Here is a 141585-nt window from a genome sequence, read left to right as displayed (position 1 = left end):
CCTGGATGAGATTGGCTTTGCTGCATTTTGGAAGCTAAAGGACAAAAAGCCTAGTTTAACTGTTAGTATTCTGTTTGCAGATCTACCTCAAAGAGACGACAGGACCCCCTAAATAAGTTTAAAAAGGCAATAAGTTTTCCATTTTAGTCCTTGAAGGTTTTTTTTTTCCCCCTAAAAATGTCTCAGAGCATCAGTAATGCATTCTTGTGGGGAGACGTGTTTCTGAATCTCCTTCCAGCTCGCCTTTCATCTGTCGCACTGCGTTGAGTGACCTGACTCCCCAACTGTTATGTCTGTGCTGCAGCACTTACCATTTATGTTCATGGCGGGCAACACCAACGACATCTTGGGCCGACTTCCTTTGTTGTGGTTGGTGGCAGGAAGTAGAAGATGATCCTGAGAACATAGAATACATAGTCATTGCAGGGAAAATACAGTTGACTTGTAGCCAAACGACAGTACGTGTTTATCAGTTTGGAGCCAAGTTTATAGCTTGCATCACCAACTTTAAGCACATCAGCGATGCTGCAGCCATTTTGGGAAGCTAACAGGCGGAAAATGCCCCTCAAACTTGTGTCGGTACTGATATACTTGGAATTTCTTAACCGCGTGAAGGAAAAGGACCACACACAGAGTTTGAGATTTCATATATGTAATTTATCAGAAAACTGAGCCAAAGCCAAACAGTTCAGATCCCGTCTGTTACACATGAACGAATGCACTCAGAGAAAGCAACGGGTTTGACACAAAATATTCAAGTGTAGCGTTGTTCTTCATACCACTCACTGCAACCTTTTAAAACACGATTAATAAACTCAACGTGCCCCATCTTGAAGCAATTATTGTTCTCATAACAGCACGAGGAGGCCGAGATCGAAATGACATTTAAATCCCTATGAAAACAAATTTCACATTAAAGTGCTTGAACCATACGCCACCTCCATGACACTATCTGCTTGAAAATTTCGTTTTGTAGGTATTCCTTGAGGCATTTTGAGTTTTCCTGGAAAACTGTGATAGAATGTTGGCAACACATCCTGCGTTTAAAAGCGCACACGTATGCACATTCTAATTATACGATCAGTGAATTCAAAGCAGGGCTGTTGCAGAGTAGCGGGGAGCCCTTTGGGTCAGTGGAGACTGATGCGAGTCGTGGTCCAACACGAGCCCTGATGGATGAGTGTATAACACCTGGGTGATAAGCTGGAAAAGCAGACAACTTAGTCATTTAATGTGTAATATAAATACAGAGATCATTTTGATCACAGCTGACCAATCTGTAACTTCTGTTTTAGGAAACATAAAAATGCAGGCAGAGAGAGAGAATAAAAAAAGCAGCACATCCTCTACAGCTTGTAAAAGCGATGACTGATAGAGGAATGGTCGGATTTTGGGAAAGTGATAACAGACGCGTGAAAAAGCAATACGAATTTTTATTTTTAAAAAGTTCCTCTTCTTGACTTTTATCTAAACACTACTTAAACTGACCAATCAGTGTAAATTCATTCTTAACGTTGTTCTTTTTTCTGACAGAAGCACTAGGTGTCATGCGCTCCCTGCATTGGAAGGCCTAAAGGATGAGCAATTAGTCACCACAGGCAGCATTAAATGCAAAGTACGACAGGGAGTCCTTGACCGGAGGACAAAAAGAGGCCGGAAAGCAACGGCCACATTAGTACTCATCGTCAGGGGACCGGCCAGATTGTCAAAGTTACACACAAGCTGCAGCTGCCATGACAAAAGTTGGAATTTCCTTGAACCTTATTGGACAGGATCCGCGGTGAAAGCCAGCAGTGTTTCCACGACCTCACCTCAATGCACGCTTACATCAGGTCACAGATGCTAAAACAACACGAAAAGAACTTTGATTTCGTCACTCTATTCCACCCCGAAACAGAAAGGCAGGTGGGACAAATGAAGACCTACGGTAACTTTAGCCTAAACATGCCGGTTTGTCTAACCCGGCCTTAACCCAACGTGCTGGAGTGAGTGACAGCGGCTGCTGGAGAGGGTGAAAATAGGCCACGATAAACTCCGCTAAATATTTTCGCCTGGAGGGATAAAAGTGAGAATCGGTGGTGATTGGCTTAATCTAAACAAATTCCAAATTTGATCCAGAGCTTTGGCAGTTCTGTAATAACATCATAGGAACTGGAACCAAAAACAGAGGCACGGACAAACACACACACACACACACACACACACACACACACACACACACACACACACACACACACACACACACACACACACACACACACACACACACACACACACACACACACACACACACACACACACACACACACACACACACACACACACACACACACACACACACACACACACACACACACACACACACACACACACACACACACACACACACACACACACACACACACACACACACACACACACACACACACACACACACACACACACACACACACACACACACACACACACACACACACACAACTGAAACCCAGGAAACAAAATACAGGCAAATAAATCGAGAAAGCTAATAAAGTGCAGTAAGAATAATAATTAAAAAAAAACTGTCACACTGACGTACAGACCTATAATCTGAAATCTTTACAAAGCTATTTCTTTCAGCATTTAGTGTTTCTGTGAGGGCTTAGGTTAACTCAGTGGCACAGCGTTTTTTTTAACAGTTCATAATGATCCAGGGCTTTCTTTTCCCAGAGTCCTTTTAACGCAGCTGTTTGAGCACCTTAAGTTCAAAATGTCTGACGTGCTTTTTTTTTTTTTGTCATTTAAAAAGGCGCTGGTGTCGTAACTATGTTTGAGGCGTCAAATCATTTTGGCAGAAGCTGTTGCCCTGGTTACTGAGAAAATAAGAGGAGAAACGCTTGTGGCTACGTGTGTATCCCCAGTTAAACTGTAGCTCAGATAAGAATAATAAGAATGAACACTGGACACCGTCTGCTGCCAGTAAGCGTTATGTGTTAATCATGGAATGAGTAGTAAGCACATTGTGAGCCGTGTAGTCAATCTTGATGTGAATGCAGCACTTTTTGACAAGGGGGTGGCATGAAGCATTCCCCAGCACCATACCAAAACTTTCCTGAAGCCAAAAAACAACAACAAAAAAAACAACCTTTACATAATTAATAATCTTTTCCCACATAACTGGCTTATGTGGGAAAAGATTATTAATTATGTAAAGGTTGTTTTTGCTCTCAGAACACCAATCTATCAAAACCAAAGTGAGTCCTATCCACAATCAATGAAGCGCAGGCATGTTATAAACAAGATAAGACGCGTCTTGTTGACATGAAATGGAAAAGGTGATGATTATCGACTTTCACAAAGCAGAACAACATGATAAATCCCTCAAAACAAACATATGCAACTGCTTGGACAATTGATTAAAAAAATAAAATAAAAAATAAGAGATTTTTGATGGTTGCTCGAACAAACGGAGATTATGGTGATACTGCTTTGAACTTTTCAGTGTAGTGATGTGATCCAGAAAATAAATAATTCATTATCAAGTCATCAGCTTTCCAAAATTTTCAAACGTCTAAAATGACAAGAAAGCTTTGATCAACAACTTGGCAACGATCGAACTTAACTATTTACTAATCAATGTTGAACGTGTCGAGGACACAAAAGAAAACGGAGTTTTGTTCTGTAAAAGTTTTAGGCACAAAGTTCGATGCTTCTTTTAGTTTAAAACTCGCACTGTTCAGTCAAACACAAAGCTGCTCGACCTGCGGGGGGGTCGGGTACGTCATTATCCCCACTGTTGCCATGCCAACTCTTGCCAACCCTTTGTAACCTGCTTGGAGACAAAGGGTCTTCTTAACCACATGCTTCAAAACTCTTACCAAAGTAATCCTGAGGACTGAAGAGCTCAACATTGCTCAGAGAACTCAAAGGCTCTCTGAGTGATAAGAAATACTGTTTTTTTTTTGTGTGTGTGAGGCAGAAAACGATTTCTCATGTCAACTCGGAGTCAAGTTCGAGCAAACTGAGACTTACCCTTCTGAAAGACACCACGTAGAAAGTGTCGGCGCGACGATTGAGCTCATCAAAGAAGTCGCTGTAGATGTGTTGCGGTGCGTAGTATACCTGCAGCTCTCTGCCTGGATTCCTGTCGAGGAGTTACAGAGAAATTTGAACGACATCGACAATGTCTTTTTATTTCTAAAAAGCACAATTAAAAGACAGAACCTGTGAATTAACTGGTATTTGCTCTACAGATCAAGCCTGTTCACTTCTAATTGGGTGCTGATAGTCATGTGTTATATTTGGCCTTTAAGTCTTATTCGATGAGTCTTTCAGTCTCGCACTCCATCCTTTGATGGAAGAAAAATGATTCAATCTTATGAAACAAAAACTATGGTTTCACAATTTGATCCCATAATGCACGGTGGAGGCAAAAAGCTGGCGCACAGCCTTTGTCATATGGTCACAAAAGCCATGTTATTGTCATTCTGCTCAAAGAAAAAGAAGGATTGAATCCATTTGTCGGAGCTACATTACACAGTAAAAATTTGACGGACGAAAGTGGCGTGCAAGCGTCAGCTTTGAAATTCAATCCATCGTAAAGTCGTTCATTGCAAGTCAAACAAAAACGGGTAGGATGAATGTCTTCATATCATAGATCTACGCGATGCTACAGAGACAAAGAGCTAAAGAGCTTATCTGTGTAAACCTGACAGAACGTAACAGGCCTTTACTCACTTTTTCTCAGTGGTTTCTGTGTATTGGACAGAAACTATTTGGGCACTCTCATCCTCCTTATTCTCAGTTTTCTCCTAGGGAAGAACAGACAGAAGTAGCTTCAATCTCTGCCATCACACCCAGTAACTATCTAAGACAGCAGAACACACTCCTCACAACACGGTTAACACAGTAACAGACTGTTGTTTAAACACTCCCAGAGATAAAGACACACCTCCGTCTCAAAATGTCTCATTTCTAGATGTGACTTATAATGACTAAGAAGAGAGAGCGAGAGAGAAAACCTAAAATAACACATTTCATCAACAGGAGGGAATTGATTTCCTCTTCGTATGACGGGGTGAACAGTGCCGTACACGTGGGGCCATGTACAAGCTTTCAAATTAGCGAGAGTGCAAATAAGAAGCTAATTAGAGGCCTTACAACCAAGTCCCAGAATCCCTCACTTAAAACTGCAGCGAGGTTTCAAGGCTGAAAGGTTAAAGAAAACCTTAACACAAGCGAGAGGTAAAGGCATCCATCCGCTGTTTATAGTGGTCTAAAGAATGGGTACATTAACTGGTCAGGTCTGTGTAGACTGGACCTGGTGTGACAGATCTGTTGGAAAAAGAAAAAGAGAGAAAAAGAGCAGGGGGGCACTAATCCTACAGCTCCCCTCGAAGTGTTGTGTTTACGTTCTCATGGCTGCTGGACTAAACTCTGTCCAAGAAAGAGAAATGAGAGGCAGAAAAAGGGAAAGCGTGACCGAAGGTGAAATGGTGGTGAAAAGGAGGCTCTGACTTGCCAAAATACGAATGACTTGAGAAATAAATGTTTTTTGTTTTTTTAAACAAGTACCGCAATGTGTACAGCAATAAGCATCAGATCAATTCACATGCCTGTTTATATGCCTGTTTTTCCTGTTTTCGACAATATGCTGCTGTGACGTCTTACCAGAATGTTCCTGCCAGGTTTGTGATCGCCGTTATTCGGGCGCCTGGATTTGGTCTGCTGCACTTCATGACGATGAACCCAACCCCTCAACTCGTGGGCCAACCTGCCGAATGTGCACAATGCATTTTTTGTTCGTCGCAAGTACGAATTGTGGCGATTTTGTGGTTTTATACAAAAGTGGAAAAGCTTCAAATTCATTGCTCACTCGATGCACTTGGTCCTGTTAACGGGAGGCTGGCAGGGGGGAGGTGGTCTGCGCAAGATGGGATCTTTCACCACCATCAGGGCTTTGTCTTCAGTGCTAAATCAGAATGAAAGGAGCAGAGAAGCTATGAGTTAATCTGTTAAGACACAGCTATATAAGAATATCAAATAATCTGCTGTTTCCCACATGTTGAGATTTGCTTTGTATGCAGAGTGAGAGCCAACATGGCCGCACACTCTTTTGTTGTGGGTGAAAGGCCCATGATGAATTCATTAGGGGGAGGCAAAACAAAACAAAAAAAAAAAGCCCTAAGAGAGAATCTGCGTGGCTCGAATGTGATGACAATTATAATAAATTACATGAATCGGTTTTATTTTTGCTTGACACGTGCTGGGAGGCGGCGGAGCTTCAGTCAATGAACATATGCACAGAAACGATGGCCTGCACCACAAAAGGAAGTGCAGACACACGCAATAAATCCCCCACACAATTACCATAATAATGCTGAAGAGAAGTGAGTGTTAGCACCCAACAGGTCGCATCCAGCCTGACGATGACAGATGAAAGCATCGGCCCACGAGTCTTAATTGTTATCAGATGCTGGGTACACGAGCTATACTCTTGATTAGGAGCACTCGGCATTGCATGATATTCCTTCTCAGATGCTACCTCACCTTAATTACATTTGTAAAACCTTCCCGAGTGTAAATAATTACGTTCCTTGAGGTGCTGATGTAGACTGTCCACAGTCAGAGCCCACCTGAAAGGAAACGTATGCCATCGACGTAATTCCTCCCATGGGCCTCCTTGATGTGAGCCAACTGGTTGGCCTTGCCTCATGTTCCCGTCTCTAAATGCTCTGGAAATAGTTCCGCGAGACAGCATGTCAGACCACTCAGGCCTGATCATAACTCTAACTGAGGGGCCCACATTATCCTTCCAGCACACACACACACACACCTTCCTGTTCAGTGGGACCTCGAGATTAGGTTGCACATGTCCCCCCTCCGTCATTCTTCTCCCTGCTGCGTTTGGTACCGTCACCCCTTTTGTAAAGGCTAATGTGTTCCTTCCTGCCTGCTCTGGATAAATGCTGCTGGGAAACCCGATACTACTGATGAATGGTTTGCGTTAACATGTTACTTACCCTACGCAGAGATCTAACCCACAACACAGGCTAGTTATGCCATGGAGCCATTAGATTCTCTGACCACCTTGCAAAACACAATTTTCCTGACATAGGAGTCCAGGCAATGTGCCAAACAGATATGTTATTTATGCAATTTACAAATGACACTGCTGGGCCTCAGGAGTATATTAAAAAAAAAAGAAAAGAAACACAAACATATAAGCCCTTACAAAAACAGACTGTTACTAACAATATAAAGCTTAATGTCAAACAAGGCCTGGCCCAGTTTCTCAAAGCACAAGCACTGGCCAACATCGCCAGGGGCCTGCAGGCATTCAAAAAGAAGACATTTGGACAAAGTTGTTAATCAGCTGCTGCACATGTTTACACATGCCGAAATGAGCCGCAGCAGTTCAGACCGAGAGCAGGCACAGGTGCATCCTGGTTTCTTGCCATTAGTACTCAAAGAAAAATGATGTGATGGATGTCGGTGTGGTTTCAGCACATTACCTGTCTGGCATCTCAGAGGGCCTGCCGCTGGGCTGGGGACCCATTGTCAACTCATTTTCTGCCTCTGACGAGAAACCCAACAGGTGTCTGCCACTGTGCTGCATGGGAGTAACCTCGAGTTTGGAGCCACCCTGAAACAGACTGGTGAAACGGACAGCAAGGGTGTCAGGGAACAGACAGGCGGGGTGACATCAGAACCCTTGGGTTTAAAGAGAACATTTCTATAAAAAAAATTAATTAATTTAAAAAAAGAAAAGGTGCTGGACTTGGATGACTGCACAATCAAAAGCACTCTTGTGCACACACACATAAAGAAATATAACTACACTGGGTGGCATGTTCATTTCAAAGCAATCTGATCACAAGGCAGACACTTTATGCAAGAGGAAGGTCTAAAAAAAATAAATGAATAAATAAAAAATGCAGACAGCAGCATATGTACAAGCACAGACCTCAGCCACAGCGAGAACTATTAACATCACACAACTTCATTTGTTTCTTGAGCAACAAGAATATATTCATGTTTGAGCTCCAGAAAAGAAACGAATGAGTATTGTTCCAGCCCAGAACACAGACAGACAATCACAAACTCGAAAGCAGATGTTTACATCTCTGTGGAGGACTTTTTTCCCCCAACCGAAAACAAACATTTCTTTGTGACACGACAGGTCAGACTTTGTGATTATGATAAAAGAACTGTGATCTTGGTTTTGTGGAATTACACGATCCCTATGCTAGTCGGGTGGAACCGAGGCTTTTTCCACCAGCGGAGTTTCAAATGACTAATCGGAAATTGGTCAGAACTGCTATCATTACAAGCAGAGGTAAGAGAAACAGAGACATGAACATGTTTTATACTTTTGACCTCCTTCTAACTTTACAAGTGGCAAGTGTTTACATTTGCAACAAACCCGAACAGTGTTAGAAGCGTCTTCGGTTATTAGTCAGGGTCTTCGAAAATCTGGCAGCAACATGAAAGGACAGCAGTGCACGCATAAAAGCAGTGAGGCATGGCCGAGCCACTAATTATCAATCTATTTTCCAGTTAGATCACTTTCTGTCGGGATAGCACCAGACTACCACCATTAACTGGACTGAAAAACACTCACTAATGCAATGAATTTACATTATGCCAAGCGTGTCAGTGTTAAACCAAACAAGTCGAAGGCTTTTGTTTTACCCTGAAAAGAACTCGACACGCAACAAAGTCTCTGAAGATTGAACTTTTGGATGTAGAAAAAAAAAAAAGGAACATAATTCTTAAATGGGAATAGTTATGCACTACGTTCCAGAAAGCTTTTCCTGCATAAAGTCTTACATGAAAAAGATTCCCACCATGAGTCATGGGGATTGCCATTTGTTTTTTTTCCCCCCAGTAATCAAACACACGTGCATTTGCAGCGCTCCACTGCAGCTACAGTTTCTGCCATCATCAGAGCTCTCTGTTTAAATTGAATTTGAGCCACCAGACACCAAATCAAGTTGCTGTGTTAAGGACACATGAGGGAAAGACAGACGTTCACCGTCCTTCACTCACCTCGTTGGTCCAACGTTAAACACCAGGAACACCAGGACCACCATGAGGCACACGGCTCTCCTCTTGGGTGCTGTCGTCTTAAATAGCGTGTTCTGCATCAAGAAAGGGAAGAAATGCATGACAAAACATTTGTAAAAACAAACCATACTTTTTTTTATTCTTCTTCTCTACTTTCTTGTGCTACTTTTGCTGTAATTCAACACATGCACCATCATCTCCACAAAAATGTCAGTTGTGTGGCAGGATAAGCAGAGCTGTAGACGCTCGCCTCTCACCTCACTCAGCAGACCCTCCAGCTGCCTCTTGAGGTTGCCATTCTCACACTTGAGCACCTCATTCTCCGACAACGCCACTTTCAAGCGAGCTTCCAGTGAGAGCAGATACTCCTTCTTCTTTTTCCGAGACAGCGATGCGGACTCCCGGTTCTTTATCATGCGCTGCTGCCTCTGGGACAACTTTGACTAGTGAGGAAAAACAAGAATTACGTGTTTTAAAAGTCACGACTCGTGTTAAGTCACATATTCAGTCCTTCAGACACCTAAAATATATCCAAACAGGAAGGTGAAGTAGTTATTGGGACAATGAAATGTCTCTCTGGGCCACCCGTTAGATGTAGATCATAGGTTCCCCTCACTAGAATGGCATGTTTATCTATGTTCTTATGGCATTCGGTAAAAAGATATTGGTTTAATAACTGTCGTGTGAAGCACAAGAAAAAAAACACATTTACATGGGTGTTCTTGCTTAGTAGGAACAGCTTAGGGCTTAAGATAATTATGATTTCATCATGGTACAAAATAAAGCACATTTTAATAAATGGAGCTGGAGTTGCCACTAAAGACCATGACTTCAATCTTTTTTTCATTCAAATTTAAGAAATTTAAAGACATCCAGGCTTTAATGTAATCTAGACAGTCTAAGAGTGGCTTGACAGAGGAGTCTGATTTTGTGAGGGGGACGTAGAGCTGGGTGTCGTCTGCATAGTAGTGAAAAGAGATGCCGTGTTTCTTTAGGATAGAACCAAGGGGTAATAAATATAGGGAAAATGAAAGAGGGCCAAGCACAGAACCCCGTGGTACCCCACATGAGAGGGGAGCAGTGGAGGACACAGAATCGAGAAGGGTGACACAGAAGGTTCGATTTGACAGGTAGGATCTGAACCATTTAAGCGCTGTGCCGTTGATGCCCACCCACTGCTCCAAGCGAGTGATCAGAATGTCGTGGTCCAGTGTATCAAATGCTGCAGTTAAATCTAAAGTACAAGAACAACACATTGACCGGAGTCAGTGGCTAAAAAGATGTCATTAAAAACTCTTAAAAGCGCTGATTCTGTGCTGTGCAATGTTTTAAAACTGGGTTGGAAAATCTCAAGAATATTAAATAAATTTTTTTTTTTTAAATCCACGAGCTGACAGTAAATCTTTTCTAGGAGTTTAGACTGGAAAGGCACTTCAGAAATATTCCTAAAATTTGTCAGCACATTGGGATCCAGCCCAGGTTTCTTTAATAAGGGTTGCACAATGGCATGTTTAAAATTCATAGGGACCACGCCAGAGGACAGACTGCTATTAATAATTTAAAAAAAAGAAGGTTCAACCCGTCTGGAAAACCTCTAAAAAGTCATGAAGGGATGATATCAGCAGGAGAACCCGAGGGTTTCAAGTGCTTTACAATATTCTGAACAAAAGGCAGGGTCAAAGGTTCAAATGTGTCCATTTTAGCAGCACTGAAGGGTCAATGGCTGGAGGCGAAACAAGAGCTTGCAACGAAGCGACTTTATCAATAAAAATTTGAAGGAAATTTTCACACATTGCAGGGGAGGGCTCAAGGCCAACAGTCTGTGGTGCATTCAGTGCAGACTTTATGACTTTAAACAACACACGGGCCTGGTGGCTGTTAATTATCACAATATCAGAAAAATATTTTCTTTTGGCCTCTTTCACGGTGCACTGGTAATGACGCCAGTAATCCCTCAATAGCTGGAAAGACACTTACAGTTTCTCCTTCTTCCATTTTCGTTCAGCTTTCCGACACTCAGCAGCACAGGTTGTTTCATTTAGCCAGGGCTCCGATAAGGTTTTTTTGCTGTCTGGTTTTTTGTGGAACTGCAATATCTATGGCAGTTTGACAGGTGTCACGAAAACATGAATCTAGAGTCTCTGTACCCCCTTTCCCCGACACAGGAATGACCCAGTTTTGCTCAAAAGCTGCCGAGAAGTGAGTTAAAAATCCGACACCTGCGAGCAGGAGCATGAGGTTTAATTGGGTGACGGCAGACAGCAGCTTCAAACAGTACAGGCATATGATCCGAGAAGAAAGCGTCACAGATCTCCACGTCAAAAAAAAAAGGCAAACCATGAGGTAAAACAAGATCAAGTGTGTGACCACGTTCATGTGTAGGGCCAAGTACAGACTGCACCAGATTAAAAGAGTCAGTAATGTTTCAAAAAATCTCTTGCCAGTGGGTTGTCAGGGCAGCACACATGAATATTAAAATCACCAACAATAAGGACCCGGTCATACTTAAGACATAATATCAGCCAGGAACACAGAGAATTCTGTTAAAATGAACAACACACCAAGCTAACAACACATATACTCATACTTTATACTGAGGAAATGACAATCCAAGCATTTCCCTTTGTTGTTGTGTAGGCCAGGGGTCCCCAACCACTGAACTGTAAAGCTTTTGTCCCATAATAAACCAAATAAATGAATAAAACCTTAAAAACAAAGCATGTCATACCAACAGTTAATTGTTTTGTAATGACATTTAATAACAGCGGGTGCAGCGTCACTTGTTACCCGCTTCAGTGAAATGTGCCCCTGTGTTGCCTCCTGTCATCTCCTGATGTTATGGGATCGAACTGCTTCAGTGATGGTGGTGAGATGCAGTTATTTAATTTATGGAAGGGGGAACGAGAGCCGTGTGTATATTTTCCAGTGAAATATAAACATGAGTTGCAGAGCTTGAGAAGTAATCGTTTCCATAATGCTGTCTGAATCCATATGCCAGTTACTTTATGTTGAACATACTGTATATCTTAAGATTCTAGTTTTGTGGGTTTTTTTGGGAGAAAAAAAAAACAAACTCAAAAGCAACTACGTTAACACAAAGCCTTTAACACAAAAACTGTTGACATCTGCCTGCGAGTTGTGCTGCTGACATCATCAGATGATGTCATCAGACATGGATATGAACCCTTAATAGCTCCAAGCACACACCTCCAGCACCGAGTGCTCATGTTGCCCCGTAACAGGCTTCGGTTGAGAAGGTCAGAGCATCCTTAGTATATTGAAAACCACAGAGAAACAAACAACTTTCCAAATGAAAGAGAATTCAATTTGTAGATGTTGGCATGAGAAAGAAAAGAAATGGAGGAAAGGAAAATGAATTTGACATGAAAGCTAAGAGACTTTGTTATTCTGCTGGTGCCTCAGTTTACCGCGGCGACAGCGCAACAAAGCGGCATGTTCGAGATCTGTTGCGAGGTTAGCAGCAACAGATCTCAGACTTAACTTTACCCAAAACAGCCCTAAAGTGCACACGATTAAGCTCCTGTTTGAAAATGTCAACGTTTCAAATCCTCTGTGAGATTAAGGGCTTGCCTGTGAGGTCTCTGTTCTGTAAGAGAGGAAGGATGTGTTTATGGAGTGTGCCGTTCGGGCTCCCATAAAAGACATAAACAAAAGGTCTTCCATGACTGGATGCAAGTTCAGCCATAACCAGCTCTAATGACTGTAGTAATAAGAACCTCGAACACTCTGTAAATAAACAGATGATACGAAGCGTTTTTCACTTCTTTTTTTTTAACAAATTAGCACAAACACTAGATATGCATATAAAAAACAAAAGGATCGACGAATAATCATTCTTTCCACTTTACGTCAGTGAGTTGAGAACTGAAATCAAAGCCCCGCATGCAAAACCAAACAGTGCATATCTCAACGCGACCTCTCCCAAATTAACACAACCCATGGCAGCGAATACCCAAATCCAAACACCTTCATTGTCCAGCCACCCCACCATCCACCCCTGTACTGCCCCTCTTCAAACACAAACACCCTCCTCAGGGGAAGTCTCTAAAATTCAGAGCCAAATAGCCCCGCTGGTGATTAAGTTATTTGGATCCCTGTATTTGTGTTCTGTCTCCTGAGAAACCCCTCTGTCTCCCAGCTCGGATCTGGGAGCCGTGCCACCAGCTTAAGCCTGGGAACGCTGCAAGTAAGCAGTTACCAGGGAGTGGAGAGCAGGGGGAACTTCACAATGAGGCTGAAGACGAGAATGTGGGACAGAGGGCAAAAAAAATGGCAGCGGGGCATTTCTCAACCAAGCAGACTTGAATGGGTGAGAGGCTAACCCTGGTAGTGGTTCAAACTCTGTTTATGTGTTGGTGGGAAAAGTCAACGAGGAAGGGTACATGCTCCCAGCTGCTCCCATGGAAACATACAGTGGACAACTGCAGACAGCAGGTGGTATACTTAGCAGGGCTGTGTGTGAGTGCCACCGATTCTATGGTTGTGCCACGAGGTGATTCTCACAGTGGAATGCATTCTCAACAAACCATGTATGGATGAAAACATGTGAAGTGGCTGGGAAAGAAGCGCGACTGGGCAACAGCGCCAACCACACCGGACTTTCGCAGCGCCGTTGAGGAACTGTCGGTTCTGAATCTCCGAGGCTTGCGAAGGAAGTGTGTCATCAACTGCTGAGCCATCCCATTGGGAGGCGCTCTATTCAACAGGCTGGGTGAAAATGTGCGGTGATTTCGCTGTGGGCCATAAAGTACAATAAGTGCGGAATGTGCTCCACAGGTGAAATAACACTCCACACGCTCAGTTATTTTGTTTAGCAAATGAGGTGTTCGGAACATCGTTTGTTATATCCGGAGAAAACAAGGACATGGAAATAAAACACACAAACTCAAACTTTAGAGGGATGAAACGTTCAACCGATTTTCAAGACGCCCAATCTGATTAGCGTATTCATTTCAGGGCCTTGGACAGAATAAAAGGTCTACTTTTAAGAGGCCTGAGCAGAGTGATGCAATGTTTTAAGGAGATGTAATACTTTTAACCAAACTGCCCAGCAGCTCTCCAGCTTTGGAAATGTGCAGATACTGAAGAAATAAAAGCACATACTTCCAGAGGCAATGTAAAGGCTCTCATTTCCCCCAAAGAGTCACAACATGCTCAATATCTCCAGGTGTCTCCTTTTGTAAAGCCTCCCATCCAACTAATAGGAGGATTTCTTGAGGCCTCTGATTTCAAGCTGGACTTCTTCACGGTTTAGAACACACACAGAGCATCATACACACGCTGCTAAATCCCAGGTTGTGCAGGAGCCCATTACAGTACACAGTCCCAATCCCCTGATGGCTGTTTACAGCTGTCGCAAAACGCTTCATCCTGCCTGACAACACCTGCCTGCAGCATGTAATCGTTAACAGCCGTTTTAACGTCCAGATTTTCTATGAGCTAACTATAGGCCAAAAATACAGTCCAGGAAAACAGGAACGGTGACAACGCACAGGCATACTGGTGATACAGCTTGCAGCAACACCTGGCACAAGTTTGCCATCTTTAACAGGCATTTTACAAGTCCAACAGCCAGCCAAACCTGAGTGAGTCGAACACAGCTGCAGTGGGTCCGAGCGCAAGCATTACGCTCTCACACAGCGTGAATTGGCTCGACAGAAAGCTCACAGACTTTGCGCGTAGCTTGTATGGCAGTCACTTGAGTTCTGCCGTATATTTCTCCAGCATTATAAAAAGATGAAAAAGCCCCATGTTGTTGGATTCTCAAAAGCACTTTAAATATATCTTTTTAGACTTCCACTTGTTTCACTCCAGTCTTACTCCCCCCCCATTACAATTAAAGTGTACAGACCATCCCCTTTAATAACCTATTGTAAACTTTATTGACTTGGTTAGCTTCACAAATGGCAGTGAGGCGTGTTTGTTTTGGCCTCTGGGGTCTGGAATTCCTTGACACTGCCTTCTTGGTCTGGCACCAAAAGTGCGCCTCCGCACTCGTTTATAGCCAACACAACTGGATGAGCTCCAATATTGTTAATGTCAAGATGAATTGGACTAATAAAACAAAATCTTGTGACATTAGGCCATAACCAGCGTTATTCAATTTCACGTGTATCGCTTTCACGTGTATGTCATTTCAATTCAGCGGCGATGAAGTCATTAAAAAAAACTGTTTACAGGTAGTTCTTGGTAATTTAAAAGCCCCTGCAATGTTTAATTATGTGCTTTAAGTCAATAATGAGAGCGAATGAAAGACGTTGAATGTTAAAGCTCTGCTCTCGCAACAAATAAGGAGACAGAGGGAGAATAATGTTTCCCAACTCCCTGAAAGTCAGACGAGGCTGAAAAAACACAGCGAGACAGGCTGTGTTATTGAGGTGTTTGCAGCTCAAGTCTTTGAAACAAAGAAAACAGCATCAGACATGCCGACAAACAACCATCGTGTACTTAAAATAATGAGAGCGACTCTCTCCCAGAACGCACGCACTAAAAGATGCTGCGAGCGACCACAAGAATGCAGAATAAAGGAAGCAAACTACGACTGAGTTTTCTTTTTTTGGCTTTTTATGGGACGGAGCAGTTTCTGCTGCAGCAAACTGCACCTCATGAGATCTCCGTTTAAATGTGTATGTGCTGTCATTACAGCAACTGGAGGGGATCAGAGTGTGCGCTGAGGACATATTGAGTGAATCTTTCTCTTCACTGCAGCTGTCCTGACATCATCCCCGAATGCAAGCATCCAACCCACAGATATCCACACCAAGAGACATGTGTTATGCTCACACTGCTTCAAAACACACTGTTGAGAGGTAGAGACGAAAAGGATGCTTGAAGGATAGGAAGAATAATCAGAATTTTGGGTTCATGGGCTGGAGCTCTCAAATAAAAAAAAAAAATTTAAAAAACACGGTAATTATCGCCTATACTGACTGTCAGGGTCCATGAATTGTAATAACCTTTCACTTCAGTGGGGAAAAATATGTTCATTATTTTAGAAAACAGGTATAAATGCTTTGAAATCGACACTTTGTTTTCAGAGTTTTTGCCAAAACGAAGTTAATGGTTCATAAAATCTAATTCTAAAAACAATTACGATCAGGGAGTTTGAGTTGGAAAGGATCCAGTCAGAGTGTGACCATGGCAACCGCATTGTCATAGGTACATACTGCATGCATGTCTGCACAGGCGACTCATAATCTTACAGCTGCGTGCCTGTGCATACAGGCCACGTTTCCCTGAAGAGGCTCTGTGCTGTGAAATGGTCACTGGCACGTTGTCAGTAAGTGAAACTTAAAAAATAAACAAGTCAACCTTCGGATCAGCTTGTGAGCCTAAAAATCATACACGGGAAAACAGAAACAAGAGAGATACAATCCTCCACCAGGAGCGGATCAATCATTGCGATTTTAACTGGAGCCAAAAATGTCCAACATATCGTGACGAGGCTTTTTGTTTGAGCAATAACATGTCTGTCAGACCTTAACTCACATTCTACGTGTAGCTGAAAATAAACTCCCATTTCAAAAAGGTGATTCGAGAACACGTACTAGGTACTCACAGTTAATCATGCGGTGCCGTCTTTATAAACACAGAGATGAAAAAAGAAAGGGATGGTTGATCTTCTTCACCTACAAAAATGGGTTAAAGTGAATCGGCTACGCTTGTGGAACCAGATTAGCATTAGCATCTGCTGAATCCCATAAAGAAAAAAAAAAAAAGGTGCTGAATATTTACATGTCGACAACCACACGTGTTCTTTATTTCCCCAAATTAACACTGAAAACAGAAATGATCGTAGGTGTCAAAATGTACAAAGGACACCTGTGACGGGCGGGTAACTGAAAATGAATCATGTGCCACTGTCAGAAGATTTAGTAAACTGTGCACGCTGCCTTAAGAGTGGCTTCTGAGCAGATTAATCTTCCTAAAAGAGATCCTGTTAGACTTACGCTGCGATTTGGGACACGCATGCAGAGAGATACCAACTGCACAAAAGCTATTCCGCCCTGGATTTATTTCTTCGCCCGCCGGCACTTTCCAACATAAAATAGGAGACAGATCTGACGTTTCCTAACCGCCGCTGAGCTGGATTATGCCACCTGTTGTTGGACGCTGCCTTTTCCGTGGCCACAAAATACCTTCAGTTTGCTTTGGACAGATCAACAAGCTGAAAGAGCAATATGTTTGTCAAATAGAGTATGTTCTCTGAGTGAATGTCAGATAAATACTGATTTTTTTGCTGTTTTTTTTTTTTTGTTCTTCACACATTGCTAATTCATTAGCAAGAAGGAATCTAGAACATTTTCTATGCAACGCTAATAAATGAGGGCCGAGAAGCGCAAGTTTGTATTTCTCCGCTGAGTGTTAATAATTCAGAGTTGATTGACTCACATCATCGTCTGACGAAGGGGTCCGAGTAACAGAAACCAGCGGAGGAGCAGCAACGGGGGCAGACTTGTCCTTAAGCATTTGCATAGCAACCACACTGCCCGAGGCGGCCTGTGGTGTTTGGATCTGCAGCAACTGGCTCGGCTGGGACAGCACAATGGGATGACCTGAGTGAGAGACACAGCGCATACACAAGCTCAAATTCCAGGTTTGAACTATAACTCAATGGGCAGTTTACAATTTGACCAACACAACAGTGAATATGTGTATATGTGAATCTATATGTGCCACAAATTCATTGTTACAATTTGCAGTGATGACTAAATGTTTGCAAATACTTTAAAATGTCCCACATCTCAACATTAACATGACCTAAAAGATCACATTTTCACACAGGTCCTAAAAGCTGATAATGAGAGCCAAACTGGACAAATTACCAATTGAAGAACGTTACCCTATATTGCATATTTGCAAATGGAAAAGTCTATGTGAACCTCGAGGATGGTGAAATGAGAAGTTTGAATGAAAAGCATCACATTTGGAGAGAGGAACGCATTCTTGTTTAATAGCTTAAAACAGTATTGGCCATATGGCGATGAAAACTATCTTGCTTTGGGCTCGCTCTACTGGGTGTGGGGTCAGGATAGTATTTCATTATTGACAGAAGAACTCTGAATGATGCCAATAAACTCTAAAGAAAAAAAATCCAGTCGTCGGCTAAATCTAAAGAGTGACGATGATCCAAATCAAGATGAAAATTTGATCAAGTACAGTTAAAGAGAGATAAAGTAGTCGTTCCCGTGTGACCGAGATAAAATTCCTGACATTAGACACGTTGACAGTTAACAAACATCCCAGAGTTGAAGCTGTTCTGATGGAAAGGCTGGACTAACATCCTTCCAAGCCGATGTGCCGGATTGATCTGAGCAAAGGTTCTCATTCCTCCATCAGTCGCATGCATCGTGCTGGATTGTTCATTTCTTAAAAAAAAACAAACGATCAAGTATAACATCTCACTTGGATTTCTTCCTCCACCAAAAGGGCGGTAAACCCTGAAGAGGATGTGATTGCTGGTGTTTGTCGGTCTGTTAGCAGGTTTTGCAGAAACAACAAAGCCAAATTTCTTGAGACTTGGCAGAGGCTTGGAGCAGAGAAAAATGTGTTCTGAATCAGGATCATTTTTGTTAAAGTTGCAAACTACAGCAATGGCCTTAGTGGAGAGCGTGCTTTTGTCTAATTGAGCTCTCTTTATCCTCTCTTGGGCCTTCTGTAAAACTCTGATTACGAGTTATGTAATTTCATGACGTACAGACAATTCTAAAGGGTTCACAAACTTTAAATGTAACTCACTGTGTTATAAAACAGTGTGTAACCTACTTTTCTAAACAAGCTGGAATTTGCCTCAGTTTTCTGGCTTTTTTTTTTTTTTTTTTAAGAGCCTCCAGCTACAGATGGTACAGTCCAGTTCCTCCAACCACTCCCCACCTCTGGTGACCTACATTAACCCCGTGTCTTTAACGGGACTCTCTGTGTTTAAAGTACAGGTGGAGAAGATGTTTGCCATCTTGACCTGTGCTCTTAAACTTCCACATTCCAAACTGAGAGGTGTGTGTGACTTATGAGCCTGAACACACAAACAAAAACGTGCTCCCCCATCGGAGGCCCTGAAGAAATGAACCTTGACAAAATGCCCACGTTCGTTAATGTGCGGCCCATACAGAAGCCTCCGAGAGCGGTGCGCACCCTTCCAGGTCCAGGCAGTGAAAGGAACCATTCCTCACACTGACCCAGCCACCTTCTTTAATGCTAAACAGTCTGTCAATGCTAATCATGCAGAAGTGTTGGCTCGTTCTGCTAATGAATATGCGGCCTTCAAGCACCTTGTCCTATGTCCAAGTTCACCAGCTGGAAGAATTAATGAGGCCGAAAGTCTAAAGGAATTAAAAGCATTGGATACACCTGCTTGTTTACTTCTAAGAAATAAATGCATGCTCCGGTTTGACTCTATAAAAAAAACAAAAAAGGCACATCTAATTTCTTTCACCTCTTTGATGCAGAGGACTGTGCTCCACGGCAGTGAATATTGATGAGATTCCAAACCAGCAGGACGTGCAACAATAAGCAGGCTTGACTTGACATCCATTTGGGGAGCTTCACTTGGATGCCTCGGCCTTAATGATCTTCCAACTTGGCCAACACCCGGGCAAAAAGCAGGGCCGAGTTCAAATTCACTATGAGAGAGGTCAGGTATTCCACCCACTAAGGGACCATGCAATGACATACGTGTTTACACTGGCCGAGACACTGCTAAAGTAACACACCAAACGAGGCAAACGAAACCCCAAAACAACACCAATGATGACTTGAATGTGTGAAACACACACACACAGCAGCCCAAGAAAACGTTCTGTTTCACATGCAAGTTATAAATGCAAAATCTTTTGATTGTACGTTTAGAATTGTCGATGCCCCCTCCAGAAACATTCCCTCAAATAAATATATAAAAGAAAAAGAGAGAAGAATGTTCACAATCAAGCAGGTCGACATGTGACACTGAAGTTCACAGAGGAGCAAAAAGTAAGGTTAAGGCACCATCTACTGGACAAAACCACAACAAAATGTCTGATTGAATGTGAATGCTAAACAAAACTAATAAGTAATAAAACCTCAATACAATATCGTGCCCAAACTGCAAAAAGAAAAACTAAATCTGAATCCCATCAAAATGTCTGATTCAACACAGAGTTATAAGAGGCGACATGGGCAACGTGCTGCAGTGTGAGCTCTGACCTGGAGGGGGTGCTGGCTGGATGTTGATGGGAGCTGCTTTGACCATGGGCAGCACTGTGGTCTGCAGGGGCTGGATGATAATGGTCTTGGTCTGCATGGGAGCTGCTGCTTGAGCCAAGGGTACGGCCGTGATCAGCGGCCTGGGCTGGATGGAGACTTTTGGGCCAATCTGGATCGGCCGCTTGGTCGGCTGAATCGGTTTAGCTGGAGAGTGTGTGTAATTAAATGTTAAGGGGTGGATGGGATGAGATAAAAAAAAAAAAAGAAAACATTTTTAAAAATGGGATTTTTGGAATTATACATTAATAACTTAGGAAAAGAAGTCTACATTTACAGTTACGGTTAGTCTTGCCCGTGAGGACACTATAACCATTTTCTGATTAGGCTTTTTTTTTGTTTGTTTTGTTTTTCCAATCAAAATCTTAAAAATTCCGCTAACCCACACTGTGGTGCAAAAATTTCCCCGGGTTTATGGACCAAGAGCACAAATGTAGATTAGAGGTAAATGAGCAGACATGTGATGTGGACGTTGCCTCACCTCGTGTCACCTGAGAGGTCCTCTTTGGAGCTTTCTTAGCTGGGGGAGAGACTCCAGAAAAGCCACTGGACTCTGAGCAAACTGAAAGTGGAGAGGGCTGCGACAGCGGGGACAGAGCCTCATCCTGGATGGAGAAAAAGATCCAACTTAAGATCATTGCATCTCGTGGACAACTCTTTTAAGTACGAGTGCACACAAATACAACTCTAGTAAATCATTAGAAATCTATTTCAACATACCTCTCATGTGCAGCTCAGCACTCTGACTTTATGTGAAGCCACAAACTGTCTATGCAATACGTGTGTGTTTGAGACACAAGCTACAAGAATGGATGGTGTGTCCTTGTCAATATTCAAAGACTTCCCAGTAAACAAATGTGTCCTTGGATTGTCAGGATGATTAGCAGACAAATGCGTGCCGACTGTGTTGGGCTAGAATAAGATGGAACCCTTGTCCTTGTTTTGACGCACTGTGAAAACATCTGCCCGCTAAATTATGCTAATGTGGATGAAGTTGTCAGCACCTTTTTTTAACGAGGGGCTGGCTCACAGCTCAGATGGACAGTTAATTATTAGTCTGACAAGGTGTGTAAGGCTTTCGTTAATAAGTGTCTAAAATGTGTGTGTGTGTGTGTGTGTGTTTCACTACTAAAAAGAAAAGGGCAGCTGTCATTGTTTGAAAACCATCTGGTTGAACATTTCTTTTTTACATGTCAACTGCATTCAAAGATGGATGCATATGCAAGTGCAGCCAGGAACAACGGCAGGACAATTTGCATAGGAATTTCAATTCCGATACAGAAACCTAGGAAGAGCACAGTCGAGCTGAGCAGAGTGTCTTACTTGTGAGGTGTATGGAGACAAGGCTTCCACGGAGGCAGGAGAAGGGACAGAGCTCAGAGTGTGGGCCGGTGACAGAGAGTCTGCGCTTAGCTCACCATCTGGATGCACAAGGACAAAGGCAAATGTCTCATATGCTGTGCGTAAGCGTATTCAGCGTCACCTTAAGCCTTATGCCTCCCACCGTTTGCATCTTATTAATTTCAGTCAAAAAGCAGGAATGAATAATGCGATGCGCCGATTTAACACTTTTGTTGCTGTACCTGTGCAGGTGCTGCTCGAGTCAAGTTCGTTCCACGAGGGAATGTTGATATCAAAATCCAGATGTGGCTCTTCGTAGGACTGAGAAACCAAACACACATTTCTTTCATTTTTTTGAAAGCATGGACCTTTATTAAAATGTAGATTTGGAGTAAATGCAAATGTATAATCTCCAGTTCACTATATGCTGTTGAGCCAGGTGTGTAGACATTAAATAAATATATGTCTGTCACTGCCAACAATTGTTTAGATCTACACAATCTGGTTTGGGCGATGCTGTTTTCTGCATCTCTTTCTTTCCATTACGTCCACATGCAAACACGGATGAAATCAGTGCATGTGAATTTCAAACTCTACTGAAATGAGGAGATACTCACATAGCCGGCACTCTCGAGGGCCTCAAGCAGCTCATCTGCATCTCCGAGAGTATCCAGTTCGTCAAAAAGGCTTATGTCTGCATAACAAGGAGCACACGGCACACAAAATGAATAAAACTGCTCTTAGCTTTTAGTGAGGAGGGAAACGATAGACTCCTAAATATGAATATTACAACAGGTGTTATTGCATTTTGAATTAAAACCAAGAGGTTCATCTACAGGTCCTGCGTTTATGGTTGCTTGACTAGGTTAACTAGGTAGATCAAGTAATATTTGGATAAGTTGAGATACTTAAATGTGACAATAAACTTCATCCCCCGAGTGAGGCACTGAGAAATTCCTATTTATCTCATTTTTATAAAGCTCCTAATGTTTTGCTGGCAAGAGCCTGCAAGATGTGTGCAGAAAACGAGCACAGAACAAGCATAATAATAAGGAAGGATTATGTTGTAAAATGACATGTAACATCAGCTGTATGTTGAGAGCACAGCCCGACATTATTACCTTAAGGCAGTAGAAATAGTTTGATACAGCAATCATTGTCATCTCAGTGACAAAACGGAATAAGGAATTTAAAAAAATGCTATTTATTTAAAAGTATTCCCTTTTCAGCACTGGTGTTAAATGCATATTAGACGACAGGTGTTCAATGTCCGGTGCTGACTCTTGTTCACATTCAGGCTAACATGTTACATCACCCCAGCATCCACACTTGGCTAATGCTAACAGGCTAGCTGTGACTTGAAGAAAACCAAAACAAACATGGACCTAAAACCTACGCAGGTTTACTTACGTTAGTTTTAAAACGCAATATCTCACCCTGAACCTTTAGATACGATATCAATTATCTAACAACAAGTTTTAGTTATCCCTGTTTGTTGGTGTGTGTGTTTCTAGAAAGAACTAGCTGTCCTCACCCCACTCTCCTCCTTGGTCGATAGAGATTATGTCTGCCACGTTCTCCATCTCAGGGTATTGTTGACGGTTTCCGAAGTCTAACATTAGGTCGGATGACATCTTCTTCTGAATTCATTAGTGACTTATCACACGAACTACGACAACGCAGACACTCGCATCACCAACAAGCTTGAAGCTGTTCTGTGTGCAACTTCCTGTTTGAAGCGTAAATACACGTCTGTCTTTACTGTAACTCTACGGGTGCCGCTGAGGGACCGTTGTCTTGAGCTAACGGTGCAGCCAGTGTAGTCTTTGAAGGCCACAAGAGGGCAAGATAGCACTGCCGGCTCTGCGGCATGGCTTGGTTGACCTTTGTGAAAAGAGTGTCACTGAGTTCATGACCTGTTGCAGAATAAGTAAAGTGACTCAACAAGATTTTGATGACTTAAAAGTTTAATTATCTCTTAAAGATTTTAAGAGTGAGGGCAAGGTCAGTGATATACTCGAATAGACATTACTTGAACATTCTCAAATTTATGATTCTAACTGATTTCTCATATTTCTCAGGAATGTTTTAAAGTATCAAATACATACATCAAACAAATGTGTAGACCTTGAGCTGTGATTGTTTTGTCAAATTGCCCTTTTTATACACACGCTCGTCTTGTCGAAGGTGCACAATATGTCCTCTGTACAGTCTGTTCTGAAGTAATGAAGTATGACGATTCATCTCAGGGGAAATTTTGGTGACAGAATTTACATTTCAGAGCTGAGAGGATACATTTAGTCACAAATCCACATGGGGCCTTCAGTTTTTCTGGAAATATTATGAATATTACCCTCTGAAAATGTGCAGGTGACATGTCATCTTGTAAATTAAAACTCTATCTGTGCCTGAAATATTTCCTTCATCACATCAGTAAAACATCCGGACAAAATTGGACCATATGTGCAATCAAGGGGCTTCATTAGTCCTTATGGCTGGTTTGAGAGCTCAGGCATTGAAACCTTGTTGGGTCATTTACACTCCAATGAGTCATGCAAGGCTACACGTGCATGACAATCATGTCAAATTTACATTAATCAAGGTGGTAATTGTTGGTCAAGTCAAGTTTCTAATTTGACTTTGTATTGATGTTAAACCACCTGAAGGGATGTTGTGGTCATAAGCTGTGTAAGTGGGATAGGACAGATTGCAGATTCTTCCATGGGGCTAATGTGCTGCTGACGTATAGCTTCAGGTGTGAACTGTTTAGTGTCACGTCATAGAATCTGAATACCTTTTTAACCTAAATAGACCCTGTACAGAAAATTCTGGTTTTATGAGAAAATCTGCAGATCAACTATGTATATACATGGGTCTATTGAACAACTTAATGACAGTTACATTTAGAATATATACAACACATAATACTATATACAATATGTTTACATAAATCAAACCCTCTAAAAATTTGGAAAGATATTTTTATTCTTTAACTAAGAATGTCTCACTCACAGAGAAAAAAAGAACAGCTCTTACAATACATGTTCTTTGACTTTGTTCATGATTTTGAAATGCAATGCTTGTAGTAAGAGGAGAGATTGTGTGTTAAAAATCAGCAGCAGGTGTACACCGGGTCTAATCCCTCATGGGCATTTCAGGACGTAGTGAGATTAACCTGAGGTGGTCTGGTTCAGCTCCTTTCAAAAAGAACAAGCCCCTAGTCTGGTTAAGTTATTACTTCAAGGTGACGACTAATATGGAGGTCAACCATCTGCCTAGAGTCTGCGGCACAACAACAGTGCAATCTAAAAACTAGTCATCTATTTTACCAGTAAAATCATCACTAACTCCAGTTTTTTTGTTCATATTCAACAAAACTAATGATTGCAAGAGCGACTGTGGGACTGTGCAATGTTGCACTAAATGGCTAAACTGTTCAAATATCTTGAAAACATGAATCATATCTCTGCCTAGTTCATCGATGCCCTGATGATAATTACAGTCTGTGATTTGAGTGGCGTCATAATGGTCCTCAGTCTGCGCTAGTCCGGGGCTCATCATATTGATTGTGTGTAAAGCCCCTGACACACAGACATGGACATCAGATTAACAGGCTAACCTGATATGTCGGTGGAGCGGTTTATGGAGCGTTTGAGTGAAATAGATTAGGGTTTTAGTCGCATTGTTCTGGAATCCGTTATAATACATGCCCTCTATTCATCTGAAACACAGCATCCGTGTTGATTCTGTGACATTTAGTAGCATTTCAATCATGATTTGTGACGTTGAAAGCATAATCAACTGAAAAATGGACAATAGCAAAATCACTATATGTAATTATTTACAGCTTCATATAAATCATGACAGTATTTTTAAAATCTGAGAGCTTTAAATGGCGTCTCCACACAAGTTCATGTCATTTAGATATGATCAGAGGTGTTCAGTGGTTATTTCAGGCAGATTAAGCAATCAGAATTGAAAGTGGTGATATTTGTTTGACTATTATGATATTTGGACACACATGTATTCTCATAAAAATGTTTGCTCATTATTCATAAACCATCAAATCACTTCAAACAACCAAAACACCTTATCTGAAACCAGTCGTAACATAGCTTTGATCCCGAACACTTTTATTTCCATTTTCCATGGGTTTTTAGCATACTAGCTTAAGATGATTGATAGTTTTACTAAATATTGATGAGATTACGCATTGTTGTTCACCAGAATCAAGCTCTATGGTTACCCATAGGCTTTTGCTTGCAAATTGCTCACAGCCTTTAACTTCACTGGGTTATCTTGTTAAAACTGAATTGCTGAAAGTGAACTGATAAAGACATTGAAAACCCCACTGCTTTCACAAGCAGTGAACAAAGACTCAAAAGAAAGCCCCATGCTGGTCATGAGACAATATAAACCTAATTAGGCACAGAGGAGGAGAAACAAAAGGTAAATGGTGTCATTCATGTAACACAGTGATTTTAAGTCATGTTAAATTGACTGAGGCATCTTATCCCTTTAATTTAAGACACTTTGGTGGACTGACACCTTGCTATGTTGATTGTTGGGATACCTGTTTGGTTTTATTATGCCTGTTCAATTGTGCACTGGTATTTTAAGACACAGCTTACAGGCACCCACTACTTTCATCATACATGGCCACATAATGGTGAGGAATTTCTTGGTGAACCACAAACCTAGCAGTGAAAAGGAGCAAGAGAGTTGGAAGGCAAGCTTCCGCTTAGCAAAGAGAAACCGCTTTGCAAAGGGGAGCTCGAGCCACATTTCATCTTTTGTGTGCTAGATTGATGACCTATGAGATGGATGATGTTCTGTAGTGTTGTGTGGCATTGTCTTATCCCAGCCTGCACAAAGAGGCACAACACTTATCATCTCAGGCTTATGTATAGAGCAGGGGGCAGGGGTTGTCAAAGTGCTGAAGAGGGTCCAGGAGGGTTGGGGGTGGTGGAGCTCCCTCTGATAAAGCATGATGGAGATGGGTTAATGACACTGGAGGCAGATGGAAGAGCCATCTCTATGAGGACGCTGCCTGAGCCTCCATCCTGAAGCTGGAGAGGAACTGCGATATATTTGTTTACACCCAGGTGCATATGACATTACTGCGTGTAACGTGGTGTTTTAAAGCAACTTAAAACAGGTGGTTTGTTCAATTTTTGTTGGACTTTTAGCTGCACTGTGAGTTGATAGCAGGTGGCCTTTAGGTTTGTTGAGATTGGTTTAGGATTAGGCTTTGGGACATTGTTTGGGGGGGAATAGGGTTGTGAAGACAAAGGGATTAGTGCAAAGGGTTGCATCTCTGACTGTGAGTTTGTGTGTGTTCTGGAGAGAGAGAAGGGGGGCGCCATCTGAAGCTGATGGATAGATGCAACAAAATTTAAATGTTTGCTATAATGAGGAAAAGGAAATTCAACTTTTAAATGAAAAACAAGGGCCATGTTTATTTCTCCCTGATGTTTATGAGGTTCCCCCGTGACTCTTTATGAAAACATCAGGGAGCAATTAAAAAAGAAAAAAAAATGTGGATAAAGGAATTTGGGCTGCAAATATATTTTTTAAATTAATCTCAGATAGCATGAAAAATTTCACACAGACTGTTGAGATTGGACAAGAAATTTTACTGCTTGTTTCTGAGGGACAACCAACAGTTTTTCTAGTTCCCACGTCCCATCCTAATACTCAGCAGCAAAGAAAAAAAAAATCCAGCCAAATCATCTCAATGCCTTGAACCATGTGCCACCATTAGGAAAACACAAAGAAAGATCTGACAAATGACCATTTTAATGCCCCTCTTTGACTTTAATGAATTTATACGTTATCTGGCCCTAATGGAGGCTGCTGCGTAGGGGCTGGAGCGAGGCCATAACAAATGAAAAGCTCTGATTAGTGTAGAATGAGCTGAGAAAAAAGTGCCATTCATCTTGGTTAGCATCCTCCTGTGCTCTTTTATGGGTCGCTGTTACAAGGACGGTGGAGCCGGGGGTGCTTGTCCCATTAGCGGGGCCCGCTGAGTGGTCAGCGGCGCGGCGTTGACGGAGCGTCTGCCCGCTCTGCGGTTCAAGACTGTGAATGCCTCAGTGCGGCGTGACTCCTGCATAACCTTCTGAGGTACCGGGAGCTTCACCCCTACATGACCCCGCACTCTGAACAGGGGTGTGGGGGGACTCAGGGGGGGTACTCAGACCAGAACTCGCACTAACAATTAGGTAAACACAGGGGACACCCCCCACACCTCCCGCACCCCCCGAGAAAGACGACGGGAGATTAAAAACAGTGTTTTGTATTAGAAATTTTCTTTGCCTTTTGTATTGGTGTAAAGCAAGGCCATATTAGATGCTTCTTATTAATTAAGCAGATTATTAGCGGGCAATTTGGGAATTGGGGAGCAGCCTAATGTTTTGTTTGTTATACAGTGAAATATGGTAGAGTGCTGCAAAGGTAGAGGATCCCGAGCTGAACAAACCGTTCAGTCGAATTAAAGGGCATTAATGACGATTCTTGCACCAAAATTGTAAGTTCAAAATGATTGCCACGTACATCACTGATGTGATCCTTACGTTTTCTCATTAGATAGAAATAGACGGTCATTGAAGGGGGTTGTTATGAAGAAATAAAGAGACTTGGCAAAGGCAAGCGTGTTTCTCTATGCCATGAAAGTAACATTTTACTGTGAAAATATTGCAACACAGTGTCACTGCAGGAGAGATGTTTCGTCATGATCGCGTTGGAGCTTGATATCGACCACTGTTGTCATTGGGAGAAGCCCTGTTTTACCGCCCCCTCCCTCGCTGGGCCCCCGTGTTGAGCCGCCTTGCAGAGTTCAGTCTGGCTGGGAGAGGAATGCGCTGGGATGCAGAGCAGCACCGACTGTAGGAAATCGACTCAACAACTCGCACACTATGGACAGTAATGATCCGTATTTACACCTTAGTAAGTACGCTTTATCGATTTATTAGCAGCGCAGACCAACTGTTGGGCTTTTCGCGAAGCTGCTGCGTTTTGTTTTGACTTGGAAGGGGGGAGTTGTTTCATGGCGTCTTCTCAACAGTCTATGAGCTGTGCGCTAAAGTGCTGGCGGACTTTAACCACCAACTCCTGCCCGTGAATCCGGCTGTTATGTTAATCCACCAACTAATAATTTTTCAAGTGTTCGAACTGAAACGAAAGCTGTGGCCATTGCGTAAGTCAGGTGATCGTGGTTGTGCCGGTCCGGCAAGGTCAGAGGTTGGCACTTTAATTGCGCTTATGTAATTTATGGTGCTTGTCGCGCGTCTATTGCTAAACTGTTTCAGACAGAAACACAATTTATTGGTCTGGGATGGTCGTTGGATCCGAAGAGAACTGCATGTAACAGCGCGGAGGAATGGCGGATGACTGCTGATACACAAACTTAAAGGCTCTTTGAGGTAGAGAGAAGTGCTTGACGCGCCCTGGTCAGCGCTGTGAGTTTACTATGTGTAACATGATGTGATTTTTGCTCTGTAAAGCAGCTCCCAGGTCAGGCTTGTCGACTTTGCCCTTGAACAAGCCGGTGGCCTGTTATCCTTTTTAGTGACCGCTTACAATACGCAGAGACAGGGAAGCCCAGGAGTTTGCAACATGTGGAGCACCCAACTACATACTTTCAATGGGCTGTGCTATAAATGCCTGGCTGTTTTTTTGTAAAACAAATATTAAATCGAACGGCATATGGAGTGAGTCTTAGGTTTTTTCAGCCTCACTGAGTCATACACTATATGCATGCATCACTTACCATGTGATGGGGTTTTTTTTCCTCCCTGGATGACACACTGATTGTTGAACCACTGCGGTGAAAACTGCCTCTAAACCAGGCCTTAGTGGGACAAATTAAAGATGATAGTGGGCTATTACTGGGGAAACAAATAAAGCCACGCTTTGAAGACAAAACATGCTACCCCATTGTGTTATCAAAGATATCTCGGAACTATTTCGAGAGGCTGAAAATCGTTTCCATGAGTGGAGCTCCTAGGAGAGTAACAGAAACATCTGGATGGGAATGCATGTTAAGGGAAGCTTGCAGTATTCAAAAGTAACAGAGCAGACACACCAGGGCCTCACTGTCGTTCTTATCTGTCTGATTAGGTAGTAATGGCATCCCAGGATGTACGCAGACATGTTTAACTGTTCAGCTAATCTATAATAAAGTACCATATATAAATTTCCTCTTTGTAGATATACAAATAAAGTTTTTGTGAAATCATATGAATGAATTTAATCTTCAACTTTTGCCAAGAGAGACGCATTTGGAAATAGATGTTTCTTGGTATTCGAAGGCTGCTCTGTCCTCAAAAAAAGATTAATTGTTTTTGAGTGGAGACTTTCACCATCCCAAAGTGGTTCCACAGCAATGCTGCTGCAGCTCACTAAGGCTGCCACAAAAACTCATGGACTGGGTTCAAGACTGAATGTTTGTATGGATTGTGTATGAAAATAGTCCATAAATAGTCCACAAATGTCAAAATATGAAGAAATCTCATAGTTTTTGAAAGTGGCGGTTGTAAATGAGCAGCAGTTGAATCCTGTCCTTATAACACATTTTCTTTATTTCACTGAGCTCAGTGAAAGCCACAACCGCTGAAGGATCATTCCAAGCCTTGTTTTGGCTTTCCATTGGCTCACAGCTATGATTTGTGATGGGCTTTAGCATCAACAACCCACACACTAAAGCATGTATGAAAATGTGGCCATAAATTGTATTCATTTCTCGACTCTGAAATGGTCAGCCTTTGTAATCTGTCGTAAGCGTGAAGCCGAAGGCGTGTGGAGTCAAGAAACAAGCTGGTGATTATGTGCGGATTGTTTCGTGATCCTCCTCAGCTTTTCCCAGACATGTTATGTTTCAGCAGGTTTCATGCAGGCCTGCCCGGGGCTTAGGAGTAGAATCAGCATTTTTTCCCTCTCAGCACTTCAGCATTTTTTATTTCCCATCAGTGGAAGTGATTCTAGATGAGTTGATGAATACCCACTTGCTACTTTTAACAGTGATAACTTTTTTTTTGCTCTCAGATCAGGGAAGTCATGTCAGAAAGAAGAACAGGATTGAAGACTGAAGGCAGCAAAAGAAAGGGGAAGTGGAAATGGAGGGGGGATGGGAGGTGGTCTGAACTCTCATCACTTGCCAGGGGTCACTGATTCACCTCTCAGTGCACACACAGGCAGGGACAGAAAGCGACGCACACCCGTGCATATTCTACAAAGCTACAAGTACGCAGGCTTCCAATATGCCTATTTCTTTGTACAACTGTGATGGGACCACGTGACCATGTGTAAAGAATGCGGGTACTACTATTAGAGTGTGAAGTCCCTGCAGCATTAAAACCTGCTTCCCAAAGCCGAACCCTGCACAGATCATTTCCCGCCTGCTCCCGCAGAATTAAATAAACCACAAAGGTAGGGAGGGTGGGGCTCCCGGCAGGTATTTGCTCAAGGATTCTCTAGCTTCAGACCTGCAATGCCTCAGTGCCGACACATGCATTAGCACACAATTCAAACAATAGGTCTGTTTTGTTGTGCTTTTGATTGGGTGTGTGTATCTGTGAGACAGTGTAAAACAGCTGGTCTTGATTGTGTGTGAGTAGGTGCTGATTGTGAGAAAAGAACAAGGGAATATAAGGGGCATAAGGAGGCCAGTCTCTGGGCTAATTGCCAGTAATTAGTCATTAGTGAAGAAGGTCAAAGCCTTGATTTAATTCCAGCTTTAATCAAGCAGTGAATCTTGAAAAGCCCACAGGCTGCAGCAGTATTTGGTCATGAGACACATTAAGCTATTTCTTTGCTAATTGTGCAAAAACAACATGCATGTCCCTGCATGGTTACACATGTTTTCCATGCACTGAACATTTACTTGCTTTAAGTATCAGACTCTGATCTCATCTGTTTTGAGTTTTTAATTCACTGACCATTTGCATTACAGTTCAATTAATATTCCCATTTTACATGAAATGTTGAATAGCAGCTGCAGCTACATGCACACTGCTGCAGATCCACCTGAAAAACTATCCCCAGAGGGAACAGTGCTAGTTACCAAGTAAATATATCAGTGTAGAGTTTCATTGTGTCCTAATATAGCTAGAAAATGCTGGACTTACTGTTATGCTGCATGATACTGGAAAAAAGCAACATCCAACACTGTGATATTTAGATTGACATTGCTAGATATAGAAATATAAAGAACTTGTGTTTGGAAAGGCTTGTGCCATCGAAATGATTGTAGAAATGTTTCTGAAGAGTGCCTAAACAGAAATAATAGAAATGAAATATATAAAAAGCAGAAAAGTGACGTTTTACTTTAAAGACTCTGAGTATGAACCTTGCTTTCTTGTATAGAGTATTGCGCAATAAACGTGTAGCTTAAAGCAGTGTTTTTTATCTGCAACCGTGATTTTGCAAACTGGTACTCTGTAGTGTGTGACTGTAGGCATAGTGTCTTCGTCTTGCACTGTTCTGCTTGCAGAAGGGCTGTGACTATTTACACTCAGGGTTGCAAGCCCACTTTTACAAGTTGTGTAGCAAACCTATGTATGGATGCACGCACACCAGCTCGCGTTATTTTGGCACGGTCATAGCAAGTATTCTTTTGTAATGAGAGCATCACTCAAGAAATGGGCTGCTTCCAAGGCAGAGAAGGCGTGATCTCCGGTGTTAGAGAGTGACAACAAACAATACTCTTGGCTGTTTCATCACTGTCAGTCAGCCTTTATCACCCTCTCGGAATCAGTTCATCTGACTCTGAAAAATGGACTCCACGACTACTTAAACATGTGTCTAGCGTAGCAGTGTACCAAACCTGTTCATTTATGCTACAAACATGGACTGGTTGGAGTTCCTGTTTGCCTGACACCAGTTAGGTGGTAGGCTTACTTTCGCTTCATGACTTTTGTATACAAACTTCTAGTTTTACCTTTTCTAAAAGTTTCTATCTGTACTTTTAATGCTACACTGGTTTCTATTCACTAAAGTCTGGAAAAAAATGCCCCTCTGTGCCTCTGACTGAGGAAATGATATTTTTTGCTAACTTCCTTCAGAGTGAGACACATACCCCCCCCCATGTCACTTTCAAGGCCTGTCCCCTTTATCTTATAATCTACTGGATGACCATTACCTGAGCTGACCACAATCATTTCGCGGAATGGTTCTCAGTCACTTACAAAAGCTTCATGTACTGTTACCCAATTGGAGCCATTCCTGTCCACTCTTAACACAACACAAGTATTCATTAAATGGAGAGGGTATTTAAATTGAAATGAGCTGGCTTGTTTTCTTTCCCACCAAAAGGTTTATGGTTAAAAAATGAGTAAGAAAATCACACCATAGGTTGTTTTTGGAAGCTGCTATTATGGCCTGGGTTTATATTTGTGTTTCAAGTATACGCAACCTTTAGTGGTCGTGTCAGTAAGTGCATGTTCAATTGCTGGTGGATGCACCGCCCGAGCACCCCTGAAAACGGAGCACTCTACTACGATGTAAACATTGTGAGACAACGCATTTTTTGCCTAATCGTAATATTTTTTCTAGTCCTATGGGAGGGGGGCTGGAGTCGGTCTGCACAGGGTACATCCTGTACAGGTCACCAGTTTTTCATAGGGCCAAGACAGAGACAAACAGTGTCACTCACACGGCCAATTAAGAATCCCCAGTTAATCAGGCACCGGGAAAACATCAACTCCCCACATAGAGGCAGATGATAGATGATAGTGTTAACCAACACTATAACATGTCACCACTAAAATCACCTAGTTTGGATTCCTATACCTAACCAAATTGTTTATTGTATAAACTTAGCAAAGAAAGTTGTTAAAAATTAAGCCAAATTCTACAACCTAAACAAGATTTCGGAAACATGTTTCAGAAAAGATTGTTTCAGAAATGCTGACATGGGTATGGGTTTAATATCTCAGTATGGACAATTACCCTACATTTAGTCTAAATCACATACAGATGGTCATGTAGATTGAAGGACTTGTTGGAGCCTTTTTCCCTCTTCACAACTGTCTTTTTGACTGAGACCATGCTGCCACAGCTTTGAATCTGCATTATCAGCCAGTGATTTTGTTTCTGTATAGTCGACTAAATGTGGTGTCACTTTCATGAACATTTCACAATCATCACTGCCATGTCAGTGCTTTAGAGAATGCTCACATCAGTTCATTCCGTTTTGTGTCCTTTGCTCTTGGGTTTAATAGAAACACTGACAAAGAGGGTGGCCTGTCAAAACTGTCTCAGTCGATGGAGGTTTGTTCGGTCTCTGGCATCGGCCTTTTCAGTGAGGAATTTGTTTTTTTTGTCATCTATGTGTACTGTGCCAAACACACAGTCTCACATTACTGTTTGAGATATTTTTATTATCTGCTTTTAAACATCCTTCTTCCACGAAGGACCGAGCATGCAGCAAAATATGTTCAGTGACTGCTTTATGCGCTTCACGCTGACAAAATTCACTGCAGGCACGGAGAGAAGGAAGTAAGGAGAAACTTTTTCTCCTGGGATGGCAATTTGCTGATTAGATTATTAGAAGCTCAGATTAAAAATGTTAGAGTGTACCCTAGATTTAGGACTGCCAATTATCTTCCTATCCGTGATACATGTATGATCGCAAATGAGGGCTCTCAGGGTGGATTTGATGCGTTTTATGTGGGCTCTGACACACTATCACAACACAGCATGCTTTTAAGGACAGCATTATGTTGATTTCTCGCCGTGGGATTTGTTTAATCAAAAGGAGAAGTGTTTCTTCTCGTTCCCTGGTCTCCCTTCTTCATTTGTTGGGCTGTTGAGTTTCCTGCCAAGCGACTGTCACTTGGGGGATACGGTTACCACTGGCTCTCCTTCAAGGACTGTACGGACAGTTGATCCAGTGTCATGCAGGTGTCCTGCACAAGAAAACTCTGTTGAGTCATGTTAGTAAAATAGATGCAGACATGCCAGGGAAGACTTGTCAAGTAGAACTGCATTTCAGGGCATATGATGAACATTTGATAGGCTGCCTGAGAGAATTAACAGGAGCAGCTGCAGACTATGATCAGTGTCCATTTCACATTCATTTGCTTTGGTCATTTGGATTAGTAAATGGCAAATAATTGGTGCTGATTCTTTCCTTGTTGAAGACATTGCTGATCTCCTTGGTTTTATTTATTTATTTTTATCATAACACGGCATTACTCTTCCTCAAAGCCTTTTCTGATAGGTGCAGTCCTTTAACAATTCTCGTACTGCACACTGCTGCTCATGTGGTTTATTTAGGTTCCCTCAGGATTTGTCAGGTATTGTTCGCCGCTGCCTTTAAGGTATATTTTTGGCCTGTGTTTGCATCTGGGTTTTCACTTTGCTCTGTTTTCTTGACTATCCATACAGCATCGACGAAAAGACATTTCCTGGCATCCTGGAGAAGCGTAGCCCTCGTTAAACACACAAAACATGCTAATACGGCACACGAGCAACCCAACATGTCATTACCAATGCCATTCAGCATGCACGCTGTGGCGTTGATTTCTTTGTATGAGGGGGGATTACAGACGCTTGGAGGAAGATAAAAGAGATTTCTTTTGCCCGCCCCCCCCCCAGCTTTGCAAATACTTTCTCATCTCACATCCCATTAATACCATCTGCACAAAAAAAAAATCAGGAACTTCTGGTTGTTCTGCACTCTTTTCTGCACAACCACCCCCCTCACACACACACATCATGACCCACCCCCCTGTATGCCTGACACTCTGGTTGTGCCACTACAACAGGTGTCTCTGTGCAGATACAGAAAGATACAGAGAGAGAGAGAGAGAGAGAGAGAGAGAGAGAGGAGCTGAGTGGGCGGTGGTAGAGCTGATTTGTGCAGCAGTCGGATAGCAAACTGTTCTTGTAGGATTGATCTCCGGGGAAGGATAATCTGGGTAATCCTATAACCAGTGGACTCCGCCTCTTTTGCTCTTCATTGACGCTCTCCACCACCCCTCCCTCTCCACACCGACCCTTCCATGCCCGTCCTCTCCTGAAAAGTGGTTGATTGAGTATCCACTGAGTCAACACTTGAGTCTGACTTCTAGTCCCCAGTGAATGGCGTTCTGCCAGCACCACACTTGAAACTGAAGGCATGTGGTTCCCTGTGACATCACCTGCAACTGGAGGCAGCCCTGCGAGGGAGATAAGTTTTGGTCACTGTGAGTAGCTGGGTTTTGTCTTGACTGTTTGTGTGTGTGCCTCTTGTTTGGAATGGAACTGGCCCAACTGCAACAGTGTTGTTCTGAGATTTTCCACAGAGGTGAAGCTTGAGCATGAAAGGCTTGTGCTGCACAGATGCATCACTGGATTGCCTCTAATCCCTATGCATTCTTTGATCAAGTTACATTCATCAAATTTATCCATGGACCGTCTTTGAATCTGCATTGTTCCATATTGAAGTGTGATCATCTCTGTGATACATTTCTAAATGTTAAAGCTTTATGCTGCAAGGGACTGCAACTCTAAGTCCAGATATTCCTACATGTAACGGCTCAATAATGGCTTTTAAAATCATTGCATCATTTTAACCGGTTATGACAGGTACAAGGCTTTTCTGTTTCGCGTTAGAACTGAGAGCTTGTGACTCACTTGTAGTCTCAGATGTGTTCAGCAGGGATGCCACTCAACCGAAAAGGACGCTTCCAGCTCTCTCTGCCTCGTCCTTCACTATCTGTTTAACACTCAACACTTGTCCCTTCTTATTAGCCCTCTCCATCCTGCTTTCCCTCTCTGTTTGTCTCTGCTGTCTGTCACCCTGCATCCTTCCGTCCACTGATGAGCTACTGTCTTTTCCTCCTTTCTGAGGAGGAGTGGGAAGTGTTAATGTGAGCTCACTTGAATGAATGCTTCAGCCAGCCTATTAAGTGGCTTCACTCTGTGTGAATGTGTGGCATTATTTCTGTGTGAAGAGTAGATAATAGAGTAGTATTGTATTATCTAGTGTCCTTGAGAGAATTGTGTGTAGCTCTCCTGTTTACAAGTGCAGTTTGTCCTCTCTGAAAGCTACAAGGATGTTCAGCCAGGGTTGAAAAAATGATTGAAAACAGTGGAAGTCGCTCTTGTATAGCCCCAACAGCGTCATTCACAGCAACCAGTGTTGAGGTTGATGATGGGAGGGCAGCTTGTTCTCATCTATTCCGTCCAGAAAGAGCACAGCTGGAGATCTGACACAGCTATTTAATCCAAAGTATTCTGAGCTCCAGCAATATGGATGAAAGGAAATCTACCAGTGAGTTAATATTGAGTTGCTTATCAATTTTTCTTTGTCCCTATTGAAATTTACTCCATTAAAAAGGTAATGATCTAAAAACAAAAATGTGCCAGCAAATCACAAGTTGAAACAAAAATGACAAAGGGAAGGCAAGGCAAGTGAGTTGCTCATACATATGTGATGCGTCAGCAGTGGAGATGAGGACACAGTTACCGTTAAATGCTGATGAATCCTCTGCATTTCCGCCGTGCTCATCTGAGGTTGAACGTGACGAAACTGAAAATCACTGGTTGCATTTTTATGGCCTTTGTGACAAACACGGGAAAGGTGACTGCCATGCTTATGTAAAGTTTACTTTATCTATCAAACAATGTGGTGACAATGATATACAGTACAATGCCAGCTGTATGGCATGTGCTATGCTAGAGTGGAGGGGGGTGGGTTCTAAGCAAAAGGTACACTGATAAAACATTTATTGGTCATCGTGCTCACATCAGCAGCATATGCTCGTGATTGGTTCAGTGTGTTGGCAATGTGTCACAGAAATGGTGATGAAGATGATGATTTACTTTTGATTTTTGTCATTCAAGGGGGTATTTGTTCCTGTATATTTGTAGGTATAGCAGAAACTGGATAGGTTGAAAGAAGTTAAATATAGTTTTTTTGGCGATTATTTGTCACTACTTGAGCGAGGATTCGAATTTCCTGTGACAGCTGCAAGTTTACGGCCGGCCGGCTCTTCCGTCTTCACTTTTTGAATGCCGTTGAATTTTGAAACCACCTCTCCAACCCAAGGGTGAAAAAAAAACAAAGAAAGGAACTGCGTCACATTCAATCAAACACATGTTGACTAAGTTTATCCTTCTTTTCTCCCGAATACAGTTTTACTCGTGTCATTTACCTTGAATACCACTGTAAGAATTCCTTTGCAGCAGTGACATGACTCTTCACCCCTCTGAAACAGACAGTAGTAAAGTTTAACACCTTCTGTTTTTAGAATGTCAAATTATTTATTGAAGGGATATTTTTAACATTCTCTGAAAAGTATTGAATATATTGATGAGATCATGATTTGACCGCAGCGGACTTATCATTGGACCACATGTGCATCATATCTCTCCTTTAAACCACAGCGGTGACTTCTTGGTTGTTCGGGGCAGCTTGAAAAAACAAACACCGCTCCAAAAATGTAGTTTTCCTGTCTGTCTGTTTTAAAGCGATCCGTCCTTGTACCAGCAGATGTTTTTTTCCCTCCATTTCAGAGATAAGCTCCTCCCTTGTTGCTTTTCACCAAGGACAAGATTCTACTTGGGTGTTGGATTCATGTCTGACTGTGAGACACTGGCTTCATCTCTGCCCATCACTCATTTTAAAAGCATTAACACTAGTTTGGAAATGTTTTATTGAACGACACTCCATTGAAGCTATCTTCACCGTGCAGTAAAGTTGCCTTTTCTGTTGACGCAACCTGCTGCTCGTGGTGTTGTCATATTTAAGTTGGCACAAGTTTTGTTTTTTTTATTAATAATTAATAGCAATTTATTTATATACTTTGGTCTGTTGCTTATTCAGTTAGTTTTGTTAATATGATATCAATGTTCCTCACAAGATAGAATCCTTAAAATGCTCGCAAACAGCATTGAAATACAATGTCATACTCTTTTCTTAGTCTGACTTTCCCGTATGTCTCAGTTGTTGGTTAAAGCGGCAAATGTCAGCTGGCATTGAACAGATTTTCCCCTGACTTTATATGGTGGACCAAGCGCTGAATGTGGTGGTGGAAGTACATCATTTATGTGCTGATGATGATGTGCAGCATCAGTACTGCAAATCGCATGTACAAGCAATTTGCTGCCATGTCAATTTTAAATGTGCAAAGATTATGTCAGATAACCCTTTTAAAGTCTCCTGCACTCTACTTTATGCAGACGGTTTTTACTGATGCACTTAGAATCTTGGTCAATCTCCTTAGAGGGACAAAAGCAAGACAGACATATGTTTGTGACTAATAATATTCCCATATGTCATGCTGAGTTGAAAAGTATTCCTCTTGGTTTTTTTTTTAGATATTGAAAACAAATTCCTGTACTTTCTGTCCTTCTGTCTGTTCAAGTTGGCAGCTATGGTGATCACTATGTCTGATTTAAGCATTTATTTTAAAGCACAAGCTCAGAAAAGCTAGATTGGCGTTTTGTTTTTTTCTCATCCACATTGTATGGCTATATTCAGCCTGACTCTTAATAACTTATTTGTTCAGTAGGGGGGGTTTCCATTGTATTTACTGTCTTGTACTTGGTCCTTTTTTTAGCAATATCTTGGTTCCAGATGATCAAAGCTGATACGGACAAGTGACTCGAAAACACTGAAAGACACTGATTAGTCAGAGGGAATCAGATCAAAAATGTCTCTGCAGAAGTGCGTAACTCTGGCCAACACTGTTATCTCTTGTTCTCTGAAAAGGAAGCTGCTCTCAAATCGGTGCGCATGGACTACAAATCTGTGGATTTGCTAAGATTTGCGATCTGCAGCACTCTCTGATTTGTGAACCAAGAGTAAAGCTTTACACGTGGTTCATATTATTTTTGTCTCAGCTGACTTGAAGTGAGCTTCATAGCACAGAGTTGGTAATGCTTACTCAGAAAAGAAGCTGTTGCTATGCTTACACCTGGTCACAAGACTCCGCAGTGCAGTTGTCACACACACACACACACACACACTCAAATGATTTGTGTGTTGTGTCTCTGTAATGGCAGTTTATTTTTGCGATGCTTTGACATTCAGATCATTCTTCTTCATTAAGTTAAGAGTACCATTGCAGTAGAAAATGAAGTCAAGAAAATGATCTGGTTCCACAGATGAGTAGACTGAAGTTGAGCCATATCATGCCCTTTAATAACGCCGTTTGTCTTGTTGCTGCCTCAGACATGGTCTGTTTATTGCTCCTCATTTTCAGTTTGGTCCTAATTCTGATGAAAAATGTATTTCATTTCTCACATTTTGCAGTAGCCCACAACTAAGGGTCAGTAAATTGAATTAGTTGTAAAGCCTGGCTGTCTTTCCATGGTCTGAGTCCAGCAAGTCAGGTTGCCCTGGTCACACTCAATAGGTCACTGCATCAGAGGAGGTTTTTATCAGTATCTCTTTTCTGCCTCCCCCCCTTAACATGGAAAGACTACTTCCAGGAACCAAGTTGAGTTGCCTCATCAGGCAGAGCCAAAAGGGTGGATGCCTCGATTTGCTTTGGGGCCTTTCAGTCCAGCTGTGTGTTTGCTTTCCAGGACTGCTTGGTCAGCCTGTTCTGTGTTAGCTCTTGTTGTTTAAGCTCCAAACTTTTTTATCACTTGCAAAACAGTCTTTATCTTGTCCCTGTGTCAGTCCTGGACTCCCCATTGATCATCTCTACCGCTCTGGAGGGTTTGCATTTGTGGATTTAATGATGCGGGTGTCCTACATGTGGAAAAACACGATATGTGCTTTATATGAACAGACGAAACTGTTTATTTCTCTTGTTCAAATCTCAGCAGTAGACAAGTGGGGTGGGGGCAGGGGTTCATTTCTCTTTTTTTTTCAGGGGAACATGTGTGTGAGTTCGCCAAAGGGCGAATTTTAGGGTCAGGGAAGTTCACAAGCTAAACTCCTTGTGTTTTCACAGCCGTATCCATTTATGGCGAAACATTTATTTTTAAAATTTTTTTATGTTTTCAACAGGAGACTTATGATACACAACTTTATTTTCTGTTCAGCCGGTAGTGTGAGCAATATTCAGTTTGGCTGCTAAACTCAGACAAAGGATTTCAACAATGGAACAGGTGTCCTCGTAGCTGCTTTGAACAGTTTGCTGCTTATGTAACAATCTAGAAAATCCTCATTTTCTGTGACCAACAAAAGTTCTATCTCCTAAATCTCCCAGCTGCAAAGAAAGAAACTATGACTCCTCTCAATTATGATCTTGATGAGTTTATGTTTTCGACCAGTCAGAGATTATGAGTGCATGGTGGTGGGGATCACGTGAGCATGGGGAGGGGAAGCGGGACAGTGCCCTCCTCCATCCAGCCATCCACGGTCCCTTCCTTTCTTTTTGCGTCTGTTCAGCTCTCCGTCCCCTCATCTCTGGCCTCCCACCTTCTTGACAGCTGGCCTGCTGAGCTGTAGATACTTAGCCGGGGGTTAAGAGGATTTGGCGACACAATTGATCAAACATCAACCTCATTTAGCAAAAAAAATAAAAATAAAATCATGTTTAAAGGGTGGTGATTTGTGCTAATGTACTCTGAGGATTTGTATGCTTTTTTTTCTCGTTTCATGCGGGGTTATATGTGTGCAAGCAGGCTGTGTACATGAGAGTTCAGAGCCAGCACTGTGGAGCTGGACTGGCAGTGAGGAGATTTCTTAATTACATGTCTGCTGCATCTAATGAGCTCCACAGGCTGTCCGTCTGATTACTTTAGGAAGCTCTCTGGTCTTTGTCATTGGGTTGCAACGCTGTCAGCTGCAGACATGAACATAAGAGCATGCGTCCATTTTGCAAAAGCACACCAAGTCGACTCTGAATGCAGATACCCGCATAAGTTTGTCTCATACCTGCAAGACAGGTATTAAATAAACTTGCGCGTGCCAAAGATGATTGGTCTTCATAGGGGCTGATCTCAAATACATTGAGGCTTGTTCAAGAGTAGATTTGCTGCTCCCCACCCCCGTCACTCCACACTCACTGCTCACTCCCCCAAATATACTCTCCCAGAGAAAGATATTATTAGTTAGGGAGCCATGGTCTTATTGAATTACCACACAGTGGATCACTCTATCCAGTTACAATCCAGTAATTAAAAGTAAAGGATTTAGAGGGTTTGTGGTTTGCGATGTTTATTTAAACCCGATGATCACCAGATCACTGTGGGGCCTTTGTGGCTTTTCTCTGTTTTTTGACGGTTGCTTGGCCTTTTCCCCAACAAGAACAAAATGATCTGACGCTGTGTACTTTGAAGCTTACTATAGATTCTACTTAGTCTGTAGCTGGCAGTAATGTTCAATATGATCTACTGATCTCCTAAATTGGTTAGTCTATAAATGACCAAGAATTAAGGAGAAATGGCATGTAGTATTGTTACACCTGAGTCCAAATCCCATTAATACAAAGCAGAAAAGGCAGCACATATGAAATATGAAGTGAAGTTGGTTTGATTTCAACCATTGTTAAAATAATTGGTATTTTTAGATGTATTTTCATATTGCTATAGACATTTCATGTTAGGACTGAATAATAAATCAAATCGATCGAACTAGCAGTTATTAATTTGTACTGCTGCACTACAGTCAACATATATCCAACTATCTAACAATACGATGGGGAATGTGTAAAACGACAAGCACGTCAAAGGCCAGTCAACCACAAAATACTCCTGTAAATGAAAGAAAAGTTGCATTTGTTGCATCTGATTGCATTTGTTGCAAAAAGCTGCCGCAATCTATCATGATGTCACTGGTTGGTCCCCTGGTGCTGTCATTTCTGGGAATGATCAAGCGCAACAAGGCTGCTGCAGGTAGAAAACTTTGTTGAACTTGGTTCAGGAGTTTGGCAACAGGCGACCTTTGACTGGCGACGCCAACGGTCAAAGGTGCCCTTCACTGCTCTGTCTCTGTTTGTTTGCTCCCGGATAGATGCTTCAATTCCTGAAGCAGTGCATTGGTTTAAACAAAGACAGACGGAAAACATTGTGACTTGTTTCTCATGGTAATGTTTATATTGTTGATTGGCAGTGGAGGACTTTTCCCTTCTTGCTAACATTCCACCATTGTGAAACATGTGGCAGGCTTGCGTAATTGCTATTTTGTGTTAACTGGCATCGGAGGATTATTTCAACGGGGCCTGTAAACAATGATGGTGTCGCAGCTATGGGCTGTTTTCGATTACCAGTCCAAATTCTTTTTAAATGATACATTTTTTAAATCTGAAATAAGCACACTGCTTTCAGAGTGCATATTAAAGTGTGCTCTTACCACTTCCATATATTCCCAGTCCTCTTTGCATGGAGGTGATTTACATTTCATGATGATGGAAGAGCCTTTTGAGGCAGGTCAGTCGAGGAAATGCCTCTTCGAGGTGCACTGGACCAATTTTTGCTTCCTCGGCGGGACATGCTGGCCCTTCTTTAACGTGTACTTACTCACACACAGACACACACACAGACACATTCCCTTCACAAAGCATGCTCACCTCTCTGGTTATTTCCTTACAGGCATCCCATCAGGTGACCATCCATGTGTTTCTGTTCCACCCTGTGCATGGCTGCCTTGAGGACTGTCAGTATTTGTCTTTGATGTTGCTTCCAACATTCAGGTTATTTTTTCGGTAGGTCCTTGCTTTAGTCGTACAGGAAATTTAAACATTCCGCTTGCAAAGTGGACTGCAACATGTTTGATATGTGGGCATTGATTATTGCAAACAATGCTTTTAGCACTGGTTAGGACAGTCCAATTGTCCAGATTATTATTAAGTCAGAAGTTGTTGACGAATTCCTTTGTAGTATTTAGTTTGAAGTAGGATGTAGGTCATGAGGTTGAGAGCAGCATTGTGATGCCAAGGGCAGGCTGTTTATTTGCAGCTTTAAAGCATGCAAGTAGCCAGTGAAAGTGTCAGCCAGTAGTCCATAGTCTTGCAACCAAAGAGAAGTTTTAAAAGTTAAATGCTGTACAAAGGCTCAGTAAAATACAATAAACCCAGACAGAAAACTTGTGAGAAAATATGATGTTGTCTTGCCCAAGAACAATTTGACAGGTGGTCCAGGGAAGCTGGGAATTGAACCACCTACCGTCTGATTGACAAGCGATTGTTCTTCTTCACGACTTACCACCCCTGCCAGAACACACTCACCCCCCCCCCCCCCCCCCCCCCCCCCCCCCCCGATTTTGCAAGAGGTTTTGAGTTCGTCAACGTAAACATTTACACGACAGCCGTAGGAGAAAAATAACAGGATCGTCGCTTCATGACTGTAGCTAACCGCAGAGAGAGTGTTTGCATCTGTTTTTTGTTCATATTTTTAAGAGGTTATTTTATGTTGATGCAAACATGTTTGTGTAAGGACACATTGAGAAATATTGGCTGGAGATTACATTTGGGACATGCCTATTCAATATGTTGATTAGCTATGTACTCGTCTTTTGGCTGCGAACGTACATTAGTGCTGAGAGGTTAGTTATTAGTTACATTTAAATGTGGACAAAAATGGTAATGCATAGTAATGTGTGACATGATTTGTTTGTCCTTCCTGTAAGGCTGTTAAATCACCATCCTTAGATTTCGTTGTCCAAAGTTTAAAAGGCAAAATATAATAATTTACATTTTCTAAATGTTATTACAATCAACATTTCAACTTGTAGGTCTTGATGTCTACAAAAGCATGTTGCCAACCTCTTAGTGTGACGATAGCCCCATCAGCCAACTTAGCACTAGATTAAATCTTTAGGGAACTCAAAGGAAGTTTGCTCTACATTTAAAGAAAGGGATCAGTGCCAGAATCAGACACAGTACATTCTGTACAGAGGTCATTTATTATATAAACTTGTTCACTAGACGAGCCTGCACTCCAAAAACTTTGGGAACACTCCCACTTGTATTCAGTTCAAATCTCGGTAGCACCTTTAATTCAGTTTGGGTCTGTGACAGTTTGAAATGTTGAATAATTTTAGACTGTATTTTAATTAAGTCCAGTCAGCTCTGTGGGACAGAGAGGGAGGCCCCGATACATTTTTTTGCCTGCGAGGGATCACACATAGTGGGCTTGGAGAGTGGGAGGGCAAAAAGGGGGTGGGGGCTAAAGTCTCTGTGCTAAACAGGAAGTTGCACAACCTCTGTTCCTTGGCATATAGAGCTGGACTGAATGTCCAGCTGTGTTTTCAAGTGTCATGCAGAAAGTGCTCTGTACAGACTGGCAGACAGTATGGCATTCCTCACTGTTTTCCTATCATTGGAAAACTGAACACAACTGTTATTAATAGAAGTTTCCTTTTCAAATAATTTTTTTGATACAGTTTGTTATAGAAAATGGTGCAGAAATAGTGTTGGCTGCAGTGCTGTCAGAGGTTAAGTATCAGAGCAACATGTTAAAACCATTGTACAATTTTAGCAAGATATTCTGTGTAATTCTCAGAAAGCCTCAACACTGAAGTCACCTTGAATAACATGGCATGCTAAACTGTCCAAACACTGTTTGTGAACATTTCTCAGAAATGCACAAAGAAGAAACACATCTTTGTAAGTGGTTCCTGTGACAACTGCTGCCTCTGGGCAAGAGAAGATCATTATTTAATCATTTAACTATTTAATGTTAGCATGTAGCACTTTCCACAGATGAAATAAAAATAAGTGTCTTATTTTAGGTCACAATGAAAAGGTGAGAAAAAGCACCCAAAGAAAAAACAATTAACATTATACTAACTATGTTAAATGAAAACATATAAGTAAATGCCAACAATACAAGCAAATTAGAAACAGTTATGGGCCACTGACCCCCCCCATTACACTAAAAGCATGCTCTGATCTATAAGAATGATCGACTCATAGTTAAATTTCACACTGATCGTGCAGATATGGTTGAAGTAGCTGGCAGGACAGGTTGGCCTTAAGAATTATGTTTAATGTTAAGGGAGTTAGGCTTGGAGTTGTTTGAACAAAAGATCCATCCATCCATTTTCTATACCCGCGTTTTCCAATTCAGGGTCACAGGCTTGAGCCTATCCCAGCTGTCATTGGGCAAGATGCAGAGTACACCCTGGACAGGTCGCTAGTCCATCACAGAGACAAGCAAGACAAACATTGATAAAAGATAATAATCGAAATTATCTACAGATCGAATCTGTAAACCATAAAGAAAACTAGCCTAAAGCTATACAATGGAAGAAATATGTTATCTTTACAGTGCTCACAGTTTGCCAAAGAGCCTGCTATACTATTGTCTATGTTTCAGATTATATGCAATGATAACAAATATCAAGAGCAAGGTGATACTTAAGTCATGGTAATAACACAAAATACAGACTGAATCGGGGCCGCTATGTTATTTTGGTGACTGTAAGCTGGTGTGGTTGTCCTTCAGTCAAAAGGCTGTTCCTTTGATCATCAACTTCCTCAGTCAGTACGTCAAAACATTCTTGAACTATATACTGAAGTCCACATTGACCACTGTGTTTGTTCCTCAAGTGTAAGTCCCTCTGTTATACGGTGGGGAAATTTTTTCTGGTGTGATTTGGGTCTTGCTGCTCGCTTAAGTCACTGCATATCTGTGAATTCTATGCCTAATTTGTTACACCTGATTTGGCCTAACCTGTTAAACAGCATTCTCCACAACTGTAATCAAAACAACCAAATGATGAAATATCTTTTGGAAAAATGGTGTTCCATCCTGGCCGTGAAATGGGTCAGTGTACCCTTCCTCAAGGACAGTGACAGCTGGGATAGGCCCCAGAACCAGTCAGCTCAGACAATGATGCGTTATTTGTTTGACCAACATACTTAAATCCAAAAGTATTGAGCTATTTTTATTTAGAAAATGAGCAAATCCTCGCATTTAAGTTTTCCCAGCCATAATTATTGTCAACTATGCATAAAAAAGTTGCTTAGATATATGTAGCCGACGGAGAAAAACTACAGCCATAAAGTCACGCTCTAATTAAATTTGTTAGGTCAATGAAATCTTTGTGCTTTGTGCTGTTTTTATGACTCTACAGCAGCAATTTTCCGATTTGATGGCCAGTTATTATTTGAATACATGTTTGTATGTTCGAGGGAGACAAAAAATGTCATTATTCTTTCTCGAAAAAGACAAGAATCGTCCGTACAAAAACAAGATAATGAATTTGTTGCAGTGCATCTCTCAGAGTCTATAGAAGTCATGTGATGTAGTCTGTAGCAGCAAAAAAAAAAAAAAGAAAAGATCATTGCAGATTATGATAAATCTAAACGTAGATGTTTTTCAGTGTGTCGCCATACCGTCGTTCAACTACACACCATAACTCACACAGATGCACACACACACACACACACACAATGGAGGAATCTGACATTTAACTTAGACCTGTGGCATTGTGCCCAGTTTCACACTGCGCGTGTGTAATGGTGGTTTTGCGGGGGTGCAGCGGAAGCTTTCTACAGGCTGATCCAAATGTTTATATGCCTACGGTAACATGTCACTGTTCATCAGTAACATTTTGCTCAAGAGGACACAGTTTTTATTAATTTCTTAGAGTCAACAACATCAGCCCGGAGAGGTAACGCGGCACTGTGATAGCCTGTGGGACTTGTATGTGTGCTGCACATATTGGTTGTAGTGTCTACATCCTGTTCTTGCGGGGCGGTGTTTGCTAAAATTTATGTTGCTCGTAGCTACAACACATGCATGAAATTACACACCATGCCCTGTTACCCAGCTGACAGACGGCTTTTCTAAGTAGGTCATCTATGTAAATGCCAGCCTGTCAGTTTGCATCAATAGATGCAAAGCAAAGTCAGCACCCTGTGACCAAAATCAGATGGGCTTCATACTGTGTAGCCGTCACTACCCGACACTGAGAGCAAAAAAATTTTACTGCATTATTTGTCAATGTTGTATTCTCAGGTGGGCGTTGATCCTGGTTTGATCCTCTTAGCTGTGCTTATAGTTAAGGCTTATAGCTGACCTCTGCAGTTGTTTGTTCTCACCTGTTGGACCACCACCATTCCAAAATATGATTTTATGTTGCTTTCCCCTATATTTAATGCTTCCGATGCAAGCAGTGTCACAAGAAGACAATCATTCAGCATCAGTCAGCATCCTGATCATATCTGAGTAAATTTTGGTTGCATGTGTTTGATGAATGGGTAAATAAGTGAATAAGTCTTTGCCAACCTGTTTAACTTCTTAAATGTTACCTCTCTCACAGTCCTCCCACTGACACACTGTGTGTAATAGGTGCTTTTGCTCGTGTAGGTGTATCTAAGCAGCTCAAAACTCAGTGCAAATGTTTTTACTTGTACCTGCTTTTTCTTTTCAACACACATTTCTTTCTCCTCCAGACTCTACAGGCCAGATGAGTGCAGCCCACACTCATTCTCCTTCTATGGGTGGCATGGTGGGCCACCCGTCAGTCATCAGCACCTCCAGGCCTATGCCGTCCCCCATGTCCACCTTGGGCTCGCCGATGAATGGCCTGGCATCGCCCTATCCTGTCATCACATCGTCTCTGGGATCGCCCTCTGTATCGCTGCAGTCTACTCCTAACATGAACTTTGGACCACTCAGCAGTCCACAGGTGAGAAAATGTCTGGGTGTATGAAGGTCGTGAGAAAATAGCACTGTAATGAACGCAATAGTCATAAAAATGTTCAGAAATAGTCTTCTGGATTTCATGTGTTCTTCACCATGCCTTCCTTAAAGCTGTAGCTATACAAACTGTTCAAAATGACAATTGGAACAACCAGATAATTTAGTTTAGAAGGTTGATGTGGTAATCTACAGACAGGAATTTTGGTTGAGCATGTGCTTTTTATTCTTGTAATCTCTTACAGCAGGCAGGGCGATTGAGGGTTATACTGATCTAATGTGATTGGATGGCATACCTTGGCTTTCTTGTCTCTCCCCTACCCTTCTGTTGACCTTTAAACTTCTCGCCTTAAAGGTCACCTCTGAGTTTTGAATTGCTACTGTCATGCAAGGGGACATGAAACTCAGCCCCACTATCAGCCCTTTAATGGATAACTGGAAGACAGGGAAAACACAGAGAGCAACCCAGTTTTCCCTGGTTTCTCCTTTTAAATGCTCATCTGGCCGAACTTATGTTGTGGCCATTATCACAGAGCTGTGTGTGATCCTAATGTAACTACTTTCTTTGTAAGGTTCCATATTTTCATGTTCAGGAGTGCTAACTTACACATGACTGCACTGTTATTCATGTGGCCCAGTTGACCAGTAAAAAGAGATAGCTAATGGACATGTTTTCTTTAAGAGGTCAATGACATGAACCACAAACCCCACAAGTGCTTTGACAATCAGACGCCCATACAGAAGCGCACATGCTCAAATGCATGGCTTAATTGAGGCCAGAGCTGCTGGGTACGGCAGTCAGTGATATAAAGCTTCAGTCATGGTATGGATTTAGGCCTTAAGGGACAGTCTGGGTTGATGGGATTATGTGGCGTAATAATCTTTTCTCTGCTTGTCAAAAGCATAGTGGCTAAGATACTAACCATATCATCATGTCATGTAACATCTAGTGTATGTTTTTTTAATGGGTGAAATGGAGTTGAAGTGGGCTGAAAGCGACAACATAACCTTGCTGTGGGGCAGAAGCCTCAAAACCTGGCATTGTTTTTACATTTTTTTCTGTTAATTTAATACTGTTGGCGTACATCTGTGAGCGGATTTAACAAAGTCTTTAACAAAAAGAAAAATATCAGCAGAAGCTTGCGACTAAACCATGTGTATCCCTTTGATCCTGAAACTGTTGGCAGCTGCTCAACCTTGAAGGAAGTACTGAACACAGCAGAGCTGGATAACAATGGAAATGTTGTCCCATTTGAGGATGCGGTGTCACCTACTGTAACAACAAAAGTTCTTTTTTTTTTTTCTGAGGAGAAATAACTTTGGACAAACAAGTTTTGTCACAGCAACTGTAAGCAAATCAAATGTTTAGCTATACAAACCACCTAATTATCATTTTTAAAACATATTTTTTCAAGTTAGAAGTGAAATTACCAGTGCAGACTTTTGTGTGGGACTATATTTGCACAGCTAATAACTGCGACTCATAGAATGAGCTGGTTTATTGTTTTCTAAACCATTGACATGACCATTTTATTGAAGCATTTGGATTTCAGTAAAACACCGCAACACAAAGCACATGCCACAGCATGGCATTCAGGTATGAAAAGACAGGATCTACTGTTTATTTTACAGAAATATTCTAAAATAGCCCAGACGAATAGTGTTGGTACTTCTAAAATAGACCAGAAATAATTGCATCATAGTAAACTTTTAATTGATTTAAGCTTATTATCTTTTAATATCCGTCGTTTGGCCTCTATGTGTGCGCCACACATTTATGGACCACAGTGAACAAATGTGAAAGTTATCTGAGGAACTCAGAAAGACAATTAAAGATCAGTATGTTAAATTTAAGGGCTATCAGACCATCTACAAGCAGAATGTGGCTGCAAGAGGAAATGCAACCCCAGGTTGATCAAAAGGATAGTGTAGATGGTTGACAAAGAGGCGAGGAAAACATCCATTGACATTAAAGCTGAACTCCAAGGTGTGTCACTGTTTGATGGCACCATCTGTCATCTTTTGAACAGCAACGGGCTCCATGGAAGAAGACCCAGGAAGACTTAAAAAAAGCCAAACTCAAATGAGTTGAAATGGATGTTAGAAAGCCACAAAGTTTCGGAGAGAATGCCTTTTGGACTGATTTGCCTTTTGGACAAAGCTGGAACTTTTTTGTAAGTCGCATCAGCTCACAGCTCACAGGACAGAAAAATGAAGCTTTCAAAGCACACCATAACTATTGTGAAACATGGAGGTGGCTCGGTCATGTTTTGGGGCTAGTTTTGGGGCTAGTCTGGGCAGGGCAAAATTAACTCTCAGTACAATCAATGTATCCTGGAGAGAACTGTCAGGGAGCTCAGCTTCGGTTACAGGTCAGGGGTCCTCTAAAAGGCCCCAAGAATGCCAGATAAAAATACACCTAAATGACCCTTCATCTAGTCGAACATCTACGGAAATATTTGAAAATAGCAGTGTGGAGGAGGCAGCCTGGGACTGTTCAAGTGGTTTGCACAGCATGAGTGGGCCACAAAATACCTGTTGGCAGATACAGAAATCTCATTGACAGAGCTACTGAGCTTGTGTCGTAGCTGTGATTTCAGCGTAAGGTTGTGCACGAAATGCTAAGTGAAGAGCATCATTATTTTTGTCCTTGCAGTTTTCTTTAGTTTTTATGAGACAGAATATTCAGTTAAACTGAGAATCAGAGCAAAGTCCGACTTTTGTAAGACATCAGATAAATGATGATGGGTATAATTTACTTTTGGCAATTTCAGGCTATTTTAGCAACAGTTGTAGATTTGGTTTTATTCATTTATTTGTTGATTTATTGATTTATTTTTTGTCGAATGGTGCAAGCAAATTTGTCCAGGTCTGCATATATAATTTACAACTTCACTTTGATTAACGGCTCATTAAACTCTTTAATCAGCTGCTTTGAGTTTTTAAATGGGGAGAACCTCCTATTTGTTTCCCCTCGTGGCTGCAACTAATGATTAATTTCATTAACAATTGATTAGTCAGTGATTTTCGAGATTAACTCAGTTAATTAATTATCCCAGTTCCCTTAAAGCCCAACAAATGATCAGTGATTGAATCCTCCAGCTCTGTTCTCCGTGAAAGTCACAGTTTGTGCTTATAACTCTGTGTGTTAGGCTCAAAAAAGTCACCTGTATTGAAACGGGACTTGCACTACTCGGTGGAGCTCGGTAAAGGCTCGAATAAACCTTGCATTTAAGAAGCAGTATGCGGTTCCTACCATGTGCTGAATAAAGAATGTATGACGCATCAATAATCTATACGTAGTGCTTGTAGCCCTTTTCTACAGCAGTTTGTCTGTCTGTCCAAAGCAGCATCTCATCTTAGCAACAGTTTGAAAAAGACTTACTTTTTTTAGTTCATATGAAATTAATAATTTGTGACAACAGTAGTGTACACTGAAGAGGAATCGCTGCTAACCACTGACTCACCGATGTGTGAGTACGCAGAGGCTGATGTTTCATTTAAGTGTGACTGCACCACCTCCAGGGCATCCACAGCAGGAGAGGGTGGCAGCGGCATAGAAAACCGGCGCACTCGGAGAAAACTAGGGAAACCTAAGAAGAAGGAAGCCTCTTATATCATCTCCTCGGCCGTCATGTCCAAGTAGAGCCTGCCATTAGAGGATATACTCAGCGCATGTTGTAAATAAGTGATAGAAAGAGCCTGAGGTGACTCTGGGGAGGATGTTCTGTATGCCAAGCTGCATCAAATGTAGGTCCCCCTTCTCTCCAGTTGTTTTGCAACAAACATAAAAGCAAGACGCAAATATGCAGTCCGCTGGGTTCTCATCAGTGGGAGAGGGTCAAAGGACAGGATGATGATAAGAGACAGAAAATATGCACGAGTCAGAGAAGATCTGACATGTCGCTCAGTCTTTAACGCAAGTCAGTCCTCTTCTAAGAGGCTTCATGCCTGCCTGGGTGGGAGTCTCAGTTCAACTCTTGTGTGAGAAAAACTTTGACGTCTTCTGGGGCTCATTGTAACTAGTCATCAGTAATCGTTTTTCGAGAACTCGCCTAAGATGTCATTTTAAATATGCTGATAAGATTTCCCGTAAGATTTCTGGCAAGTGAAACGAAAAAAGTTTCATAGGAATCAGAAGTTTCAGTATCTTATTGTAAATGCAAATTTCCTTTTACAGTCAGTGCAAGTGAAACTCTAAATGATCGCCCTCTGCTGTTAGCGTTGAGAACTTCACTGGCAGTACATGTGTTTCTTCTTCTACGCCTCCCTTGTCAACAAACATGGAAAAAAAAAATGTAAAAAGTATGTCAAGACTCAGACAGAGGCCCCAGTTCCTCCCACTGACTGAGCATGTGATCATGTGCTGAGACACTTTCACAACAAAGTGTGTGGGTGGGGAGAAAAAATAATATGATCAAGCGGAAGACAAAATGAGAAAATAGGGGAAGGGAGAGAGTGTCATGAGACTGCTTAACACTTTTAACTTCCTCTGTGCTTCCTCCTCTGCTCTGTGCTTCTCAGCTCTGGCCACCTCAGCTTCAACTCTTTGTTCTCTTTTCTGTCTTCTCGTCATCCTCAGATGAACTCAATGAACAGCGTTAGCAGCTCAGAGGACATCAAGCCTCCACCGGGCCTACAGAATCTAGGAAACATCAACTACCAGTGTACGAGCCCAGGGGGGATGTCAAAGCACATCTGTGCCATTTGCGGGGATCGCTCCTCAGGTAATGTTGGAGATTAAGGATGGAGGATAAAGACAGGCAGACAAATTTTCCCCCCCATTCGCCACAAACACAAAGCATTATAAGGCATTTAGTCAGGTTTTCAGATCTCAATTTTGTCTCTCTGTATATGTATCAATATATATTCTCAATCCACAGATGTCTCCAAAATGAGATTTACAGGCCCCACTGTGGGTCTTATGCTGCATGATCTGTGTGGCAGACCATGCATATTGGTGGTTCAAAGCAGGGCTGATTGTTGTGGGCTTGTGTTCCACAGGAAAGCATTATGGCGTGTACAGCTGCGAAGGCTGCAAAGGCTTCTTCAAGAGGACCGTCCGTAAAGATCTCACCTACACGTGTCGAGACAACAAGGAGTGCCTGATTGACAAGCGCCAGCGAAATCGCTGCCAGTACTGTCGCTACCAGAAGTGCCTGGCCATGGGCATGAAGAGAGAAGGTGTGTGTAAGAGAAGAAAATCATTCAAGCGTAAGGAAAAGAGTGAGATTCTTATTCACTTATTCACGCTTATTTATCGTTTTAAGTTAAGAAATGTGCTAATAAAAATCTACATGGAGACAGTCTATATGTATCAGTTACATTAAGTATTGATTACTTGCTCTTTTGCTGCGTAGGTTTATGGGCGGTAGATTGTACACACCGTGACCCCCACACATTCAAATTTGCGATGACATGAAACAGCTCAGGTCTGAGCTTTGTGGCTTCACAGATTTCTGTCTGGTGGACTCAATGACTGGTCCACCGATCTTCTGTGTGCGTGAAATAAAACCAAAACACAATTTCCCTGTTGACTGATGGAGGTGGAGCTCCGTTACCGCATCCAGTATCAGACTGCAAATAACAAGTCTTCATGTAACTGATCATTTCCTAAATGAATTGACTTATCGTTTGGTTTGTAAAAAGCAAGAAAATAGACTCAGAACTTAAAGAGAAACCCTCACAACATCTTTGTCTGAACATGAAAATTCTCGAATGAAACAGCTGTAAATTTGCACGGTTAAAAGCTTAGAACATGCAAAAGATTAGCAGCTCATTTTCAGGGAGGCACTTTAAATCGATAACAAAGCACTGAAAAATATTTCACAAGCTTTTCACACATTCTGTATGAATAAATCTCTTTGTACAAAATCTATAAAGTAGCTAACTCTCTGATGAACCTAGTGAGAAAAACACTGCAAAGTTTTGTGAGTAGAAGTATGAAGTATCAGAAGTTAGAAACACACGTCCTTCAGTTTTAGGATTACCGATTTCACAGGCTCACATACTAAACAGACTCTCTGGCACCAGCCGTCAGCGGTGAGGGTGTTTCCAGACAAACTGCAGAGATGAGATTTTTTTATACGAGAGTCAACACTGCTGATTTTTTCTGACGCTCAGTAAAGGATGTTAAACATGAGCTGTTTGATCTTAAATATTTGTGTGCGTGTGTGTGTGTGTGTGTGTGTGCGCATGTGTGTGTGTAGCTGTGCAGGAAGAGAGGCAGCGTGGGAAGGAGCGTGGGGAGAATGAGGTGGAATCTACCAGCAGTTTCAATGAGGACATGCCTGTGGACAAGATTCTGGATGCAGAGCTGGCTGTAGAGCCCAAAACAGAGACGTATAGCGACGGCAGCCCGGGGAACTCCGTAAGGATCACAGTCACTTAGCTTGGTCTGGCTTTTGAAAGTTAACCCTAACCCAAATTTGCATGAAATTACTCAGACTTAAAAGCATTTAAAAACTATCACTCACCAGACACTGATTCGGCAGCTTATTGCTTAAACCACAGACTGTGCCAGAAGAGATAGTTTGTCTTGTTAATCATTTGTAAGGCAACATTTGAGTTTGCATCTATACAGTAAGATATTTACAACGCTCTGGCCTCTCTGTCTCTCTGTAGGTGAAATTCAAGACTGTTTTAACTTTCGTAAGTCACCAGGGAAAATTGCTGGTGACAAAGTATCCAAAAATAGCCCCAGCTACACCTGCTTATTGAATCTGAGTGGGACTTTAGATGTCACAGAGGGAGCTTAGCAGCACAGTTATGACAGTACTGTTTTGCCATTTTCCTTTTTCTGCTCCTCTCCAGACCAATGACCCTGTCACTAATATCTGCCAAGCAGCAGATAAGCAGCTCTTCACTTTGGTCGAATGGGCCAAAAGAATCCCGCACTTCTCAGAACTCCCCCTAGATGACCAGGTCATCCTATTACGAGCAGGTAGGCACACAAACGCATGTTCACAACCATATGTACATGGAAAAGTCATTTATTTAAACCCACGCAAACACACACAGATCTGTATCCTCCAACAGCTCTTTATGTAACCTTTTGTACTCGTGGACATGTAGTATTTCTTCAGAGCACTTCATTCCATCAGGCTATTTAAGTCTTTTACATTTGCTCAACACATTTTTGCCATCTAGTTTAATGGAGCAGTGAAACCAAATATAACTGGACTATTTGCCAAGTCCCAACAGTGCAGTTTGCAGTCGCACTAGTGCTGACCTCTGCTGGTGAGACATTTCGCACACTTGCCCCGATGAGAGACTTTGTGGCGGAAAAGGCAACAATGACAAATCACAGCAAATATTAGATGGATAATTTTGCAATTTGTGTTTTATCTTTTCAGGCTGGAATGAGCTGCTCATCGCCTCTTTCTCACATCGCTCAGTCACGGTTAAAGACGGCATACTGTTGGCAACAGGTCTTCACGTCCACAGAAGTAGCGCCCACAGTGCAGGGGTGGGATCCATCTTCGACAGGTAGGAAGCAATAAACACAAGCCACAATTGGGCAGTGGCAAGAGGGGTTAGATCTTGTCACTCAGTTATGCAACCTTGTGTCGTGTGATGATGAATAAGTTGAATTTTGATCTTGAATCGAAAATTGAAAAGGTTTCCTACAGCTGACGTGGTGCCGATCTTGATTTTCTGCAGAGTCCTGACAGAGTTAGTTTCTAAAATGAAAGATATGCAGATGGACAAGACAGAGCTTGGCTGCCTGCGAGCTATCGTCCTCTTCAACCCAGGTCAGTCTGGCCTCCACTCAAAAGGAACGCTTTCAGAAACATGCCTCAAGTGGAAAATTTCACACGTTTTGATGATCGCTTTGCAGCCTAATTCTCACATACTAGTTAAACATAATGTGACCTGCCTTTTTGTTTGTTTCAGATGCAAAAGGTTTGTCAAACCCATCAGAAGTGGAGGGACTAAGAGAAAAGGTCTACGCTTCGCTGGAGGCTTATACAAAACAAAAATACCCAGACCAGCCCGGCAGGTGGGAAATTTATTACTTTACACCATTCAACATTATTAAACAGCGCTGTTTGATTGCTGCTCGGGAGGCACAGTCTAGGAAGGACGACACTTTACTACGCAGCTCAATACATTAGTAACACTTTGTCTTGATCAGAGCATTAAATTCATAAGGCTTTAGGATGACAGTGTTTGTTACAGATGATGGTAGCAATAAATGACACCATAGAAACATGAAAATACACTATATATTTTATTTTATTTCATATTGTTTTACCATTGTTAAGTAACTAGTAACCACAGATGTGAGGTAAAGGTATGGATCTAACAGTTTCAGCTCATTCAGATGTCAATGCGTGCATGTGTTGTCCTAAAAAACATCAACACTAAAGTAAAATACTAAGCACAAAGGAATATAACAAGAGTCACTTACAGCAAGTTTTTTGATGACAAAATATTTTAGATTTTTTAATTTGGTTTAGAGTGGTAAACGGCGACGCCGTTATGACAAATTTGAGGACATTTGGAAAAGAGTTTGAGGCTCAGTTTACAATGATGTGCACTGGAATAATTAGCACCCCTCTCATTATTTTTAGGTTTGCCAAACTGCTGCTCCGCCTGCCTGCCCTGCGCTCCATTGGCCTCAAGTGTCTGGAGCATCTGTTCTTCTTCAAGCTAATAGGGGACACACCCATTGACACCTTCCTGATGGAGATGCTGGAGGCGCCCCATCAGATCACATGACACCAGTCTTCCCCTCCCCTCTGTATATACTCCCACTTTGTGAGCGATGCGAAGATGGAATGAAAAGATTTGATTGAAATTGTAAAACCAGATATTTTGTACCAAGCACAAAAATATATGATTGAAATAAGAAAAAAATGTATTTTGAGGGTTTGGGGAGAGTACGCTGTCAAAATGAATTCTAATAGAGTTGTTAACAGATTTTGTAAATAGATAATTTCAGGTGTTTGTTTTAAAAGCAACCCAATGCAATTTGAAAAGGAATCATATTTTATTCAAAGAGGAATTGTATAAAGACAGAAACCATCCTTACATTTCATAAAAAAAAATAAAAAACACATTTAAGAATTCTTACAGAATAAAGTTATTTAAAATGTAAGTATGTTTGTTTTGTGATTTTGCTGATCTGTGGCGATAGTGCCTTTACTCTTGCTGAAAAGTTTAGAGGCGACTTTGTTGTTCCCTCCTTGCGTCTTCACTTTTTGTCCACCAGATGGCAGCACTAGAGAATCAATGATAGAAAGACGGCCCTTCCCCACAGTGTGTTTGACATCCATTTACTTGGGGAAAGGAATTCACAGAGAACTACAAATGAGTAAAATCCTAAAGGAATAAAACAACATAAAGCGACATTGTAAGTTGCGTTCAGTGTGCCAGGGCGTTGATTATACAAGTCTCTAGAGCTTTAGTAACGGAAGAAAACATTGTTCCTCCAAAAGATATCACTTTAGTTGGTGTTTTGATGAACACTGTCCAAGACGCCGGCCTGAAAGCTCCCATTAGAGTTAATCTGGTTTAAGATTTGGTGACTGAGGGCTGTGAGGCAAGGCAAGTTTATTGGTAGAGCATAATTCGTACACAATTCAATTCAAAGTGCTTTACAGCAACATAAAATCAGAAGAAGGCAAATAAAATCATTCCATAAAACATAAGAAATAATTATTAATTAATTAAATTAAATTAAAAGTGAAGAGTGCAGATAAAATACTTTCAGTTGTCATATGCACAGCTAAATAGAACTGTTTTCAGCCTGGATTTAAACAGTTTCAGAGTTGAGGCATGTCTCAATCTTCTGGAAAACTGTTCCAGATTTTAGGAGCATAAACCTTAAATGCAGCCTCACCTTGTTTAGTCCTGACTCTGGGCACCAGCAGGAGACCCCCCCCTGAGGTTCTCAGAGTCCGAGTTGGTTCATATAGCTCTAACATGTCAGAGATGTACTTTGCGCTAGACCATGAAGAGACTTGTACTCAAACAGAGCTGTTTTAAAGTCTATTCTCTGAGCAACAGGAAGCCAGTGCAGAGACCTGAGCACTAGACTAATATGGTCATCTTTCCTGGTTCTAGTCATGACTCAAGCAGCAGTGTTCTGGATGTACTGCAGCTGTCTTACAGCCCGTTTAGAGCCCAGTGAGTAGGCCGTTACAGTCGTCTAACCTGCTGGAGACAAACGCATGGATTAGTCTGGTTTAGACACTATTCCTCTGATTCTGGCAATGTTTTTAGATGGTAAAAAGCTGCTGATGTTATTGATTTAATGTTGCTGTTTAAGTACTGGTCTGAGTCCAATATTACCCCTAGATTTCTGACCTGATTATTAGGTTTTAGAGAGAGAGTCTCAAGGTGACTGATAACACTTTCTCTTCTCCACAGACAATGATTTCAGTTTTGTCTGAGTTTAGCTGGAGAAAATTGTTTTGCATCCACACACTGATCTGTTCACTGCAGTGACACAATGTATCTATAGGCCCATGTTCTCCTGCCGTCAATGACACATAGATCTGAGTGTCATCTGCATAGTTGTGGTAGGACACATTATAGCTTCGTATTAGATGGCCTAATGGAAGCATGTACAAATCGAACAATAGGGGTCCCAGGATTGACCCCTGGGGAACCCCACAGGTGTGAGACACAGTAATTAATTTCAACAAAATGTGAAATGTATCAGCTCTAGATGTCTAGCTGGCTGCAGAGTAGTTATTTGTGTTGTGGAAATTATTGCATTTTAATGCCTTGAACTTTGTCATTAAAGAATTTTGCATACTCATTACACTTAGATGTGGAAATTAGTTCTAAAGGCAGTGAAACTGGGGGGCTTGTTAATCTGTTTACTGTAGCAAACAGGACACAAGAGTTGTTACTGCAGTTTTTGATGATTTCAGAAAAATAACTATTTCTTGTTCCACGCAAAGTCTGGTTGAACACACATAGCTTTTCTTTGTAAATCTCATAATGGACCCTGGAGCTTTGACTTGCGCCATTTCTGTTCGGCTCTCCGGCACTCCCTTTTCTGTGCCCTGACCTACTCTTCTCCTCTCCATGGCGCCCTTTGCCTACTTTTAACTATTCTAACCTTGACAGGAGCAATGGTATCCAAAACATTTAAGAGACTTGATGCGTAAGAATTCAACAGATCATCAACATTAGAACACAGGGTGTTCTCAAACCTAATCATTTGCATAAACTGTGGCCTTGTTCTGTCATTTATGAGTCTTCCCTAAACAACTGCTGACCCAACTGCCTGGTTTGGGTGTAACAGACAGGTCAAAGAAAACACAAAAATGATCAGATAAAGCAACATCAACGACAACCACATTTGAGATTACAACACTCAGAGTGTGCCTTCTGCTGTAGGTGGGCTCACTTACATGTTGAGTTAGACCAATCATTTCAAGGACAGCAGTGAGTTCTTTAGCTTGCTTGTTATGAGCAATGTATTTTACATCATTTCAAACACTCATCAAACCAGTCAGTGAAACTTTGTTCCCTTTGGATAGGGGCAATCTCATCCTGGAGACAACACCTATTAAGTTATGTCATAAGTTTTGCAGAAGTGGATCCAAATGCAGGAATGAGAAGGAGACGAAGAGAACCTGACGGTCTCTGAGGCTTTAATTAACAAAACTAAGGCATGAAAAAGTCAACAGAGAATCCAAAGGGGAACAGAACAACATGCGATGATCCGGCAAGGAGAAAACAAAAACCAGGAGGACGCCTAAGGGCATGAGGAGAGAACTGACAACAGGTGAGAGCTAATGAGCAATATAAACCAGGTGTAACACAGGAAGTAAATGCAACAGAATGCACAAGGCAAACTACAAAATAAAACGGGAAACAATGAAACCAAACTACAGGAAGAAAACTGATGACAAAAAGGGAAAACCAGAACGTAAGAGTACCAATAAACCAAAAGACAAAATCAAAACACAAAACTCATAGACCATGACAGTCTCATCATGATGAGAGAAAATCAATTGCTCAAACCAACTTTGTAGACATTTGAAGCAATTTTTTTTCTCCTGTGTGGATAAGTGGACCAAAACCACACCAGCAAATCTGTTTTTTCCTTAAACAATACCCATTTAAAGACTGCTGCAGAGCAAACACTCTGCCACATGGCAACATAGCAGAGGCTTTTCTGACAACAGCAACCTGCCCCATACAGGACAACATCGCATCCACACTGCAAAAAAATGAAAGATGCTGATCTGGTCTCCAAACTCTCCAGACCCTATTCTGAGCAGCTGGTACATACCCTAAACTGAGAAGCCCAACCCAGTGAGAGAAATCACCTTAAAGATCTGCTGCCGTCATCCTGGAGTCAGACACCAAAGAACATCTGTACAGCTTCTGTGTCAGCGCTCTAATAGGTCTGATCTGTTTGCCCAAAAAGAGGTACTCACGCAATGTTAGACCTATGGTAATAAAGTGGTTGATCTATGTGGAAGCAGAAATGATTATACTGACGCAACTGAGTTTGGGATCCATCAGAATCAGTGGGACTAAAATACAGATAAAACAAAAACAAAAACACAGTGATGATGCTGTAAAAAAAATCTATAATTTTTTAAATATATGTTTATGTCATATTCTGAAAGGTTGCAGGGAAAAAAATTGCATGATACTTGTTCAAACTGATAACATGATTTGATTGAATAAAATGATTTGAATACCTTACTCAAAATCAAACACATATTACATCTACCAATAAAGATTATCCTAAACAGGTGTATATATCCTCTTTTGTCTTTAAACGTCTCAAAACGTTTTTTTTGAGGATGCGTCTATATTCCATGGCTATATTCCGATTGGTAAATTCTGCAGAAACTTGCTCTCGTAATGTAGGTCTAAATTACAGAAACTTATCTATCTATCTATCTATCTATCTATCTATCTATCTATCTATCTATCTATCTATCTATCTATCTATCTATCTATCTATCTATCTATCTATCTATCTATCTATCTATCTATCTATCTATCTATCTATCTATCTATCTATCTATCTATCTATCTATCTATCTATCTATCACTTCAAACCCTGAACTTTTAACCTTCCTTTCACCTCATAAATACTAACAACAAGGCAGCGTGTGGCTGCATTTGTATCATTCCGCGAAGAGAGACAGACAGTCAGACGCACAGAGGAAGAGAGAAAGTGACAGAGGGAGGGGGGAGACTGAGAGAGGTAACTTGCACCTGCACATGAAGGAAGTCCCCCTGGCTCTTTCTCCTTCCCATTGACTCCTTAAAGGATACTTGATGGACAGCCTGATAAGTTCATAAGCGCGCACTCTGAGAGGTCGTCGGAAGCACCGAGGAGAAACTTTGATACGCTGCTGCGCGCCCAGCAGCAACTTGCGGCGGGATTTTGAGCGTCGGAGATGCTCTGAGAGGAATCACCAACATACTTCTGTGGCGTTGTTGGAATCTCGCGTTGTCCCGGTAAGCGTTTCATCAGCTCATAAAATGACAAAGTTTAAGATGAATAAGGGTCGTCTAAAATGTTTCCGGTGCATTAACTTTTGGTCAAACTATGTTTTGCAGTGTTTTTTTTCAGACGGTTGCAATGAATATTCCGGCTATATCTTTAGGTGAGTGAAAATGCACGCTGACACCACTTTTATAACATTTGGAAACAATCCTTTTTTTTAAAGACCTAATTCTAATTGCAGAAGCTGATTTGTAGTATTACCTCTTGCTCAGCTGTCATCAAAATGTTATCGTTAGGGTAAATGTGAAATAAAATGCAGTAATTGACCTCTGATATGTGGCAGTCCCTTTAAAGTATGACAAACTGTGCAAGCAAATATTTACGAATATTATAAAGAAGTTAAGCCACTTCAGCTGCACTCACATAGCCAGTTTTTCAGTTGCGTCCTGCTTTAAAAGAAAAGGCGCTCATTTGATTATTTCTTCACAATGCAGATGTGGATCGGACGGCCGTGTGCGCCGGGTGCCACCGGCCGATCAGAGACAGATTCCTGCTCAGAGTCAATGACGGCCTCTGGCATGAGGAGTGTGTGCGGTGCGCCGCGTGCGGGGAGTCGCTCAGCAACTCCTGCTTTCTGCGGGAGCGCAAACTTTACTGCAAGCGGGACTATGCTGAGTGAGTGCACATCTCTAACTCTGTATTACTGATTAGAAATAATGCAATTTAAGTCCATGTTCCCTATTCACATAGCTATTTCTTCAAGTTATTCTTTGTCATAAAGAAAGGCAAAATCTTTTACTATTTTAGTTGGCCAAGATAAAAGTTGTAGTGCAATACCTAGTTGCTTATAGAGCGAGTGGCGTCTATTAAGTCCATGTTGCAGAAAACATCTTGTGGCACGTTGATGCACTTCCAATTATCCACGGCTTAACAATCGCCTATTTTCTTTTCTTTTACTCATTTCATTGTACGTTTCGGCTTGGTGATGAAAAATATTTGTGTATTATTAATCCAGTTTTTACAACAGAGGCCTTGTCCACATCTGACCTTGACTAAGAATGTGTGTGTGAGTGTGTGTGTGTGTGTGTGTGTGAGAGAGAGAGAGAGAGAGAGAGAGAAAGAATGAGAGTCAAAGACATACAGATATATTTTTGTGAATAGCAATGGACAGTAAATGCGCTGCTAAGGTTGTACATACAGGTGCACTTTAGGCAACTCTTGTGTGCAAACTTTACACACCTATTTGGTGTACAGTACTAACTTCCAGCAAATTTGGCACAGTGCACTGAAGGAGCAAGGTGACTGTGGGAGGAAGGGGTGGCGAGGGAGCTGGAATGTCAGAAAACTATTGTATAGTGTTCATCCACAAACACACACACACAATAACACGGTCCCACCTTCATGCACAACCAGGGGTAGAGCTCAACTGACACATTGTCAAAATGTGTTAAAATGCTGAGGTCCATCGGCGTGGCAACTGCAAGCTGGGCACAACATATGGTAACTCCCCCCTCCTTAAAAAAAAAAAACAACAACAAAAAAAAAATCACTGACCCCCCCCTTTGCCCACCTTCTCATCCTCACACTTTTTCTCCAAAAAAACGCTCTCACCTAAACAAGAGCCAAGATTAAACCCACACACCCTAAAAGGAAACAGCTCACATTATTTCTGAACAATTTAGTGATGGTTAATCTGCCAAGCAGGCAAGGAAGCAAGATTTGTTACAGTGCATGCGATGCCATCATGTTCCTTGTCAAATGTATTACTCTGCAGCCCCATGCATGTTGGAATTTGACACTCAAACTAGTGATTTTAAGCAGATTTAGCGCTCCTATTGCTTTCTTTTTCTAACGGACATTTCAAACGATAAATAGATAACTGCGTTCATTCTTGTAAATGTAAAAATTCCACAGTGCTCATGTGATCAGCAGAGATAACAACACCATCAGGCCAAAGTGCAGAATAAAGAGCAGGACTGAGAAGTAATTAGGAGAGTAGAGCCATATGTCAGAAGGTCTGGTGCATCCCTACCAGGGAGATGGTGAGGATGGTGTGAACTTATTTTGTGGGACAGGGCGCTCCATGAGCTCTGGCGTTATGTGCAGTGGCATCTGGAAAGCTCTTCTCACAGCAGCCCCTGTGTTGAGCGATGGGACAACGCCCAGCCAACCGTGAGATATCTGACTTGACCAATTAGCAGGAGGCCTGCTGCCAAGGCTCCGCCTCTGAGCCTCACCGCCTTCCCCTCCGTTCCCCCCTTTCCCCCACTGTCTTGTCTGGGTGGGTTGTGACACACCAATCACACGCAGGCTTTACTTTTGTTTTAAAACTGTGCCAGAATATTTTTTCTCACCAACCAAATTACGTTCCGCTCCCCTCTTTCTTTTGAAGCAGAACTGGTGTGATTATTCCATACTGCGACAACATTTGTCTCTTACCACACGCTGTATCGTCTGTCTGGATCTCGCCTTGTTTTTATGTTTGCTTGTGTGGTCGACTGCCAGCCAGACCACCGGGTTTGGCCTCCTCATGGAGTTACAAAACAACATTGCCAGCAGTTTCTGAAGTCAGTGTTCTTAAGCGCTGATGTTTAATCTGAGAAGCTCCAGCACCAAATGCTGTAACACAAGAAGTAAAAGATTAATTTAGTTATTGTTCACTCATATCAAACGGTTTGATAAATAATGTGATGCCAGAATACGAGGACATGGTTCATGAAGACAAGACAAAAGGTAACATACAAATATAGGTTTAATCAGTAAAAAAAATAAAAACTTGAGACCACAAACGTTGTTTAAAATCTTCAGGTGCATAATGCAAAAAAATTAAAGAAGAAAAAATAGTCAAAAGTTTTGAACAGTATTCATGATGGGGCTTTGACATACCTTATAAAGTAGTTATCACTGTTAATCATTACAGGTGAAATGTTTTCTAAAAGCTGCTTAAGTATTTACAATTTTAGAAACACTTTTTAAGTGTAATTTAAGAATTTTTTCATACAGCACAGTGTCAAAATTAATTAATATAGTATATGTACATCTATATTTACAACTCAAAGATAATCGTTTTAACTTTTGTAGATTTAGTGGTGCGATAATCAATATTACTGTTGGTTTTGATTTGAATGTTTCCCATCCAAATCTGTATTTTTAAAAAGAATCCTTTTGTCACAAACAATATTTGAGAGTAGAGGTTGTTTCCTCTATCATTTTAGATGCTGACAAGTATGTGTGGCGTGATTGGATTATTTTAGTTTCTTGGTTATTTTTCTGCACATTTCAATATTTGCTACATCATAGAATAGAATGTTTTAATGACAATGCATACAGACACACAAACAACCAGGTCGCTCATGTTCCAAGCAAACACCAAATCCGGACTTTAATGAAAACTGTGAAACTAACTTGATTCAAGTTAATTATTGATAAATATTTTGAGATCTGGTACATGTGAAGCCAGAAAATGTTTGAGAACCTCTGAGTAACTTGTCAAGAAAATAATTTTTGTTGTTTGTTCTGCCTGACCCGTATCAGTCACTAAATAGGCCACATTCAGCTGGCTGTAGTGTCATATTCTAAAGCTGTGTGCAGATTCCTGTTAGACAATGTGATATGTTGGGCTGGTTGGACTGTCAGTAGATTTAGATTGGCTAAACGGTTCAGTTGGCAGGTGGACTGAACAGCAGATTGGGCAGGGTCAGATCAGCAGGGTGACTAGTGGGGCACTTGACCCGAAGATGTGTATCCGATATGCAGCCTCTGATGGTTTGTGTGTGTTCAGCAAAGGATCCACGTTAACCTGATCCAGAAACAGGATCTGTCTCTCTGCTTGTCCATCAGACCAGCAGTCTGTTTGTCTTCACTGCCATAGGTCAACTCTGAAGTCAGAGCAAGAACAATGAGGATGGGGGGCTGTGAGGAGAAGTCTGTGCTTGTGTGTGTACATTTCTGCACTCTACACAACACTCATCTTATTATACAGTGCATCTACTTCAAGAGTGCTCCATTTGCACCACGTCAATGTGGAATATTGCAAGATTTTGCTGACTTATTTCTCCTGTCGCTAATTTGCGTGTCTAAATCCAGCGTGACGGAGTGTTCCCGCTCTTCTAGCAAAGACTCTTGGCCAATCGTGTAAGCGGAAACTCTGAAATATTAAACACCTTAAGCTGCTCCATAAGTATTGGAGGTACTCTTACCTTTGCATTAACGACTCTTAAGAGACTCTTCGCTAATAAGGCGAAAAGGACAAGACGTGTAATGGAAGAGGGATTCTCGAAACATGAATGATCTCAAACCGTTAATGGCCATAGTTCGTCCTTCACTGTCATCTGGCATTAGCATCATATGGAGACATCAAGTAAAGCACTTTGCTGTATCACAGAGACCCGCAAGCATTCCGGGCATTTCTTCGACCACACTTTCTTTAAAATATTTGGTGGATGCATCTTGTGTTGCCATGGCAATGCGCATACCACCGACGGTATGCATGCCATATTAAAGCACATACCAATGAGGCCGTGGGGTAGATGACTGTGATGGGTCAAGTGGTCCGACCGACCCTCATGAGATTCTGGGAATGGGCTTTGCCGTTTCCATAGTGACCACAGAGTGCAAGTAAGAGGTCTTAGCAATGTTTGGCTTTAGGATGTTGCACCTCCAGACCTCTTAACAGGAATATCTCCACAGGGGTGGTTTTTTTATGTTTAGTTTGAGCATTGTTGGTTTGTAAAAAATGTGCTAAAAATTTTAATGTGAAATTATTCAAAAAGGAGTCAAACGGAATTCATTGGTTTATTTGAAGTTTATTTAAATCATTATCAAATTCGAATTTCTGTAATTATTTTGCTTTTCATGGGATTTTTTTTCATCTGGATGGTGAAAATAATTTCTACAGCACGGTATCTTTTACTGTTAACAAATGGAGGTCACTAAAACAATAAGGAGAAAATATGTGTTAATGAACATTTAGAAGTGACAATAGGGTTTTCGTGAGGGATTTTTCAGATGAAACTCAATCCCTGTGGTTCAGAATATCTGGAGTTGATCACATAGGTGGCCAATATAAGGTTTATTATACATTTCTGTAATTATCCCTGCATTGTTGCATTCTGATAGAAAATTTAACACCACTGACATTGTTTACTATAGCCTCTCATGCCTCTATTGTATTTTTAATGGTGAGAGAAAAAACTTCAAGAAAATGCTTAAATTAGAGATGAACATGGGCTTAGCTCTATGCAGTCTTTTTAAGGTAAAGACAAAAAAGCTGTCACTTTCTCATGGTTCTGTGTTGACTGCTCTGGTGACCCAGTCAGATCTGGAGACAAACAGCAGCTCCAGAATGATGACGTATCATCCTGCATGACAGACCCAAAATGTGGTGGTGCCAGCCAGAGGACAATGGTCCTGCTGCTTGGGGGGCGGCTCTATCTTTGTCCAACTCTGGTTAAGCAGACTTAAGGATAATTCCACGGATAATTCCTGGGACCAGTAGCTCAGTCTCTCCCACCAGGAGATCTGATTCCCCCCCTCCGCCTGGAGCCATGGCCTGCCGAGAACCTTTCTCCTGCGTCCCCAGGAGCACGGCCTCGGACACGGCAGTCGGAGCCACGGCAACAGTCTCTGGGACTAAGCCCACCAGTCCTGGTTGCCAGGCGCTAAGATACACACCAGACACGCTAAGGGTATGTGCCTGAGTGGTTGGGTCAGTCGGAGGAGGAGGAGGAAAGGGGAGAAGTCAGGCTGGCCCTGGTTTTGAGTGACAGCTCGAGTCAGAAACATTACCCAGATCTACCAAGCGTTTTTTTTTCTCTCATGAAGCCCCATTTTACTGAGACGTGAGGGGTCCGCCAGTACCTAGACAAAACAAAAGCTTTTTTCTCTGAATTCTCACATTATCTCTTTGTGCCAACCGTCCTCTCCAGACTGTTTGCAGTGCGTTGTGGAGGCTGTGCAGAGGCCGTCTCTCCTGCAGAGCTGGTGATGCGTGCAGGGGCCGCTGTGTTCCACCTGCGCTGCTTCACCTGCAGTGTTTGTTCCTGCCGCCTGCAGACTGGAGACCGTTGCGTCCTCAGGGAGGGACGGCTACTATGTGCTAGAGAGGCCTACCACCAGTGTCTGGCTAGTCCTACGTCTTCTGACACAGGTACACACTCATTGTTGAAGATTTATGTGCGCTTTGAAGTTTTTAAATCGTTTGTTCAGTATTGTCGTAAGAGGTCCCAAATTTAGTACTGTATATTACCTTGAGTATAACCTTGATGGAGGCTGGCACAGCCTCAGCTAAGAGAAGCAGACAATATATATATATAAATCTATATATGTATATATATATATATATATATATATATATAGAAATATATATACTTAAAGCTCAGAAATTATTCATGGTGATTTATTAGATAAATTAATTTAATATTCTTTATAGACTCTTGTTGCTCACCATTAAGAAATTATTAAGTCATTATATTTTATATCTTATCTCACGTTTATTTCATTCTTAATAGATGATTTCACCAACATTAATTCATAGTTACGTCATACATCATTAATGAATCAATGTGAAATCAAGTTGGCAGCATTTCAGAAATATTAAAGTTGTTTTTTTCCTAACATAATTATGTACTGTATTATGTAATATTGCATCTGCTCCATCTGATTGGATAGAATTTTGATTTATGTAGACAGAATCTTGCACAGTATTCTTTAGCTGATTATCAATTTGTGTCTTGATTGTTTGTTAAAAGTGAGTGACAGACATTCATGATACATGCTGTATAAATTCACATAAATTCATCATGAGTCATGCATTGCTTAAGCAACTGCGTATTTTACTGACATCCATATCATAGACCAAAATTTCACTCAGTGATTTTGAATGTGTGTCATTTTGGCAAATTAGCTTTTGAATGGACAAAATTATATGATGATTATGGCAAAAAGGACTACTTGCTTTTTGCATAAACTCAAAATAAATAGCAAGTGGATAGACTGGCGCTCTGTCACATTAGGCTGCTAAAAGGATTCTGGGAAATGGAGTTAAAGACAGACCAATGACAAAATCAGACAAGCTGATGGAAAGAGGTGAGATCTTTAAAAAAACACTTAAAGAATTACTGTCATAAAGGACCACATGCAAACAATGCATTCAACATCTCAGATTAATGCCAGGAACTTTGCTTTGGTGGAAATTAGTTTCGGAGTATTTTTTCCCCCTCATTCTTACATTAATTAACTAATCATGTCTACCCACCAGGTAAAAGTGATGATGATGAGGATGAAGAGGATGAGTCCGTAAGGGCCACAAGCAGGCGAGGTAGAGCAGATGACCGAGAGAGCAAACGTCCCAAAAGACCTCGCACTATTCTGACCACTCAGCAAAGACGCACCTTTAAAGCATCCTTTGAGGTCTCATCCAAACCTTGCCGAAAGGTATGGAGAAACTTGCATTGGAAATTGTCACACGACACCCTGAAAAAACTTTTTTTATTTTGATAAGATGATAGCTTAATTAATTTTTTTCTTTCATGACTGTGGCAAACATTTAACTAGCAATTACAACAGAAAATAAACAGAAGACCATTGATTATGTCACTATAATAGGATCCACGATGAAAGAATTTCTTGATGCAATAAAATTGATTTCAAGTCACCAGAAGTGTGATACACTTTCACATCAATGCTTTATATCCTAGTAATGTGCTGCTAGTGGGTATGTGGATCGATATCGATGACATTTCTAAATTCCTCACAAAACCAACTGACTTTAAGAATCCAAAAGAGCTGCAACAGAAATCTGTTCTTGTGATATTTTCCTTTCTTTTTGTGGGAGATCATAAGGAATAGGTTTCATAACCTTCAAATGACTGCTCTTTCTCTCAGTTTTGTTTAACCCTCCCTTTCTGTCTTTCTCCTGCCCTCCTGAATCTTAATCCAAGGTGAGAGAGACCTTGGCAGCAGAGACCGGTCTGAGTGTCCGGGTTGTGCAGGTCTGGTTCCAGAACCAAAGAGCCAAAGTAATGTTCATTACACACACACACACACACACACACACACACACACACACACACACACACACATACACTTGCACAAAGTCACATGTGCAGCTAATAAAAGCACTCTTTATGCACTGTGTTTGTAAGCCAGAGTGAAAATCAGCCTGGTTATCTCTTCATACAGGAAGCTGATGACATCCCACTGAGAGATCACTGTAGATTAAACCCAATATTTCCTCACAAAGTGGGCTCATGTGTGGTTTCCCTCCTTCACTGACAGATGCCCTTTACTCCACTGTTAATACTTTGCAACTGAGTGAACACACTCACATGCCTGGGTGGCAGACAGACTGAGAAGAAAGAAAAAAATATTTCTTCCTTCATTTTTTACACTAAGCTGATATGATATGATATGATATGATATGATATGTATATGATATGTATATATATATGTATGAACTGCATATCAATGTGTGCTGTTTAGATGAAGAAACTGGCCAGGAGACAGCAGCAGCAGGAGCAGCAGCAGACTCAGGAGCAGTGTGAACACTCCTCTCATCACACAGGTAGAATCATGTTTGTTTTTAATGCAGTGCTGCCTGGGGACCTGAAGATCACGGGCATCCCATAAAAATGATCTGTTGTGTCCCTTAAACACCAATCTATCTCTAGATTCTCTGAATCTTTTGATGATATTATGTACTGTGAATGATGGAATATGAGGAGTTTTCACAATTTTACACTGAGAAACACTCAGTATCACTCAGAGATACTGTGTTTTGCAGTTTACTTAAACTTTACTTTTAAGAGATTCTGCCTCTCTAAGGTGCCCATTTCTTTACCCAATCTTGTCACTAACTTGTTGCCAATTAAGCCAATTAGTTTCACCAGCTGTTTCTTTTTAGTACAACTTAGATTTCCAGCCTTTTGTTGTCCCTGCCTTTTTTGAGATGTGCTGCTGCCATCAAATTCAGGATGAGCTCATGTTTATCAGGAAGTACTTAAATGTCTCTCTGACTTTCTTCTATGAGGGATACTATAGTGGTTGATAAAAGTTGCAAATGATTGCATAATCTTTTTATTTGCATTATACCCAGTATCCCAACTTTCTTTGGAACCAGGTGTGTACAAATCATGTTTTAAAAGAGGTCAACGTTGTCTCAAAAGTTAGAGGTGCGAAAAGTTGCTTCAGAAATGTTTTAGCAAAATGGCAACAAAATCAAACGTCTAGAAAGGCAGGAGATTCTGGTGTAAATCGATGAAAGGATTTTTGACATGTGTGACTTTGTGGAGTCAATTTATAGAGCTCCTAAAAGGCTGAATGGATAAAATAACACTATTAGAACAAAGCTCATCAAGAGACATTATCAGACAGCTTTAAGTGTGATCTCCTGTGTTCCACAGCGCCCTCCCATGGCAGTTTGTCTTCTGAGATAAAGCGCCTCGGGCACCCTTATGCCCACATTGAGCCGCCACAGCAGCAGATGGAACTCACCACACTAGAGCAGCAGGACTGGGACACAGACCCCTTCAGACAGGGCCTGACCCCGCCTCAGATGCCAGGGGATCACATGCACCCTTACGGTAAAAGACTTCAGGGCGGTCAAGCCATGATGAACAATTCTCTCTTCAATTTATTATAACCTTTTGTGAAATGTAAAATAAGGACACAATAAGTAATGACCACTGATTAACATGCACTCTTACTGCTTTGAAAGGTTAACCCGATTATTTGACAGTGAAAATAATAGTTTGGTGATGTCATTCCATATTAGTTTCTACATTGTATCTCCTTTAATGTGCAGCTGTTTATTGCTTCACAACAAAACATAATATATTTTCTTAATATATATTACGATAATGGAAATAATGTACCACAATGAAAATCTTTCTAATTCAGTTTTTTTTTTTTCAATCATCATCGTTCTCATTATTGTTGTTATTATTGGACTTCGATAGCCTTTACTTGACCTAAAAGTCCTTTATATTACCTCTGAGTTATATTTTACCAAAGCAGGTACACCAGACAGATCTATAAAGGGAAACTGGCAATGCAGACGCTAAGATATTCTGACCTTCACTCCTCAGTGTGGATCGAACTCAGAGACGTAATATCCTACATTCCCCGTGCTAAAAGCTGTCATCATCTGAAAACGTCGACAGGATTTTAGAATTTTAGACTTTGAAAAGCACAGGCTTACTCCATAAACCACACCTGTACTCCAAATGTTGAATAAACACAACTTTGTGTGGGATATGTGTGAAGTGATTCTACTAATGATCATTGATTATTTTCCTGATTTTTGTAAAAACAAAACAAAAAAAAAATGTTTTTCCAGATTTTAAAGGCTTGTATGGGAACATGGAGAGGGATCCTCTGTATCATGTGGCTGACAGCGACTGCCTCTCTCTGGGTGACTCCTCTCCACTGACTCCTATTGACCGCCTCTACTCCATGCAGGACTCATACTTCACCTCCTGAAGGTAGAGATCGGACTCGGTGAGAAGCTGTGCACCTCCCTCACTCGGCAATGCACTCTGGAAACCTCTTTTGTCTCCAAAGTGCTTTGGTAGTTAAGAAAATGGATGGTAAACTATGGGAAAGGGACGTGGGTACACTGTGATGCCATGCAATATACCATATTCACCTCTTAAAAAAACTATATTACACTACTGCCTCTGTTGCTTTACAGGCCCTCTGTACAGTGTACAATGTGTGTAAATCGTGCATGCGTGATTCTGCCGGTCCTCTCCAGATTATAAGAGTATTACTGCATCTGTTCATGTAAATAGCTGTTTGGGTGTGTATTTCTATTTATTCCCACAATGTGTGTATGCTGTTAATTTTGAATGACTCAAGAGTGATGAAAATAAAAAAAAATGAACCTGTGAAGTGAGTTCATAGCACAGGCTGATTTGTTAGTAAGACATTGTGTTATTCCTGCTTTGGGTTAGAAGCAGGTCAAGTCCATCCTCAGTTCTTATCAGTCCCATCTAGGTGACAGGTCAGTGTGACATCTTCCCCTGGTCGTTGGGTGGATCATAAGATTGTATAATGCCGGGCTATGACAGCCGTATGGGTCAGCTGCAGATAAGCATCACATCCACACCGCCTTCATCAACGCTCACATTGTGCCTCCCGCATTTTTCTGTCTTTTCCTTCCTCCACTCGAAGACTGGGGGGGAGAGAGGCGACCACCCAGGCACTGTGCCCAGCTGGAATGCACCAGTCCTGGGATGGGAGGGTGAGAAAACCCAGGGAGGGTGCCTCCAGACAACGGAGGGGCTGAAAGCTGTGTCAGGGAAGAATGCCCAGGGTGACACCGAGATATGAAGCCCCACTGTACGGAGTGCCTCCTTGCCCCAGCCATGAACCCTCCCCAAGACCCATCTCCTATTTCCCACTATGAAATCAAACCTTGCAGAGCAGAGAGCGCAAGTCAATGGTCAGGAACAATCTAACTGTCTGTCACCGTAGTGCGCTACAGCCAACCAGAGCTTAGAAGTGTGTAGCAGAGAATACCTGTGTGTGTGTTTCTGTGAGTCCCTTTGTGTCTGTATCTGCTGGCAGGCGCATGTATGTACTCATGTGTTAGGAGGAACAACATCCTTTGCTGTATCATAATGCATTTCCTTGTATCTTCAGATAGTTGAAGGGATGAAAAAGCAGACTTAAATATCAGGAAATCAAGCCAAGGTAGTCACCTGAGGGGCTTTTTCCCCTCTGGTGTGTGAGTGTGTGCGCTCTTGGCACACACACATATGAGTGGGATGAGACAAATAATCAAACTGTGATCATACGGTCACAGCAGGCAGCAATAGCCTCATTATTATTCCGATGGTAGCCAAACGGTTTCCTGTCAACAGTCGGTTATTTATTGCACCCCTCATGCCAAGCTCAGGCCACAAACCCTCTGTCTTTTAACTGCTTTAATTGGCGTCATGCTGTTGCAGCACCAAGACAGATGCACATGCGTTGCTGAAGATATTCCAAAGGGCCTTTTGCCACACATAAAGAAGGTGTAGTGGTATGCTATAAGTGCAGATAAACTAAATGAAAAATGACATGCATAAAATACAGCTATTAAATGTAAATTCATTTCCAGAGTATGGATTTAAACCTCTTTCATGGCAAGAAATTCACAATATGAAACCAAGTTAATATCTAACATGTGGTAGTAACAGTGTGAAATCAGAGCCCAGTGTGACACACTGAGCTGTGACTGAGATTAGTTTATCTACTGACCAATATTTGACAAGAGCTGCCTGATCACTAAATATGCGAAACTGACGCTTTGTGGCAATTAGGCAAATGAGAGATTATCTACGTTATCTCCATCTGACCGCACATTGTTTGCATGTCAAATTTGACTTAAAAGAGCTGCTGTTGAGGGGAGTCACCAGCAAGAAAGGGTCATCCCGTGTTGTTCTGTATGTCACAGGACAATGTTGACAGATTGCTGAAGACGTGGTTGATTTTTTACTTTGATCAAGTCAGCCATGAATGAAACAAAAAGATGAAAAAAGGAAATCAGTAGATTATTCACATTTATGCACATTAGACGCTAATAAAAAGCTAAAGCTACACACAAACTTCAAGTGTCATGCATGAATGGTATTCACATACGATAACAATTGGGTGGGAACTGAAAAGCATCATGTCTAACTACCGAGCTTCTTGTTAAGATTAGAACAGAAAACAAAAAAGTCCCCGAAAAGAGAAAAATCTCAAAATTCAAATGCAGGATTCATCCTGTCTCCCCATGTTGGCTCTTCAGACATGATCATTTTTCCTACAAAGATCAAAATTTTGGATTAGAAATGCACTCAGCTATGTTGTTGTATGTATATGTGTAGATCAGCATCATCAGAGTTGCTCTTACCTCTTTTCGTAAACGATGTCTTTAAAAAATAAGCCAGTCCAATTAGGCCAAGTATCGCAACAGCAGATGCTGCCCCGGTACTAGCGTACAGCAGCCACATAGTCCCCATTGACATACCTTCCACACAAAAATAACACAGTCAACTCAAGTATTTTCTGTGTTGTTATCAATGTTGTTGCAGACATAATTTTTTTGCCCTCATTTGGAAGAACATAGTAGAGGTAGACAGAAAGAATGTTTCCATCTAAAAAACAAAATGAAAATGTACAATAATTTCATAAATAATAATAATGATCTTCTGGTTAACGTTTAATATTTAGAACTGGTTAGTGTATGTTTTGTATCTGGTAATGATTGGTATATACACAGATGATCTACCTATGCAGTCGGGCACACTGTCACTCCAATGCCCAGTGGAGGAGCAGAGCAGCAATGCAGAGCCATTCAGGGAAAATTCGTCTTCACAGGTGAAAAGACACTGAGATCCAAAGTTGAATTTCCCCAGTGGATGAGAGCAATTCATAGACAGTGGTAAGGACAAAACGTGCAAGTCCTCACACTGTACAGCTGAAAAGGACAGAAAATGTAACAATTTCAAAAGATCAGCTCTTCAATTACAGCAAATCTTGTGAACTAAAGGTTATGCTGGGAACTCACGCTGACATGTGGGCAGATCCTGACTCCAGTGGCCTGATTTGTTGCATGCCACTGCTGATGTTCCTTTAAGCCAGAAACCATCATTGCATTCAAAGTCGCAGTGTGAGCCATAACTGAAAGGGGAGTTCAGATGGCTACAGTTCATCTTTCCACGCTGTGGTGCTCTGTCCAGTAGGGGGCATGGACGTGCTGCAGATAAAATCAAACGCACCATTTGAGTTCAGTTCAGCTTCACTTTCCATGAGAATGATGGACATTTCTTGCAAAACTTGCCATTAAAAAAATTAATGATTGACATGTGTTGATTATTATAAGAAATGGCAGATAACAGGAGGGTATGAATAAAATGAGCTCTCTCGTGTTTTGATTTATTACCCTGACATTGAGGCATTTCTCTGCTCCATGAGCCTGCAGAGGTGCACTCGGTATCAGCCGCCCCGATCAGGAGAAAGCCGTCCTCACAGGTTGAAGTGCAATAAGCACCATAACTGAATTCTCCATGGGGACCTGAGCAGACTAAGAACCCATGAGATGGAGAGCTAAGAGTGGGACATCTCTTAGCTGGAAGAGAGAGGGAGAGAAAGAGACATTCAGAAACCCGAATTGGTAAAAAAGTACAGAGTATGGATCACTAGCAAAATTGTTTTTACCCAGGCAACTTGGGACAGCTTTGCTCCAAGTTCCCAGAGAGGTGCAGTCTGTGTTTGCTGTCCCGTTCAGGACAAAACCATCCTCACAGGTTGATTGGCACCGAGAGCCAAAACTGAACTCTTTGTAGGGATCAGAGCAGACTAAAGAACCATGAGAGGGCGAGGTCAGACGGGGACATTTTTTAGCTGGAAAAACAAAGAGAAAAGCAGTTTCATTCTGTCAAAATTCAAGTACAGAACAATATATGAACATTGAAATTACAATCTCTGTGTTGCTCCAGACAGCTAGATTTGGATGAAGATACTGAGCCATTTCTCTACCCAGGCATTGCGGGATATTGGGGCTCCATGTGCTCCCAGCAGTGCACTCAATGTCAGTCGTCCCATTCAGGACAAAACCCTCCTTACAGGTTGTTGTGCAGCGAGAACCAAAACTGAACTCTCCATGTGGACCAGAACAAAATGAAGAGCCATCAGGGGGGGATTTGAGAGTGGGGCACCTCTTTGCTGTAATGGAAACAGAAAAAGAGGAATTTCTTGGCAAAGATTTAAAGTTAAGTCATATAAGCTATCAAAGTAAGAGCTTGTGTTCTGATTTCTGATCAGTAACCTAAAATACAGGGATTTATGCTGTCATTTACCCAAGCAAACTGGAATCTCGATATTCCATGTGCCTGCAGAGGTGCACTCTGTGTCAGCTGTCCCATTCAGGAAAAAACCGTCCTCACAGTCTGCCGTACAACGAGAACCAAAACTGAACTCTCCATGAGGATCAGAGCAGAATATGGAGCCGTGATGGGGAGAATTCAGAGTTGCGCATCTCTGAGCTGGAGAGGAAAAAAAGAGATGAATAGACAAACAAAATGAGTGGGATAAAGATAAAATCATAAGCTCTTCTGCCGATTTTATTTAGATTTCAGATAAGGATGCAGAAATTCAGCATTTTCTTTACCCAGGCAGTGAGGAACGTCTGTGCTCCACATCCCCAGAGAGGTGCACTCAATTCTTGCTGTCCCATTTAATAAAAAACCCTCATCACAGGTTACTGAGCACCTCGAACCAAAACTTAAGGGACCATTTGGGTCAGAACACGACAGGGAGCCATTAAGCGGAGAAATGATTGAATTACACCGCTTAGCTTGAAGAAAGACAGATGAGGAGAGGTCAATTACACACACATTACTTTGGCAAAAATGATAAGTCAATCAGTCAATACATAAATAAAGAGGAAAAAAATCAGCTAAATGGTCAATCAGAGCAGGCGATGCTGCATTTATTCTGATTTATATTTGAGTACTGGGTCCTATGGGCTCATACCTTTGCAAACAGGAAGTGCATGACTCCAGTTGCCCCGTGAGGAACATGTTGTCACATTTGTTCCAATCTGGTCAAATCCTTCCTCACATTGCACAGTGCATGTTGAGCCATAGCTATACTGCTTTACTGGGTCCTGGCATTGAATAAAGGCATGAAGTGGAGCCTGTAGACTATTACACTGTACCACTAAAAAAGAGCAGACGTCATTGTTCAGCATGATACTGTTTATACTCAGAAAGTGTATGTTGCAGTAACTCATCCAAAAAAAAACAAAGAAAAACTTCTTAACTTGTGACCCACCTGCGCATGTAGGTGTAGGTTGGCTCCATTGTTCTGAGGCCAAACATGTGAGTGTGTTGTCTCCACTTAGGTAGTAGCCCTCCTGGCAGGTAAAGTCACACTGTGAGCCAAAGGAGAAAGGCTCCACTGTGTCCACACATGTCATGTTTCCCACAACGGGGGAGACAATGGTGGGGCACTTTTTCACTGTGATGAGACACAGATATCTATCACACAAATGTCCCACGATGCAGATCAACGCTCTTATGAAACACATCACCTTTGACTCATGAGGTTTGAACATGAGGTGGGGGTATGAATACAATTTATGTTCCAGGAAAACACCACTGCCCACCCATGTTAAATCATAATGTTGTTTGTCCAATGCAGACATAAATGCCTGTGAAGTGACGGAATGACGGGTTTCAGCCGAAACTGATATGCTGAATGGTCCAGACAGGATGTGACTACATACTCAGCGCTATGTATATGGAAAACGTGGCAGTCAATCTGTTATCAAGTGTTACAAAAAATTAAAGTCCCATGAAATGTTCCACTAGCCTTCACAGAAAGCCAAAGATGAAGTTTAAAAACACATTTGGTCAAACATATTCTACTGCCATGACAGTCACTTTACCTGTACATATTGGCACACTTGCCGTCCACTGGCCGGTGTGGTTGCACTGTATGTGGCCCTGTCCAATGAGCTTATAGCCCTCATCACACCTGAACTCACAGGTGGACTTGTAGCTATGAGTGGAGATGGGGTGGCTGCAGTTCATGCTACCCCTGCTGAAATCTGTGTGGTTCAGAGCTGGACACTGTTCAACTGTAAGAGACAATGGTAAGTATTTTCTTGGAAACTTTTACATCAAAAATTAAATATTGTTTTCATATTGTTGCCATGTACCTTGACACAGAGGAACAGGGTGATTCCAATCTCCACTGGCTTGGCACTGGAGGTTGGGTGCGCCTATCAATCGAAAGCCAAGTTCACACTTAAAATGGCAGGAAGAGTTGAAACGATTGGACCCATAGGAATGGATACAGTGGTGAGAACCTTGTTCGAGATCTGGCAAGGGTTTGCATGTGATCGCTGTAGCAAAAGCAAATGACAAAATAAACCATCTCACAAAATAGTGGAAGTGTGATAAAGTTAGAAGTTGAAAATAATAGTATGTTCTCTGGGAACTGATCATGGACAGTGGGCGCAGATAACAGTAAAGACATTATGTATTAACTTATGTATTACACAAAGAGAGAAACTCACTATAGAATGATGAGCAGCTTTGTGTCTGACTGTGTAGACATTGCATGCTGCTTGTCTACTGATTCAGACTCGTAAATGATCAGTCTTCGTCCTGGTTTGTTTCCTCATTGATTCCACAGCAACTACTCACATTTTTGCTCAAGACAATGTTGCTCAATATCGCTCACCTTCTGCACAGCGAGGACCGATGAAACCAGGATGGCACTTGCAGGTGTAACTCCCCACAGTTTCCACACAGTCTGCATGAGCACTGCAAGACTCCTTTGTGCAAGACGCTGCAGATAAACAGAGTGAGTTCTGACATGCTGTGATGGATTTAAATATTCAGATGACTCCATCAAAAAAGTAAAGAGTTTTTTTTTTACCACTGTAGCAGAGGGTTCCCTTCTGCTTTTCACATTTTTCATTATTCCACTTGGCAGTGTCTCTCTCCCTCTTGATGTAAATCTCTACGCAGTCCTGGTCTACTGAGTCATCTGGCTCTCCTGACGCCCAGTTTTGAGCCTCTGTAGGAATATTCTTATTGGTTTCCACCCAGGTCCACTCTCCAGCCACCTTGCGAACGCCTATCCAGTAATATTTTGGGTTACGTGGCAGCTGGATGTTGAGAAAGTCTGCCTCCTCCTGGTTCTGGACGGCCACCATGTCAGTGAAGTGCTTCTGGCACCACTGGCGGGCCTCGTGCCATTGCTGGTTTGGACCTCTGCTGTAGTTGTACATCCATGCCTGTGCTCCACCAATGCTGCTTAGGTCTAAGATTTGACATATATTGATAATAATAACAATCCTATTTATGATTCTTCTTCTTCTTTCTATTATAATTACTAATACCAGTATCATCATTGTTGTTATTATTTGCATTGGTCTTCATTAGCTTTTCCTTTATCTAAAAGCCCTTTACATTACCTCTGAGTTATGCTTGACTGAAGCAGGTACTACAGACAGATTTAAAAGGGAAACTGGCAAAGCAAAGTCTAAGGTATTCTGACCTTGACTCCTCACTGTGAGCCAAAGATCTTAAAAACCTCACAATCCCCATTTGCCACACTAAAAACTGTCATTTAGAATTCTAAACTTTGTAAAGCACAGACTTACTTCATAAAACAAAGCTGTACTTCGAACGTTGAACAAACAAAACTTTGTGTGTGAAATCTGTGAAGTACACCAATAATGATTATCGATGACGTTATGAATAACGAATAACTGATGAGTGATAATTCCCTAACTATTATTGTTATCATTCTTATCATAAAGCAAAAGTTTAGCTGGATTGTGCACACTTACTTATGGAAAACAGGATCAGTGCTCCTGTCAGCACCCAGTGATGCAGAGAGTTTCTTATATCAACCGACATCTGAAATTTTAGAAATGTTACTCACAGAGTGAGGTGCACATATTTTTGAATGAGCAACCCTTTTCGCCGATAATTCACAGGTCTTACCGTTTCTTCTGTCTTCAGTAGCTCATTTTCATCTTTGTGTTTTCTCAGGAGCAAAATGGTATAATTTGCCAGTTACCAGTTTTGTAATGCTACTTCTTCAATTGTTTCCTGTGAGGAAGGGTGGAACTCAACCAACCAAATGTCATTTGAACACGCTCACAGACACGCTCACAAACACTTGTAAAAGCATTTAGAATTTATTTCAGTTTAATCACACTTATTTAGAAACAAAATCCACATTGATGAAACTCCAGTGCTTAAGTTTACACGCACTTTTTCATGACAAAATATTACATTTTTGAATTTCCCCCACTGGGGGATAAATAGAGTATTTCTCTATTCCATTTTATTTTATTTTATTTTATTTTATTTTATTTTATTTTATTTTATTTTATTTTATTTTATTTTATTTTATTTTATTTTATTTTATTTTATTTTATTCTATTCTATTCTCTATGCACAAACATAATTTGCATCTATGACCTAATGTAACCTTTATCATATGGCATACTTGATAAAGCTAAATAAAATATATTCAGTCAGATAGTGTTATTTTTTTACTTATCAAACAGTGTAAGTACGAAATATGTGCATACAATTAGGGTTCTTCTAGAATTTATGATTCGACATTTGTGAGGCCCTCTTGTCGCTCATCCGTTCACATCACTGGGTGGACTTGTTGCATCTTCTGGCTGCCTATGAATGACAAGCAATATCTTCCTTTGTTTAAACTTGCTAGAAGCCATACAGAATATGAAAGGGTGGAGTGATTTTGCACAAATGTTGAATTTCAACACTGACCTTTCTTGGGTAATTTTCTTTCCTGAGTGAAAAGAATAGAACAACGGATCAAATATGTGGCAATAAGAATTCATAGCATTTTTGATTTCCGCAAAGCACAACTGAGAAACACTCACTTTTCCTGTGTTTTATACAGCAGAAACAGATGCAGAAGAAGGAAGACAAAGCTCCACACCCAGCTACAGCCAACAGAGCCTGTTTATAGCCTGAGAAAATGAAATACAACAAACTTTATTCTGCAGTTACACAGACTATAACAGGATGGGTTGCGTCCTATGATGATGATGATTTATAATATGTCATTAGCAGTAGAATCCATGCAGAGAGACAACATATTACATGACTGGTTGAAGTTTAAATGGTTATTCTCAACTCTAATTAAACTTTAGCATTCCCATACTTACTTGAACAAACAGGTCTGGGGCCTTTCCATTCCCCGGTAGCCTCACAGGTAACTTCTGATAAACCAATAACAAGGAAACCATGGCATTTAAATTGACATGTTGTGTTGAATGTCCCATTTCCTTTTGAACAGATAAGGTATCCATCATCAGGCTGATACGAACGAGGGCATTTCACAGCTGGGGTAAGAAGGTTAAACATAAATACAGTTATGAAACATCTTATAATGTCCTAAAAAAAAGCGTATGCAAGCTCATTCAGCCTTTTTTTTTTACAGTGATCCTCAGTTAGATCTCAGGAAATAAAGGAAACAGATGCAGGATCTAATGTTCTGAAGAGGAGCAGCTTGAGTTTGTGAACAATGCAGAGGATAGTGTGTGGTAAAAGATAGCAAATAGGCCAGACATATTTATTTCTAATGAGATCTACTACAGTTTGGCTCTTTGCCATCTTTCAACTTTAACTATTCAAATCTGACCTTGCTGAGCAATTTCCTCTACATATAATCCACTGTCTCACAAATCCCTCCAAATTATGATAAATTTCAGTAAATCTGTCCATTATTCTTGATACAGTTTACTATTGTGATTGTGATGTTGTAAAAAGCTCTCTCCTCACGTGTTTGGCACCTGTCACCCTCAAACCCAGGCTCACAGAGGCAGGTTGTGCTGTTTATGACCTCCTGGCATCTTCCCCTTTCACATGACGTCGCATTGCATTGTGCTGTAAAGAAAAATCCTCTATCACTTTTGAAACTTTTTACTTGTTTTTCTTTGGACGAACAACCAGAGGACTAATCAAAACAGTTAGCTTCACACACCTTCATAACAAACTGCGTATTTTTCATTGGAACATTTCTCATCATTCCACTGCCCCCGATTTGAGTTTGTGTTGACGTAGATCTCTACACAAAACTCTGTGCTGTGATTGTTGTTGGGCTCATTTGGGGCCCATGAACGATTACCGATCCATGTGCTGTTATTCCCAATCCATGTCCAAGAATCATTTGGGTGTTCTTTGGTGATTCCAATCCAGTAATACGGGGTGCCGGTTCTGTTTGGGAGCCAGGAGACCAGATAGTCATTTTCGCTCTGGTTTCGGATCACCACCATGTCCGTGAAATTTGTCTGGCACCACTCTCTGGCCTGTTTCCAGTTCAGCGTGTTCAACGAGTGATGATAAGTCCAGCCCAGGGTAGTCTCAGCTACAGAGCAACCTAAAATGTTCAGGAGACAAAAGTGTGATAATTCATGTCAGCTAATCATCTGCCAGCAACTGCAGATTTAGCCACTGTGTTAAAAGTAAAACCCACCAAGGATAATAATTACAGCCCACTTCATCTTCAGGGAGCAACTTGTTGCCTGTTTTAAGAAAAACTGTTGCAATAGTTAGTATGTAGGACAATCATCTAACAAAATCACAATATGTAAGAAAATAACATATTTCTCACTTACCGACATGTGGTATTTCAGTTTCAGAATCTTTCCTTCTCTAAACGTGCCAAACATAAAAGGTTATACCACAGCAGTCTGAAATGAATGCATTTTAGTTTGGTGCAGCAAGGGATCAGTGTGTTTTATAGCTTCTCTCTGGCAAGTTTGTCCAGCATTATCATAGAATACTTGGATGTTTATGATACGAACTGAATAGAGGTGATGAATGATTTGCTGGACGATTGTAGGACGTGATTCACTAGTATAAACCTTTAGGGGAATTCCACCCGTTTCTGCTAAAGGTGGATTCAGAGGTGCTGTATCTGCTTTATCTGATCTGCTACTTGATGCAATGTGAACACAAAAGGCTTTACAGAAAGGCTTTGCTCTTTTCACAAAATTCTGAAACCTTCTTTCATCCAAACCCGTTTGGGGATTGCAGCCTGAAAGGTTCAATTTCATCTTCATTAGTTTGCATATGAGTTCCATAATCCACCAGGATACTGTAGATGCTCGTTGGCAAACCTTTGCCTCTGCATTTTGTAGTGAAAATGCAGTGAAGATTTTTTATCTTATGATTCTTGCACAGTAGAACGTTGCATCAGGGGTTTAATTTACCTCTCTAACAATGAGCAGTTCTTCCAGAAAATGTTCTTCTACTCAACCTACACTGTTTTTGGTAACTACCAGTTCTTGCCAATTACTGGGCTTCATTTATTTTAGTTTTGAGAATGTTTATCAGCTGCTTAGAGGACACTTGATTTGTAAATGTTAGGACAATGTATGAGGAGTCAAGCGTTTAAAAAGACAAGTTATATAGAGACAAAGCCTGTGCTTTCACCTTTAGTCTTATATAAGATATTTTTCTGGTCCCATGAAAGAGCTGACAAAGAAGACACCAACTTCCCTTGTTGAAATAGGGTTCATGACCTGTTGTACCTTCATACCTCTCATTGTTCTTGAGCTGTGCTCTGTTCTGACCTTTGGAACGATTGGGTGAAAAAGGCAGACAAGATATATGGGCTATTTTAGAAAAAGGTCCCTCTTATTTTTCAGTGTCAGTGAAAATGTCACAGCTGAAAGTGTGGGAATATAGTCATCAAGTGTGACTGAACCTTGTTGCTTGTACTTTTGTGTTTATTGTGGTGACACAACTGACATACAGTCAAGATGCAGTTATGTGAGTGATGATTAAAAGCGCAGCTAGAAATTTGAATCTGTGGCATGCACAGATACGGATACACGTGATGATATTTTGAGTAAAAGTCAGCATCGCTTAGAACATAGAGAATCTGTTAAAAGAATAGGAGATAAATCCTGTTGTCAAAATATTATTCATTATTCACAGTTTTTAGGTGACACCACAAGGTTATCCAACCACAAGGTTATGTAACATGAACAGTGTCACCTTTCCAGCACGTTCACAAAGCCGTAAAACGAATTGTTCGATAAATAAAACTCCCACTGGGATGAAATACATGTGTAAGACAATCTTCTCACACGACAGTTCTGATATATCAGGTGAACCTGCTTTACACATTTGTCAGTTGTGTTGCCCCTATTAGTATTGCATGTCTTTTAAAATGAGTGATGTATTTTGTCTCTATAGTAGGCTGTCATTGCTGTTTTTGTAGACCTGTGGAGGCTCCGATTTGTACGTGTTGCTGCAAAAAGCAAAACATGGAACAAGGTGAGCACGGCAGTTTTAGAAAAATCTAAAAGCTGAAGTTTTGACCTGTTCAACTGAGAGCTGGATTTTAAGGATGGTAGTAGGGTGGATTTCTTTCTATTTTTCTTTCTATTTCTTTCTACTGCTAACTATTTCATGTCAAGCTTCAGATTCTTATTCATATTTTCTCAGGGGCTCTCTCTTTACTTGTATGGCACCTGTCTCTCTCAAAGCCTTTTGGCCTTCTGACATGATTCTCTTACACATGATGTGAAACAGGGAAATGCCAGTTGCCATTCCCCGGCCCTGTGTTTACATAGATCTCTACACAAAACTGTGCCGTGACTGTAGTTGGGTCCTTTTGGAGCTCATGAATGATGAATGATTACCAACTTGGGGCTGGCACAACTCTCTGGCCTGGGTCCAGTTCAATGTTTCCTTTGAATAGCGATATGTCCAGCCCAAGGCAATCTCAGATAAGGAGCAGGCTAAAAAAATAAAATCAGGACGTCAAACTTGTGTTAATGATACATTCCTATCCAATGTCAACTAGTGACCTTTGCTGTTCATTTTTACTGCAATTTGTTAAATTATACTACAAACAGAGGAAACATCAACCTGAAAAAGCTTTTAGCCTCCTTCTGCCTCATGGGAATAAATTTCAGATAGCTTGGCAGCTGCTTGAAGGAGTATATGACTAATTGCTATTACAAGAAGTCAAGGTAATTACAATATAAAACTTGAAATCTGCATCGTGTAACATTTCCTAATGATTGCTGTGAAGGACCCCTAAAACTTACTTCAAAATGAAGGTGTGAGGCATTGACAAAACTTAATTGGGAGCTCAATTTGCATTGGGAGACTTTTGCATGACTCTTTTTTTCCTTTTCTTTCTCTGTTGTCAGAACAAAAAAAATACTTTTATATTATTAAAAATGTTGAAAGGGATATTTTATCTTTAGCTACATGTCTTTTGGAGATCATCTGATCTTCTACTCTCTTAGATTTTCTCAGTAGCACAAACTTTGTCCAGGTTGGGGTGCTTAGAATTGACTCCACCGTTAAAGGTCTTGTCTTGCCAAAAATGTGGAGCCTGCTTCACACAACATTAGATTAATTATTTAACTTGTAGCTGGGATAAGTTCCCTACAGTATTGTTAGTGTTTAGTAGTATCCTGTTCTTTTCAAGTGGAGTTAAATTTTTTAAATGATGAGTTTTAAAGACACAAAGCCTGCACTTTCACCTTTAGCCTGATATAAGATAATTATCTGGTCTCACAAAAGTGCTGACACACATCACACTAACTGTTAAACAAACAACGTTGGTGACCTGGGAAAGAGATCATCACAGCAATACACTTCTTCAACCCTATGTGCTCTGCTCTGCTCTGGCCTTTGTAACAATCGGGTGAAAAAGGCAGACATGGGCTATTTTAGAAAAATGTTCATCTCAGACTCCTGAAAAAGCACACTGTTTTGCAGTGTCAGGAAACATGTCACAGCTGAAAGCGTGGAAATAGGTGGGTGTTGTTTGAGAGTCGATGTCTGAGCCATTAAAGGCGGCTGAACCTTCTTGGTTGAACTTTTGCACTTATTGTGGTAACACAACTGACATATTTCAATGTCAAGATGCTATGAGATAATAAATAATAACTAAATGACAGCTTGAACTTTTTATTTAGCAATGTTTATTAGAATTGTGTGCAGATACAAACATGTACACTTGCAGATCAATCAGATTTATTTGGAGTAAAGTCAATACTGCTTTAAACATTAGGTTTAATGAATAAATATAGATAAATACTATAGTCAAAATGATTATTCACAGTAATTCAGACCTACAGTTATGCACCTACAGCATTATACAACATTGACAGCAACCAGTTATTCTTGAACTATAGAACAATATGTTCAATATTAAACTCCCACTGGGAGGAAATATTCATTTGGCGAAAAAAAATAACCATAGTGATCTTGGAGCACATTCTTTGTTACATTTAGGAAAACAATACAACATTTTTCTCTCACAGGATTCACATACATGTCACACATTAATATTGCATACGTCCTGCAGAAATTTGTCCTGTCTTTTATTTGTCCTGTTTATCTATACGAGGTTTTCTGTGCTGTTTTTGTAGATCTGTGGAGGATTCTCTAGGTCTGAGTTGCTGCAACATAAACCAAAAACAGAAGAGGATGAGCACTGCAGTTTTACCAAACTTAAAAAGTTGATTTTAAAATGATGATCCTAAAATGTTTGCTCACCATACCTGTTCAACTCAAAGTTGGATGATTTGCTCCTCAGTCGTTTCAAGACCCACATGGCCATGGACAAACCAGAGGCCAAGGCTGTGGCACCTGCTGTCACACTGGTGGTAATGACAGTAGAAGCCGAAGGAGCTGTAGAAAGATTATGAAATCATCTTTTAACTCAAATTTGTATTTCACACGTTAGACTCTTGAGTTTAAAGTTCTTCTCACGTTTGGTACTTTTTGTTTGTTTGCTTCTTTTACCTTGACACGTGGGTTTCTTTCCAGACCAACTGCCATTACGATCACAGGTCAGCAGTTCATGTCCATCCAGTGAATAATCTTGATCACATGTGAAGGAGCACTGAGTGTTGAAAACTAGCTCCCTGTTTGAGCAGTTGATACGGCCGTTTTCAGGATCCTCAAGCAGCAGGCATCTCACAGCTGTTGGAAAGGATAATGTGACATCACATATCAAAGAAGAGATCTTACTTCAGTGGTGATAAATTACTGATTGTGAGCTTTTCATCAGGGAAATAAAGCACTACAACACAAAAATCTCCTGTTTAATGGGTTTTCCATACCTTTGCAGGTGGGTATGGCCTCATTCCACTGGCCACCCTCAGAACACATAGTGGTGGTCGAACCCTGCAGTTCAAAGCCTGCTTCACAGCTGAAGCTACAGGTGGAGTTCGGTCGCAGCTCAGTCAAGGGTTTGCTGCAGTCGGCGATGAGGTGGCCTTCTCCCTCTGGATTCTGACAAGTGATGGCTGCAACAGAAACATTTGAAATGCACAATGAGTAAAGAGTATTCTTTTTGCATGCAAGGTGGCTTGATTATACTTAAAGTGTTCTCTCACCTTCACAGCGTGGCATCTGCTCACTCCACTCAGCTGCTGATGAGCATGAGACACTGCTTGGTCCCGCCAGACGGTAACCAGAAACACAGCTGAAGCTGCAGGTCTTTCCATAGCTGAACCTCAATTCTGTGTCACTGTCACAGCTAACAACACCATTCTCTAGATCTTGGAGAGCAGGGCACCGGACAGCTGCAGAGCAGAGAGCAGCAAAAAAAGGGTTAAAAGAATCGTTTGTTTTTTTTTTACTTTCATCTATCTATTTCTTTCATCAAGCTATTATGTAAATGTTCCCCTTTACAACACCCACATACAAAATAGCTTTATCATAATGGCAGATATAAGACCCAGTAATGAGAAAACATAAGGTAAGAAAAAAATCTAAGATGAATTAGAAGTTATTGTGCAGCACATAGGTGCAAATAGATAATGGGGAAAGTAAAAGGCGGAGTAAACAGTGAAAGGACAAACTCATGTAAAAATGGGCTTCCATACCTTTGCAGATGGGTATGGCCTCATTCCACTGGCCACCCTCAGAACACCTTGTGGTGGTCGATCCCTGCAGTTCAAAGCCTGCTTCACAGCTGAAGCTACAGGTGGAGTTCGGTCGCAGCCCAGTCAAGGGTTTGCTGCAGTCGGCGATGAGGTGGCCTTCTCCCTCTGGATTCTGACAAGTGATGGCTGCAACAGAAACATTTGAAATGCACAATGAGTAAAGAGTATTCTTTGTGCATGCAGGGTGGCTTGATTATACTTAAAGTGTTCTCTCACCTTCACAGCGTGGCATCTGCTCACTCCACTCAGCTGCTGATGAGCATGAGACACTGCTTGGTCCCGCCAGACGGTAACCAGAAACACAGCTGAAGCTGCAGGTCTTTCCATAGCTGAACCTCAATTCTGAGTCACTGTCACAGCTAACAACACCATTCTCTAGATCTTGGAGAGCAGGACACTGGACAGCTGCAGAGCAGAGAGCAGCAAAAAAAGGGTTAAAAGAAACGTTTGTTTTTTTCTTACTTTCATCTATCTATTTCTTTCATCAAGCTATTATGTAAACGTTCCCCTTTACAACACTCACATGCAAAATTAAATGAAAATTAAATTAAAGGAAAATGGAAAAAAAAATTTTTTTTCCAACAAACAAAAGAGGTCAACCGAAGCTTTTCATTCAGTCACACAAATGATTTAAAAGCAAAAACAAAATATATGGCCTTACCGACGCAAGATGGCTTTGAGGCATTCCAGTTTCCTGATGATTCACATTGCAGAGTATTAGACGGGAAACTGTCAAGCTCATATCCTTCATTACAGGTGAAGACACAGGTTGAGCGGTAGCTGAAGGGGCCAAGAGGACTAGAGCACTCCAGAGATCCTTGAAGAGGAGGGAACAGCTGCTGACACTGAACCACTGTAGAAAATGGGACAAAATATAAGATAAAACAAGACTCATCAGTGTGATGATTCATCTTGGCGGCTTAGAGTGTGAGCACTTGAAATCACAATAATAGTAGTCATTGTAACATCTTTTCATCTACTGAGTTAAAACTCACATTCACATGTAGGAGGCTGCTCTGACCAATTTCCCGTGGCGGTGCATCTCAGAGGTCTTGGTGTACTTGAGCGGTATCCCTTCTCACAGGAATATTGGCACAAGGAGTCATAGGAGAAATTTCCAAATGTATGTGTACAATTTACACTTCCTTTATCTGGGATGATCACCTCTTCTTTGCTGCATTTCACAACTGCAAAGAAAACAGGACACAATTAGATGTAAAGCCTTGTAAAGTACAAAATAATATTAATTTAGATTGGAAATATGTTAATATTTTCTTACCTTGCTCGCACTTCTCTCCATAAAAGCCTGGAGAGCAGACACACTTGTGGCTGTTGATGGTTTCGACACATTCCCCATAGAGGCAAGAGTCATTTTTGCAGGCAGCTGTAAAAATGACGTATGGTCAAATCAGCTTATTGACAAATTCTTCAAGTTGTAAGATCAAGGGATTATGTGATAATTAAGAAAGACAAGTAAACTTGGACAGTTATAATTTCTTACCTGAGTAGCACAGGGCGGTCTTCGGTTTCTCGCACCACTCATCATTCCACTTTCCTGTCTGCTCAGTCCTTTTAATGTACATCTCCACACAATCCTCAGATTTTCCAATGCTTGGTCCGTTGTGGCCATTGTTTGGTTCGTCTTTTGCCCAGTTGGTTGCTTCTTCTGTCAGAGTCTTGTTGGTCCCCACCCAGGTCCAGACATCATTGATCTTGCGGATCCCAATCCAGTAGTAGCCTTTTTTCGGGGGCAGCCAGGTGTTCAGATGCTCAATCTCCGCCTTGTTCTGAATTGCAACCATGTCTGTGTAGTGCTCCCTGCACCAGCTTCTAGCTTTTTCCCAGCCCATCTTGGTGTCTGAGTGGAAGTAAGACCAGCACTCTACACCGGACCACATGCAAAGCACTGAAGATAGAGCACACAGATGCGTATTAGATGGTGGATCAGTAAGAATGGATTTAAATATTCCATTTAGTTCTCAATGTTAAAAGTGTGACACATCTGATTCTGTTTGTATTAGATTTACATACATGAGCAAAGAAGACACGAGTGGATCCACGAGGTAGAGATCTTATATCCATTGGCCTAAAATCAACCCAAAGCAGAATTCCAATAAAAATCACAATCAAAGACAGATTGATGGTACTCTATCAGTCACTGACCATAATCTAAAGCTGAATAGAAAGGCATTTAAAAATGCCACTTAAACACTCACCATTTTAAGCGTTAGGTGTGATGAGCTGCAAGAGACTTGTAGAGTTTTAGTCACAGCGTCTGTGTGTAAGGATGTAATGAGTTTTATGTGCTGACCGGGCTGCTTTTATACACTTCTCTGACCCGTTCCAAGTTTCCAGGAAGCTCTCATCCCACTTTGGTATTTCAGTGGAATTTCCCACTTAACATCCCCTCCCCAACAGCTTCACATCTACTTTTTATCTCAATTTAAGGAAATGTTTTGTTTTGGGGCAGCATTGGCTGTTAACGTGAGTTAAGTTTTGTCGGCAGTGTCAGTATATTTCACAGCAACTGCTCTAGCACTATATTTTTGTCAGTTTAAACTATCTTACGATTCAGATGCAGATATAGTTTGTTTTCTCAACACAAAATGCTTTCATCATTTATTCATTTGACCATTTTAATCGCAGGTTTCAAGATATTTTCTTTTTGGAGAGACTTTGATATCTGCAATGTCATCCAAATCATTTTATCAAAAAATGAAATCCTTTGAGTTTCAGACAAACTCGCAAACTATTTATACAGTAATAAGACCAATTGAATACATTCTGACACAAGGAAGGAAGCTGGAGTACCAGGAAAGAACCTATGTATACACAGGGAGAACATGCTAACTCCACACAGCCGGGAGTCATACCAGGAACCCTGTTGCTGGGAGGCGAAGGTTCTAACCACATGCCAACAGGAAAGGACAGTTAGTTTTAAAAGCTTTGAAATAATAATGAGCGCTGATGAGATGTTATCTGAACTTTCAGAACTACTCAGTCCCTCTTGGCTTGTAGATTTATTTTAAACAACTGAAATCAAAGAACTGATGCACTGATGGAAGCCTTTTGCTTGTTTTCCAAGCATTTTGGAACAGTTTTAGTTTCAACTTCCTGACAGTCTGATGATTATCCATGGTGCAAAGTGTGCCAACAGACAATGCATGGACTGGAACATTTCACAATTTAAAAAAAATGAATTAACATATCCCAACATTAAGGTGTAATCATCTCAAGAAGAAGAAATGAGTAATCTAATGTGACAGGAAAAGGTGTTATGTGGTGAGGCGGCAGAGGCGCCTGCTGGCTGCTTTCTTTAAAGTTACATTTCATATCCTTCCTCTCTGGCACAATGCACCGGACACAAGGTACTGCTTCTTGACACCCTGCAACCTCCACCACTTCCCCAGATAAACAATATTAACTCTAATTAACTGATACAAAGAACGAGCAACCCAGTTTCAGCTTTGAAAAAAATATCCTGAACTAAACTGAGATCCAATACAAACAACTTTACATTAGTAACATGAGTACTTTGGTTACTCGACATATATATAACCATACTATACTAACTATAACATCACCTGTCGTTTATAGTACCGTGCAAAAGTCTTGAGCCATGCCTCGTTCCTTTATATCTAGCCAGGTAAACATAAAATAGCTGCTGCAATTCACTGATAAATGTGCAGACACAAATTGAAATACAGTAAATAAAGTAAGGACAGAGTGTACTATTTAATTTGAAAGTCAATATTTGGTATGAGCACCTTTATTCTTAGACAAGATTTCTTCCAACTTCTTTAAGTAGTCTTCAGGAATAGCTCTCCAGGCTTCCTGAAAAACATTTCAGAGCTCTTAGTTGGATGTTGGCAGACTTTTGTTCTGTTCTCTGTCAAAAAGATCCCACACCGCTTCAGCAATGTGGATTTTAGGTTTCATTGTTCCATAAGAGCTGCTTCCATTCATTTTTAGTCTATTTTTATTTTTTTTCTACTTCTTTTTACCTTCACTGTTCCATTTTTTTGCACACTGCACATCTTGCTAAAATATGCCAAGATTTTAGCTAACAGCTCTTTGGGAATCACCTTATTGGTGCAAAAATGCTTCTTTATTCCTGTCAAACAGTGTAATCTTTGTCATTTTTTTTGCAGATGCAACCACAGCGGTGGGAATAAAGTTTGTCTTTGCAACAGGCTGCCAGTAACAAGGTGTTCAACGGTAAAACTTAAAATAGTTTTTTCTTTTTTTTTCTTCTATGCTTGAATGATTTATAGATTAGTGTTAAGTAGTTTAAAAGTCTTCTGAAAATGGTCACGTTCAAGGACTGGACTGAAGATGGGTGAAAAAGAATCCAATGTTCAAGGAAAAAATTTGGAAGACATCCAGAAAGCCTGTAGAAGTATTGCTCAAGACCACTTTAAAAGAGTGCAAGAAAGTCTGAATCTTTGGAAGCAAATGATAAAGAAATGACTGGAGGCTAAAGACTTTTGCATAGAACTAAAGGAATAATAATACAAACACTGAACACTGGTTACACTTTGTTTCAAACTTTAATTAATAAACATAGACAATGGTTCAGGACAATATAAATAAAGATCAGAACACTTATTCAATGTTGCTGACTTATCTTGCATGATAGCACAGGTTTCTCCCTCTTTTAAAGGGATCTGCCTCTATTTAGCAAACATCAACTTCCTTTGGTAACAGTCAAGGCTGCAGGAGAGATAAAAGTTTAATAAGACCATTCAGCAAAGAGGGCTAAATAATCAGGGCTAAAACATCTTTCCTGCTGTCCGAGGAAGTGGTGTTGGGCCAGAAACTGCACCTTTGTATGCTTAGATCTTGACCTCCGGCATGGTGATGGCCAACGAGGGTCAAGGCAGTAGGAAATGACAAATAAAGCATAGATAGAAGCTTAAAAGAAAAAAGGATTTTTTTTTTTTTTTTACATTTTAGCACGCCTTTATACAGACGTTATGGAAAACAAAATAGTCGAGGGGAATAAAGCCTCTCATAGCCGAATTGGAAAACTATTTCCCTCTCACTGCCATGCGGGGTCACCAGCGTGCGAGAGCAGCATTACTTTGCACACCCCTGCTGACAAGCCTGCAAATGATTTGTCACTTTAAGACAGGAAACAGTCGTCCTGATCTAAATAAGGCCAGTTGTCGGAGCGGTTGGCGGATCTCTGAACGCTCTGAGAGTCTTTGGCAGTTTGCGCGAAGCTACAGTCGCGATGGCCGACGCTCTGGCTAAAGTCCCCGATGTTGAGATTGATCCCGAGGGAACTTTCAAATACATACTGGTCAGGGTGAAAGCGAAAGACGGCGATGCGCATAAAGACATAGTGCGAGGCACAAAAAGTGCAGAGTACCACAGTAAGTTACTATCTGTAGTTCACTGCAAGAGGAGCATCAAGTGCGCCAGACCGCAATTGAGCTCGAAATAACGTGCAGAACGAGACATTAACTGAACTGAATCGCGCAGTGTCTATGGCCTAATAAGCAGATAATGCTTTCAGGTGCTCAGAGATAGAACTAACCATTCCACTGAGTGCGATATTTCCAAATTACTTCAGATTGTTGCTTATTTGATTTTAGTCCTCCCCCAGTTTAAAAGCCTTGATTTGTATTATCTCGATCATTTACAGATCATATATTTGAGAAGGTCAATCCGGCTCTGGAGGCCTTGGGGATGGAGTGTAAATGCCTCGGTGGAGGGAAGATAGAGCACAACAGCAAGGAGAAGAAACTGAGGGTGTTTGGAGAATCAACTGTAAGTTCATCTGAACGGAGGGGCGTCAAAGACTGAATCCTCTCAGATGTTTTATGTGCTAATGGAAGTGCTCTGTTGCTCATTTTCAGGCCTTTGGGAAAGCAGACCATTCGGTGTCTGTGGAAAAGCTGAAGACTGTCTTCGGTGACTATGAGGTCACCTGGTCTGACGACAAAAAATAAGACCACAAACCTTCATATCATCTCAGATGTCTGCCTTCATATATCAATCCTGATGCGTAAAAAGGCTTGATAATGCTTTAACCATCTGTTCAATGATCATTGGATGCAGCACTTCTGCATTTTACAGTTTGCACTGACTGTAAAAGCATAATTTGATCAGACATAAAAAGTGTTTACTTCATACTCCTCACTTGTTTTAAGGGTGTATTTGATCAAAAATCACAGTTGTACTTCCTAATTTAATGTGCTCTTAGAAAATAAATTTTTTTTGGCATGCCCTCTTATGAATTGGAGCCAGTTTGCCAAGCGTAAAGTCCATACAGGAAGAGGTGAGCAAGCTGAAAACACTGTAATATCCTGTTTCCCTGAGGGAAAGTTTATTGTTTTAAAAACATTCAACAGATAATAGGGACTTTTCCTTTCCTGGCATGGCCATACACTTTCATTTGCGTTTCAATCCTCAAGCTCGATTCCCCAGCATAGTTCAGAGAATTTAAAAATAACCCAAAAAAAAAACAGGTTTGCCGAGGTAAGCTTTCACATTAAATACACACAGTTTTGCAAAGTCTTGATCTTTTACGTTTCACTTCTTTCTTCTCTACATTAAAGCTGTAATCCAGTTGGATAGTTTAACCTTTTTTAATTAATTTCAATAACAGCATTTACCCTCTTACCAAAAAACAGATATTTACCTGATACAAAGTGTGCTCATCTTCTTAGTTTAGCATGCAAGCATCAGCCGTGGAACATCTATTCTCTCAGAAATGTGTGTGATTTTGCGTGAGGTAAAATTTTATTTAATTTTTTTCAATTTTGGGAAGCTTTGCAGGCACTTCAACCAAAGAAGCAGACATTTGACTTTTTACTCCACTGCATTTCACGACTTTAACTGCCCTAATGTGAATGGCGTATTCAGATCTGGTAGTTTTGGATTTATTTTTTTATTAGCTTGGAAGAATATGTGTTAGCTTTTCCCACTTCCTAAGATATGTACTTTAAAAGAAAACAAAAGTTATTGCATGAGGGTGAGAACAGAGGCTTGTTTTGAAAAGTTGACTCTTTACAAAAGTCTTGTTCTCACAGGACTCACGGTGATCTTGTGGAATATCTTGAATTGGCGATGATTAAACTCGACTCCATCCAGAATAGTTTTGCTGCTTAGGTTAAGGACCTGAATGCTTCTTCCACCTGTTAGGATGGAACCATCAGCTGAAGCTAATAGCAAAAGAAAAGACAAAATGAAATTCTAATCTGGTGCTGGAGGAAAATGTACATGATCCTTCCTAATACTGCTGAAACTACAAATGTGGGCCTCATAGTAGAATAAAAGTGAAAGCCCGTGGTTAATCGAATTCATTCGATCTGATACTTGGGAACCGTGGAAACACATTGTAATTTGTGCTGATCACTTACATGGATAAATCATAAGATCAGTGAAACTTTTTAGAAAACGTGTAAAACAAATTAACGGAGCTACAATTGTTGTTGAGATAATTGAGGAAACTCTCAACATTTTTCTGAGTTTTCGAATTATTATAGAAAATTATTATAGAGTCATTATCAATGTCATAGTCTTATTTTAACATTTTTTCCCATGTGTATAAAAGTTCCACTTCTGCCTAAAATATATTCTAAACTAGAGGTCAGAGAGGCAATATTCTCTGTTTGCTAGTGAGTGACGACACCTTTAAAGGGAAGAACAAAGCTGCTGTTTTAATACAATGTTCACATTTTTCATTTGGTATGGTAATATGTGTTAAAGGTATGAAGACGAAACTTATGAAACTATACAAGTTGATTTTCACAAAATCTCAAAGTGTGCTTGCAGCAGTCCAGGTCCTTTTCTTCAGAAAGCTGACGGTGTACATGTTTCCGATGCACTTTTTTCTCAGGCAGTGGCATCTGTACAACTTTGAGGGCTGGAACATAATTAGTTCTTGTTAACACACTGACTTGCGCTTTGTTCTCACCTTCATCAGCAGACTTAACATAGACACCAATGCAGACTTCATGACCTTGAGAAAAAAAAAAAAACAACAAAAGGCATCCTCATTCCAGCTTCCTCTCCCAATCCAGAGCGAGTTTCCTGCAAAGATAACCTTCCCATTATCAATAAGAGGGAGGTCATGATGGGAGTTATTTCAGACTCTACCCTCTTCTTGGAAGACACGTAGGTTACAGTAAAGGTTTTAAGTGCTAAATGTTTTTTCCACACTTGTCTGTAGCCAAGCTATATCAAGAATGTGTCCTCATGTCGTGCCTGAATGAGCAAATTCTATCAGCTGAACACTTGTTGCACTGTGCTTGTGAAAGCAAGAAGATTCCGCTTAATCCAATTCATGGTTCAGTCCATTGGCACCATCCATCCATTTTCCATACCCGCTTAATCTGTCGGTCGGGTCGCGGGGGGGTCTGGAGCCTATCCCAGCAGTCATCGGGCGAGAGTTGCGGTACACCTTGGACAGGTCGCCATCACAGGGCCACACAGAGACAAACGAGACAAACAACCACACTGATTCCAGTGGACAGAATTATTAGAAAAATTAATTAATTAGACAAATTAACCTTAACCTTTTGGATGGTGGGAAGCAGCCGGAGTACCCAGAGAAAGCTCACGCATACACAACTCCACACAGAAAGGCCCTTAGGTGTGAATGTGCGTGTGCATGGTCATTTGTGTTTATGGACTGGCAACGTGGATTTAATTTTTTTTCCACGTTTGTTGTTTTTGAATTTTAGACTGCACCATACCCCCCTTGATGCTTGCCATCCTGCTATATGCATGATGTGGGCTGTATGTGTTACGGGTGCATTGCTTTATCTTTTGACCTGGCAAACGTTGAAGTTTGATCAAACTGTTGTCAGTTCATGAAAATTTGTGTGGCATGGAATAAGCAACACCTGCTTTCCTGCTGACAAGCTTTTTTTTTTCCATATGCATGTGCCCGAATCTATGTGAGATGCTTCCCTTGTAATAAGTCAGAACATCAGTTCAACAAAGACTTTGTTTAGACAGACCTTACATAAACTCTGTCCCAGACACTTTTCCTCCTGGTAGGCAGTATCCATTGTCACATCGTACCAAGCAGGAAGAGAGAAACCTAAGGTGTCTAATGTTAAGTACGATTTCCCATACGAGAAATTTGTCACTTCCTGCAGCAGCCACTCTCAGGCTGTTGGAAAAGAAAATAACAACAAGGAGCAACGGGATTCATGCCACTGTTTCAGTAACTTTGTCTAAATTCCCAAACATCCCAGTCATGTATACATTACTTGTTTGGCTTTAATTGGTAATTGTAATATTGTAGAAATGGATGACTAGAGCCCATATTTAATTTTGGTTAAAATACAAATCTAAAGGGGGTGGTGACTGCAATATTATCCTATCATAAACCTCATTTTATTTTCTAGTGGCAGTTTATGTGTTTTGGATGTCTTGATATACCAGAGTTGATAATAATAGCAATGTTAAAAGAATCTAATACAGATATGTGCTGATAGTACTTGTACTCTAATAGCATGATTTGATCAGATCTGATTAAATATAACATTATTGAAAATAGATTTTCTTTCTGTTTATAAGTTTATTTCCTCCTAATGTTAATAAAAAAAAAGTATAAGAAAACTCAATAGACATGGATGATTTTGTCTGAAAGCAATGTTGTTATTTAAAACATTAAAAACATCTTATCTTTGATCTGGTATGTCCAAAGAACAATGTGCCTTATTGACCAATATCTGTTTAAGTATTTCCTTAAATTCTTTCTTAAGTTGTTCTTAAGTTGTTCTTAAGAAAAGTGTACGTGAACGTGTTAACTGATCAAATAAAACGAGCTGGCGAGTCTGAGAGTTCGTCAGTGGTGTTATTAAACAAAGCATATTCTTGATCTCCTAATAGAATAAGTCATACTAAAAATACTTTAACCACATTTGTAGAACATTGTAATTATTAAAATATATGTATCAATGAGCTACGTCACCAGCTGCTCCTTGGTCGTGGCGCACGCGTACGGAGTCGTTCTATAAGATCAAGGAGTTATGTGCTTCTCCTGAGACCGAGAGACCACATTTATTAGGTGGTTATGGGAGCAGCGGATGAATTGGACATTTATGGAGTCATATTGATTGCGGAATTGCATATTGAATGCGGATATGGGAATGGATGCTTTAATTGCGCACGTGTCAATTGCACCGACGGTGTTAGGAAGACCAGCAATGGAATTATATCCCCTGCGACTTGTTCTTCAGTTGTAGTATATAGAAACTGTATGTATTGTGTGGCCAGTGTATTTTTTGGCATCCACGACTGACGGTAGAGCGCGGCTATTGGACGGCTGTGATATGCCCCCCCCTGCCTCAGATCCCCGTAAATGTTCCAGTTGGCAAAAAGCCCGAGTTCTAGAGAACACGAACTGCAATATCTTGCAGCAGCAGCAGTAAATATGCCATTTTGTGAGAAGGCATGGGATGAAGATATTGTTCAAACTTGTAAGCACTCCTGATTGTCGTTCTTATCCAGGATGAGAAAACATTTTGAAACAATTTTTTTTTCTTAAGAACTGTTTGTGAATGTGGCCCGTTGTTCCAGAAGTCTTGTGTTTTTTTCAGAGGCAACATTGCAAACCTAAGCAACGCAACCTTTTGTAAATAAGCTTTCTCAAGGCTGCCCTGCCAGTCATTCCACACTTGTTCCGTCTTCTTATTAGTTTTCTGCCATGAACTATGACATTTAACGTACCAATTGGAGTTTTTTTCAATTTCTCAGAATACTGCAAGTCTGACCTTAGAGAGAACTTGCTGGAACATGTGCTCCTGAGAAGACTGCCGACTGTCCGTAAATGTCCACTTCTTCCTGGTTGCAGAATGAACTACCTCCTAATTGTTTGGAAATGGCCTTATAATACTTTCAGGTTGATAGGCAGCAACAACTGCTCCTCTAAAATCATTGCTGATGTCTCTCGTTATTTATATTGTGTTAACAACCCCTTGAATTGCCTACTCCATAAACTGCTAAAACGTCTGTTATTTACAGAGGCGGTCACACTTGCTCATGGTAAGTGCGTTTGATCAGCAGCATCTTGCAGCTACTAACCATATTAATCCCTGGAAGCATTAAGGGTACTCTTAGTTTTTCACACACTACTTCTGCCTTTTGGCTTTTTTTGTGAGAAAAAACAAACAAACTAATTACATATATCTTGCCTTGTTGATCCATGTTGTGCCTATATCATGATGTGATATTAACATTTGAATAGCATTTTCTAACAAAATATATGTATTGGCCACTGTACATAGGCGGTCACACTTGCTCATGGTAAGTGCGTTTGATCAGCAGCATCTTGCAGCTACTAACCATATTAATCCCTGGAAGCATTAAGGGTACTCTTAGTTTTTCACACACTACTTCTGCCATAAATGCTTTATATTTATGATATTTACAAATATATAATAACTGCGTTTGAAGCCTGTTCTGCAAGTTGCTATATGCAGCGCTCCGCACCAGTCCGCTTTTCTTATTGGTTTAATGTTTTGATGTTCAACCAATCAGCATGAGGATAGATGAGTCGCGCCTGCCAACACGTCATATCCGACTCAAACAACGGCGCGCGCTCTCTTTCTCTCAAGTTAACCGTCTACTGTACTTATTAGCTGTCTTTGACATTTCAGTGGTAAACAGAGTAAAAATGGTCACATTTGCAGACGCTAAGTTCTAGGAATACGAACGTACTTGTATGCCTCCGAACAGAAGGTTTATCGCATTTATGGTAGGAGACTTGGCGTACCACTAACGCAAAGTGTTACCTTTAGCTAAACAGTCTTGATTCGTCTAGCTGTAAATGACCTGTTGATACCACCAGCTTGTTAGGCAAACACTGATAATTATGAACAGAATGCCTCTCAGTGACTCACAGACAAAGTGACCGTCTTATGATTCCTGTCGTTTGGGAAGTGTCTTCGCCGGTGTCTGATTTCATCATGTCCCAGACCAACACTACTCTCCTGGATGAGGTGGTGCAGTGGAGCCAGGAAACCTGTCGCCAGGAGCTGAAGTCTGTCCTCCCAAAACTCACTATATCCTCTGAAACTAACTGTCTGCTCGTGCCAATTCCATTGTGTTGAGCTCATGTGGCACAAAAACAATTAATCAATGTTATTATTATTATAGATATTTTTTTGAAGAGTGTAGTAAAAGCCGATTTTTCTGCTGTTGTAGTGTAACAAGCCTATGTTTAAGATGATGGGAGACAGAATGCTTACCATCGGAATGAGTAAGTTATTACTTACTCATTCCGAAAAAAGAGTTTTTGTTTCCCCGTGCATATTTGTCTTGCTTTTTGCGCTGTTGTTGCAGTTCCAACATGATTGTTAGTGGGTATAAATTTTGCAGGACTGCTGTGCATTTCCTTGACTGTGTGCACTCTTTGCATCATGAGTCAGACAGTTGGGATGGTCACATACGTAAGTTTTTATTTGCCCTCTTTTAGATTGACAAACGGCTTTTGTGCCTTCGACAGTGTTGGTGATCTCACTATGAACTGTCTGTGAAATGTCACATCTTCACAGGTATACTGAAGATAATTACAGAGCTGTTCCTCCCACATATTGGTTTGTCAGAGCTGGAAGTTGAGTGCTTCTCTAAGATCTTACCCAAGGTAAACATGGATGCACTTTGATTTGACGAATCAGTATAGGAGTGCCTTTTATGAGTATATATCATATACAACTAAGTGGCTGCTACTATAACACAAAATTACCCGATCTCAAGTTTATTACTTGCTTAAAAGATTTACTTATCTATCTTTGTCTGCAGGCAGTGACGATGTTTAACGGCATGATGAAAGAAATCATGGATCAAGTTGGGGGGCTTTCAAGTCAAAATACTGAACTGTGTGCGTTTCTGAGGAACATTCTACAGGTATTATGACTTGGTGTGATTCAAAGTGGCTGCTACAAAGCTCTCTGTGCATATTTTTCTCTCTTTAATTCTGTCTGTTCGTCTATTTCAGGCAATGATGCAGATAATTGATGCGTTGTCCGCTTGTGTGCGTCATGTCGGCTCATTTGAAGAAGCCCCCGACCTTGACCTCATCCGCTCGCTACCAACTTGTATCCTTAAAGTCCTGAGGGAAACGTTTCAGCATTGCAAGGTTGGCTTGTTCACTTTACTGTTGACTGATATGATATGATCTTTTTGTTGTGTTAAAAAAAAGAAAAAGTACGTTACCAGAAGATATTTGACTTCTAAGACATATTTAGTGAAGCAACCATTTGATCCTCTCTTAAATAGTGCCTGCAAATCACTGCGACTTAAACACTGAGAAAAATGATCATCTGGGTAACAAAAACATCAGTAGATGTTATATTTGTACTTTGGCAAAGTGAGTACATCCTTGACTTCAGAAGGTAGTATTTAACCTTTTAGCTATAACGAGTAACTGAAATATTTGGCCATCACCAGTCCTCAATGAATTTGCTCGTGTGCTTGAGATCATTATCTTATTGAAGTTGCAGTTTCAACTTTGTGAAAAATGGCATCACATTCTCTGAATTCATCATGGAAAGCATCACATATCCACTGCAGCGCCTCGCAGTTGGTCTTTCTTCTCCAGAAAAGCTGCCTTTAGTCTGTTGAACATGTCTACTGTACCTGTGCCCATAAAAAAAAAAAGGAAAAAAACAAAAGTTTTGCTGTCATGTACTTTTTGGACAGCACACTTTCCAAGCAGGTCAGATATTTTCAATCTTGTTGTGCGTCTTTTGGATTTTATTTTTTTTTAGAAACGGAAAATTAAAAAATTGTTTTATTGTTGTTTAAAATCCTCCAGTCGAAATAGAAATTCAGAGCTTTTTTCTTTTTTTGTGGTCAAAAGGTGCAAAATTAAACTAAGAATATGTATTATATATTGAATTTTTCTCCCTCTTTGAACTATTTTTCCTCTTTTTTTTTTCTTACATACTTTGAGACTGATTGTTGGAAAAAAGACCACAGAGCCAGAAAGAGTACATTGATAAGAAAAATCTGTTTTGATATCGTGTCTAATCACATTAAGCCAACAAAATGGAATTCCCCTGCACTTCATAGTCATTCGGTCCACGAGAAATGAATAGAAAAACAGAGTAAGCAGAGCAGCTTTCACTTTGACTCCAACATGCAGACTAATGGAGGCTGGATGCCTCTTAATAAGGCAGAAAACCCTCTGAAAATAGACTGCTGCCCCACATTAAGGACAGGGATTTGCCCTGAAAACATATTTCATGAATTCCTGGAGGATTGAATTCAAATTCCAATTTTTAAATGCAGTCATTGCAAATCACAACCATCCCATGCTTCTCCTCTTCTTCTAGTGTAATAATCATCTTCGCTTTGCAGAGCCCGCTTAAAGATGCAAAGAAACATGAGAGCAGCTGCTGTTAATTTTTAAGTGCTCTGCTCCATTTAAAGAGGTAGTGAAACAGATTAAGAATTCAAATGAATTCAAGCATATCGTGTATGTTGTTGACAGGATAGTGAGGTGGTTTACTGTGGCCGTCTGTCCCTGGTGGCAGACCTGCTGCAGGGGCTCTTCAAGGAGGCGTATTCCCTGCAGAAGAGTCTATTGGAGGTCCTGGACAGGGTTTCTCTGGACAGCAGCGCTTCAGAGGAGGAGGTGTCAGACATTGTTACAGGTTTGTTGTGGGACGTGTGTACGATGTGAAGCCTCTCCTCATGCTTGTGCACATTTCACCATGTCTTCTACGTTTTTTTTTTCGTCTCTTGCAGTGATTCACAGTCTTCTGGATATCTGCTCTGTTATCTCCAACCTGGACATAGCGCTCCATGCAAACACGTGGAAGTTCCTCATCAAGTAAATCCTGCTACAGATCGTGCTACGTTCCCGTGAAAAATGCCGAGCTCGGCTTTTATTCTCATAACTCGATGACTTCATTTGAGTTTTTACATTTTTTTTTCTTCTTTTTCTCCACATTATCATTTTTCTTTTTCGTTGTTTGCAGACAGAGCCTGAAATACCAGTCGTTGGTAGAGGAACGTCTACATCACGATGACATCAGCAACCGCCTGTGTGACAACCTGCTGGCCTCCTTCCACAGCTGCGTTGAGCTGGCTGAGCAGATTAAGCATGCTGATTTACAGGTAGGACCGCTCCGATTCGTTGTATTCTAATATAATTACTGTTACTTAATTAGTGCTGCTTTTAAGTGAAGGTGGCAGCAAAGTATGCTGCGTTTTTTTCCCTTGACTGAGTGGATAATAACTGGTGTTACCACTATGGCAGCTCTTCCTGTAGCAGTTCATATTAACGTCTGCCTTACATAGATGACAGATCTTTCCGTATTTCCTGTGTTTTAATGCCTCGTCCTTCTTCTGGTTATCAGTGTGAGATCAATTATAGACTTGACCTGACTTTCCCTTCTGTGTTTATGCTCTGTTTCCCTTTCACAGGAGTCCACTCAAAGCGCAGAATACAAGCTGTTCCAGAAAACTGCGAAGATGTGCAGATTTTTCGCCAACACTTTGGTTCATTACATAAAGGTTTTGAAACTGGGGATGATTTTGCAACCCCTTGTAACAGATGTTAATGTACACATAAGAAGACAAAGTAACCCAAATGTTTTCCCTCATTCTTTCCCTTTTCTTTTTTTTTTTTTTCACAGGAATTTAAATTTTTTCTGACGAAGAGCTGTAGCAACTTTCACCAAATCTACCTCCAGATAATCAAGTGCGTGTGGTTTGCCTGTGGGTTTACAAGTCAATTTCATACCGCACCTCACCCTCTGATTTATGTCTGATTATGATGATGAGCCTTATATCTTTCAGCAAGTTCCCTCCCAGCTTGGGTGCCGCATCACTTCCCGTGGCTCTCTCTGGGGAGCTGAATGCTGCAGCTCGAGTTCCCATGGATGCCTTCCTGCTCCAGCTGCTGCCTTTACGGCCCTTTGCTGAAGTTGTCCTCAAGCGGGACCTGCGTGAGTTTCAAATTTGCTTAAATGCTGAAACAATTTGTCTTTTTTTTTTCCAGATACTTGAACTAGTTTGATGGATGTTTCCCAGCTTCCTTATTTTTTAGTGGAAGCATGGTTTTGGAAATATATATTAGTACATCTAGTATGTTGCATCAGAGCATTATCGATGTACTGTTTTTGCATCTCACAAGCCGTTTTCACAACGGTCTAATTCCACAGTTCACACAAGCACATCGCAGAAGGAGGCTTTATGTTGGGGATTCGCTTTCCCCGCTGGAAATGTGACGAGAAGGGATGTCTAGTGCACAGCACGTGATTCAGAAATGATACTGTGTGGAAAAAAGAGGCGATTTCTGGATTATTCTTTTTAATAAAGATGGAAGAAGACCCTTCAACCCAAGCGTTTTAGTTTGAGAAAGTTGCTGGGGTTGAAACGGAACAGATTGTCTTTAGTTAGTGTCCAAGAGCTCATGTCAAAAACTTGCATGTCCATCTCTGTATACGTCAACAATAGCGGAGAGTGAGTTTGAAGCAGCACACGTTTGAGCAGAGAGGACTAACTCTCACCAGAACTGAAGGACTGTTTTCTTCCATCCAGCGGTGTCAGTGTTTATTCAATGTTCTCAATCTCGACATTTGCTGATATGTTCTTCCATTGGCTTTTCCGTAGAGGTTCTGGTGGTTTTAGTTGGAGGGGCTTGGTGGAAAGATTTCAGATAGAAGACCCAAGTGAATGTTGCTGACACTTCTCACGTTCTCACGGGCCACCGCTCTGGTTATATGTTGCTTTTAATGAGATGAGAGGTCTTTAGTTTGCCTCCAAATGAATACTGGGCTTCTTGAAATGTGTATATTTAGAAAAATAGTGGTTTCTTAAACATTAGTCAAAGGATGTTGACACCGTGGGTGGAGCTGTTGGTTTATACTTGTTCAACATACCGCCTGCAGGGTTGAGTCCTGAACACGAGCTCCCTCAGTGTCTCCTGCTGGTGAGCATCATGGGTCAGCTGGCCTGCCAACCTGAAGAAGTGCTGCAGCTTTGGTACGCTGGCAGTCAGTTCAGGGAGGAGACACCCAGGTGATGAAGGTTTCTATTGTTAATGTAATCTGCAATATTTTGATTATTGAGTTTTTTATTTTTTATTTAATAGTTTTTTTTCTCATTCTCCTGCTGTCAAAAAGTTTAAGCGACTTTGATACTTATATTATTAATACTTTATTATTCACAGTTGTATTTTTACTGAGCGTGATTTCCCTAATTGGGCTATTATTGCGTGCTGTGAAGTTAAAGAATGGATCACTTGGCATGTTTTTACTTTTATGTCATCTTTTCTTTGCTGTAGGCTTCCTCTCTACCAGGCTATCTTGATGAGTTTCCGACAATGCTTAACTGAGCGAAAGGTGCCCGTGCTGTTGCCAGGGGTGATGCTGAAGGGTCAGGCCCAGGTCGAAGTCACGCTGCATCACCATATCTGTGTGCAGCTCTGTGCCAGTGTGGCTGTGCTCCCCCCTGTATACTTCCCTGTCCTGGTGAGCTCTACACACACAATCACATCCGCTATATTGTATGTAAGCTAATGTTATTGTATGTAAAAGATTTTTGATCTCAGTGGGGTTTTATTTTTCTTGGAACCAGGTCGCAAAATATCCCTTCAAAACCTGCTGATTTAAAGCTTCTTAAACCAAAACATTCTGGGATCCTTTTCTAACAAGCTTATATTCAGCATATTATAAACAAACATTGTAATCATTGGATTTTTACCGGGATACCTGGATCTAAAATTCAGTATGAAATGGATTGTTAGATGTGAGGGTGGGATGTGTTTATCGTGCAATGGAGTTAATTTAATTCACTGCAAGTTATCCTTTCACTTTCATTATGAGGGTCTCCATGAGGCGTTTTCTGCTGTTTTTTCCCCCCTTTTATAAATCTGACTTCCTTCCACCTTTATCTCCCCCTGTCAGGAACGTTGTTTGGTTGATGCTGTACTGCAGCCAGACACTCCAACAGCGATGCTGGCAACAGATGTGTGGTGCTTTTCAGCACGGTGAGAATGGGCAGAATTTTTTTTCATGTAGACCAATCAAGGTTTGGTCTAGTAATCAAGTTATTATTTTTTTTTCAAGGGAACAGTTTATCAAAACATGAAAGACTCCCAGGATTTCTGCAAAGATTAAATCCAAAATGCAGTAGAATCTTCATCTAAGTCGCAAACAATATAACAAACGATAATAAATGGTATAAAGTATGACAACGGTGAACAAAATAGTTTACAAAATAGTTTACAATACTCAAACAGAGCAGTACCAGAATATTTAGGATTTTGCTTTTAGAGTCCAGGGAGTGAATTAATTTTCTTCCAAACAAGAAACATGGCTATATTTATTCAATGCAGAACAAAAACAAAGGAAAATGAATAAACAGCACGCATAAAAAAACAAAATGTATCCTCTGTTGTTTTTGGGTTGAGTCTTCATTTATGACCTCAGTTTGTTGGGGCCCTTTTAATCTGTGCGAGTCCCACACACAGAGACGGTTTGCACTAAACATTCCACTAATATCCAGCTCTATGAAGCCTGGGCTACATATTGATCAAGAACACTGAATAAACACTGACACCGCTGGGTGGAAGAAAATAGTCCTTCGTTTAAGAATGCATGCAGCCTTTTTTCAGAGATGTTTGCTTTATTACTTATGAGCCTTACACAACGATTAGAAGGATGTTTTGAACCATTACTGAAAACTGTTACAGTTCATCCGCGTTTCTGTGATGTCTTGATTTACCCGTTTTGGTCTCAGAACAACATCACTCTTGGGTTAGATCGAGACTCTGACTCGTCCACCTTAGTCGTCGAGTTTCCATTCCATCCTAAATGCATTGGCACCTATCGCTGACGTTCACTCCCCGGCACAGATAAGTTAATTCTGTTCCTAAGATGGTTTCATGCTTGTCCTTTACTATTAATCAGGTCAGAGGCAAAGAAAATCTGGAACAAATCTTGTGAAAAAGGCTAAAAAAAGAGAACTATTTTGTTGTAATTAAGTAAAAAAAACAGTTGTTCTTGTAACGGGAAGCAAACTTCTGGAAGACGAAACAACTACAGTGGACATCCAAAAGAGAACAATGGCCCAAGCTCTTTGTAGCAGCCGTTCACGTAAGGCCCAAGTGCCTTGTCCAATCAGTCCAATCAGAGTTATTTCTTAGTTTTGACGCGTCCATAAAACACAAGTTCAGTCCTCTTGCAAAACCCACTGAAATGAAGAGAGATGGTGGACTTGAACCTAGATTTAGTTCAGAAGTTAACAACAACTAAAAACAAAGAACTTTGACGGTCAAAAACTTATATCTAACCAAACTCAGAAGCCCTCCAGTCCTCCTTTAACAACCAATGAACCTACCTTATTGTTTTACATACATGCGCTGCCTGACGGCATTAACAAAGTAAAACTATACGGCATAAAGTCTTTCAGTGCTTACGTTCAGAACAGTCCTATCTGGGAAGATGCTGATAAGTCTTTGTTTGTTTTCCATTTGAATCTTTGCATTTATCCCTAAAAAAAAAAAGCAAAAAACGTGTCTCCTGTGCCTACAGAGTACTTGCCTGAGAACAGTTTATTTGCTAAACTGGTCCAGCAGTTTCACGAGCATGGGTTTTACTAAGGTGCACGCATTTCTGCAGATGTTTTGCTCTTTTTCCTCGCTTGGAGAATTTCACGTTGTCATTGGGCCTATGGGAGAGTAGCATCTGTCCTGAAAGGTCTTATTGTGGATTCAGAAAGCCATAAGTACCTCCGTTTGTGTCTTCTCGTCAGTTAGATTGTATCTCAGATGAACAAGAGTGAGAGATGCAGGTATTTCCAGAAGGTTCACAAACTCTCTTGCAACATGTATAAACAAACTGTTTTTTTAAGTGTACAAATCACAGCCATCTTCAGATATGAATGATTTGCATCAGTCTAAAAATGTGTCCACTGTTCTCACTGTTCTATGGAGGTCTGGGCTGCTGCTTTTGCAGCCATGTTTAGATGTGTTATAGCTACGGTTTCACCAAAGGCTGGTTCTGAGCTTTTATTCATTTATTTATACACTAAAACAAATCAACTGCTGATGTTGTGTGTGCTTACAGATATGGAAGCGCAGAACTTTGCCTACATCACGTCCTTCTCATCGCTCAGCTGGTGAGTGGAAACTACACAAAGATGCAGTGTTGTGTTATTGCTTCATTTTGGTTTGACACTTTGAAACGTAAAGATGCTCAATACACCGTCATGCCACAGACTTTTTCTGCAGACCTGTCTTATGTTGTTCAAGTGAATGATGCCTAAATCTAAATCTAGATCTGAATATAACACGTCTGAAAACACTTAATCTCTTTAGGTAGGGTTATGGATCGGTTTGGGTTTCAGTTCTCTGTGATTCTCCACAGATTTGACAGTCTGAGACTGACACATCGTCGTAACCAAAGACTTTATTACGTCAACAAAATGATCTGCATCCTAAAGATTTGCACAAACCTCTTACACAGTTCTCAGCCTTTTTGAATGCTGTATGTCCTGCTGCCTTCGCCCTCTTCAGGCATTTAAAACAGTCCCCTCTAATTGTCACTCCTCCAGGTGAAAGCATGCCCCTCTGAGTGTTACCAGATGTTGCACCTGGGGGTGCTGCTGAAACGCATGGTTTTCCTTATGACCCCAAGCCACCAGGTGAGAAATCGTATGAGTTGAAATGAGGGTCATCGTATTTGATTCTTTGCAGCTTTGTATTAAAGCTCAGACGCATTTCATCAGTTTATTTTTTCTCTGCTCGGGTTTATTCCATTAATTGTTTGCACCAGCCAACAGGGTAAATGGTTCTGGATGATGCTGATGTTTGTCGTCCGTAAAAACAAAACACACAGAAGTGTAGAGGATCCCTTTTTTTTTTTAATTCATCGGAAGCATTTGTTTTTCCAGATGGAGCTGGTGGCACAGCTCCCGCCGTCTGAGGTGGAGAACCATGCGGTATGGCGTCACATCCTTCTCCGAGCACTTTCACAGGACACCCGTCGCCGTGTCGAGACAGAAATGATTAGCCTCACTCAAAAGGTTCTGGCCGACTGGCAGAATGGAGGGTACAAGCTGGGACAAGTTGAACGAGTGGTAAGGACAATCGCACATAATCACATCCTGCCAGATTATTTATTTTTACGCTTTCCATAGCTTAGTTTGGTGCTGCGTCAATGTCTTAGCGCTTGAGTAAAGGCGTCAAGATAGACTGCCAAAGACTAAATGTAATAAAGCCTGTAATAAAGCACAGCCTTTTCCTTTGTGCTGTCTATCTTATTGTTTCTCTGTGTTTTCACGAGATTACTTTTCAAGCTCTGATGTCGCTTGTGGGCTTTATCTTTTTTTCAAGAGAGATTGATTCTGGTCAAGAAAACAAACAAAAAAGGATGGAGGGATGAGAAATCCTAATGAAAACCCTGTGTTTTTGTATTTACCTTTCTGTTCCCAGAATGTGTTGCTGCGCTCTTTGCTGACGGTGATCCGAGGGCAGTCATCTCCAGAGGAACAGTGTGTGTTGTCTGCAGTTAGGATAGTCACACAGCTCTGGTTAAGAATGAGTTCTGATCAGGTGAGAGCAAAGTATACACAAAAAAACTGTCAGAAAAACAAAGCGAGACGCGTGTTTTTGTAACTGTTCACACTGCAGTTGCAGACCCATGCAGTCCTCCAGTGTACTCTGCAGCTGCTCTTGTCAGCAACAGCGCTTTTAGTGAAAAACATTGAGCCACAAGTAATTTGTCAGGTAAGCTCTCGTTTTCACATTCCACATTAAGCAGCTGAAGAGTGGAGGATGCTGCTGTTGACTGCAGGGTATCATTTCAGGCTCTGCTGTGTCTGGATGCTGTGGTTTCTCAGAATTGTGGGGATCAGCTGCTGCTGGCTGCCCTGGAGTTCCTCTCTTCTCTGGGGAAGATCTTTGTCCCTCCGGACAGCCAAGTAATCAAACCGGCATATAACGAATGTGGATTTTATGTTTTTCTTCCACGCTGTCGTCACACATAATTCTATACACATAAATCGGAAATTTTTGTGTCCGCCGACGCCCTCATTGGAAATGATTCTTTAATTTCTGATCCAGACAGAAAACTAATCCGATAAAAACAGATAGTTTGACTGATTCTTACATAGTTTAACCATTCAGTTTACAATACCATTAAAGGTTCTAAAAATGTGTTTTATTTGCTTTTTTTTTCCCTTTAATTTTTTTTTACATTTCAAGAACTTGACATTATAGGTTGTTTTTAAAAAATATATTTTTCTGATCTCTTAAATGTTTTGTGTCCCACAGAGCCAGATTCTTCCCAGGCTGAGCAGTCTGTTCGGAGTCATTTTAGCTGACAAATCATGGCTGATACATCAGCACGCCCTAGAGGCTTTTTCCTATTTTGCAGAGGTATGGCAAGTACTCAATTGATGCTAATGCTCAAAATGGAAGAGACTGAAACCTAAACTTAACCTTGATGTGTGTCCCTCTGGTGATTAAGAACACAAACCACGAAGAGGTTATTTCCCAGAGTTTATGTGTGGAAAGCACAAAGACCAAAGTGGTCAATTATCTTAGCAAGGTAAGCCATGTCAAAATATAGCGTGACGAAGATCTGCTAAGATAAAACACATGGTTTTAAATGAGAGCTCCGTGTTTTGCGGTAGGTGCCGAATGCGCAAGAAGATGCGGAGTCACGGCTGGAGAGGCTCAAACAAGAGACAACCGTCATTCAGCAGCACAACAAGAAGCTGGAAAACAAAGAAACCGTTTCCAACAGACTGGCTGCTGAAGCTGTGGCCGATTCCGAGGTTAGTAGCAATGTTAATTTAACTTTAAATGTATTTCATCGTCCTGGGTGTGCAAGTCAGTGATAGCTGTCCAGAATGACTCCCATTCATACCAAATACTGAAGCAGTAGGAGGCTGTGCACATTATACAAAAGAGGACATGGTTCTTATTGTGAGATATTTATAGCTGTTAATCTTTGGAAGATGAGAGTGATGCATTCTTTTCAGTGTTGGCTTTTTGGTCTGTACTATACTGCACTGGATCTGTACTTTGGTTTAACCTTTACTTAGCCAAATATAGTGATCGATTGATTTACAAGATCTGCTTTTTTTCTGCCCCGTAATTATTTCTTCCCTCCAAGCCGTGCCCAAAGAGAGCTCGGCAGGAGACCAGCACAGAGGAGGAGTACAGCCGCTACATCCAGACAGCCGAGAGCGCTTTGAAAGCCCTTCAGGGTCTCATTGAGGGTAAAGCCAACAGTACAACACCACCTCCACAGTGGCTGGAGTCCAGGCTACAGGGGCTGCAGACCCTCATAACTCACATCACTTCAGTCAGACACACAACATAGCAGGTCTGCCCTAATTTCCAGCCTCAGGCGACTTTTTTCCTGTTTATTTAAGCCCTTGTTAAAGTTGATCCAACTTTTTTTTCTTTCTTTTCTTTTGATGCTGAAAATTGTCTTCGAATTACTGTTTATTAAATATTTGAATACCAAACATATTTTTTCTTCTTTTAGCAGTAAGATTATCTTCACCAACTCGGTACAAAATTTACTTTAAAAGGGAGACAACGATCCATGTTAAACAGTAAAATGTTTTATTTCACCAGCAACCAAAAAGCTCAAATAAATTATGTCTCTGCTGTTTCACATTCATTCATAGTGCAAGCATTCAGTAAATCAAACCTTACTCATTCTGGAAACATGTCCTACCAAGAGGTTATCTTGAGCTTAATGCCAAAAGTTGAATTGGCACATTTAAAAAAAACAAAAAAACCCAAAAGAAAAACAAAAAAAACATGAGTGAATGAAAACAGGGTGTCATTCACCTCTGTTTAGGATCTAAATCATCTTGGGGTGATTAATGTCAGTTGGCAAACATATTCTGAATGGCTTCTTTTGTCCGTGTTTAGCACCATCGGACAGGCAGCCAATCCTTCCTGTTCGAAGCCACTTCTAGAAATAAACACACTGAAGATAAATGTCAGAATCAGCAGAACGGAGTAGAACAAGATCCAGCCTCTCCCTGTCATTATCATTCTTACTGCATCGTGTTAAATGAGAAGCTACTTCCAGTTTGCTGCCCCAGATGTGGCTCCAGATGGGGTGCGTGGATTTAAGTTCTCCAGTGGTTAAATGTTTTGCTCCAGACGGAGTTTGTGTGTCGGATGCCTTCACCAGGAATTCTCATCCTCCCAGTTCAGGTCGTCCCCATCTCCCCAGCCATCTGTTTCCAACTTTGAGGGCAGAAGAAGAAGTGAAAAGAAAATGAGAAATTATTCAGCGGTACATTTGACGATGAAGAAGAAAATATTTATGGATATCAAACTTGTACAATTATTAACAACACGGATATTCTGCAGCCAAAGATCGTCGAGCTGAATACAGACGTGTCTGTTTTTTAGCTTTGATTGTGAGAACTGTGGCATCCTATCACTGACCCCCTTATCTTCAGACGAAGGATATTAATTGAATGATACTTTCCACAAACATCCCAAGAGGTCCACTTTAAAATAGTTTAAATATAAAGAAATTAAGTGGAGGAAAAACTATTTTCAGTTTAAACCCAACATGCCTGAAGACGAAAGGTTGGACGTGCAGCGTGTCGCGTGCAGCTGATATTCACGTAGCACCCGGGTGCTGTCAGCCCCCAAAAGTAAAAACAATTTACTAAATGAAGAGTTTCACAAAGAGACTCTGAAACAGACAAAAGTGCCATTGTGCTGATAGAGATGTGATCCAATTCCCCAGTAACCCCCCCCTTTAGTTCCACTCTGTAGTGCTGACTCCTGTGTCCAGTCAAAATGACAAACAACTTCTCTCAAAATGTTAAGTTTAATAGAAATTGTGGAGTAGGACAGTTGCTGATGTTAGAAGGCTTGTTTATGGCAGAGGTTATGATGGGTACCAGCACAAAGAGTGATGCCATGCCGCCTCATCCAATAGGAATTCATTTAACTGGCTTGTTTTAGCATTAAAGATCTCAGCATATCTGCAGTAATTCTGTGTGAAGGGGTGATGTTTATACTTTTCAGCGGATAACAGATTTAGTAACAACCATCTGCATCTCTGGATCTTATACTGTCTGTAAAGACTACTGTGAAGATGTCTTTACAGAGAGTTTCACAGTAGTCTTTACAGACAGTATAAGATCCAGAGAAATAAACAAATCTGTATCATTAAAAAAAAAAAAAAAAATTCAGCAATAAAATCTGAAGAAGACAAATAAACAGACATCATCACAGGCTCACCTCTGAGAGGTTGGCTGCTGCAAACTTAGCAGTGAGTGTTAAAGTGTCGATGGGTGAGTCAACCAGCAGAGATCGAGTGTTTGGTGACGAGGCTGCAGACAGTCTACTTCCCTCCTCTAGTGGCAGCACAGCTGGAGAGGACAACTTGATGTCCGGCACCATGTCTGCAAACAAATCCAACTCTGGGTCTTGCTCTACCTTTTTCTTCACTTTGATGGTGAACTCCTCACCCAGACCTCCGATTCCACCAATCTTTTGTGGCACAGTAGCTTTGGATTCTGGATTTGATGGGCTGTGTGTTTTCTGAGAGTCTGTCTCCTCTTGAACCCAGGCATTGTCCCACGAAGAAATGTTCTTGCTCTGTGCCGACTGGCGCACTGTTGTGGTCAGTTTAAGGGCTTTGGAGGAATCCAGTCTTAATGGTGTGGGAGAAGGTTTTGCGGATGTTGTCGAAGTGCTCTCTCCGGATGGTGTATGAACAACTGAATCTGAAAAGGGAGCTGAGGGGGAGAGATCTGAGGTAGGTTCAGTGTCCTCAAAGTCATCCCACGGCTCCTCTTCAGTGTTTCGACTTGCGTGTTGGCTGCTAACTGTATTGACTCTCTTTGCAGCCTGAATGTGGATCTGGACAGAGTGTCCATCTCTACTTTCACCATCCTCGTGGTCACTCCAGTCAGGCCAGTCTTCCACGGCACCCACCCGTCTGTCAGTCTGGTCTGGGCTGTACGACTGTGGCTCCATCGCATCGTCCTGATGAAAGCCATTCAAGGGGAGAGACATCTGTCTACTGACATCTGGAACGCACCGTTGAGAAGATGGACAGAGTTTCAGATGCAATAAAGCCAGTTAATGGGGCTCATTAGTATTAAGGGAGCCTACCTGATGTAGGTACAACAACGCTTGGTGTCTTCAGAGCATCTGCTAATTTATCCATGTGACCGAGAACCACACCTTCACTTTCTGATGGTCTGGGGAACAAATTCGGAGCTTTGGAAGGCTGGGCTATCTGAGGGTGGGAGGCTCCAACGATATGGACAGGTGAGGCTGAAGAATACCAACAAAATAAGAGGAGTATTATTATACTGCAGATGGTCCAAGTTACTGCTGCCACTTCTAGCTGTGAAACAGTTATGTTTCACTGCATGTCCCTGCACTGATTCATTGATCATTTCTTGATTTGAGTGAGAAATTTCAGTTTTTGAGACTGCTTTTAAATTGTTTTACCCTTTCAGCAGTTAACAGTTAAATGAAAGCCTGAGATCATGCTGAGCTGAAACATTTGCCGTAAGAACCATTTTGACTTGCTAAGAATCCTTATCCATTTACTCCTCGAATTCCTAGCTCACATCTCATATTCTGCTGTGTGAAGTTGGACAGTAACGTTGGCTAAGGCAGCTCAACACTGGTACACTACTGGACACAGTTTCCTTTTACGCATTTACTTGACATTTATTTTGATCAAATTCAACCTCGCTTACTTTCAGGGGTGACCTCTGTAGACTTTGTAAAGTTGGGTGTGGTGCGTTTAAAGACCTTTGTTCTTTCTCCACCAACAACCACTTGAGCTCCCAGCAAGGGCACCAACACAGCCAGGCTCTGCAGCGTCATGGCAACCAGAGAATCATTGGTGTCTCTCATTCCTAACAACACCTGCAGTTAGCAAAACAAACAGAAGAGATTCAACAAGAGGCAGAAAAAAAAACTGCGACATCGCAACCTAAGCTGGTCCAATTTTCCTCAACTTGGACCCTCATTGACGATTAACTTCAAAGTTAAACTGGGCTTCGACGTTGACGCTTCACCTGAGGTAGGATCTGGTTTTTGAGTTCATCTTGCGAGAAGAACTCAGCATACATGTGAATGTGGGCCAGAAGCACAATCCGGACGTGTTCCTCGTTGACTTTGTAGAGTTTGAGGAGCTGAGGAATCACATGTTTACGGTAAAGGGACACGGGCAGAAGGCAGTCCTCAGCGCTACCGCCACGGCTGGGATCTGTCCACACGGGTGATAAATAAAGAAGAGTCTGAGCACCAGCTAAAGACGTTTCTCATTTCAGTGATCAGTTAAAAACAAGGAGTGTGCTAAAAATGCCACATTACCCTTCTTTGGCCGTAGAAGATGTGGCAAGAAGCTCTTGACAGCCATTGGTTCTGCAAAAACGAGAGAGTTGAGGAGTTTGAGGACGAGGCGTGTAGCTATTAGCTCTTCAGGAAGGCTCTGGACCCGGTCCAGAAGAAACCTAAAAATGCACAACCAGCACATTATGGGGTGCTTTAAAAAGTAGGAAGTAGTTAAATTTTCTAAATGTGTCAAAAGGGAAATGTCCAAGATAAAGTGTAGACTGGCTTGGAAAAAATAAAACAACGGTTGTACATTTAAAACTATACGAAAAGGCAAATTCCTTACTTGAAAAATTCATTTTTTTCCTCCTCTGACTTCAGAGTGAGGCTCTTCAGAAAATTCATCACTTCCAGAAAGTCATTCCTGTTCACACAGTAATTAGAGAGTTTGAAAGGAGACGATTCTCACGCCAAACTGAGAACAAAAGCAAAGAAATAAATCACCACACAAACCTGAAAAAGTCATGACTCAGCAAGAAGCTCAATGGAGGACGAGCCAAGGGATCAGAATTCAGCAGTCCGGCCTGTAGGGTTTTTTTCAGGCTGTCAGACAGGTCCTGCGACACTGGAAGTGAACAAAGCAAATGTGTGAGGAGGGAGGTGAAATCTGACGCATGCGACGTGATTTTCTCGATCGTTTATACCAACCGTAACCATTCAGGAGAGGGATAAGTGCCTCCACCATCATTCCAAAAGAGTAACAGTCCCGAGCATGAGCTTGTTTGTCCGGCAGGATTTTAAAGCCCTCAACCTGTCAACAAATTGTCTGTTTAAAACTTTTTTTAAAACGGAGCAGAAGGTTATGACACTTGTTCATCTTGACCTTTAACCTGCTCACCTGCTCTTCTGGAGGAACACAGCTGGCCTCTCTTGCATTGCAAATGCTTTTGAGAAACTGCAGGGTGGAATGATGCGAAGAATCAAAGCCAGTAAACTGATACATTGCAAGATGAGCCCACAATTGTGTGGCCCCTGACATTTCTTTCTAAAATAACAGGATGTTACCCCCACAGACTGTCTGCTGGTGATAAATCCGATTCTCCCTCTTACCTCAGGAGTCGCTTCAGAGAACTTGCAGACGGTGTCCATCCCTCCCAGTTTCCAGTGACCATCTTCACTGACAAACACAGACGAAATACAGACGTTGTTATGGCTCGATTTGCCCTGGAGGAGGAGACAGATGCAGGTTTAACACCGGCAGAAAAAACTAACACCACGGCATGTTTATTGTTCTTTTATTTACTCCGTGCATTGAGATAACCCTACAAGAGTTATTTGTAAGCAAGGGGAGCACGCCGTTCTTCTTCTGGCTCACCCTTTCATGCAGAAAGACAAGTGCCTGCAGGAGGTCATAGATGCCTGCGCAGATTTCCTCTGGTGAGAGACTGTCCAGCAACAGCTCAAGGGGTTGCACATGTTCTGTTACCAGATGAATGCCCCCATCTTGCACTGAGCAGGACAGGAAGCGCAGCAGACACGGGTGCCTGAGTGTCTTCAGATGCTGCAGGAAATTAAAGGTTAATTGAGAGAGGGCGTGTGTGAGGTTTCTATAAAACGTGAATCTCATGCAGTTAAGATGAAAAGATAAAACAAACAACTATGTTCTAACCGTAGAGGGACCAGCTTACAAAAATATTTTAGTAAATTTAGCATATTGATGGTGCAGTGTACTTAACTTATGTATATATAAATTTGTGAAAACTTTAGAATGTTCAACAACCTGCAGAATTGTGGCCTAAAACAACATCTGACCTAAGCACAAGTATTAAAAAGCAGTTAAAGCGAACCCAATTTGACAAATGGGATAAAAATATGATAATTTTCCCTTCTGCATATCAAGGAAAATTATATGTATACTTGCAGGGCAAAAGTTAGCAAACCTCAAGGATTGGCTGTTAATCTGATGATGAAATTGGAGTCAAGTGATGGTAATCAGATGTGCTTTGTTACCCCAGTTTCAATTCAAAAGACAAGAATATATTAAAGCCTGATCTTAATAACACAAAGTGTATCATGGCACAAAAAGATTTCTGAGGATGTCAGTGCTGCAGACAGAAAAAAATAAATAAATAAAAAGTCTAAGGCCACAAAGTGACCCTGGGGAACTTAAGCCCTCTCTCACATTTTATCTGATGTTATTGTTTGTGGCTTCACCATCAGAAGAAAATGAGACAACAACGTTCAGTGTGCAAATGTGCAAACGTTCGGGCTGCAAATGGAAAGCACTTTTCAACCATCTGTAATTTGCTAAAGATCATGTGGACAAGCTGCTGGGTTGTTTGGGGGAGGAAAAATATCTTGAGAACAACTGACACAAAACTAGAACTTTTTGGCTTAGATGAGAGGTGTTGTGTCTACAGAAAGGATTAAAAAAAACAAAACACTTCATTTCAGTCCAAGAGTCCATCAGTGAGACATGGTTTAGCTTGGTTAGCTGCATCCAGTCTGGGATGGCTTACCAAAGTCCTCATTTGCTGATCAGACTGAGACATGGAATCACGAGGTGATCTTGTATTGGAAAAAAAAAAAAAAAAGGCAAATACCTACTTTTTCCAGCTGGAGTAGCTCATATGGTTTATGTTGACTAAGATATTTCTAAAGAAGGAAATGTGTCAAGACTACTGCTCACAGATTAACCAACATTTGGAGAGAAAACTAGTTTGTCACCTCAACTGCAAAACTCAACGTTCAGGAACAGTATTTAGGCGCCACGTGTGGACAGGAATCCACTTGTCATTGTGAGGAAAATCTTTTAAACGACAATAAAATCCACCCCAGTGTGTCATATTGTGAAGGAAGAGTTGCAATTAACCAAATTAATAGGTTACAGCTAAACGTTAAACCTACTTAACTACTCTTCTGTACAGCACTTTGGTCCACTGTGGTTACTTTGAAGTGCTTTATAAATAAAGCTGGATTGGATCGGATCATGCAACATGATTGGTGCGAACAACGCTTCATTAAGTTTCAGGTAGGAGCAACACACTTTTAGTGAAAAGGAAAAAAAAAAAAAAAAAAAAACAGTGCTGACATGGGTGATTCAGCAGGATAACTAACCCTTTTTTTTTTTTTAGAACTTATGATTGTTTAGGTGTTTAATGTTTAACTGCTGTTGGCGAACACAATGCCAAGCAAAACATTCTTTTTAATTATTATTATTTACTTTTGGGGTGTCACAGCGGCTAATACTTCATCTGGAGGTGAATGTTCCATGAGGCAAAAGTTCTGCCCTGACCATGTTGAAAGCCAATAACCCAACAGTTTGTGCTCAGTGTTTATGGAAAAGCAAGTTATACGTGCAAAATGTCATATTCATGTCTGTCACATCATGTATGGATGAAATGAAGCGTGTTTTGTCAGGGCAATCTTTTTCATGGCAGACTTTACTGTTCAATTTGAGAGAGGCGGTAAAAGTGTGAATGGTCTGTTGTATGTAGAATTTTGTCCTTAGCTGTTGAATAAGTACAGTACACTCTGACGAGGCCTCACTATACACACCTTGGCAGCTTTGTTGACTTTGTCTTCATTACCACGCTTGTGAACAAACACAGAGGCAGGCTTTCCATCCTGGTGAATCGCCGAGTACATGGTGAGTCCGGAAGGCAGAGTCAGGAGCGGCTCCTCCAGCAGAGTACAGCCCCGCACCGCGCTGCTCTCCGCACCCATGACCGCGTTTCTTTCTGGACCTGCAGGGTCGACGAGGGGGGTTGTCGTTAAATATGAATCTATGAACACCTGTTACAAAGTGAAGCAAACATACCTGAATCACTGCACTGGATGTACCAACCGCTGTATGTGGCGTTAGCAGGTGCTGTTAGTAGCCTTGCTGGCTAACCTCGTCGCTACGTTAGCCAGCTCGTCATTGCTACGCTTGTTGATAGCTCTGTCTCCTCCAAAAATACATGTTAGTCGCAGCGTTCCGCTAATTTAACTAAGTGACTGAACAGAACATCAAACTGTTAGAAAAATACGAACTAATTCAAGTTAGATACTTGTCAAATCAGCGATGCTAACGTGGAGCGAAAGCTGAGCTGTTGTAAACAGACACATACTCTTCCGGTAAAAGACTAAACCAAAGAGCGTAGGCAATGTCACTGGCAAGAATATTAGACATTAGTCACTGGCACAGATTTAGATTCAGAATTTAGTGAATTTGGTTTTTATTGTAAAAGGAATGAACATATATTTGGCGTAAAGTTCTATAATTATTCACCTAATTGTATTTTACGTGCACATATAACAACAACCACCCCCATTTTAAAACTGATGGTTGCAACCAAAGTGGTGCGAGATAACTCAGGTGACTACCATATGGTTCTGAAAATGGAAATAGAACATCAAACTAAAGTTCTGAAAAGCCACTGTTGTTGCTGTCAACGCGGTGTCTAATTAAGGGTAAAAAAAGTAATGATAAAAAGGCTGTTTAAACCCCAACTGTGGTTACTTAGACTCTATCTCTAACCAAACAATACAATTAAGTACAGAATGCTTAAGTATTTCCAATATTTTATACTATTTGCTTCAATGACTCCACATCTCAGGAGAAAAATAGCAAAAAATTAAAAAAAGATCTGTTTTTTTAGAAACAAGCAGTTAATGGAGATGTCAATTACCAGATGAATCCATCTGCTCCAGTGTGACACACATTAAAGGATTGATATGTAAACTATTTCAAAGAAACACGAGTTAACTGAAATACATTGCATAACATTACAGAGAAATTTTGTTTCCCTATAAAACAGCTAAAATGTACACAAAGCTCTTTCTGCCTTAATGACTATTTTTTTACTTGGCTTTACTGTCAGGAGCAAAACATTTCTCCCAGATCTCATTACTCGTGTAAAACTGAGGCATTACCCCTATTGGCCCATTTTATTATCTCATAACATTAGTTACCAGCTCAGAATATGTGAATCTGTCACTTGTTGTCTTAATGAATTTGAAATTCAGATGCCTCCTCTGTTGGCTGGACAAAGCAATCATGGCAATGGTGTTGCTGTAAGCTTTGGGACAATTTGCTGTATCTTAACAACAAGTTGATTGAGAAAATCAACAGCACTTTAGTTTAATATAGAAATCATCCTTAGTTGCAGCTTGATTTTTCTGTTTTATATAATCTTGATATTCACTTATGAAAATACTGCTTAAAATATTAGCTCATGAAAAATGATATTGCTCATTTTCTGCTGTAAAAACTGTTGCTATCAAATCAAATGAGTCAAAATACAAATGAGCCCAACTGATCTAATGGTAATTAAAAAAAAAAGAAAAAAGTTGCCTAGCTTAACAAGGCGACGGTGGAAGGAAAAAACTTCCTTTTAACAAGAGGAAACCTCTAGCAGTGCCAGCCTCGGGAAGGGTGGCCATCTGCATCGACCTGTTGGGGGTGTGAGAGGACAGGAAAAAGGGGTCAGCAGGCAGCATAACAGCATAATGCTGCCTCTGGACATTAGGTGGCACATATATGGGACTCAGTGTGTAAACGGCAGTACAATATCCCAGGTGAAGAGACAAGCAGGGACAATTTAAAGCATATTCACTTTTGTTCTGGATTTATCAATCAAATGGTATGCACAGTATGTGTTGCCTCGATGTTTCGCCTCAAAACGTTTATTTTTTTTTCTTTTTAATGCACCGATTACATTCAGATCATCAAATTGATAAAGTGAACTTTTTCTAAAAGTGCTACTCTTGTATCAGCAGCTAATTAATTAGCAGTGTGCTGAACTGTATTATATTTTAATAAACAGCAAATGATTAGCTTTTCTCTTTGTGTTTTTGCTGTATGACATGTACAACATACATTAATCTGTCCTTGCAAATAAGTGTGTCCTTAAAATGATGAAAAAAAGATACTACACGTACACACGCTTTGCAAAACATTGCAGGTTTCCTCTTTAACAGGAAACGGCGAACACTTCTACTAACTTTGGGTAGGCCTTTATACTGTGACAAGCGAAACAAACCTTCCCCAGAGGAAGTGATGATTTCGTCCTGATTAGAAAAAGGCTGGTTACCCTAGAGACAAACCACCAGAACACACAGCCTGTGCTGAGTGCAGGAACTGACATGGATGAGCTCGGTAAGACAACTGTCTGTCATGTTTTTCAGTGTTGATATAATCAGACTCAAATTGATCAAATATGCGGCTTCAGGGACATAAAAAACTGATTGTTGAGTAAGATCACATTTGTGCTGTGTATGATTGCTGTACTGATTTAAACATTTCATTTGAAGTTATTTGCATAAGCAATTAACTGTTTCCACTGTTTTTCCACTTTTCTCATTGTGTTGATTAATATGAATCCTTTACGTTGACATTTTACTCACAACTCTTGAGAAATCTTGACCTTTTGGCGATCACAGTAAGAATTAAGGCAAAAAACAAGAATCACATGAAAGAAAAGACCATCCTGAGTACCACCTGAGTACATAAAACATTTGTCTCTCAGGAAAAAAGTGTTTCTCAACCTCAAGCTGAACAATTTTCTTGTCTTGTCAGCAGCCATGTTTTCTTGTTCTTCATACTTGCTCAACTGTTATTTCTATGTCATATGTCGTGAATGACTAACTTTTTTTCATGTCTTCCCTTTTTCCAACCTATGTGAGAGGGAGACTAGAGTCGGCTGTAATATTTGTTAAACGATTCTTGCGACATTATAACAAGATTCACTTCTGCAACACGGCATGTCATCACTTCCTGATTCAGTTATACTTCAGTCCGTCATCACCTAGATCTGAATATCAGCATGTATCCAGTCATACTCGACAAGAAATGTTTTACTCTGCACAAATCATTTGCAGACTAATTAACATCAAACACTAAGGAAGAACAATCAGTGTGACGGAGAAATGGTTTTAGCTCTTGTATGAATGCCGGACTATGTGTATACATGACTGGATGTGAGCTGAGGCATGCTCATGTATGAAAATTTATGGTCTGTTTCCTGACGCAGATTTGCTGTTGGAGGAGCTGGCCCTGAATCCGGCAGATTCAGACCGTGTACAAGAAAACAGAAGCCGGGATACGGCTGTTGGAGAGGTAACAACATAAGTGCAAAGATTATCTCTGGAGCTTCATGAAAACCATGTCTTTCAACAAACTGTGTGATCGCATTGACCTGTAATCTTACTGCTTAATTCACAGAATACCCAGAATGAATTGCTGTTTCCGGGCGTTCCAGGAGCAGATTTAGCTGGACTTTCTAAAAAAGATAAAAACATTTCACCCTGCACAAATGTCTACAGGTGAGGCACAAGCTTGAGGCGTCTGTTTGTTCCGATTGCCATTATCATTGCCTTCACAGTGCAGGACAAAAAGCAGAATTATTTGAAATACAGTATTTGACACTTTTATAATTCAGTTCTTTCATTATAAAGCAGAAACACCATTCTTACTGGCTTTATGACCTCCTTTCAACAGTTGAACCAGATAGGAACAGAGCAGAATGATAACAGTTACTCCTTCCCAAAGTCTCATTGAGTTCCATTTAAACTTATACAACCATCTTTTCCAAAAATGTTGAAATGCTCTATATAATGTAAAATAAATTATTTAAATTTGATATTGATTTAAAGATTCCAAGATGTCGTACGATTTGTTTATTTTCATTTTCATGCAAGCAATACATTTTCAGAAAAGTTGGGACTGGGGAAAATAATCAGAAAAGCCGGTGGAAGATCTCACAACTAACGAGGTTAAATGAGAAAAAGTCAAGCTGAGGCTGAATCTTTGTGAAGTAAAGATCGGGGAGGATTCCAGCAATCTGTGAATGACCGTGCGGCCAGTTAGAGGGAATTTCTTCATCTTTAGTAAATAATATGAAAAAAAAAATACACCTGTAATGGGGGAAAAAAAACAAAACAAAAAAACAACATCTTTGGGCTTCGAGGCAGTACATTGAAAACAAACATGATTCAGTGGTGGGACTCAATGCAGGGGCTCAGGAGCACTTCTGAAAACAACACAATGCATACGTGCATCCACAAAGACAAATATAAGTGAGATAACTTTCATGCAAAGAAAATACATATATCAACAATAATCAGAAATGTCTCAGTCCTCTCTGAGTTGGACTTCATTTAAAACTGACTGAGCTAAAAAAAAAAAAAAAAAAGGAAAATTCTCTACTGGTTCGATTATTTAAAACTTTGCATTCTTTTTGGAATTCAAGATCTCTGTGTCCTCAATATATGTGAAGGCACCATTAATGTATAATGGTTTAAAGAGCAAAAGATGGTACCATCCAGGAGAAGACGTTTGCAGGCAGTGCTTTACTCATTCAACCCTTTGATATCTGCACAAGGAAAACAGCAAAAGAATAACATTACTTTGTATTTTTTCATTTCCTTTTCCAATGATAATCAGAATCTGAGTTTTTTTTTTATCACATGTATTCATTCATTCATCATTACAAATGGTTTGTGTGACACTGTATAGTATAAAGTATAAAGATAATAAAAAGTGATGGCATAATATATTTTCTTTTGGCATTACATGCCTAAATAAAGTGGTAGAGACGGTTTCAGTGGGTTTAATAAAAGGTCACTAAAAATGTGGATCTAACAAAAGGTAGAGCAAGACATTTAAGGTTAAATTAAAGGGTATCCTGCATGCATAAAAATGTTGTGAAGTAGATAGTTTCAACAGGTTGTTTTGATGTATCATCGCAGAAAGGGTTTTATCTTTGTACTATCGGTGATTAAAAATAGGGTGATGATTTGTAAATGATCATATTCTATTTATATTTGCACATTACACACCTTCAGTTTCTTCATGTGGGTTTTTTCTTGAAATGTATATGGTTGATAAATGCATGGTGAAAAAGCATCTTTCAGGATACCGGATTATATGCAGAAACAAAGTTTAGTCAGATAAATGATCATATCCAAAACAGAACCACGTCCCATTCGAACTTGAAGCTCCCTCCAAACTTGGGCACTGATAAGATGCATCAGTTAGAGGAGTAATAATCACGTGATTGTGTTAAAGGAGGTTGCTTTTAGAGTTTTCAATGTTAAAATCTAATTTGTCTCTATCTTTAATATAGTGATCTGCCAGCTCCTGTGGCTGCTTCCCTGGCTCCTGACTCACCCACACTGGAGCTCGAGTTTATCCTGCAAGATCTCATGGGTCTAGCACAAGGGGTCAGTACAATGTCTGCAGGTTCATGTACCAAACTTTTAATAAATCAGTCAGTCAATTTGTGTTCATTAAAGACAGAGTTTTTCTAATGAAAGTACTGATGTTGCACATGGAAGAATGATTCTTTAAAAGTACAGATGAACGTGGTTGGAGATAACAGTGAAGTTATTAGTTTTAGACAAGAATGAAATGAACTTGGTTTAACAACAGAGGGCAGCATTGTACTAATGTCAACATTCACAGTGTCTAATAAAGGTTTTGGTCTTGGGGCATTGTTTAGCATGGATCTTTATTAAATACATTAAGAAATATAGAGCTAGAGAAAAGAACTGATATTCGTGCACATGTTTATCTTCCTTTAGGATCCAGCACCTTCAACAATCCCACCACCACTAAAACAAAAGCAGTCTGTGAAAAAGAATAAAGAGGATGAGCAACAAGAGAGAAAAGAGGGCAGTAGCAGCACTCCAGCAGACTCAGATGGAACCGACTCAACCCAGAGACAGAAACCAGATGCTATTGATGACCTGCTGGGAGGGCTGAGCTCTGACTTGGAGAAGATTGGTGTACGCACCACTGCTAAGGGCCACTGCGCTGCCTGCAATAAATGCATTGTGGGAAAGGTACAGTGTGGAGCCTTTGGGACCCAAAGATGAGACTTTTGCACTCTGGTGCTCACTTCTGGAAACGCTTCTTCCCTAAATCTGTTCCTCTTTCTTTCTTCAGATAATCACAGCACTGGGTGAAGTGTGGCATCCCGAACACTTTGTTTGTGTGGTGTGTAAGATGGAGCTGAGCACAAAAGGCTTCTTTGAAAGAGAGGGACAGCCATACTGTGACAAAGACTACCATCAGCTCTTCTCTCCACGTTGTGCTTATTGCAAGGGGCCCATCATACAGGTAAGAAAGCAGCACAGAAAGACTATTTAAAATCCAGGTTAAATACCGTATCTGCATAAAGACTCAAATTTGACTGAAAAAGTCTTGTTTGTGAGTAGTATAACATATGTGGTCAATACAATACGTGGAGCCTAAAGCCAGCACTTTTTTTAATTCAAGCTATCCTTTTGTTTTCGGATGTGCTCTGTCAGATTTTATGAGGCTTTATAATCTTTTGAAGATTGGATGATGACATATTGCAGTTATTTATCATGGCATATCTAACTCGTCATCGTAATGAAAAAAGACAGAACCACAGTGGGGTTCTTTGGCCTGGGCATGATGTGAGCACAGGCTGCTGACAGTAATCAAAACCAAAGACATTAACCAGAAACTAATGCAACATCTTCCACGATTCCCTTTTTGTGGTCTACAATCCACATTTTAGTCTTATTTCCTGACATCTGAACACGTGAGATGAGATAAACCTTACTAATCCTTAAAGGAAGTCAAATGGAGATGTAACATCTCTGGCTGGTTTTGCAGAACATCCTGACAGCCCTGGACCAGACCTGGCACCCAGAGCACTTTTTCTGCGCACACTGTGGAGAACTGTTTGGGCAAGAAAGTGAGAGGCTTGGGAATACATTTCTCTCTGATGAAAATGTTCAGCACAGAGTTCAATATATCTTCTGCCTATCCCAGGTTTCCTGGAGAAGGATGGGAAACCGTACTGTTTCAAGGACTTCTACCACCTCTTTGCTCCCAAGTGCTCAGGCTGTGGAGAGTCTGTGAGGGAGAACTACCTGACTGCTGCCAATGGCACCTGGCATCCAGAGTGCTTCGTCTGCGCAGTGAGTCTCATACCTCAGACCACACACATACACAGCTCTGGCTCACACACGAGCCTGAGAATGAATGGGAAAGATACCCACACATTTGCTTTATTTGCATCGTTTTGACCACGGGGCTGATGAAAACCGTATGGCTGATGAAAATGTTGCGGTTAAAATGATGCAGATAAATCAAGGAAAACCATATTCCTCTGTGTGGGTATCTTTTACATTCTCTTCAAAGCTACTTCTGTGTGCAGCAGCTGGTTGAAAACGTTTCAATGTGCAGCTGCACTTCTGCTTTAATTGCCTATGTGCAGTTGTGAAATACAAACAGCTCTCAGAGATGTTCTGAATCAAGGTACAAACTGCAACATAAGAATTTTTATTTACTGAAATAAGTTATTCACAAACCAGAACATATGACACATAAAATCCATTACACTTAACAGCATCACAAAAAGCAATCAATGGCATCAATTATGCACAACCAGCAACTTACCATGTGTGCACAACCACCAGTGAACAGGAGGTCAAACACTCCACGAGCAGGACTTAAAGCACACTGTGGAGATTTTTCATTTACATATTGCCGAAAATAAATAGAGAAGTTAATTTTTAACCTTTTTACCTGTCACTGCAGCTTGTTTTTCTCAACAGTATAGGGTTTTCTGTAGCAAGAGTCATAACCCCCCCCATGCGTCCATTGGAAGCAAGGTTTTGCTGTAGAGAGAATCTGTCGTCACTTTACTTGGATTCTAATCTGTGTGAAAAAGTTCTAAAATGATCAAAAATAGCTGCTGTTTCAACATGATTGCTCTTAAGACACAGCATAATAGACACCAAACAACACAGACCTTTCTTCTGAGGATATCTTAATTTAATAAACAATGCATGGATTTTTCCACGAGTGTTAGAGGGCCCTGGAGTTTTGCTTGGTGTGTCACTATTGTGGCACTATTTACTAGCACTTAATAAACTGAACACAGCAGCTCGCAATGTTAAGAGTTACACCTGCGTTTTTACTGCTGCAGTATGACAAGTCAAAGTGTCTGCCAAGAGAAATGTCTGTAGTCATATTCACGACCATAGGCAGTGTCGTACCTTCACTTTCCATTCCTCTTTTAGTACTTATTAATGGATTGGTGAAAGATGCACAGCTGCAATGCTCTTTGAGTTTTCATACTCAAGGTCCATGCCATGGGATTTTGCAGCACTGCCACTGCTTTATGTGTGACTAGATTTTAACATCACAGTTTTTTATACTGGCATGTACAAAAATTTGTTATATACAACTTCGACAATATGAACGCTTGTGTGAACAGTCACTTTTTTGTGTGTATTTGCCAAAAAATCCTCCTTATCAACCATGCTGCCATGCATGAAGCAATGTTTATGAATTACATGATATTGTTGCTATGAATCAATAGCAGACATTCAAGCTGCATATTTTTATTCAGATCAACAATATTTTCTTCCTTCCACTTTGACACACACACACACACACACACACATACAAATAGTTTTCCTCTCTGTTCTCCTGCATCTCTTTCCCCATCTTCCTTTGGTGTTCTCATATCCAGGACTGCCTGAAGCCCTTCACAGACGGTGGTTTCATGGAGCTGGATGGTCGACCCCTCTGTGCACAGCACTTTCACTCCAGGCAGGGCACTCTGTGCGGCAGCTGCGGAAAGCCCATCACCGGCCGCTGCATCTCCGCTCTTGACCGCAAGTTTCACCCAGAGCACTTTGTGTGCGCCTTCTGTCTGCGGCAGCTCACCCAGGGCATCTTCAAGGAGCAGAAAGGGAAGCCGTACTGTTCAGCTTGCTTTAACAAGCTTTTCTTGTGAGACATTTACAGCAAGTGACATATGAATGATACAAAAGACACTTTTTACTTTGTTGAACTCATTATTTTGTCATACTAGTATAATTATTAATTAAAATGAGGCATTTCCATTATAATATATTATTAAAAGAATGTAATAAACAGTGGTCTAAATCATTGTGAGATTATATATAAAATTTAAAATGGAAATGCTAACATTGTAACATAATTATTAACGTGGTTGTAGAACACAAGAGCAATATTACCCTTACAGAAAACATTGAAGATACATGGCATATATGTGTGAACTTTGGATGCATCTGAAAGGTGTGTCACTGACACTTGGTTTAAGTTTTATGCAATTTCATAAATCATGATCATGTAAAATTTAAAAATGGAGAAAGAAAAATAAAGAATTGCTGTTTTAATCCATGGTTTCCATAAAGCTATCCTCAGTTTGCCCTAAGACTTGGCAGTCCGGAGATCCTCTCTTGCAGTCTGGAACAGTTTGTCAAGGGGTTAGTCTATGTGCCCTGATAGTTTGGATTGGCAGTAACTGGCAGTGACTCGGCATGCCAACTTGAGTTTCCTTTTTCTCTTACTGACCACTTGGCCCTTGGCAGGCATTGGATGCCTTTTTCGTCATTTACACAGGCTCCTTTATGGCAGCTTATGGGAGATTAATGAATGTGGTGAGGTTAACAAAGGTGGTTTGAAAAGGAGCTCCCACACATCCTTTGCTTCTCTTCAGAAACTCCCTTTGACTGGTGAGGGAAGAATGAACCACAAAGCACTTTAATGCTTTGGTGGTTGTTGGCAGATTTAAACTAATTTTGTTACACACTGACATTTTGTAGTAATTGTACTAATAATTCATAGGGTAGATGATATGTGAGGGTGAAACATTTGCAGCAGGATGTACAGCTGTTCTAATAGCAGAAAGGTTTATTAATTCAAATGTGAGATTTCCTTCATATCTGTCTCTCCTCAGTCTATTGTTCTGAATTCATGAATGGATTCTGTCAAGTCGGCAAAAAGAAAGAATGTAGTCATATCTTCTGGACATTTTATCATCAGGAAACATTATGAGGCCCAACCATAGTGCTACATCCACAGACAACTGGGAACTTGGCATTTCCAATCCCCAACAGGAAAAATCAAACACTAAGAAGAGGTTGTATTCCTTTGTCATTGGAGGTTAAAAATTATGTAATTCTGAGTTTATGTGTGAGATCCCACGTCTGCCATCCCACGTCAAACGCAAATGTAATACAGCAAGATCTAACTATGACTATTGTATTGTACGTTATCTGTATGAAACAATGCAGCACATCCAAAGACAAAAATACAAACTGGACCCACCTTGTCGAATGAATGCTTTCAAATCAATCTATGCCAAATTTGCTCCCAAAATTTTACAAATTGTTATATATGCACATCATTTGTACCCATTACCTTAAAATTTTAATATTTTTCCCTCTCTTTTTTAGTTTTCTTTTTACCAACAAAGTGGTTCCCCAACAAGCTATTAGCTAAAAAATTGGCATATCTAGACATGGTGTGCAGTACACCTCAACAAAATTTGAGGAAAGTAGACAAAAGAAGGACAAAAGAAGAGGTGGCAGGTCTAAAAACTATCTACAGCAGATTGGCGGTATCTGAAAGGGATGTCCTTAAGAAAGACATTGAAAAAATCTGATCTGCATCTGATCCTTTACTTTATCCATCTACTGTTCACTGAAACCTAATCAGAAATAGTTACTACGAAAGGAATGCTGTCAAGAAGCCATTCTTAAGGAAAGGAAAAGGGGAAAAAACATTTCCTTAACATGGACCTAAACATGACTGAAGCAGTGTGGGATTATCTTGACTGTGAAAGGAACAAAAGGCAGCCAACATCCAAAGAAGAGCTTTGGGATGTCCTTCAAGAAGCCTGAAAAACTATTCCTGAAGACTACTTGAAGCAGTGTTACTTAATTTTGAATCAGGTGTGGTGGAGGAGGGAAACATCGAAAACATGCAGGGCAGTGGGTCATGACCGGAATTGAGAAACACTGACTTAAAGGAATTACAAGAAAAACTGTCTAAGTTCGGGTTGTGTTGAAGAATAAAGGTAGTCACATCAAACCCTGACTTTCAAACTCATTACAGTTACACAACTCTGTTTTTGCCCTCTACATTACATAAACATGTCAGTATAAGCTCTTTAAATTCAGCTCTGAGCACATTGGAGAAGTAAAGCACCCATCCCTTACAGCCCAGCCCGTAACTTCTGTAAAGCACTGAAAATTGTAACCCTTTAAACACAGTAGTGAAGGTAAACGTACCATGGCAAAACTGTCTCAGCACTGACATCTGTGAAATCAGTATTTTTGCCACTGCCAGACAAGGTCTTATCTTATCTTCAGATAAAAACTAACTGCTTTTGTTTGTCCTGTGGGCAGCTTAACTTAAGTTTTTCTATGCACGCCATGCGGATTCACTGTGTGAAACAAGTGTGTGAGTGGGAACGGTGGTGGGCATTAATCATGCTGTCATCACTGTCAGACCGGGTCTCAAAAGGCTGCTGCAGAATGTAGACTTTGCATCATGGAAGAAGTCTGAGTGTATCATTTTCAACTAGAACTCTAAATCCTTAAGTGTTTTATGACCAAACAGACTCATGCCTTCAACTTCAGCTTGGATCTCGCTCTGCAGCATGGCTGTAAAATTTCACCGTATCGCTTCATATCTTTATTTTCGTATTGTGGATTTTTTCCCCTGGATAATAAATGACAAAACAGATTGCTATGGTGGATCTACTTCAATCAAAACTGTCTCTCAGGTGGCAAGACTTGGTCAATGGTGTCTAAAGAACTACCAAAGCATCACAAACCTCTGTCGTTGAAAACAAACCTACCTCAGAGCACGTTACATGCACAGCCATACATGTAAATTTACTGTCACGCTTTAGAGGCTGACAAAATAAACCTCCTGAAGCCACCAAATATGTCAAGAGACAAGGTAGGGCAATGTACAGGACCTAACAAGAATAAGGATGGACATTTTTATGTACTATGATATAAGTGATGAGTAGACATGCTCAAGAAAAGACAAAACAAAAACTACAATGTTCTAGTTTATCTGTAGTAAAGTACAGTAGTACACTTTTCGACTTTACATTTTGAAGTCAATTTCCATGCTAGTCTGAAACAGAACTGAGGTGGCTAACAGGGGCTTCATTTGTCAGAAAGGAATGATAATGATTAGGATATAACTTACATTTCAACCTCTGATAAATGACATATACTGCTGTGTATCTCCTTTTAGTCACGATGCAGAGCACTAAAACAAAAGTCTGGAGAATTTAAACTAGTTTAATCGGTTTTATTACAGAAATCAACCACAAGCTCAATCTCTTCTGATTTACAGCCTGCACAGAGCAGAGGGAGAAATGATCAGGATCATATAGTTTTCAGGATTGATAACCCACATGTCAGCAACTTCACTGACAGAGCCAAGCAAATCAGATGGGACAAAAAAGGAAAGCTAACAAGCTATTACTTACTGATAGCAACAATAACTCGTGTCTTGCTCACATGCTTTATCCCATCTTCCTCTCATGGTGTACTCTTGGATCTCTTTTTTTCCCTTTCTTTGCGACATTGTCTTTTTCCTTCTTATATATTTATTGTGGCGAAATTGTGTTTTCATCTTGTTGTTGGTGCAACTAGATAAGACAATAAAAACATTCATTTCTTAAAGGAAAAAGAAAAAAGAAAAACTACATGTTTTTCCTTGTCCAGTGATATTCCCTTAAGTGCATAGTACTGTAAACCAAAATGCTGTGTTGCCAGGCAGGAAACCACCAAAGTTCTGAAGTGCAGAAGTTCAGCCTCCAGGCACTCCAGCGCCGTTTAGGCCCGACAATGTACATAACAAAGCTTTGTGTACTCCAAAACAAGTCACAGGCGCATAGTTTAAAAGTTCAAAACTTCTCTAGCATTGCTTTAAAATTCAGATGAACACATGTGAACACTGTTCTTTGTGGGACAGTACAATTCAAGTATCAAGTGTATCTAATGAATTACATTGTGTAAAAAATGTTTACATAGAAAAGGTATGATGCAGTAAAAGACATTCTGGCATTAGCAGAGAAAAGTATGAGTTATTGTCTGGCTGAGTGAATAAGGAGGAAAAGGGCACGCAGTAAAAATGAGAAAACATGAAATGCGAGCAGGGGTCTTTTTTAAAAGAATGGTGAATAAAGGGCAGTTTGTGGAAAGCTGGGAGAGTGTAACTCAGGTGACATTTACTGCAGTGAAACAGAGTACGAACGGTCTGGGAGCTCACTGGGCCATGACATGGAGGCTAGAGCTCGATTGAAGCAGTGAAGAGTATGGAGGTCAGAGAATACTGCAACATAATGCATGCTGGTGCTAAGGGAGGCAGGGGGGAGGAGGGCAGGACGTGATGAGTGTAGCTGTAAGAGTTTCTGTTGTGTGACACTGAAACCAAATACTTACCTCCTCTCCTGTAAAATGACTGTGTCCGCTAGGCCACCCCTGATGGGGACGGCGGGGCTGCCTGGCCGGACCATTACAGCCCCACTGTGGGTCACCCTCAACCAACCCCACCCTTAACCATAAGTTAACATCGGCTCTGAACCTGAAACTGTCAAGAATGTCTTTAGAACATTAATCACTACATTCACTTGTTGACACATTGACACACATCCACAGAAATACCAGCTGGCAAGCAGTAAAACATAGATGGATCAGATTACTGTAACATCATATCTGGACATTTGTACTAATGAATGGAAAAGGTCACTATTTCTAAATAACTGTGTTATGCTGTATGTGAATGCTGATGCATTCACGTAAAAGAAATATTGCTCTCACAAGCAAATGGCATCTACCTTGGAACCACAGTCATGACAATGTTTCTTATGGCACATATCCGTTTGGAAAATAGATGGATGAAATATGCAAATTTAAACTTTTTGGATTACAACAAAATTTTGTTGAATTTTCATGTCCTCAGCTGACTGCCTCAGAAAAGAGCATACAATGGAAACAAGTAACAAAAGCCTTGCAGCTTGGCATTGAACCTTACACATGAATAAGCATAGCAACTGTAGACATAGAAGATATTGTTAAGGTTTGTGGATTTTCTTCATCTGGCTTTGTTTTTTCTTGTCTCGTTTTTTTTCTGTCTTGTTTTTGTTTCTATTCTGTTTTTTCTTGTCTGTGTTATTCAATCGTTGGTTTAAATTATTGTAAATGTATTCCATTTGTATTTGTTTAGTCTTGATTGCGCTTTTTGTTCATAGTTACTCCATGTTTTTTGTGTGTTTCTGGTCTTTTCTATGGTTTAATAATTTCTTTTTAGTTGGTTGTTTCTTTGAACTCCGTGGATGCTTTCTGTTCTATGTTCTTAGTTGGTATTTTGTTTGAGCAATTTAGTTTTAGATTCTTGTTCTGGTAATTACTCCTAGTTATCCTCAGTTCCCCTATTTTGGTTTTCAGCTCAGCTTCCACACCTGTCTCCAACTCAATCAACCTCAGCAGCAGCGACTTCTTCATTACTTCCCCCCAGTTTATTTAGCCTATGCTCCTTTGTTCAGTTCAGTCTTTGCCAAATCTTTGCCATTACAACCTCCTAGTGTGCTCAGCAGTCTGTACTTGCAATCTGTTTTTGGTCTTATGGTTCGTTGTTGTATTTGGGTTTTGTTTCCTCAGAATTAGAACTTGGTTATCTTCTCTGCTGCATTTTCAGTTTCTGTTTTCTGATTTGCATTTGGGTTCTCTCTTCTCCAATGCCATGAACTGTGACAAATATACATTTGTATGGGCTATCCATAAAATTTATTCAAGAGATGGGTGAAGTGATAGCAAAGTCAAGCCCAAAACAATGTGCTATTCCCCTAAAGCTAAAGGCTGTGCTGTTATGTACTGGCTCAAAACAATCTCTGGCGCCTGCAGACTCACTTTCAAAAACATGAACTACTTCAATAAGACAACATTTGATTTTATGATGCCATGATGCAGTTTGCTAAATGCACCTCATGTGATCAGTGTGCTGGTGCTGCTTTAGTAAATCTTTCCATAGTTGTGGATATTAGGACTGAAAGAGAGGTGTTTTTGGGGATGCCAGGACATTTTTTTGCTTGTTCTTGTCCAGTTTTTGGTTCAGGTTCCTGAAAATCTGATATCTATTTATTTTTTTGGTAAAACCCCAATCTCATGTCAGAATAGCTGTCAAAAAAAAAAATGAATCGAAATAAATCCAACTCGTTATCACCATTTCCTTTGACTTTTCTACTTCACTGTCGGCCAAAAGCGATTAGTTTAAAGAACAAAGTTAGATAAGGTTTAGTTTAGTTTTTTTCTTCTAAGACTGGGTTGGTATAATATTTCCTCAAATATTTCCTATTTTAATTCACTTCATATGTAACTTTGATGTTCAGTACAAAAGTAAAAGAGATGATGTGAACCCAATTATTATCCGTTAACACGAATATCAGATGTACCTTGCTAACCAAGCCTGTTCTATCATTAGCTGATAGTTAGCCCTCCTCCCTCTTGTTCAAATATGGTCACTTGGACCGTATGAATTTATCAGATTGAAATATTTATTGAAATCTCACTCTGAAGGCACCTTTTAAATTAAACAAATGTGACATTTGTGAAAGAAATGGAGCAATCATGGAGAGTGATTCTTTTCAACCTGTTGCTACATGTTTCAGGTACTTTGTAACATTTTGAGAAACTTTTACACCCTTTTACAGACATGAAGTTGAACATCGTGTCACAGTTTATGTTTAATATTCTTATTTTCAGGTCATTTGTTATGTTTTCAGGTTTTAGGTAATATTTTTTCCCCTGTCACGTTAGGTTCACTCATGTCACCTGTTTTCCGTTTCACAGCTGCACATCATCACCAATCACCTCCCCACAGCATCTAGGTTCCAGGTTCAGTCACAGTCACAGAATCCTCACTTACTCTTCTTGCCACAGTCACAAAATGCTAAGTCTGGTTTTGCCTCACAGTTTCATAGTTTATTTAATCCTCGTCTTGCTAACCACAGTCAAGTTAAATCCATAGTCTTGTTATTTATCCATAGTCTTGTTTTGTTTTTGCTAAAGTTAAACTTTTGATATCCGGCCCGGCCGCGCCCTCTGTTTTTGCCTTGCTCCTTGTTTGTGGAATAAACCCTTTTTGATTCTGAGAACTCTGCATCTGGGTCCTACCTTCCTGCACCATCGCTACTTGACACAACGGTCTGCTGGTACAGGCAGCAGTTCGCCGAAAATCCCTGAGTGGAGAATTTAAGTAATCTGAACTGGACAGACGTGCTATGTTCAATGATATTGGCCCAACAACAACATGAAAATTTCATTCACCTTTAAAGAGCTGCTCTACCTTCATGACACAGTAATAGCTTTATGCTAGAGAATGAATTAATCTATTTTGACAAGAAAAGGAAAAGTGATTACTTGTAGATCTCAGTAATTGCAGTTCTTCCAAAGAGAGAGAAGCTGAGCAGAAGTATAACTCCACTTCAGACTGTGTTTGTTTTGGCGTTTGGCAGACGTTGGGTGCAGGTATCACACCTGATTCATGACTGTCTCCTCTGTCCAAAGGGAACTTCTTGTTGTTGTTGGCTGAACACTGAGTTCTTCTCACTATCTCACACTTTCTCACATACAGGCATATAAATGTGCACACACACAACCCCAGCAATCTTGTAAATACTATTTGGGGACTTTCTTTTCATATAATTTTGGATTTAGAATACAGCATCAGACATGAGCAAACAAAAACAATGCTTGCATGCAAATATTCACCCAAATATTCCTCCACACATAGAGAATAGTAAAACAAGTTACACATCCAAAGAAACCAATTAAAACATGTGCATACTATCTTTGGGTTTTGGTCAACAAGAGCAGCCGCACACAGATGCAAAAGACTCATACATAGACATATAAATGCTCTCTGTTTGGCCTCTGGCTAAGGAAAACTTGGTTTTAGTTGACACAGAGTATATCTTTGCAAAGTGAAATTGAGGTCTCCAGTTTTATGGGTTAAATGGAGTTGGTTCCCAGGAGGGTGAGGAGTGGTTAAAGTGGGAAGTTCTCAGGACGTCTTCAGAATTCCTCTTCTCTTGCTCCTTTGCTACAAATCTTTGTCTCATCTCCCTTACATCTCCTGCCAAGTTTTACAGTTGCCGAACATGGAAACACTCGGAGACAGAGTGGGAGATAGACAGCATGGTGCATTTTATCTGGATCCTAATGATGACGTGGAACAGACTGGGGTTATGAGAATGATTCATTATTCAGGGAGCTCCTTCTGTATGCTCGCCTTTAGTGTCAGGAAGATAGATGGTTTCATTATGCTTCTTCATTGTGTCCATGTGTGGGTTTACAGAACAATGTGGTAGAGCAGTACAGAATGTGAAAGACTTCAGGGAACACTGTTCTTTCAGTCAAAGAAGCCCCTCTTGTAATGGTTTGATTTGATGAGATGGAAGGGTTAAGGGTTGTGAATGCTGACATCCAAGCTTTTTAACAGGAGCTAAAATTGGGTTGTGGATGGAACTTTGACATTGGAGCTGAATTGTTGTTTGTGTCATGGTTTGTTGACCGTTAGCACTGGAACTTTGGCTCACTTAAGGTAACAAAGCTGAGGCTAAGACAAGAGGTCAGACACTGTGCATAGCATCTCTGGTTCTGGGACAAAGCCAACTGGGGATATGGCGCTGATCCAAATCTGCTGCCTTTGTGTCGGCCACAGCATGGATTAGTATAAGATTTGTTTTGAAGAGTGATGTTTAACCGCAATATGGCCCTGTTGCCTGAAAGCTGAGTGGTGTCCCGAGTTTAGACAAGCTTGGGGAGGTTTGTTGAGGGCTGCAAAATCCCACAAGCAGTAGATCAGGGCTGTCTCGTTGATAAATCACAACTGCTGCAGTAGAAGCCCACAAGGCAGGCCTCTAGTTAAACCTTCGACCAGACTGCCGCAACAAATACTAGAAAGTTTACAAAGCCCCAAACAGTAACACACCTGAAGCCTGCAATCACAGAGCATTGGGTGTGATAACAAAAACTTTCACACGCACAAACACTAATTTTCCCCAAGAGACTCCAATTAGGTTTTTCAGTAATTTCATTAACTGGTGCCCATTTTCCAGCACTTGAGCTTTGGAGTGTTTGACAGAACATCCATTGAATTTTCAGGTTTGCCATGCAGAAGGATACATTAGCAGTGCACTGCAGCCCTTTCAGTTGAAGGAGACATTTTTCTAATGACTAATCCCCCACTACTTATGGTGACACCTTGTTCCCTCTAAAGCCATTAAGATGCAATCATAAGCCCGATTCTGAGCGCAGGCCTCACCCTCAACTATGTACTGATGGAGCTGTAGTTACTCCTTTGAATAAAAATGATTTAGTGTGCAGTAATTCAACACCAAAGCATTGCTTTCATCATAAAAGATGACCTATAAATCCTTGCAATCCTCCAGCTTCAGTAATTCCTGTTCATTTATCTGTGGAGGCAGCTAGGCCTTTTACAAAATGTTAATTCAGATGATACACGGCCCGAAAATATACTGTAATACTCCCAAGATGTAATTTTTAATTCCAAAAGCTCTTTTTCTTTAAAATATTCAGTTCAGGTGGATGAAATTGACTGGATTTGATTCGAATTTGATACAAAACTGCAGGTTGTTTTAGTGAAATGTTGTGATTTCTCTTTAATTTTTCACTTTTACAAATAGTTTTTGTTTTGTTGTGCATCACCAAATGTTTTGATGACATGCATTTTTGACTTGTGTTTTGTGCTATCGCTGTGCCTTCAGTTTAGTTATATTTGTCATTAATTAGTTTATTTATTTTTTGTGCTTTTCTTTTTTGTTTTGCCATAGAATATGCAAATATGCTACATTTTGCACCTCGGAGTCAAACATAAGATGCTGGATGGATTTATAAAAATGTGTAAATGAAAAATAAAGCTAAATTGGTTTTCAAATTTTGCATGCATCAAGAGCAATTATTCAAAATCTGTTTATGATTTGAAACAAAATGTTGATTTAATTAAACAAGATAATTCTTTTTATTCAACCATCAATAGAAAAAGAACAGTCCTACTTCTCCAGATATAAAACTATATTTCTTACCTCTGATAGAAGTTAAGATGCAAACGGAAATAAATCTGACTATTATATCAACATTTTTCCCTGCACTCTGAGAAAATAAGATTTTATTTTCCTGAAACACGAGAAAGAACCCGTGATCAAAAAAGGGGGAAAAAATAATGATTTTTAACACCAAATGTTCCTCCTTTCTTCTACAAGAAATGTAATCTTTTAATTTATCTCTTTCTCTGTCACACACTCCAAAGTCACATGGCAACCAGCAAAGCCAAGAAAAACAGGAACTCTGGGATTATTAATTTTATCAACATCTTCTTCACTTCCCCTCCACATATGATGTCTGGCTTCGGAAATGTCTCCACTAAACAGTGGAGTCTCCGTAGGGGCTTAAAATGGGATTAGAGCTCAAATTACTGACTCTGTGGCTCATTTACTCTACGAGTCCATGGTCTTCAAAACAAAAAGTTGCATGTGGACATGTCCAGTGATATGATAATAGCATGAAATGAGAAACACATTTCAAGACAGAAACTCTTCCCGGGACCATGGAGAGGCTTTTATGTATAACGTTTGATGTTGCAACACATAGAGGATGTAAAAGGCAAAAGTGGAGGCAAAAGTAAAGATGTTTTGAGCATATGACTGAACGATCATTGAGAGAAAGAGAAGCAAACGAATGAAATGAATAGGCTCAGGGAGAAAAGTAGGAAATTGCATCAATTACTCTGGCTATTAGCATTATAATGGCACTGGACAGAGCACAGACTAATATAACAAATGTCAATTGAAAAGAATTTTGATTATAGAGTAGTTCATTATGAGTATTATGTTTTTTTATTTTAGTGACCCAGTTTTGTTGATTTATTTCCTCCGTATAAACAGTCATTCCCAGTGATATTTACTCTAAAAACGCCTGCCTTTGATCAGGGTCTATGTTAGGTAATTGCTCAATATTAATTTCTTGAAAGAGAAGAAACATTGTTTAATCAACTTTCACATCTTTTGGAACTTGATTAAACGATGCCGTCACAAAATGACCAATCGAACTTTACAGTGTTTTTTTTTTTTTACAATATCTGCTCAACGCACTCAAATTCCGACCACCGACCAAACGAGCTAGCAACAGCTGTGATTTGCTAAAGCCAGCATCAAGTTGCTATTGTTATCTTCCTTCTCTGTCTGCAACAAGCCATGTCTCATTTGCCGCCTGAAACGTTATCGCTGAATGCTACTGACAGGGACATCCTGCTGGCTGACTCTGGTTATGACCTGCTGCACAACATCCAAACAAAATGTTCCACAACGTCACTGTGGAGATATGGGTGAATTGCAAGTGAAACTCTGTGATCACGTTCATGATATCCAATATCCATGACTTTGCAACAATGAAATCAAGCCAGACAACATACAATAAACAAAAATGATTTCAATACGCATCGTTCTTTTACCTGCATAGACTACATTGCCACAGTGTTTTTGCAAGAATGGTGGTCTAGTTGTTTACTGGCAAGGGTGCTGTCTGTACAAGGTTATGCAGAAGATACTTAAGACTAATATGGGTAGTCAGAATAATTGTATCTTTCTGTTCTGCATCATTTCAAATGGCTTGTAAAACTCTAAATCAGTGTCTTATCACATGTGAATAGATGTGTATGACAGAATTGGAAGGTAAAGACAAAATGGCAGTGGACTGAGAGAAGGAAGAGAAGGAGAATTATGAGCGACAAAATTCAAAAGTCACTTCACAAAATCAGTAGATGCCTGTATCCTGTGTGCTCAGATTACTTTGTTATGTTTAAACCTGTCAACTTCGTTTGTGAGCGTCCAATATCAAAACAGAACCCAGTCATCTCTGGGCGTGTGCAGCATGGTGAGTGAGAGGCCAGCACATTGGCTTAGATGTGACTTTCAATCATGGTGGTGTGCCTCAGCCCAGCAGACTGCGCTGGGCTCAGCTCCGGCTCATAAATCAACCGATCGTCTCACTTTGGCTGCAGTGTTCTGAACTCCCCACAGAGTAATGCACTGAATGTTTTAACCCTCTGCAGTCAGATCAGGCTGCAGGCAGAATCATCAGTAGTTTCATTTATTGTACAGCTCGTTTCTTTACTTCAAAGGTTCATGCACTGCAAAATGCTACTGAATAGAGGATCACGTTCAGCACAGTACCAAACTAAAGACTGAGATTTTTTTTGAATTGCTCTGGCATTATCCATTGATACAACAACAAATTATTAACTTTGCTCGTCACCTGAATTTTTTCTGGTGCATGAGACAGTGAAAGCCTTTTCTCTGGTGCGGCGATCACATTTGCAGCGCTGCAGCTCAACAACTTTGGAATGGATTGCCATGAAATTTGTCTTTAACTACACATCACAGACACACTCCTTCACACCCTTTTTATGTTACTTAGCAAATGCCAGAATACTGATTATAAAAACTTAGATGGTGACCATAATATCAGTGATACCTTCTAAACATCAGCCTGTCAACATTGTCATTTTGAGCATGTTACCACACTGACTCTAAAGTTTAGCTCAAAAAGAGTACAGTGACCCAAACACTGTCATTCAACGTTTTGTGGAATAGTCACATTTAATTTGTCTTCTTGAACATGTTAGCCCTTTTTGGCCATGAGATATGAAAAGTGTGTCTGTGCAAGTCACGGAGGAAGCCACAGTGCGCACATGATTTCTGCCATTTGTGTGAGATTTAGACCATTCATCAAAGGAGATACATCTCTGAAGTCCTCACAGAATCTATTAATTGTCACAATAACATGACATGTAGCCATAAAAATCCATATCAATGTACCAAGCGCTGTGGTCATGTTAAATAGCTGCTGGAATGGCTGAAATATCACCTATCTACATATCTAAGTTTAACTAATAGTTAGTCTTGTACTTGCAAATGTTTAAAGTGCTGTAATAAATGTAATTGCTATGTATATCAAATCAAATGGAGAAGAAACAATCTGCAATACAAAAACTTCAAAGCAATTTTCTCAATGTCCCTGTCAAGTTTTTGAAGTCCTAGTCTTGTACAAAACACAATAAAATGTTACCAGCTTTTGTTTTTTACTGTATCCTCCCTTTGAAAACATATCCTAAAAAGTCTTCTTGGTTAAGTGGTCCAGCTCTTTAAAGAGAGATTATGCTGCAAGTTGTTTTTATCTGAATACTGTAACAGGGCAGATTTACTGAATTGTTTCAAAGGTTCCACATACAATAAATATTATGTTCTGTCACAAATGTTTCACGTATCACACGCGTGTGCAAAAGCTTGGAGGTTTCAGTATGCAATGTATGTGTTTGCACTGAAACAGATAGTAATGCTACACCTG

At 40.7% G+C, this 141585-nt stretch overlaps 10 protein-coding genes across 12 annotated transcripts in view; 5 read left to right on the top strand and 5 right to left on the bottom strand.

Annotated features, from left to right (window-relative positions):
• Positions 1 to 23394, bottom strand: part of atf6 (activating transcription factor 6) — a 29933-nt gene extending 6539 nt beyond the window's left edge. Inside the window, exons 1-15 of the mRNA XM_072389641.1 lie at positions 23180 to 23394; positions 22263 to 22339; positions 21888 to 21966; positions 21628 to 21725; positions 20786 to 20909; positions 20248 to 20451; positions 17461 to 17624; positions 9306 to 9491; positions 9031 to 9122; positions 7494 to 7634; positions 5855 to 5950; positions 5650 to 5752; positions 4717 to 4790; positions 4012 to 4123; positions 312 to 396 (exon numbers count right to left, since the gene is read on the bottom strand). Of these exons, the coding sequence (XP_072245742.1) occupies positions 312 to 396; positions 4012 to 4123; positions 4717 to 4790; positions 5650 to 5752; positions 5855 to 5950; positions 7494 to 7634; positions 9031 to 9122; positions 9306 to 9491; positions 17461 to 17624; positions 20248 to 20451; positions 20786 to 20909; positions 21628 to 21725; positions 21888 to 21966; positions 22263 to 22339; positions 23180 to 23279 (1735 nt within the window). The 5' untranslated portion in view covers positions 23280 to 23394. The remainder of the gene's footprint in view (positions 1 to 311; positions 397 to 4011; positions 4124 to 4716; positions 4791 to 5649; positions 5753 to 5854; positions 5951 to 7493; positions 7635 to 9030; positions 9123 to 9305; positions 9492 to 17460; positions 17625 to 20247; positions 20452 to 20785; positions 20910 to 21627; positions 21726 to 21887; positions 21967 to 22262; positions 22340 to 23179) is intronic.
• Positions 23395 to 28390: 4996 nt separating this feature from the next.
• Positions 28391 to 57283, top strand: rxrgb (retinoid X receptor, gamma b). Of its 3 annotated transcripts, none has more exons than XM_072389638.1 (10): positions 28391 to 28593; positions 47934 to 48169; positions 52763 to 52907; positions 53185 to 53406; positions 54390 to 54550; positions 54994 to 55123; positions 55536 to 55668; positions 55843 to 55934; positions 56077 to 56182; positions 56757 to 57283. In XM_072389638.1, exons 1-10 carry the CDS (start codon positions 28563 to 28565, stop codon positions 56902 to 56904), a joined length of 1404 nt encoding a protein of 467 aa, XP_072245739.1. In that variant the 5' UTR covers positions 28391 to 28562; the 3' UTR covers positions 56905 to 57283. The 3 variants fall into 3 exon arrangements, with proteins under 3 accessions (XP_072245739.1, XP_072245737.1, XP_072245738.1); XM_072389636.1 differs by lacking the exon at positions 28391 to 28593 and adding an exon at positions 35712 to 35834; XM_072389637.1 differs by lacking the exon at positions 28391 to 28593 and adding an exon at positions 35719 to 35834 and having other exon boundaries at positions 53185 to 53364.
• Positions 57284 to 59907: 2624 nt separating this feature from the next.
• lmx1a (LIM homeobox transcription factor 1, alpha) lies at positions 59908 to 72105 on the top strand. The gene is made up of 8 exons (XM_072388795.1): positions 59908 to 59929; positions 62113 to 62293; positions 67546 to 67766; positions 68877 to 69052; positions 69559 to 69636; positions 70100 to 70181; positions 71020 to 71199; positions 71955 to 72105. The coding sequence occupies exons 1-8, from the start codon at positions 59908 to 59910 to the stop codon at positions 72095 to 72097; spliced, it is 1083 nt and encodes a 360-aa protein (XP_072244896.1). The 3' UTR covers positions 72098 to 72105.
• Positions 72106 to 73725: 1620 nt separating this feature from the next.
• Positions 73726 to 80175, bottom strand: selp (selectin P). Its single transcript, XM_072388703.1, has 17 exons — positions 80113 to 80175; positions 79956 to 80025; positions 79037 to 79423; positions 78839 to 78946; positions 78312 to 78497; positions 78039 to 78230; positions 77423 to 77608; positions 77123 to 77308; positions 76758 to 76943; positions 76447 to 76632; positions 76127 to 76312; positions 75806 to 75991; positions 75531 to 75716; positions 75156 to 75344; positions 74877 to 75065; positions 74499 to 74615; positions 73726 to 74408 (listed from the first exon to the last, which is right to left on the bottom strand). The coding sequence occupies exons 2-17, from the start codon at positions 80023 to 80025 to the stop codon at positions 74344 to 74346; spliced, it is 2805 nt and encodes a 934-aa protein (XP_072244804.1). The 5' UTR covers positions 80113 to 80175; the 3' UTR covers positions 73726 to 74343.
• Positions 80176 to 80570: 395 nt separating this feature from the next.
• Positions 80571 to 82664, bottom strand: LOC140311997 (E-selectin-like). Its single transcript, XM_072389634.1, has 7 exons — positions 82628 to 82664; positions 82136 to 82531; positions 81934 to 82038; positions 81318 to 81494; positions 81030 to 81119; positions 80914 to 80935; positions 80571 to 80808 (listed from the first exon to the last, which is right to left on the bottom strand). The coding sequence occupies exons 1-7, from the start codon at positions 82653 to 82655 to the stop codon at positions 80763 to 80765; spliced, it is 864 nt and encodes a 287-aa protein (XP_072245735.1). The 5' UTR covers positions 82656 to 82664; the 3' UTR covers positions 80571 to 80762.
• A 3553-nt stretch (positions 82665 to 86217) lies between these two features.
• On the bottom strand, positions 86218 to 89990 carry sele (selectin E). Its single transcript, XM_072389635.1, has 11 exons — positions 89581 to 89990; positions 89359 to 89463; positions 89075 to 89266; positions 88741 to 88932; positions 88296 to 88484; positions 88020 to 88205; positions 87528 to 87716; positions 87252 to 87437; positions 86932 to 87111; positions 86688 to 86817; positions 86218 to 86585 (listed from the first exon to the last, which is right to left on the bottom strand). The coding sequence occupies exons 1-11, from the start codon at positions 89975 to 89977 to the stop codon at positions 86525 to 86527; spliced, it is 2007 nt and encodes a 668-aa protein (XP_072245736.1). The 5' UTR covers positions 89978 to 89990; the 3' UTR covers positions 86218 to 86524.
• A 3218-nt stretch (positions 89991 to 93208) lies between these two features.
• LOC140311316 (14 kDa phosphohistidine phosphatase) lies at positions 93209 to 94222 on the top strand. Its single transcript, XM_072388702.1, has 3 exons — positions 93209 to 93457; positions 93730 to 93854; positions 93944 to 94222. The coding sequence occupies exons 1-3, from the start codon at positions 93316 to 93318 to the stop codon at positions 94034 to 94036; spliced, it is 360 nt and encodes a 119-aa protein (XP_072244803.1). The 5' UTR covers positions 93209 to 93315; the 3' UTR covers positions 94037 to 94222.
• Positions 94223 to 100473: 6251 nt separating this feature from the next.
• On the top strand, positions 100474 to 111726 carry firrm (fignl1 interacting regulator of recombination and mitosis). Its single transcript, XM_072389642.1, has 23 exons — positions 100474 to 100495; positions 100601 to 100689; positions 100848 to 100952; positions 101044 to 101184; positions 102541 to 102703; positions 102798 to 102882; positions 103031 to 103169; positions 103479 to 103568; positions 103691 to 103755; positions 103854 to 104002; positions 104948 to 105077; positions 105343 to 105529; positions 105965 to 106047; positions 108128 to 108179; positions 108615 to 108704; positions 108954 to 109139; positions 109495 to 109614; positions 109693 to 109788; positions 109869 to 109982; positions 110335 to 110439; positions 110531 to 110611; positions 110697 to 110840; positions 111182 to 111726. The coding sequence occupies exons 3-23, from the start codon at positions 100857 to 100859 to the stop codon at positions 111389 to 111391; spliced, it is 2526 nt and encodes an 841-aa protein (XP_072245743.1). The 5' UTR covers positions 100474 to 100495; positions 100601 to 100689; positions 100848 to 100856; the 3' UTR covers positions 111392 to 111726.
• On the bottom strand, positions 111627 to 119482 carry scyl3 (SCY1-like, kinase-like 3). Its single transcript, XM_072389640.1, has 14 exons — positions 119174 to 119482; positions 118912 to 119099; positions 116729 to 116914; positions 116464 to 116577; positions 116252 to 116308; positions 116062 to 116164; positions 115867 to 115978; positions 115700 to 115777; positions 115393 to 115532; positions 115095 to 115285; positions 114771 to 114942; positions 114172 to 114336; positions 113293 to 114086; positions 111627 to 112278 (listed from the first exon to the last, which is right to left on the bottom strand). Exons 2-14 carry the CDS (start codon positions 119077 to 119079, stop codon positions 112216 to 112218), a joined length of 2343 nt encoding a protein of 780 aa, XP_072245741.1. The 5' UTR covers positions 119080 to 119099; positions 119174 to 119482; the 3' UTR covers positions 111627 to 112215.
• A 1893-nt stretch (positions 119483 to 121375) lies between these two features.
• lpxn (leupaxin) lies at positions 121376 to 128526 on the top strand. Its single transcript, XM_072389633.1, has 9 exons — positions 121376 to 121495; positions 122370 to 122455; positions 122561 to 122661; positions 124464 to 124560; positions 124921 to 125181; positions 125285 to 125458; positions 125984 to 126065; positions 126143 to 126291; positions 127854 to 128526. Exons 1-9 carry the CDS (start codon positions 121483 to 121485, stop codon positions 128118 to 128120), a joined length of 1230 nt encoding a protein of 409 aa, XP_072245734.1. The 5' UTR covers positions 121376 to 121482; the 3' UTR covers positions 128121 to 128526.
• Positions 128527 to 141585: the final 13059 nt, after the last annotated feature.

The sequence above is a fragment of the Leuresthes tenuis genome, unplaced genomic scaffold, assembly GCF_036924035.1.
Source record: "Leuresthes tenuis unplaced genomic scaffold, fLeuTen1.0.hap1 SCAF_7, whole genome shotgun sequence".
Lineage (NCBI taxonomy): Eukaryota > Metazoa > Chordata > Actinopteri > Atheriniformes > Atherinopsidae > Leuresthes > Leuresthes tenuis.
The sequence above is the reverse complement of the archived record's forward strand: the minus strand, read 5'-3'. Positions and strand labels throughout refer to the sequence as shown.

Excerpts from the sequence above, each read along its gene's own strand:
- rxrgb (XM_072389636.1), top strand. The coding sequence starts at position 35,768 with ATGTGGTTCCCTGTGACATCACCTGCAACTGGAGGCAGCCCTGCGAGG. Across the intron at positions 48,170-52,762 it reads GACCACTCAGCAGTCCACAG|ATGAACTCAATGAACAGCGT; the intron begins GTGAGAAAATGT and ends CGTCATCCTCAG. Across the intron at positions 55,124-55,535 it reads GGTCATCCTATTACGAGCAG|GCTGGAATGAGCTGCTCATC; the intron begins GTAGGCACACAA and ends TTATCTTTTCAG.
- lmx1a (XM_072388795.1), top strand. The coding sequence starts at position 59,908 with ATGAGGAGAGAACTGACAACAG. Across the intron at positions 69,053-69,558 it reads CATCCAAACCTTGCCGAAAG|GTGAGAGAGACCTTGGCAGC; the intron begins GTATGGAGAAAC and ends TCTTAATCCAAG. Across the intron at positions 71,200-71,954 it reads GGATCACATGCACCCTTACG|ATTTTAAAGGCTTGTATGGG; the intron begins GTAAAAGACTTC and ends ATGTTTTTCCAG.
- selp (XM_072388703.1), bottom strand. The coding sequence starts at position 80,025 with ATGTCGGTTGATATAAGAAACTCTCTGCATCACTGGGTGCTGACAGGA. Across the intron at positions 78,231-78,311 it reads CCCTGTTCCTCTGTGTCAAG|TTGAACAGTGTCCAGCTCTG; the intron begins GTACATGGCAAC and ends TGTCTCTTACAG. Across the intron at positions 75,717-75,805 it reads AGCTGTCCCAAGTTGCCTGG|CTAAGAGATGTCCCACTCTT; the intron begins GTAAAAACAATT and ends TCTCTCTTCCAG.
- LOC140311997 (XM_072389634.1), bottom strand. The coding sequence starts at position 82,655 with ATGAAGTGGGCTGTAATTATTATCCTTG. Across the intron at positions 80,936-81,029 it reads CTGTATAAAACACAGGAAAA|GAAAGAAAATTACCCAAGAA; the intron begins GTGAGTGTTTCT and ends CTTTTCACTCAG. Across the intron at positions 80,809-80,913 it reads AAGAAAATTACCCAAGAAAG|GCAGCCAGAAGATGCAACAA; the intron begins GTCAGTGTTGAA and ends TGTCATTCATAG.
- sele (XM_072389635.1), bottom strand. The coding sequence starts at position 89,977 with ATGTGGTCCGGTGTAGAGTGCTGGTCTTACTTCCACTCAGACACCAAG. Across the intron at positions 88,485-88,740 it reads CTCAAAGCCATCTTGCGTCG|CTGTCCAGTGTCCTGCTCTC; the intron begins GTAAGGCCATAT and ends TCTGCTCTGCAG. Across the intron at positions 86,586-86,687 it reads TCCAACTTTGAGTTGAACAG|CAACTCAGACCTAGAGAATC; the intron begins GTATGGTGAGCA and ends TTTATGTTGCAG.
- LOC140311316 (XM_072388702.1), top strand. The coding sequence starts at position 93,316 with ATGGCCGACGCTCTGGCTAAAGTCCCCGATGTTGAGATTGATCCCGAG. Across the intron at positions 93,458-93,729 it reads AAAAAGTGCAGAGTACCACA|ATCATATATTTGAGAAGGTC; the intron begins GTAAGTTACTAT and ends GATCATTTACAG. Across the intron at positions 93,855-93,943 it reads GGGTGTTTGGAGAATCAACT|GCCTTTGGGAAAGCAGACCA; the intron begins GTAAGTTCATCT and ends GCTCATTTTCAG.
- firrm (XM_072389642.1), top strand. The coding sequence starts at position 100,857 with ATGTTTAACGGCATGATGAAAGAAATCATGGATCAAGTTGGGGGGCTT. Across the intron at positions 108,180-108,614 it reads TCCTTCTCATCGCTCAGCTG|GTGAAAGCATGCCCCTCTGA; the intron begins GTGAGTGGAAAC and ends TCACTCCTCCAG. Across the intron at positions 110,612-110,696 it reads TGGTCAATTATCTTAGCAAG|GTGCCGAATGCGCAAGAAGA; the intron begins GTAAGCCATGTC and ends GTTTTGCGGTAG.
- scyl3 (XM_072389640.1), bottom strand. The coding sequence starts at position 119,079 with ATGGGTGCGGAGAGCAGCGCGGTGCGGGGCTGTACTCTGCTGGAGGAG. Across the intron at positions 115,778-115,866 it reads CTGAGTCATGACTTTTTCAG|GAATGACTTTCTGGAAGTGA; the intron begins GTTTGTGTGGTG and ends CTGTGTGAACAG. Across the intron at positions 114,087-114,171 it reads CGTTGTTGTACCTACATCAG|ATGTCAGTAGACAGATGTCT; the intron begins GTAGGCTCCCTT and ends GGTGCGTTCCAG.
- lpxn (XM_072389633.1), top strand. Across the intron at positions 125,182-125,284 it reads ATAAATGCATTGTGGGAAAG|ATAATCACAGCACTGGGTGA; the intron begins GTACAGTGTGGA and ends TTCTTTCTTCAG. Across the intron at positions 126,066-126,142 it reads AGAACTGTTTGGGCAAGAAA|GTTTCCTGGAGAAGGATGGG; the intron begins GTGAGAGGCTTG and ends TGCCTATCCCAG.